General features: G+C 37.1%; 8 protein-coding genes across 10 annotated transcripts; 4 read left to right on the forward strand and 4 right to left on the reverse strand.

Annotated features, from left to right (window-relative positions):
• Nucleotides 1-10,001: 10,001 nt before the first annotated feature.
• On the reverse strand, nucleotides 10,002-55,226 carry LOC124180519 (MICOS complex subunit Mic60). Of its 2 annotated transcripts, XM_046566149.1 has the most exons (15): nucleotides 55,092-55,226; nucleotides 54,608-54,696; nucleotides 53,997-54,065; nucleotides 53,502-53,714; nucleotides 53,242-53,300; nucleotides 52,744-52,851; nucleotides 52,377-52,584; nucleotides 51,823-52,234; nucleotides 51,464-51,598; nucleotides 42,219-42,447; nucleotides 27,407-27,565; nucleotides 26,775-26,878; nucleotides 25,086-25,273; nucleotides 13,090-13,285; nucleotides 10,002-10,949 (listed from the first exon to the last, which is right to left on the reverse strand). In XM_046566149.1, the coding sequence occupies exons 1-15, from the start codon at nucleotides 55,134-55,136 to the stop codon at nucleotides 10,923-10,925; spliced, it is 2,241 nt and encodes a 746-aa protein (XP_046422105.1). In that variant the 5' UTR covers nucleotides 55,137-55,226; the 3' UTR covers nucleotides 10,002-10,922. The 2 variants fall into 2 exon arrangements, with proteins under 2 accessions (XP_046422105.1, XP_046422106.1); XM_046566150.1 differs by lacking the exon at nucleotides 52,744-52,851.
• On the forward strand, nucleotides 55,150-56,754 carry LOC124180534 (39S ribosomal protein L35, mitochondrial). The gene is made up of 4 exons (XM_046566177.1): nucleotides 55,150-55,291; nucleotides 55,480-55,651; nucleotides 55,728-55,868; nucleotides 56,229-56,754. Exons 1-4 carry the CDS (start codon nucleotides 55,261-55,263, stop codon nucleotides 56,461-56,463), a joined length of 579 nt encoding a protein of 192 aa, XP_046422133.1. The 5' UTR covers nucleotides 55,150-55,260; the 3' UTR covers nucleotides 56,464-56,754.
• Nucleotides 56,755-57,695: 941 nt separating this feature from the next.
• On the forward strand, nucleotides 57,696-67,556 carry LOC124180526 (fumarylacetoacetate hydrolase domain-containing protein 2A). Of its 2 annotated transcripts, XM_046566164.1 has the most exons (7): nucleotides 57,696-58,155; nucleotides 59,220-59,381; nucleotides 61,494-61,523; nucleotides 64,214-64,430; nucleotides 65,445-65,779; nucleotides 66,030-66,117; nucleotides 66,233-67,556. In XM_046566164.1, exons 1-7 carry the CDS (start codon nucleotides 58,001-58,003, stop codon nucleotides 66,293-66,295), a joined length of 1,050 nt encoding a protein of 349 aa, XP_046422120.1. In that variant the 5' UTR covers nucleotides 57,696-58,000; the 3' UTR covers nucleotides 66,296-67,556. The 2 variants fall into 2 exon arrangements, with proteins under 2 accessions (XP_046422120.1, XP_046422121.1); XM_046566165.1 differs by lacking the exon at nucleotides 61,494-61,523 and having other exon boundaries at nucleotides 57,700-58,155.
• On the reverse strand, nucleotides 65,958-72,654 carry LOC124180520 (probable cytosolic oligopeptidase A). The gene is made up of 11 exons (XM_046566151.1): nucleotides 72,451-72,654; nucleotides 71,192-71,355; nucleotides 70,709-71,094; nucleotides 70,373-70,529; nucleotides 69,436-69,672; nucleotides 69,224-69,350; nucleotides 68,755-69,133; nucleotides 68,553-68,665; nucleotides 68,217-68,387; nucleotides 67,998-68,129; nucleotides 65,958-67,873 (listed from the first exon to the last, which is right to left on the reverse strand). The coding sequence occupies exons 1-11, from the start codon at nucleotides 72,534-72,536 to the stop codon at nucleotides 67,642-67,644; spliced, it is 2,184 nt and encodes a 727-aa protein (XP_046422107.1). The 5' UTR covers nucleotides 72,537-72,654; the 3' UTR covers nucleotides 65,958-67,641.
• Nucleotides 72,655-77,669: 5,015 nt separating this feature from the next.
• Nucleotides 77,670-82,106, forward strand: LOC124180533 (myosin regulatory light chain 2). Its single transcript, XM_046566174.1, has 5 exons — nucleotides 77,670-77,825; nucleotides 79,609-79,821; nucleotides 80,283-80,466; nucleotides 80,807-80,879; nucleotides 81,171-82,106. Exons 1-5 carry the CDS (start codon nucleotides 77,823-77,825, stop codon nucleotides 81,322-81,324), a joined length of 627 nt encoding a protein of 208 aa, XP_046422130.1. The 5' UTR covers nucleotides 77,670-77,822; the 3' UTR covers nucleotides 81,325-82,106.
• Nucleotides 82,107-86,123: 4,017 nt separating this feature from the next.
• LOC124180687 (myosin light chain 5-like) lies at nucleotides 86,124-87,752 on the forward strand. Its single transcript, XM_046566433.1, has 5 exons — nucleotides 86,124-86,250; nucleotides 86,524-86,796; nucleotides 86,870-87,039; nucleotides 87,378-87,470; nucleotides 87,533-87,752. The coding sequence occupies exons 1-5, from the start codon at nucleotides 86,191-86,193 to the stop codon at nucleotides 87,750-87,752; spliced, it is 816 nt and encodes a 271-aa protein (XP_046422389.1). The 5' UTR covers nucleotides 86,124-86,190.
• A 25-nt stretch (nucleotides 87,753-87,777) lies between these two features.
• LOC124180532 (pyridoxal phosphate homeostasis protein) lies at nucleotides 87,778-91,284 on the reverse strand. The gene is made up of 4 exons (XM_046566173.1): nucleotides 91,129-91,284; nucleotides 88,601-88,961; nucleotides 88,232-88,473; nucleotides 87,778-88,161 (listed from the first exon to the last, which is right to left on the reverse strand). Exons 1-4 carry the CDS (start codon nucleotides 91,246-91,248, stop codon nucleotides 88,090-88,092), a joined length of 795 nt encoding a protein of 264 aa, XP_046422129.1. The 5' UTR covers nucleotides 91,249-91,284; the 3' UTR covers nucleotides 87,778-88,089.
• A 36,560-nt stretch (nucleotides 91,285-127,844) lies between these two features.
• Nucleotides 127,845-130,508, reverse strand: LOC124180688 (solute carrier family 22 member 13-like). Its single transcript, XM_046566434.1, has 6 exons — nucleotides 130,394-130,508; nucleotides 129,935-130,323; nucleotides 129,320-129,762; nucleotides 128,544-129,264; nucleotides 128,272-128,409; nucleotides 127,845-128,138 (listed from the first exon to the last, which is right to left on the reverse strand). Exons 1-6 carry the CDS (start codon nucleotides 130,506-130,508, stop codon nucleotides 127,845-127,847), a joined length of 2,100 nt encoding a protein of 699 aa, XP_046422390.1.
• Nucleotides 130,509-144,179: the final 13,671 nt, after the last annotated feature.

The raw sequence follows: 144,179 nt of genomic DNA on the forward strand, positions 1-144,179 counted from the left end.
GAATGAAAGGACGATGAAGACGCCGGCAGGAGCTTTCAGAGCTTAGCGAAATAAGGAAGACTTCGGGTACCTAATAAATATGCTAATGCAGCTAGCGGTTGAATGATTTAAGCGAAATTGCGATCACACGAGGCTTGGGCCATTTATTTTTTCGCATTTTCTTTCATTTTTTCTCTACTTTTTGGTGTGAATTTTTTTTTTTCTTTGCAACGGTTCGAATCAGCTTACAACGAAGAAGAAATTTATTTACACATGAGATTTTTTCCGTTATCGCCGGTTAATTTCTTCCTCAAAAGACGAATCACAGAAAACAAAAATAAATAAATAAATAAATAAATTATTGTAATAAATAAACGAATAGTAAAGAATTTCTTGGACCGCAGGAAGCAATAATTTTATTACATCCATCTTCGCCGAAGCGAGTTTATCCAGGAAAAAGGGGGAAATTGAAGTTCTATACATGTACCCACTTTTCACACCGCAACGCAATCTTGTAAGTCGCTTCAACATCACGTTGCTTTATTATACAGGGTTGTACGGCTATATCGCATCAGATTTTATTAACCTCGGGCGGATAAAAAACGCTCAAGGTAATTCAGAGACTCAGGCCACGGTACGTAAATAACTTTATGCAAAATAATATTTTCCTCGTAATTTGCTTACCCCAGCTTACGTGTACGTATAATAAGCTTTCTTCACTGAGGTTATAAATACGATTATTAAATGGGACGTACGTATACTAACTTCCCAAGAATTACATGGAAACCGCCTCCCGACTTTATACTCATTATTCAGCCCTCACAAAACCGGAGCCCTGCAATTTTTCTACCTTTTATTACAACCGAAACCGATGAAATACAATTCAACACGGAGATAAATTTTATTGTCATCATCTTTATACCAAGTGACTATTTCGTGTAATCAATTGTAGTTGCCGGTACTACACTTTTTGGCTGTTACAAAATTAAATCTGTTTTTTTTTCTTTTTTTTTTAACTACATTTTTTTCAGTTAAATAAGACATTCAGATCGATTTATAGTTGCAGCAATATCAAATTATCTCAACTGTTCCTCCCTCCCCCTCCCCCCAAAAAAAATAATATCATTCCGGTGAGCATAACAAAAAAGTTTATTACTAACACATACTAGATTTTTTGATCAGAACTAAAAAGTTCATTTCAACTTGATATTCGGAACTTTACTTCCCGGTTACAACGTGCAATGAAAAATAGTCGAATACTGTACAGTAGACTGGGCCAAAAAAAATAGACTATTTTTTTTTTTTTTTGAAAAATATATTGAGAGTATCATTCAGTATGGCAAAAAAAAAATTTCATGAAATTTTAAGCCCTTAATATTAACTTTAAGAGGTCTATCATCGCTATTTTTGATTTTTAGTAATGATTTGATGTTTTACGTCAGAACTGTCGAAATATTGAAGTGAAAAAATTTATGTTCACTTATCCCTTTATAAAATTAAATTCCCTACAAAAAAGGTCTGATTATAGATTTTTGGCAGAAAAGCCGTTTCCGAGTAATTAAGCTTAATAAATTGATATAATTTCTCGATTTGACTTTTTTAATTTGGAATTTTGTGACTAACGAATCAATGAATGTATAAAAAAGATCATGACAGATTCTTAAAGGAAATTTAATGTTCTACAAAAAAGATCTCTTAATATTTTTACCTCAATTTAATTTTTCAAAAGTTATTCTCAATTAAATCACGTCTTTGACTCGGAACCCGGTGTTGATTTCCGAGGGGTAGTGATTTTAATTAAGATAAACGCTAAACACCGTTGTATTGAAATGCAAATTTCCCAATAATTTTCACCAGCGAGTTAAACCGGCGTAAATATTTGTCTTTAGCAATTCCCGTCAAACGAGTGGGATATACTGCAGGTACATCCTGGTGTAAAACAAAGCTTTTGTCGTGCTTATCTGGATAACAATCTGCGGGATCACCTCGATCGATAAGGGACAAATTCTCGCGTGTTTATAACGTCAGTCGTTTACACACGCACACGTGCATTTTACACATGCATGTACAGAAATATTCGTATGTCACGTATAATCGAGCTACGCATGGATTGTAATTGTCTTCTTCGACCTGAATCCAACATTAACGATCATATCTGTTAAAAGGGGGGTGTGGATAATTATTTTTTCCTTTAACAAATTCATTGATGCTTTTGGTATAAAATGCAAAATCGATATATTTTTTTTCATCTTCCTCATAAGCATTCATCGGATTCCACGCGGTCACTTTTTTTTATTCTTCTGAAAATCACCTTCCGAGTGGGACGCTACTTTGTTACCTGGCGATATGAAAATTTTAAGTGCGATATTCCGATACCTATTTTCTAGTACAACGCAGTTCGATTGCACGGTAAACAGTCCTGAATATTACGACGATGACGATCGATGAATTCACGACTATCGTCTGTAACTTGTGTCATTACGTCGTGTTGGAAAATTTGAAAAATATTTGCAGCATGTTGATATCCGAGTGGGAGAATTATACAGAAATGGAGGGTCGTTCTCTGAAGCAATTATAAGTCGGTTGTAAATTTAACAGAGTTACAAATCAAATTTTAAATCAAAGAAACTCAGAACGTGAAAATTTTTTATGAAATCATGGAAATCGTGGAAGTGGTTCATCGAGTCTTGCATTAATGAAAGTAAGCTAGTGGAATTCAATTAATTGTACGTCCGTACGTCGAGTGTTTCTCATTGATGTCTGCGTCTTGTTATGTCATCACTTTCATTGATTTCTGGCTCACCAATTGATTCAGATTGATCTTCGATGACTTGTTGCGACTTCATGTAATCCTATGTAATTCGGAAATGACTAAATTTTATTTGAATCACTGGATTCGAGTGATTTCTATCGATTTTTAACTCACTTTTCAGTGAATTTCGTTCACTTCCGACTGACCAAATAATTTTGAATCACCAGCAATGAATTTGCAGCGGTTTAAATGATTCGCAGTGTTTCTTTTGCGATTTCCTGTAATTCGATCAATTTCAATAATCACTCGAAATCGTCTGGAGCGGTAGGAAATCAGTGAGGATCGCTTGTTGAACTGAATATGATTACAGGAAATCATATAGAACGCTAAAAAATTAAATAACTGTAAATAAATTGATCAACTGAAAATTCGTGGGAAAAAAATGAAGTGATTTAAGTGGCTACAAATTTAGTTTCTTTCTAATCTGATTAAAGCTAATATATAATTTATAAATCTAGTTTAATTAGATGAAAATATTTTGAGATGTAATCAGATTAATTCATATCTGCAAATTGTATGTATTTAGATCAGATCAAACAGACAAAAGATGCGTCTAATTGGATCTATATATTTATTTATTTTTTTCGAGATCGAGTTAACGGAACCAACTAAATAATAAATTAAAAATCATTATAAGTCACTTGATATCCGTAAGTAAAATAAAAATATCCCCTCGTCAATAATTATATCGTGAAATGATCGCACGCTCGAAAAAAATATTCTTCTAAACTCATTTGAAATGGAAAAAAAAATTCAAATTTAATACGAGCCTATTATATAATTTACTTTCATTTCATTCAGTCTAAAATTGATTTCTACCTGAATGTTTTTTTTTTTTTTTTCTATTTCGAGGAAAGGAATTTATTTCTAATAGTTTTGTATCCAGATAGATTTTTCTCCCGGGTGTTCATGCTGACCGGATTTAGGAAAGCGTGCATAAAACTTGTCGAAAGAAATGAACAAACTGCGGGTAGAGACATGGAGGTGAATCCAAGATTGAATTTTATTTCAGGGTAGGTATTCGCTCTGCGCAAGAGAGTAAGATCGAAGCTTTATTGCTTTTCTGACCCAGATGGAAGTTTGATGGAAATCGTCGAGCGTGCCGCTCTTCATTGTCGTTTTATCGAATAGACTATATATTACTTATATATTATTCTATAGGAAGGGAATATAAAAGGGAGAGGGGGAAAGAGAGAAAGGGCAGATTGTTCGTGTCGGCGACACGCATCAGGCTCGTTATCGCAGTCCCAACATGTTCGATCAGTGCTTTTCCTGCAAGCTCTGGGAATCACCCCAATAACCGCTGGTCGGCGGTTCCGCGTGTACATGAATATAGGTATATAGGGGTGCGTATGTGTGTGTGTGTGCGTGTGTATATATATTAGAAAAAACATATTACACGCGATAATATCTCGGTTATATACGTGCGGCGCTAACGACTCTCATACCTCCAAACGCGAAAGCTGGAAAGGTCAAAAGCTCGCACTCCTGCAATTGCGTATACGTACTACACGGGTCAATAAAACAAAATTGTTATGTTTGAGTTTATATTTAGATAAGTAAAATTTGATTCTATACATCGAATAACAACCAAGATCTTCATTTGTTACTTATAAAGTTTGCTTTTGTAGAAACCGGAACGATATTTAGGATTTTCAGAAAAATTACCTATTTTCTCAAACATTTATTGTAAATAACAATTAAACGAACTTTAGTTTCGCGTTTAAATCGATTTGGTTCAAAAATTTAAAGCACTTTTGATCAAAAATTGAAATGCGAACCGAATTTTGTTTAAACGTCGAATTTGTGACATCTTTTTCTCGCATCTATACAGTTCTTATTGAAATTTGTTTTCTTAATTTTATCAGGATATATTGGCAAGTTGTGTATTTACCAAAATTTAAAAGTACGTTGAGTCTATCATACGATGATTTTTCTGGAAAATCAAAGAGAGAAATGGAAGTACAAGAATTACAAACGCAAACTTGAATATCGATTCTTCATTACAAATTGTTCCGAAACGGCTAAGAAAAATTTATTAAATTTTTTGAATTTTTATCTACGCGATAAATTATTTTACCCAAAACATTAGTCTCTGCAATACAATAAAACATTTGTTTTATCATGCCGGTATCGTTGAATATTGATTTTTTCGAGATCCTACTCATACTGATTTTGATTATAAAACAAAAATACAGAATTTGTTACTGGCCAAAAAAGAAAACAATCTGTCCCGATTATAACTTGTGAATAATAATTTTTTCAGCAAAAATAATCAATCTTGAACCGAAATAGAAAGAACGTACTAGATATTTTGCTTCGAAATAAAATATCGATATAATCTCAGCCCTTTTTTGTATAAATTTTGTCGCTCCGATTACCCACACTTTTGATAAAATCATCATAGAACAACGAGTACAATAATTCCAACGAAATGAAATTAACGAAAGCATTTATTTCGAACTCGAGAACTTCTCGATAAAAGTTCTCGGACGATTCCCGGTCCCTGAAAGTCGGAAAGCGCCGTTTCCGAGGCTTTTCCACGTAGAGCCGAGGCGAGCCGAGGCGAAGGAAGGGGTTGATTGTAAGATACGCGTATTAACAGGCATAGCAGCCCCCCTCAAGCCGCGGAACTCGGTGCCTCGAATGCTCGAGGCTTTGCGGACATCCCAAGCCGAATGCTTCGAGCTCGTTCCAAACCTAGTTAGGGTATAATCCTCGACAACGAACGGCAAATTGCAACTTAATTCCTCCACTTAAACGTCCAAAGTGGTATTAACTGCCGTACCTTTTCCAACTTCCTGTGTATACGTACCTTTACACGGGCGTCGTATTGCATTTACTCGCATCTGATGCTGAAGAATTGTCGCTAACTAAAGTATGGGTATAATCACTATCGATGATCCAAGAAAAACATTCACGATGAATAAAAAAACGTCGAATATTTTCGATTAAAAACTTGTTTGTTTTTTTTTTTTGTTCTTCAGGAAATCGGACAAGATTTTAAGACAGAATTTTTTGGTCTGCTAATTATTTTATTTATTTTTTTTTTATTCTTTATTTCGTTCGAAATTTTTACCTCGTTTGATTCTTCGGTTATAGATTTTTCAAAAATTCGCAGTTGCAACTATTCGAATGAATATGTAGCTCGAAAACGAAAAAGAAAATATCGATAAAAATGTAACGCGTGTTTTTTTTTTTTTTTTGTTCGTCGTGAATTACAGATTCGTGAAAAATTATCCACTTGTTATGCACTCAAGATGTCAAAAACCAAACAGAATTACTTAATTAACATGTGACGCGGTAAATTGGATTTTTTATTTTTTATAGTCCTAAAATACATAACATTTTCAAAAACTCGCTCTGCAAAGTATATAATAAATATGCCCATACCTACATATATATATAAACGTACGTGTAATGTTTCTGATGTAAGAAATAAAAATGATATTTCCGTACCTGATGTGTCGATTTCCTCGATTGATTTTAGCGCTCTTCGTTCTTCACGTTTCAGGTAAACGCCTGTTCTTTTTACGGGGGTTGGATGTGAGAAAGACGGAAGTCTACACAGCACTCTCGTTTCTCCATCAAAATCCAATAGTGGAATAGTGATGTATTCCAAGATTTGGTTCAACCAGCTTTCGCGTTTCGATGCACGAAACTGACTGATCGGGAGTCCCGACTTTCCATCTCGCGTTATAATCGACGATTTGTACGGTAATTCGGCGTAAAGGATTTCAAGTAAAGGAATTCGAGTGAAGGTTTAAAGATTTTACAAAAAAAAAAGAAAAAAAAAAATGAGTCGTGTTTAATTTAGTCTGGCGCACAATATTGGAGAAAATGGTTAAATGGATTTTTCGTAATTCTGAATGCTTTTCACTTTACGTGTAAGAAATTTCCATCAAATGATTGGTTTACATAATGTTTCGCAAGTTTTTAAAAAATTTTAAGATTCTTAATAAGATTCCAAAATACTTCAAAGACTTCAGATTTAGAATAATTTCACAGCATTTCACACGATTTCGAACAATTTAGAAGGCTTTTTAGGATTACACGGGATTTTAGGGATTTCAAAGATTTCCGATGATTCAACGACATTTCAGACGAATTCATGAGATTTCAAATGATTTCAGAGGATTGTAAAGAGTTACATGTAATTGAAAAAATTTCACATATTGTGCGATGATGATTTCACAATATTTCTTAAGATTTCATAAGATTCAAGAGGACTTCAGGCGATCTCAAGGATTTCATGTAATTTCAAAAATGTCAGAGATTTTTCAGGCAATTTAAAAGTGTTCCAAATAAATGTATCGACCTCTCCAGCGGTACAACATTTAAAACCAATTACTATATCTTTGCATTTGAAAGAATAAACTGATTCACACCGCATCAGCTTTGTTTTTAAATCTTTTTCCTTCCTCCCCTCCTTTTCTTTCGTGTATGAGAAATAATTACATTTTCATGAACAACTAATTGTACGAAAATACTAATTCGACCAGTTAACTAACAATTGACATTCCTGAAAAGAAAAAACATTTCGAATAATACTTGCATTATATTGCGAAATTCACGCAAAAATGCAACGCAAAATCAAGATATTATTTAACGCTGAGTATGAAAAAATAAATCTCAAATCTAACAGCTGTAAATTTAAATATGGAATCAGATATCGCACACTTGAATCAAACGAACTTTGATCCGTGTCAAATCAGGCGTTTCACTGTATATCTCGCAAACCGATCAGTGAATGAATAAAAAATTGTTATATTAGACCAGTTTTCTCACGCATATGCGATTAAGGAAATTTTTTTTTTTTTTCGGTGAATCGTAATAAATAACAAAACCCATCAGACTTGCACTACAAACATAAACACACGTACCTACATGGATGCATAGGAGCCGAGTTACGCGGACGAGTCGACGGGGTTTGAAATTCAAAGCAGCCAGGACTGCATGAATAATAATTCGAGTCACCCGGTAAACACGTATACAAACCTAACCACCTTCGAACCTCGTACCTACAGGCTTCCTATTACACACCAGCGGGTGTTTTAGGCGCGATAAACTCATTGTCGCTCGGCACTGCAGCCCGCCGATGCCAATCACAGTTCTACATTGCACATTGCACTTCCCCCCGCTTGCAGTTATGAATGCAAATTGAGAACTGCGGTTAAGACCATCATCGCGAAGGATATTTGACGCGGAGTTGAACCAGTCGCGTTCAAAACTTTGGTAGCAATAATACTCGACCAACGATAATAAGAACCGTCAGCTCGGGGTGGTGTGCAAAAATGCGAAAATCCAAAAAGTCGACGGGACGAAATCCCGAACGTCGAATTAACGACAGTTAAAAACGCGGAAAGGTCATCAAAATTTTGACTCACACCCGTCAGCCTGCTTGTTCTTTTAAAATTGTAGGGAAAAAGCTCAGTTAGGCACCGATTGGAAAATTGTTGTTCAATGCATGAAGTAAAAAAAAAAAATTAAAATTCCTATTTTTTCAACCCTGTGCCGAAATACTGATCGTCATCCGATTAGCAGTTTTTCAAGCATCCAAATTTAACCGATTAATTGTCATTTCTTCCTGTTTTACAAACATTCATTGCGTATAATACTGAATATATCAAAACATATTGTTAAATGTACTAGAAAACATGAAAATAATATAGAGAGCGTAAATAAGCTTACTTCATAGGTCTAAAAAAAAAAAAACTTTATGCGTCTGAAAAAAAAAGTCAACTTTATAGGTTCATTTCGATCCTTTTATAGATAGTGATATACATATATTTTATATTACTTACCGATTCAGAAGAATTTCCAACACTATTTTTACACAAAATATTAAGCGCACACGGGTGCAATAAAGAAAAAAAAAAAATACAATTCTCCGTGCAATATTTTTTACTCTCCAATTCCTCGGTTGGATTTGGTATTACAGTATTAACATATTAACAATTGGGATGAATTTGTTGGGATATTTTTCGTGCAGGGTCTGTACAATATATATATGTATATATATATATGTATGTATATATCAGGGTGTATGCGGGAACCAGAAAAGAAAAGCCCGGGTTTTTCCCGAATTTTCCGGGTACCTTGACATAGATTACCGGTATTATTTGGTATAGTCGCGTTAATTTTCATATCGAAGAAATAACAAAGCATTCATGTATTTTTATAACACCGTATTCTAGTCTTCATGAATGTTGTTTATAGTTTGCGAAATATGAAATTCTATCATTGAAATCTGAAATCACAGCGATAACAATAATAATTTGAATACCTGAAATATGTTGGAGCTTTTATTCGGCATCGGGTACATCGCGTGTCTTATGGCAGATGATGGACGTATGCGCCGTTATACGACCTTTTACCACGCGTAAACGTAAAAACGTGTACTTTTCCTCCGCTTGTATTTACGCGAAAAATATGAAGATACATTCAGAAACGTTGAGATAGAAAAATTGCTCGATTAACGGTAAAATGTCGTACTGTCCGTTATGTCTTTTCATCACGAACTTTACGAAAAATAATCACGTTCTCCAATGGTGTAAGGTCGCATGTATCCGCATACGTACGACCGTAAGCCTCCTTATACGTACGTCCGATATGATTTTTTTTTTTTCATAAAAATTAGTAGACCTCTCCCGACATCAATAACCCTTTACATTTCAACGGGTTTTGTAGCATTTGCGATAAAGAAAAAGAAAAACAGTTGGCGGATACGTCCATGTATCATCGGCAAATGTGATAAATAAAACTGTATTTTGATGCTGCTGAAAGCGCGTATCCACCTGCAAACAGGTCTTTTACCATTTCCATCCGTTATTCCAACTAATTTTAGTGTGTAAACATGCGTTTTGAGTGCTTTTATTGCGAATGCCGCGAAAAGAAGAAATTATACGACTTTTTGCTGCATTCGTTCTTAGACCATTAGACACGCGATATTATTATACAATGTCAACCAGGCAGAATGGGAAAAAATGTCTTCTACAAAATATGAATTACGCGCTGAATGTGCAAAATTTATCTTATTATCTCGGAGTACCAGAAAATTTCCGGTTTTTCCCGGTTTTTTCCCAGTAGGAAAAATACCGGATTCTTTTTCGGTATTCCTGTTTTTCGCGGCACGTATACACTCTATATGTATACACACACATATATATGTATATACATATTTCATTATTGTATATGAATATCGATGTAATTAAATAAGACGACCTTGAGGGTATTTATTATTCATCCGACGAGATTGAATAAAGCGGTTTTATCCATAATTCGTTCTGTATATACAAACGTCTGTGTACGTGTATGCCTATGACATAGGGACAAATAACTCGAGATCGAAAAGCACAATCGCTCTAAAGACTTGTTGATTTTTAGTTCGTTTGTTTGTTTGTTTGTTTTCTTCGTAACATATATAAAATTATTAGTATACGACGAGCGAACTTTTTTTCAAAATATCTAATTAATACTATCATAATTGTCTGCGTATAATTTATATCGTATATATATATCAACTACAATGAAATAGAAATATTCAATAATGTCATTCGTCGCTACAACCGGATGATTCTTCGTTTTCTCATTTATTATTGCATATAATTCTTCATTTCGCGTTTAACGAATGATAATCTTTTTTTTCTCCTCACTCGCGTAATGTCATTAAATTTTTTTGCTCAACTTTTTCTTCTAAAAATTTTTCATATTAAAGCCCATGATTCTTTATCGTTTCTATAATGATTTATTATGGATTTTTCGCACCACCGCGTTTCGATCAACGGTTCGTTTTTTGAATCGCTTTTCAATTATTACTACGACAACAAATTTGCAAATAAAATTATACACGAATCACTTGATTTTTTCTATTTATTCAACTTTTTTTTCTTCTCTTGTTGCTCGTTTCTTTTTTAATTCATATTAATTTACTAAAATATAGAATGTGGAGGAAGAAAAGGAAGGAAAAAAAAACAAACACACACTGTACAACGCCGTGTGAATATTAAGGCAGGCTGACGACTGGCTGGCTAGCTTGAGCTTTTTTCATTCCCTCTCTTATGTATCCGTTATAATAGTCTCGGCAGCTCTTTATTTTCAATGTATAATATACGTTACCATTTCATGCTAGTTACTTCTTACCGGCTGCTGACTGATTCTGTAACAGATTCGAAGAAACAGAGTGTAGAAAAAAATATGCACACATGAATATGAAAATCCTCGAATTATCGGGCCTTTAGGTCTAGACCGTTTACGAAGAACACGTTCATGAATTTTATCACGTTTTTAAAACGAAACGTTGTCTTCGATCTGATGTGTTTTCCGTGTAAAAATGCCTGATATTTTCAAACATTAAATCCATTTCGAGGCAGATTCTCAGGAACTGTCAAAAACACATTTTTGTACACACTTTGGCACCTTTATACGTCAAGGGGATGAAAATATATGGATACAATTCTTCAGTGTGACAAAGTAGCCATTTTTCAGTGGATCGAGAAATTCTCAGCGAATAAAAATTGGATCTGAATTGATTTATCAGTTTTTTGTCAGTATCTGAGGATCTCACTTCGACAAGTTCGAGAAAATGTATTTTTTGGTGGGTCCTGAGGATCTAACTTAAAATGGATTTCGTAATCGTAAGTTTCAGGCATTTAAGCACAAAATGTGGTCTAAGCTTCGTATCGGATCGAGCGAAATACAAATTTCACGATCGTAAATTATAGACGAAGGAGGAGGGAGGAGAGAAGAAGAAGGAGAAGACGAAGAAGGACGAGGGCCGTGTGTGCGGGACATTATTTTCGCAATGCTGACACGGAACGCAGGTGGCAGTCAGGCACTCAGCCCTTTCGTCCATATCCCCATGGCGATGCGTTGTATAGGGTGCAGCTGATACCGCGGGGATGCGACGTGTCGGGAAATGTAAGACGCCGAGACGTGCAGGGAATGTCGGGTCAACGAGAAACAAGAAGAAACGCAAAAACAACAAAGAGAGAGAGAGAGAAAGAAACAGAGAAGAGAAGAAAAATGCACGGAATGGGCTTAAAATGTCGCCAAATATTTTCAACTTTCAGATCAGACGTTGTGAAGAGTTGAAAAAAAATGAACGTAACGGGGTCAAAATATCGCCAAATATTTTACAGGTTCAGATAAGACGTTGCAAAAGTTAATAAATGTGGTTACAATAATCGCGTCGAATATTTCTAAGTTCATTTTACCGCCATTTGTTTATCTAGCCAAGTTAGAATTTTACGCTATTTTGGAACGATTCTATTTTAATTACTGATAAGAAACAACAAGAAAAACAAAAAATAATAAAAATCACTGAGAATATTGAGAAAAATTGTATAAGTACATTTGTATGAATTGAGACTCGATTTTATGACTCAAGTGAAGGAAAAATTTTGAAACTTGAAAAAAAAGATGAGACTCAAAGCCATCAATATTCAAACTTTCAACAATTTTCTAGTCTAACAAAAACGAAAAAATTACGGATAAAATAATTTTCATTGATTTTTGCGAGCATTTCATTTTGTTTTGTTATTGTACCGACGCGACAGCGGAACAAAATTTCTATCTAATGAAAAATAGGGAGTCACAAAAAGGGGCTGAAAAAAAATTTGGATACGATTTTCGCGGATTCCGGCGCCTCAATTAAACCGAGAATTGAATATGCAAAAATGAGTAATTTGAAAAATCGTTAATCGTTTTTGTGTAGTAATATCGTGATAAAAAAATAAATAAAATTTGTATAATTCATAAGCATAAGTTCATTAGGCAGATGGCATTTAGATTAGGTGGACTTCTGACTGGAGAACCACGACTATGCCGATATTGCGAGAACTGTAAATATCTGTTCCCTCGCTTCGTACAGAAGTTACCTCGATTGCTGTTATCTTATTTAAAATTTTTAACAATTTGATCAATTGCCCCGAGGTAGTTGGCACTTTTAGAATGCACGTTCCGGGGAGAATGCTCAGCGATAATTACCAACAATGTTTTATTTCAATTCCCCCTGGAGAGATTTGCTACAGATCAGTTGGCCAACTGTTATGCGAGATGGTTGGACCTATTTAAAAGACGTTATGTAAAGCCAATCTATTTTGTTTTGAGTAGCGAGTTGGTCATTTTCATTATTATTGTTTTCCTTGATTGACAATTAAATGCTATTTTATCGTTATTATTTATGTTACTTTTTCTCGTACCTATGGGCGGTGAGTTGTGTGCCAGACTGCTCGCACTTACTTTAATGTCGCAGGGGGCAACCCGTATATGAATAATAAACAAATAATTTTCCGTACCTTCGCCGAATCTCCACCACCGAAGAAAACGAGACCAGCGGCACCTGCGTGAGCTATCAAAGTGTCGACCGCTTGCTGTGTTTCGAGAAGAATCGTTGCCTCGTTTATCCAGTCATTTGCCACAGACCTTGGCGCGCCTTTCAGAAGATTCATGTACCGCAGTGTCATCTTGAAGTCACCGCGGTCGAGCCAGTATCTGAAAAATAAAAGACCATGGATGTTTTGTACATTTGATATACGAATGTATCACAGATAAACTTGTCTGCAGCGATTCTGAGACGGTTCCGTTTTTCGACGAGTCGGTTAAGTTGGTAATACAAAATCAGCTCGCAGCGCCATCACCGGCCGGCCGCGAAACTCGGTCGATCTTTGTAAACGTAACATAATCCATGACCGTTGAATTTTGTATTTTTAGGTTAGATTCCTTTCGTAACATAACAAAACTACTCATGGTTATTGAATTTTGTAGTTTTAGGTTAGATTCCTTTTCTAACATAACTGCTCATGACCGTTGAATTTTGTATTTTTAGGTTAGATTCCTTTTATAACGTAACAAAACTACTCATGGCCGTTGAATTTTGTAGTTTTAGGTTAGATTCCTTTTATAACGTAACAAAACTACTCATGGCCGTTGAATTTTATGTTTTCGGGTTAGATTCCATAGCCATGGGTTAGGTTATGTTTTTAAAGATTGAGTTAATTTTGCGGCTGGCCGAAGGTGGCGCTGCGGGCTAATCTGCATTACCAACCTAACCGGTAAGTCTAAAAGATTAGTCGTTTAAGAATCACTGCGGCCAAGTGTGCGTACCTATTCTGAACGGAAAGTTGGGAGAAGAGAAGAAACTGTTCGAAAAATCAAAATTCGATGATGTCATATACATCAATGATGGTAAAACGACTGAAACAACATTCCTAATGTGCAGCATAAGATATAAATCAGAGCAAAATTCAAATAACACAAACTAATTAGATATTAATAATTTGGGAGAAAAGGTTTTATAGTGATAACGCTCAAACTGATGTTAACATCTCGGTTCTAAAGTCCGTTCACAAATAGTTATTTTCAGAATGGATAAAGATGTATTTGTATAAGTACCGTACAATAGCTGTTCGTCAACAATTACATTTGATTTTTACAACTATACTATAATGTAAGCTTTCCCAAAACTTTTTCAGACGATTTGTGGGAATCTGGTCTATAATCAAAATAAACCCAAAATCGTTAGAATCGAATCAAAAACACAAGATTTCAATTCCTTCGAACGTTCCAATGATAAAAAATTCTCTCAAATTTTTGATATCTTAACGTGTAGTATTCGATTTTGCTCATATTCGCTTCTATCACATAGTAAAGCTAGGAAATATTCAACTAATTATCTCCAATTTCAGTTACTCTTCAAGTTATGCGATATAGTATTAGGTGCATTTTGCGGTTCAGTGAACGACGTAATGTCGTCAGAATTTAAAAATCCAGGAATGCCAAAGCTCATATCTTCCGTTCGAAAAGTTTCGTAACTTCCAAACAAGCTTGCTAGAATTTTTTTAAACTTGTTCTCTTCATTGTCGTCGGGTGTACGACATTCGACACTTGAAAATCGCAATTTCGAGGTCTGATTCGTTACAGTCAATTACTCTCTCCTCTCCTAAAAATTAATCTACCGAAATTTCTCTTATAAACTAAATAAAAGATCGTAAGCTATTATCACGAAGGAAAAGAAAAAGTAAACTTGTAAATTGCGTTGGAGAAAATTTTGTTTTTAGGTACTCGATGACTGAAACTCAGCGATGATTGCATCACATTATGATTGCTGTTAGAATTACATAATCATACAATCATATACGAAACTGAATTTATAACTAGATCGGATAACAAAATTATTCCAAGTAAATTTCGCGTGTGTTTTTTTTTCCCGCAAATACAAAAGTACTATAACATTATAGTGTGAAATTTATGGATAATCTCAGGATAAAATTCGTCCCGGCATATCGCTCAGAGTTTTTTTTTATTCTCATTGCGTGTGTAATAAGCATGAACAAAAAAAAAAAAAGAAAAAAAGGAACGTCGGAAAAGTTTGCAAAAGAAAATGAGAGAATATCTGAGATTCCCGGAGGGTTTTTAAATTTTTCACGCGGATCGGTATATAAGGTAGGTATATAAAAACGAATCCCTTGCAAAGGGTTCCTGATGCGATTCTATTATACACTGGCGCATGTAACGCGCAACGTTTACTTAACGTTTTGCGGGGTAAAAACCCTTTTATCCGAGATCGCGAAAATCATGTTCAATGGGATAACGAGAGCGGAGCTTTTTTAATCGCGGCTTTTCTTTCCCCTCGCCTCTCTACCCTCTGCCTCTTTTTACACCATGTATATACATATATATATACATATATATAATATATATAATACACGCATAACCCTTTTACATTATATACAATATGTACGACGAGGACGGTAATTTTCACCGGGCAATTAATCCCCCTACCCCATTTCATCCTCTTCAACTTATACCGCAAGGTGTTTTTTGTACTTTACGCAAAAGTTTATACACCGCACGCAAACACGCGCGCGTACAGAAAAACACACACACACACGTCTGAACAGCCTCCATTTTTAGCTGTTTCCCTTTGAATAAAATCCTGCTTCAAAACCGCATGACGTGACTGTGTTTCTCAAGTTTTTTTTTCTTTTTTTTTTTTAACTGGCCCCCCCCACCCCCCTGATTGCAGAATTACCGTATAATGTGACTTTAAACTCTCATTCCTTATACAATTTGTATCACCCTATATATGTTGAAATACTTTCACCTCCTGCGGTTTGCCTAGCGCTCTGCTGGAAGAAATTCATCGTACGCGAAAAAACAAAGGAGGCGAGGGTAAAAACAAGAAGAAGGGAAATAAGTTGAATCGACAAAATCGCCTCCTCGCATATAAATTGAAACTATAGGGATAAGAAAAAGGAGAGGAAAAAGGAGCATGAATATGTACCCACGGAAAATGAAATAAAAATATAACTACCATTTTTATGTTTCGCTCGACACGACGGTTCGTGGTTATAAAATATTTGACTTCGGATTCCGCTTAAGTTCCCTGGAAAATCTAGAATTGAATTTTTACCGCTTCGATGTGTGCAGAACTAAATTCAATATACTCGGTTCTGTACATGGCATTTTCAATTTATATTAAATCATTGATAATGAATGAATATAATTTGTGTGAATTGCGTGTTTGTTTTCGCCGTTTTACTCACTTGAAGTTCGTATCGAAAGCATCAAATCTAAATTTTTTGAGATTTTCCTGACCAAGAATTTTCTTACCACAGCTAGTTGATAAATCAGCTTTCGACGATTTCTTAGTTTTTCTAGTTAACGTAGCTTGAAATTCAGATGACATATGGAAAAAGTTCCTATGCAAAAGTTTCGCATCTTTGTATGAAATTTCGAAAAATAACCTTATGCGATTTTTCGTGCCCCGTTAAAGTATAGTTTTGATGAAAAATCTTGGAAAATCTTCTGTAACAAAATAGTGCCCCGATCGAATTGGCTGAAATTTTTACATTGCATGTCTTTTTCATGAAAAGTAGTTCAAAAGTTACAAGTAACAGTTTACGTGGAACTGTAAAATTTCTCATCTACGTACATGTGGCGGTATGAACGGTGAAAGTTAATACAGTCGGTATTACGATATGCGACACATCGTTGAATTCTTACCATGGATGAATACGCTTCGAAAATATTGTCCGGCAGTAGGGAATTCACATATCATGTCAGGAATCGTGATGAATGATAGACCGAAGTATACTCCTCGAGAAAAACTCGTCAACTCAGGTTTTAAACAACAAGCGTAACAATTGAAGATCGCGCTCGATGCGCAGCAGCGCCACGCGCAGGGTAAGCAAATTTCTTGCCACGCCGCGAACTTTGAACCGAATTCCCGCCACCGTGTGAATATTTGTTGACATATCTTCTGAACCACTGCACCGCCCACTGCGAAGTTTTGAGGCAACCTTACGCGTCGAAAATGGCACGCTGTGCATAAATTGTAGCACGTTTGATCAGGGCACTTGTCAGTTACGAATAATTTGTGCGCATTTTGTATCAAAACTATACTCAAACGGTATATGAAAAATCCGAAAATAATACTCTTGAGAAGTTCACAAGAGAACCTAAGATTTTTGTGAAGGAACTTTTCTCATGTGTCGTCCAGGTTTCAAGCTACGTAAGCGCGAAAATTCATAAAATTGTTGAAATCAATTTATTGGACGAGTTGTCGAGAAGAAATCTTGTGTCGAAAAAATCTGAAAAAATTCAAAGTTCATCCTTCAATATGTACTTTGATTGTGTGAAAGGGCAATCGGATTAAAATGGGTCAGGGAAACCGACAGTTGGATTTGACGTGAAATACCCCACATATATGTATGTATAACGAGTAAATTAAAAAATCTGAACAAAATCACAGAGAGCACCGTCAAGTAGTACTACTATATAACCAATTATGGAACAGATCCGAAAGGATAAAAAAAAAAGTGGCCGAGTCGGCGGAGACCGCCCCATATATGTGGGTAATAATTATTTCATGTTACTGTACCAAATGTGCTTATCAACATTTGAAATGAACTTTTAGGATAAAGACTAACATTTCCAATAGAAGATGAGGAATGAAATAATGCTATACTACTAATACTATACTAAGATTGCTACTTTTTATTCAAAAATAAATTCCACGAAGGAATAACTGTACAGCAAAAAAAAAAAACTTTCTTCTTCGTTGTTCAAAATTTTTTGTTGCAGACACTTTCAGCCTTTCTCAATTCTCCTCTACAATTGACAATGCCGTGTGCATGAAATTCGTTCTGATTAGACGTGAACGCTACGGGGTTTGATGTGATACCGTGTACGGAGCAAGTTGAGCATTGAATTTGGCTTATAACGTTCTCTCACCGCAGTGCAATGCCATGCCATGGGAGTCCCGATAAACTAGCTCCTCGAGTTAATGTAGTTTTCGAAACAAGAACAAGAACTGTAACAAGAACAACCCAGCAACGAGAACTGCGGTTAGAACTGCAGAACGGGTCGTCAGGTCGCGAAGCTTTCGATGCTCAGATTATTTGCGCTTCATTGAGCTTGCAGCTGCTACATGTCACATGTTATACATATAGTCACGCTGGGAAAGATTTCCTCTCTGCCTAGTTTTTATTTTGGCGCACATAAAACGGCAGAAATTTTTATACTTGTGGTTATTTAAAAAAAAAAAATAGATAATCTTAAGGAAAAATAATGTTCATTATTCGAAAGTTCAATAATTTCAATTATTCTGTTGAAAACAAAGTCCGAGAGAAGAGAAAAAACCCTTTTGAATATTTTGATATGGTTGTTATTGGTTGTTTTTGTTTTATTTTTTCAATACTTCTATCATCTTTCATCTGCAACCTAATCACTCTTGTTCAAATAATTGAAGCAAAATCAGCACTTTGCAAAACGTCGACTTTTTGTAATGATAAAGAAAAGAAAGATCCGATAAATAAGATCGAATTACTATAAAATACGTCGATAGTTGAACTTTACGATATTTACACATAAACAGATGATAATAATTTGTCACTTAATAATATTTTATCGATAAATCTGCGAGCGAAAATGAAATAAGGAGAAAAATGTTTGTTGCAATTTCTCGCAATACATCTGAAACTCCACACATTCCGGATCGTACCGTAAAAATTTATACCTTAATACATGCAGGTTATAAAACTTGCATTATTGTAAAACGTATATAAATATATATATATAAATAATTTTTTTTTTTTTTCAATTTGTCGTTTGAATTTATGAAATCTCCATCTTCTAATAAGCGTCAAAAATTTTGTTATATTTTGTAAGATTTTTCAGAATTTTTTCAGATTTTAGAAAGTGGGTTTTTTTTCGAGTTTTTAAATCATAACTTAGATACGCTGGGTCGAAAAATTCTGAAAAAATTACCGAATGAGTTTTTTGTCATGTCCTTTCATACAAAAAATTATTAAAAAAATCTGAGACCTCGCCGTAGAATCTTGACCGTTTTGGTACGGAATGCCCCATATATGTATGTAAAGATAAATGTGTATATATATATATATATTATATATATTAGGGTGGTCCTTATTTGGGGGTCGGAAAAATTTTTATTGGAACTCCCACCAGATCTGTTCGAAAACATTAAAAAAAAATTTGTGTAAAGTTTTAAGCCTCTACGTCAACTTGAACACGTGCCCCTAAGCTGTCAAAGTTTCAAATGTAAAATACATGTAGTTTTTATAACCATTTATTCCGTTTTGTATGAGTTTGGTATAAATTGAGGAACCGATTGGAAATTTGGCAAAGTTATTGCTTATAATGATAGGAACATGCCCTGAAAATTTCAAAATTTTATCAGAATTCTAGAATATATTTTTTTTCAATTTTATTAGGCTTATATATAAGGAAACAATAATTATAAAATTTCGAAATATTCGGGCTTTGTTCTTATCGTTATAACCAACGACTCTGCCAAGTTTCACGGACCTTCAATATTCGTCAAATTTGTGTATGATCCTTGAATCTGATTCTTCAAGCCTTCCAAACCTCTTTAACAAAGCATAGTCAAGAGTTTTGAAAAGCTTGAAGAATCAGCTTCAAGTATCTATACATGAATATAAAAAATATCGAATATTTTACGAGTATTTCAACTTTTAGCGAAAAGTGAAACTTTCCCATGTTAAATAAATAGAAAATAAAACTTCGACTAAAGCGCTCATCTTGTGGGAGAATCTTTTTTTCGTCAAACACTAACATTTTTATTAAAATAATTTAACCACCCTAATGTATATATACATATATTTTTAGATAAATTTGTGAGACTATAAATAATTTCTACACTCTTTCGAATTTCGACTCTTTACGTTCTTACATATTTATTATGTATTTCAATATTGGATAATATCTGTGTAAGTAAATTATCAACAATATCGTGTGATTTCTGCCAAGTAAAATACGTCAGCGTGTTTGGTCATTTCACGTGTACTTAGGACGAAAGTTCGCCCGATTCTCGCAGACGAGCCAGTATATGATATACATGTACGTATACGTGTGTAAAAGGTATGTGCGTAGAGGTGAAAACACAGGTACACAGAGGTATAGGTATATACAGGGTTTGCAGAGCGTTATCCAAGTCGGAATTTTCCCCACTTCGTCGTAAAGAGGGCTCAATAATTAATTTTAATAATAAATGATTACGTCCGACGCGCCTGCAGGATCGTTTCGCCAATTCTAAGCATCCTGTATAACGTACCCCGTGGTACGTATACCTTTAATACAACGGGCACTCCATGTCGAATCAAGAAATTTCGAACCTTACTGTTTGTTATTTTGCCAAAACTTTTTAGGGGGCATCTCTAAAATCTAATTTTTTTGCTATTTGCAATTCCGTAGAATCACTTTTAATTTTCAATTTACTAATATTTAGACCTTCGCAAAGTTCCACATTCTTTTCTGTTTTTTTTAGAATTCTTGAGAGATTCTCAACAATTTTCCATTTCAGTTCAGATGAATGTTTTCTCATTTTACTTTGAGGACTTTGAAGACTTTTGGATCGATGAAAATTAATGGACAGCGTTTTGTGTGATATCAACGATGAACAAAATTTCAAGACGCTCTGCAATCAGTGAAAATTACGTCAATATTATGTAGAAGATGAAGTCAATTTTTTGTAATTTTTTAAATATTTTATCAGATTACCAAAGTGCTTGCAAAAATAGGAAAATGAATATAAATTGATCTATCACGAGATTTGTATAATTTTTTTTTTACAATGTAAACATTGATTTTTGTTGATTTCAAACTTCAAGGTACTAAAAAAAAGGGGGGGGGGGGCTAAAAGGAAATTGTTGTGTCATAGGGCCAATCTTTGAAATGATCGGAACAAGAGATGAAATTTTTGAGAATTTTTTGAGAAATTATAATAAAAACGGAACTTGTGTTAAAACAAGTTAGAAAGTTTGCGTCTCAAAAGCTGTGGTATGAAATTTTTTTCTAATTAATTTTGGGTTTCACGAATGCTATTATCGCCTAAAAAAAGTTACACCGAAATTAAAAATAATGAGGGTCAAAATTGGTTAATTTGGCATGGAATGTACCACGTATATGTAGATATAAACCGAGCCTACGCGTACGCGTGAAAATTACAGAAAAGCGTATAAAGGAGAATAGCAAATTGCCTCGTCAGAGGCGGAACGCAAAGGCTGCTGGAAAAGTCGATCTGCGCAGAAAGTAATACGTGAAATATTCGTTGAATGTCGCTGTACCCACACCGATCATGCGATGGAATGTCGTTTCTAATTTCAAAGTCAAACTATGCTGTATTGAAATTGTCGAAAGATCGGTAAGAATAAAAAAACAAGAGTAATTAACAATTCAAATCTACAGTTTTTATTTTTTTTCTTCAAAATTATTATCAAAATATCCCGTAACGAAACATCTCCTTATTTTCGGCATGGTTTGATTTGTTTCCCAGCTATTCACAAAACCAGTATTTTGTTCTAAGAATTCTTATTTTTCTGTATAATATATAGTATATTTTTTTCGATACCGAATCACGTTACATTCGGTTAGGTTAGAATTTCCGAATCCACATAAGAAACAGGTAAATAGATGTAAAAAACGAGGAAAATAAGCTGTATTTCAAAACCGTTAAATTCTCGAAAATCGTTATACATAAAATATTCTCATTTTTCACACATTACGAAATGAAACGAGAGAAATCGAGGATAAAACAAAACAGTATTCAATCAAAAATTCGACGTTATAGAAAAGTAGAATTTTTTTTCTTTGCTGCAGATATCTTCAACGTATTTGACAAAAAACTGAAATCTTTGCAAATTCACTCGAATCGAATGAATGTAGTCTCAAGTTACAGGAGTATGCATTCAGATGCGTACTCAGTGTTGCCACTAATTTTGAATCGTAAAAACTTCCTGACTTTTCCATATTTTCCAAAACCAAAATGGTGATTTTCAATAGATCTCGGTTCTTTTAAGAATTGAAATAATCAACAAAAAGAAAATTAAACCAATGATTATAACAGATTATTTTTGAGTTATTTTACACACTTTATGCTTCACTGACATTATCATTCGAAACTGAATCCCGCAGTCATTATGTAAAGTATTTAGTTGAAACTGTAATATTTGCAATTACGATGTGAAATTTCGAGTTTAAAGTTTCAGTGTATCCATAAATTTGACAAGCTTTCCAAACTATTTCAGATTTTCCAATTGAAACAAAAATCCGTGACTATTCTGGGTTATCAATATTTCCAGTTCGATTGGCAAACCTGCTCGTCGACAGTGAACAACTAAGAGTAATTCGAATACGATTGATATATTTTAGCTAAAGATTTATCGATCAATTTTCTTCCGCTAAAGGGACAAGAACTAAACTTAACTCGACCGAAGAAACGAGACGTTCGCCGTGAAATCGGCTCAAAACTTTTCGGACCTCGGACTTTCGAGAACGGATGGCTTAGAGGGTGAAGACAGTGGTTGTAATAAGCTTTCACGAAGCTCCGTACTTCCCCATATACAAGGTATCCAATTTTACAGAAGACTGTTCCTTTTCTGTGGACCTTTTTCAAAAAAAAAAAAAAAAATTAAAAATGGGCTGTATTCGTATCGTTAAAAACTGCTTAAAAAATTGACCTGGGGATGAACGAAATTGGCTTTCATTTTTTATATTTGTCTTTAGAAAAATTTCGAAATTGCAGCGGTGTTACGACCCAGCCGGTAATAATTACTGATCTGCAATTACCATGACAGCGTCTGACACGATATTACGATAAGATCTTAGATCTATATCGATCCACACGGTTACTATCATAACTGTACAGCATTGTTGCATTCATAATTTTTATGCATCGTACCATCGGTTATTAAGTCCAACCTTCCAACATCAGCCTGAACGTAGGATGCGTAATCTCAGATTCGGAATAATGAACTCTTGCGATAGATTTTAAACACAATAAGACAAGTAAGGTATACCTGCAAACCGAAACGCGAAGAGCGTGAGACAAGAAATTCAGAAGCATTTCGCAACAAGCTCTATTTCTAGAAACGCGAATAGACAAGAAGTCCCTCATAGACCAACCGTCTTTTGCTGACTTACCAAAGAACCTAGCTCACCAATGAAAAGCTCATTATCAAACTCCTCCTACTTCCATTCCTACTTTCCGAAACGTAATTTAACATCGAATAATACAGAACATAATTAGACATCGGACGGTAAAGAATCATTTTTAGATCACAGTCAGTACAGAACTAACAAGCTTAGAACACAATTGGAACCAGTTCCAAATTCACGTGCAGAGTAAATTAATTGCAATCAAACAACTTTTAGATTCGGAAACTCCAAACTCAAATATTGCTACTGCGACCATAATTAAACAATCTTACGAGTGAACAAGACTTTGTAAAAACCTAACGCTAAGAATTGATCGAGAAGAATTTGTTATTAGATAATAAATTTGTACTTTAAATAAAACTGTCGAGTAAAGAGAATTATTTTAATCACGCATAATGCTAGTTGGCACGACCCAAAATAACTTAATTCACAGATAAAACGACGAGCTGAACAATAAACCTGAACAAACCGAACATCAGAGTCGGCAGGCAAGGACATCGCAAGGTGTGTGAATCGATATTAAATCCGAATCAAAGATGGACCTGAAATCACAACGATTTCCGAAACTGATCGACTACTTTTCGTCTAAAAAACCTAGCGTGACGAATCGTTTGAAACGGGACACCCTTTGTATACGTGTATTACAAGTACAGATACAAACACGAGCGCGCAAAGGAGAATTGGTTAGCACTGAATATAACGTGGAAAAGTTTCTGCACGCCTTGCGGGGAAAACGTTGTTTGATCACAGTTACCGCAAAGTATTTTGGATATTTCATTCCAGGAAAAGAGAAAGAGAAGGAGAAGGACCGAGGGCAGAGATTGCATCGCCACCCCGGTATGTGTTCATATTTCCCAAGAGGATGCTTCCGGTTTTCTTTTTCCCGGCTGCCAGTCGGAGGGAAACCTGAGATCGTGAAAAAATAGGCAACGGTAACCGAAAAGGATTCTTTGAAGATTTTTTAATGGCCCTTTTTTTTATCCCTCTTATTTTTTCTCGATTTCTTTCTCATTTGGTCGTTGTTTCTTCCATTTCTTTGCTTATTTCGTACGATTATTCAATCGCCGCAAGAAGCATCGAATTCAAGTCGTTGGTAAAACGGAGATCAATAATTTTTGTTAATTTCATTCGGTATTTGTTGAAATAATTTATTCGCCAGCATTACGATGACTTTTTGAGAAATCACGTGAAAGAAAAATTATTCTAAACTTGTAAGCAGGAGCTTTAACGTCGATTTTTGATTTTTCAAACTTCACTCGACAGCGATTAATTTTTTTTTTTTAATAAACTATTATACTGAGAAACTCAATATTGGACAACACCAACGTAAAAAAGTAAAATAAAAACAAGTTTCTAATTCTTAGTCAGATTCGGAAAAATATTTTACCGGGTAAAATGAGTCATTGCAACGTCAAATTGACTGTTAATAAATACTAAATTTTTCTCACAATTTTCAAAGAGTTTTAAGTTAATTAAGTTAATAATTATCTGAGTTCTTCATCACAATTTCATGATTTTAAAAAAATTTATCATACTTTACGAATATATAAATCTGATACTCAATTTTCGATCGTCTCGTAGCAAAATTGGCAAAAAGTGATCGACGCTTGACTCTCCAACTTTTATTAGCAAAATGTATGTGCTTAAATGATCTAAATTAGGTATAACGCGACTCTTATTTCGAAGGGGGGAGTAACGTGACATACCGTGTCACATCGTTCTATATAAAAATAAAAAAAATATCAGAATCCAAAAGTTTATCGTATCTACACAACAAAAATAACTTGATTTCCAGTTATCTCATCAGACTTACCGAGCCCGCTGCAAAACGTCGTAAGTACTCAATGCTGAAGGATCAATCGGCTGGTCGTCAAGCTCTGCCTTCGGTATTGGACTGACCGCCTTGACGAGAAGAAAGCTTTGCAGATAGCTGAGGAGATAAATTGGTAAGGAGGCACCGTTTTCTGGCACAAGCGCTAACCGCCTCGCCATGTTTTCAACCTGGGAATCAAACGTCAAGATATTATTATCTGTGCTGTACCTTTTTTCTTCTCACACTGTTGCGATTGTTATTTCAAGTATCCAAATTGCTTTCGTTTCCACACTGGAGATTTTACTCTCTTTTACGAGACGGTATCTATTCTATGAAAATGAGCAAGAAGATATGTATAAGAAAACAGAAACTGAACGAAAGCGGATTTAGCTGTAGAATCAGAGACGACGAAACGTGAAAAAGATCAAGGAAGGAGAGTCTCTCTCTTGCTCTCTGTTTTCCGCGGAACCACGAGGAGGCACTTTAAAAACGTACATGGTGTACAGTCCGAACAAAGAAGCCTCGGGAGACGTTAAGTAAAAAAAAAATATAATGGAAAACAGGTCTGGAAAACTGTCTAAGGGGTTGCTCAGCATTGAATATATATAAATATATTTATTTTTTGCGCAACAAGATTTTCGTACTTTTTTTCTATTGAGGAATAAATTATCCGAGTCTATTCACTCGTTAAAATCGCAAACAACTTTTGATTCCAATTCACTTACACTCGTGTGAAATAACTTAGAAATCATTTGTAATAATTTTGAAACCGTTAGAAATCGTTCGAGACTCGTTCGAATCAATTTTAAATGGTATGCAATTCAAAAATGCTTGAAAACACGCAAAAATACTTTAAAATCGTTTTAAATTCTTCGAAATTAGTTTAAAACCATTTCAAATCACATGAGACCACATTGGATTGTTTAAAACTCATTGAGTTTGATGAGAAACCAATTGGACATTATTTTGAGATCGTTTGAAATTGACTTGAAACCACCTTCATATCGTTTGAAACTCCACGAAATCGGTTTGAAACTGTTTAAAATCACTTGAAACTGTTTCGATGTCGTTTAAAACTCATTGAAATTGGCTAGAAACCGATTGGAATCATTTTGAGGCTATTTAAAATCACTTGAAACCACTTTGTAATCGTTTGAAGCTCCTCGAAATTGGGTTGAAATTGGGTTTAAACCATTCTTAAATTGTTTGAGATTGTTTGGGAAACTTTGAAATCGGTGTGAAACCGTCTGAAATAACTTTGAACTGGTTCAACGTCGTTTGTCAATTGTTCTCTAGGTGAATAGCCACTCGAAATTATCTTAGGTATACAGATCGGTTGTGAATTCTAATTTAATGCTTCCTCGTATCGATAAAATGGTAATGTTGTAACAATGAACTCAATTAGTTCGTTTCGCCGTATCTTTAAACCTTGATTGACCATTTTTAAAATTTTTTTTTTATTTCTTCTACTTGTTTGTTGACTCGTTAATTTTCTAACTAGACTGTACACCTGAACGATCCTTAAACGGTACAAAGCGGTATATAAGGTATTTGCCTTCGCTTGAGAAATCCGGGGCAGTAGCGGTATAACATGTGAGCAGTTAAACCCGGTAAGTACACCTTATGTACAAGGTAGTAAGTAAGTATAATAACACGAGGCTGAAGAAGGAGAATAAGAAGGACAATCACCTTGAGGAACCTTTCTCTGAGTGCATCCTCCGGGAAAACTCCTCTCTTAGACGCTATCTCGGGTATGCCGTTTATCACCGCATTCACCAACGGATCTGAACCATCTAAAAAATTAACACCATCCCCCCCGAAGAATGGGGGAGAAGAGAATGAAAATTAGCAAAGGGAAGTTCAATCAAGAAAATTATCCGCGTCAACGAATAAATAATGACAATATGACGAAGAAATTAATTCTGCAAGAACGAATATATAGGGAGTGATGCGAATTGTTCGAAAAACTTTTTTTTTTTTTTTATATATCTTCGACGACATGGTCGCAATTTCAGAACACGATAAATTTTTTTTTCTTAACCAGAGTTATTTCGTTAGATCTGCAATGATATATTTACAGACCAATATCTCGAACTTGAAAATGTATAAGATTAAAAATTTATGTTGCTCACGATGGCAAAAAAATTTCAACGAATTTCATTAAAGAAGAACGACAAAGTGAAGTATAATTTTGAAAGTATGTTTTGATTTTGACCTTCGTTCGTTTTTGTCTGAAAAAGTGGAAGAAAAAAAATCTGTTTCACGTTCCCCTTGAAACGAAGATAGCCGAGGTAAACTCTTTACACAGAATATCAACTCACTGGCTGCTTTTGAAACCGCTTTGATTTCTGCCTCCAACGGCCTGACGGCATCTTCGGCTTTGACACCCGGAGGTGCGACTTTTACAGCTCTCGCAAGGGCTTGACAGGCGCCCCAGAGCATCTGGGCGTTAGATGAGGATTTTTCTTCCTCGAGCCGGGCTGAAACAGAGACAAGTAATTGATTGTTACATTTCTTTACTTCCCTTTTCGGTTCCTCGTTGCGTGTGTAGAAAAAAAAAAAAAATAACCATTGCATAAGATTATTGGCATTCCAGTTTGTTAGAAATAAAATAACACAGATCTTTCTTTTCAATGTTTTCTTTTCGTTTTTTTTTTTTACTTTTTGCTCAGTCAAAATTTAAGGTTCCACGTCCTTCGTTTAATGAAACTACATTGTTTTTGTAAGTCAAAAAATTCATTTGCTCTCTACATTTTACGGTCATATTATACTTTATATCAAACCCAGAACTCGTTGCAAATAATTATAAATATACTTTAACGAATTTTCGAAACGAATGAATAAGTAAATTTAATAGAAACACTTTTTTTCATCCAGAAACACAATCCGGTTGGTTAACGGTTGCTAAAACAACTGCGCGAACTTTCAACATAGCGCGTGTCTACTTTCGATTAATAAATCTGTCGTTTCAATTAGTAACGTAAAATTTATTTTTCTACTCACGGTGTGAAAAAATTATTGTATATATATATGTATTTAACTTTTTTATCGACTTTTTTTCTCACTACCTTTGTATTGCATTTACTTTTTCATCCGTTTCCCGTCCGCAGGAAGAGAAATATACAGGCGTACATTACACACACACACACACACACACACACACACACACACACACACACACACACACACACACCAACACTCGCGTTGCTTGCAAGGTATGTAGTGTAGAATTTATCGCTGAGTATGAAATTGCGAACTTTGTCAACGTTACGCGGGCTATACGCTTTTCTCCGTGTATATTCATTCTTGTTCAATCCAATCCGCGGCGGCAGAGAGTGCATATTTTATCCCAAATTCCGTTGGTTCATTCTTAACCCGGCATATACAGGTTATGTTATATTGCAGTTCCCCCTCACAAGAAGCCCCATAAATACGATGCAACATAAATAGCAGAAAAGTCTTTATTTCGGGGGAGAAGAAAGAAATCGACGAGCATAGAGAAAGAAAAAAAAATGCATAAATTAGTATCGTCACGTTATACGATTAAAAAAAATAAAAATATTGTACAAATCTTGACTAGTTAAGGTTATATAATATTACACTGTGACCTGTATAATGTACGGAACATTCCATGACAAATCAAGAAGCTTTGACCCGATGAATTTGAATTTGGCCATCTTTTACTTTATCCAAGCTGTGAACTGTTCGTTGAAGAAAAAAATCCCTCATTTCTTTCAAATTTTCGTTCTAATCCGTTCGAAAGTTACAGATATTTGAGAAATTAGTGCGTGTAAAACTCAGAAAAATGAAATGACTCAATCGAAAGAACAAAAAAAAAAAAAACAAACAATTAATATGTTAGATTTTTGATATTTTTATCATAAAAATACTCGCAAAAAATTATGTCATGTATTTGGTTGAGGATTGGAATGAAATTTGAAAAAATCAAGAATGCTTTCAAAATTACATACTCTATACAATTTTATACCAGAAAGCTTATCTTTTTCTTTTTTAATACACAAATTTAAAATGTTCGGTTCACAAACTCGATGATTTGTCACGAAATGCCCTATATATATATATCGATTAACTGCAACAATATACGAAGCGGAATAAATTTTGCAGTAAATATTGCACGAGAAATTAATTTTTCTCTTCTCTCTCTCTCTCTCTCTCGTCTTTTCGCTCCGGTTCTGGTTTTCACTTTGATAAATTAAAATAATTGCCGGTAATAAAATTCCGGTATAAACATTACGTACATGCGTATATGGTTATATGTACATATACGTGTATGAAAAGTATGCGGAACGATCAATATACGTGGTTAAATTTACGCATGTATGAAACAGTTTGATATTTGATATAACGGTGTTAATTTCATCTTTCACCCACCCTGCTTTGCTCGGGGATGAAAATTAATCCTACACGCTAATCTTCTACATATACACCGAAACAGCGAGGCCAGCGGAGAAATACCGCAGACGGAAAGTGGATTGAAACAGAGGGAGGACCGTGGTCTCTGTTGTTCTTCTTGTATTTATTTATATTTAATTTTACTTTGTTCCCTACTTCCTTTTCATCTTGTACATTCATAACAATTCTTTGTTCCTTTCGTACATTTCCTTCCTTTTCTCTTCATCAACTGATTGCGATTAATTGATACTTTTTTTTTTTTAAGGGAAGGAATTTATACGTTAATCAGGGCGAAAAAGACGCAATTTTGCAAATTTATATACATTTTTTAGAGTGCAAACGACTAAATTTACCCCCTGAAATTTCAGCTTCAACTTTTTCGGGCTTTTCGAAATCAAAGTTCAATTATATTTTTTATTTCCGTTTTTCATTCACTGACTATTTGATCCAACAGTAGTCAAGTATAGGTGCTTGGATTTAAAATTGTCAAACGTGTCGAAGAGATTATAGATAATTCAAAATACAAATGCTCGTGTGAATTTGTTTTGAACATCACCTTTCACGTTCTTTCAGACGATTAATAAAAATAAAGAACATGCAACTAATTTACTCGACAAATCGAGCTTCGGAAAAAAAACAGAATAACGAAAACGAAAAAAAAAAAAAATGGACGCAAGCAAATAAAATCGTATATATATACGTTTGTTTCAGAGATACAAACACTTTCACATATTCATTATTAACTTCATCTTTAACGTTGTTTAAAACAATTTACAAAAATCACACACAAATTAATCTTCGGTGAGAATAACGAAGAACGAACAAAAAAATAGACGCCATCAATAAATTGAAGATAAGACGAAGAAAAGAAATAGAAAATTAACAAGCAAGATTTCAGATGAGAATTATTTGGTGAAGAGAAAAAAAAATGTACCGAGTTTGTTTTGCAAATTGGCAAAATACAATGATCATAATATTGTTGTGACACATTATATTGCTCAGATAAATTTGCAATTTATAAAACGATTATCCTAAACTTGTAAGGGGGCAGAATTGAAGTTCCAAATTGGAAAAGTTCCGAAAGCACAGAATTATTTGATGGCGAAACTTAAAATCTAACGTTTAGGAAATAACAAAGTTTGGAATGGTCGGAAACCCGGCGGTTTAATGTTTCGAAGTGCAAGATTCTGAAAATTAAAGTCAAGATAGAGCAAAATTCCAATAGAGCGAACTTTCGAAAAACAATGTTTCGACAGAGTGAAATTCTGAAAATAAAAATACACCTAGGCAGCGTAGTTTACTCAACGAGTAGGTGTAAAAAATCAGAAACACCGAAAAACAGAATGACCAGGATTCCGAACGTAAAAATATCGAAAATCCAAAACAGAGATGAATCAAATTGGAGAAATTTCACCAAGCCAGAAATTCACAGAATTGAAAACCTTCCACCATTCGGAATTTCGATGTTTCCAATTTGTAAATTTTCTCATATCCGCGCTTTTGGAACTTTGACGTTTCGTCAAAGATTAATTTGTTTACTTTGAATTTCGCCACCAAAGAATTCAGCGCTTTAGGAACTTTTCAAATTCGAAATTTCAACCTCACCCTTTTGTAAGTCGGCGAACAGATAAATAAACAAAATAAAATTAAATAATAATAAGCTTGAGGTGAAGTTTATTCGATTTATCGAACGAATCTCGATTCAATTTACCTCCTCACTGCTCGTTCGCGTAAAGATAAAATAAAGTGAACTGCTAAGGTACGTAGGTATGTAGGTATAAGGTACGTGTACAACCTATACTCGAGCCAACATACACATCGAAAGGATGTGGATCAGCTCAAGGAAGTTGAAGGATCCTTGCCTCTCGGTTTGAAGGAGCAAAGTTCAAGTCGAGGATCAGAGGATCGAGTCTGTCCGACGGGGCGCAAAGTATAGGACACTGCACGATAAACAGGGCATTCCGTGCCAAATCAAACGGGCGTATTTAGTTTGCCAAATTATTTTCCGTTCTTTACATCGAACAGTTCGCGTCAACGTAAAGAAAACAGATTTGTTCACATTGCCTGGAATGGCGATCAAGTTTGCTAAACGAAATATGTTTTTTCCTCCTAGATATTAATTATTTTATTCTTCGACAAAACTGCACTGATTTGAACAAAAATTTATTATAATTACCAAATAAATTGAACGATATATTTATTTGATGAACAAAATATTTCTATCGACATATTTTCACGATCGTCTAGTTGAAACTAATTCAAGTTTTTCATTTATTCGGATGCAGTTAACCCTGATTCATTCTTGAGGTACAAGATTTGAATAAGTCTCCAAGATTCGGAAGGGATTTTATACTTTTTGATTGGTTTTATAATAAAGAAAAGAAACCAAGAAAAAAAAATAGAAAAAACACAAACAAATATTGTAGATATTTTTAAAGATTTTAGACCAGAAATATCTAACTATGATCGATATCATAAAGTATCGATTATTCAGAAATTACAGTATCTAACCTGTAACAAAAAAGAATAAAGCATAAAAAAAATAATGGTTCTATAGAACGAAATAAGAAATTTCAGATTTTAGCTTTGAAATTTAGCAATCAACTGTTTTTTTTTTACATTACCAAACCTTTGCTCGTATCTATTTTGGTGTGTTTGAAAATGTGTTACGCTGGGAGAAAGAATCTAGCATAAAAATCTAAAACATCGATTAATGAATACTCGTGCTTTTTGATCGAACGACTTAAATACGTATCCCTGTGAAAAAATAAATAAAGCGATGAATAAACTTGGCTTGGAATGGCTGATACACGGTGACAAGTAGCCGAAGCTTCGCGCTGCAGGACGGACTGAGACATTCGTATCTGTATACTCGTAAAGCTTTCAGGATGCTAGCTACTGGTCTATACGTGCAACCGCGGAGCTTACCGCGGGTCAAGATTAGCCGCGGAATTCCCGAGTCTCTCAATTGGCTTACTTTGAATACCTTATTATCCTCCGATCCGCCGCTGCAAGGACCCGCAGGATATCTAGCCTCGCCCCGAAACGGCTCTTGGACAATTATCGAGTGCCCACGTACCCGGTGAAGCTCCGATTTTGTCCACGCCGAGTGATCGTTTCAAGGTGCTCGCAAAGATTGCGATATCGAATTTTGCGAAATTCAAATTTTCATCCAGGGTGACATACAATTACTTTAAATACGTCAAGTTATTTGTTTCGGACAATTTATTGCTGTGATCACGACCGTTTTTATTGATAATTACTTTTATAAATATCGTACGGATGAATATAGATCGAAAAATTAATTCTACAGCTGTACAGAGTTTGCGGAAATTTGTCAAAGTGATGGGAGAAAAAAGTGAAACGTTGAAAGCGCAAGAGAAAAAGACAAAGTGAGAAGTAGAGTGAGAGAGAGGTGAAATAAAATAGAATAAACGACCTTTCGGAAGTTTTATATCCGGCAGTTAATCTAGGCGCTGAATCTGACTGTATATTATACACATATACATTTTATGTATACACACACACACACACAGAGAGAGAAGCTCTCGCGTGACGCGTACAAATTTTCGGATTTTCGTTTAAGTTCTCCCTTCACACAGGTATTCACATTACACCTATGTTACACCTGTATTTATTATATAGTTTTCATGGCTCAAATTTCGTCACGAATCTCTGTTTGTTTTGTACGAGAATTCATTGTTCGTTTAATATTTATTTTTTTTTCTCCAAGCTTCTTCAAACCTAAAAGTAATTGGCTGTATACTTCAACTTCGATCATAACGATATAAATGTTTTATTATCAAGGCATAAACATTTCTTGAAGATTGAGAAGAAGATAAAAAAAAAAATGTAGAATTGCGTGTGTTTTTTAATAGTTGCATTTAATTTCATTCCTTAATTCATCACCGATCCCAAAACTATAAATTTTGAAAATTCGATCGACGATCAAATATAAAGTGCAAGCTATGGATATGCCTTGCGTAGACGCGGTTAATATTATTATCGACATGGTTTTCAATTTATTGAAAGACACCCCGCTATGACACAGAAGTTGCCTCGTTATAAGAGAGACTTTTCACCGAAGATGAAAACAAGCCGTTTGGACTTCAGGTTAGATCCGTAATCTCCGCAGATTTAAGTCTTGCGAAAAACATCTTCTGCGATATGTTATTCGTCGAGAGTCGAAAATCAATTATTTCAGAATTCAGTTGGTTGAAGAAAGAAATTAGTAAACACGTGTTGATCAATTTTATATCATATTCGAATGTTTAGCATTATCTGCGAAAAAAATAAAACTAGACGTGTTTTTTATATAAGAATGCCCGAATTTTTCGAAAATTAAATCCATTTTGAGATGAGACTTCAGGAATAGCAAAAAAAAATACACGTTTCTTCGACATTCTCAATCCTGAAGGTGAGACGGAGAGGAAAATAAACTGTTTCAATTTTTGTTCTGTGACAAAGCAGAAATTTCGGAGTGGAATGAAAATAAGATGGGGATGAAATAGTATAAATATATATATGTTAAATAAAGTGGGATAAATATTCCTGGGATATTGGAACGGATTTAATTACAATCCCATATTCATCTAACTTCAAAAATTTTAGTTTACACTTTGCGATGTCCACTTTTTTGTACAAAAACAAATATCTATCCAATTTATTTTGATCCGTTTTGCTTATCATACAGAAATGAAAATGTGTTTTTTGGTAGTTCTTGGGGGTCTACCTTAAGGTGGATTTTATATTTGAAAAGATGAAATTTTCTTACACAGAAAAACATTGGGTCAGATTTTTTTTTAGTGCAGGAATTGTTGAAAATTCGGGAACAGAGGTTCGGTACGGAATCGTAATAAAATGGATTGACGTATATTTTTCCTAACCAAAGTAAGACGATCCTAAAAATTTTACGAATATTGTATCAATACAATATTCCAAATCACCTCAACTAAGTTCCAATCCCTATATTCTTCAATTTTTCCGCAATTTTTTTTTTTAGTGTAGGCGGACTTTAAAAACTCTCAAACTAATCTGTTTTACATTTTCCGAAAAATTCCCCACAAGCAGTAATAGCCAAAAAATCGTGAAAAACCGTCCTAATTGTACAATCTGAACAAAAATATTAACCAAAAATGGTAAATTTTAAACCGATCAGAAGATCACGATGGTAAACGATCTCTTTCTGTGTTTTTAGACACCCAAAAACTTTCGTAAAACTTTTATTTTTTTCTACGTTCAAGTATACAGTTACACTATATTTTAATAAGACTTTTAAAAGCCAATTAATTGTCTTTTTTTCATATAAAAACAAAAAAAAAAAGAGCAAATTTGCTTTTCGAAAGATTTTGAAGCTGGTCAAAAATCACTGAATCGCATCGGCCGACATGTTATACACGGAGATATAAACTTATAGACATAGTAAAATCCTTCGCAAGCGTATATGAATCAAAGCCCGATTCACTCGGGGGTAAAATATAAAGTCTGGCTTGCGCCCGCCTTTGTGTCCTTATGTATCAATCAAAGTACTCCGCAGATTGTCGCCGCACCTGCAGCATCGCTCTATTTCTTCTTCTTTCGGATAAATCGCATACGGTTGGATGCAGGTATATACCATATACATACATATATATATATGTATATTATACATATATAGATATACAAATTCTACGTATATTTTACAGAGAAATATGAGCTGGAACGAGGAGCGATCCGCCGGCGGTTTTATTCGGGCGGAAAATCGGCTTGCGGATTAGTTTCGCACCTATCGCGACTATCTCCGATATATGAATAAGTCCCTGAACTCGTATTCGAGGTAAACAAAACTGGGATGTTCCTTGAATTATAGATTTTTTTTTTTGCAGGCGAAAAAACGTCGGTGATTGGAGAAAAATCGAGGGCTTGATTAGCGAAAATTGTAGCACGGATTCTTGACAAAAAGATTTTCATTCTCGCTATAGGGAACAAAAAAAAAAAAAAAGAACTTAAGATGCGGAGTCGGGATGTTCGACCAATTTTAATTTAAATCAGTTTATTCGTTTTCGAGTTTTTAAAGGACGGGAAAACGTATATTTTTGTATATAACTCGGGAACGAATAAGCGGATTTTTTAATTGGTTCCAAGTTGGAAAGAACCGCCTTAAACGATGTCAAAATTGTCAAAATCCTTTGATTCGTTCTCGAGATATCGCTGCGTAAAAAATTGGTCAGAAGAATTGAGAAGTGTTAAAAATTCAAATTCCCAAGTCGCTTTTTCCCTTCTTAATCTTATTTCTTCATCAATCGCCTCTGAAATTTTGTAGGTATAAAATTTCTCACTTCAAGTTTCACGTATTCGAAGATGATGAGATATTTCTTCGACAGTTATAGACTTTAGCCAGCGTGGAACCACCCCTATTCGATTTACACGTCAATTCTTCGTTCTTTCAATTTCCTCTTAAAGACGCAGCGAAGAAGATAGAAAGAGAATAGCGGTAAGTAAGAAATACGCTGCAGCAGGGGTGTGAAACTGGGCTCGACGAGATTAACCCCTATTCCGAGGAGCGGGAGTTCCGTGCTAATGATACCACTTGAGAGGGAAAAAGAGAGGGCAATATGAGAGGGGTGGAGGAGGGGAGCTAGGGTAAGAGCTCCTTCGCACCGTGAAGATAAATGTCCGAAGTTATAATTGCAACACATGCTGCATACGTTTTAACCTTTTGTTTCCAACCCTCGCGAGAATTGGCCTGAACGCGGCCTCTAATTGTAAGTTCAACGGGAAGTTGTACCGATTATATTAGAGACGATGTAATTATATTTATAATTACATATATATATATATTTTTTTTGTTACAAACTTATTAAAAAAAAAAATAAATAAAAAATAAAAAAATCGACACTTGCAGTCTTTTTAATTCTCTCGTTCAACAGGGTTCGTACGCTTTTTGAAACCCGAAATTCCCTGAATTTTTCAGGTTTACCAGCCTGAAAATAGGATTTTTTTCAGTAACCTTCCAAGAAATGTGCCGCTGATTAATGACAATTTTTTTGCTTATTAATACTAATACCTTCGATATTACCGAGTAATTAATTTACTGTCCGACTACTAATTTACAAACAACAGCCAGCGATTTTCAGTAAGAAAAAAAACGAAAGGAGGTTTGATATCAAGTAATGTACGTATAAGAACGAGTTTATTTCTTCAAGAAACTTAAAATTCCAGTCTGATATTCGAAATTCCCTGACTTTTCCCTGACTTTTCCCCGCTGTAAGAAATTCCCTGAGTTTTCCCGGTTTTCCAGGTTTTCCCTGTGCGTAAGAAGCCTGTTTAATTACTTGTTAGTAAATATTATTATACGATGGTAAAATTTGTGAATAGCAAAAAAAAAGGATTTCAAGTTTCGAAAGCACCTAATTCCGTATTATTTGATGGCGGAACTTGATGTAAAGAAAGCGAACTTTTACTAAACCACAAAGTTTTTAGTGATCGGAAATTTCACCGTTCAAAGTTCCGAGATGCAAGGTTCCAAAACTTTAGGTTTCGATAGAGCAAAGTTCCGAAAGTTAAAATATACTCACACAGCGTAGTTTACTCAACGAGTGGGTGTAAAATATGAGAAAAACTGAAAATCGGAATGATCAGGATTCCGAACGTTAAAATATTGAAAATCCAAAACAAACGAAAATCAAGTTGGTGAAATTTCACCAAGCCAGAAATTCGCAGAACCGAAAATCCTCGATCTTTCAGAACTTCGATGTTTCAGATTTTTTAATTTTCTCATTTTCGCACTTTCGAAACTTCGAGCGTCGGATTTCGGACAATTCGAAACTGTGATGTTTCATCGAAATTTGATTCTTTCACTTCGACTTTCAAAACCAAAAAAAAAAAAAAAATGAAATTTGACGCTTTCGAAACTTTTCAAATTCGGAATTTTGACTTAAATGATAAACGATAATATTGAAACACTATACGATGCAGCGTAAAAATTTTACCAAAAATGTAACAGTGAATATAAACTCACTGGCGGCTAAGTACGAAAAAAATCAGATATTAAAAATAATTAAATTTAATTTTCACCGTTTCCTACATCTTTTTTCATTTTTTATTCCGTTCTTCACTTGAGACTAGATATAATACTGAGATACGAAAAAGGAGCGGAGGTGAAATCTTCACGGATGTAGATCCGACCTATCGGTACTTTTTTCACAGTTCGACGATCTCATCGTGCATTTGATATATTACATAAGCATCCACGTATAATGTTACATATCTATTACCTATAGGTATACCTTGTACCTTGAAAACCTACTCAAGAGATTCATAAGAATCGATTACAGCGATGTTCGCATGCATGTATATCGTATACGTTGTCGTGCCTGACGTTTACAAAAATGGTGAAAAAATTCTACGCCTTTACGAGGACATCAAAGCACCTATTTTAAAACTATTATACGATTTAAAAAATGTCAGCTTGAAACACTTTTATCCGTCAATCGAAAATTCGCGTGACAGTTTTTTCCATACTTACCTCAGATTTTGGAGAGAGAAAAAGGAGAGGAGTGATTTTTGCGAGAATTTTTACATACATATCTGTGCAGGAAACGGGAATGAAGATGAAACGAGAAGCAAAAAACACGAAAGGAACGTCAAACAAGTTTCTGTTGAAGCTAAGCTCTGTGAATTACAATTATACAAACGACGTGATTGGGGGAAAAATTTGACTGAAAAAAAATGTCACGACCTGTAGCTTTTTTACGTACGTCGTTTACGCTGATCGCATGATCGAAACATTCTCCGCTGATAAAATATCAATAATTTTTAATCTGGGGACCAAATTTCAAAGATGCACTTTCAGAACATGTTTGAGATCAAATTTTCACGTTTGCTTCCTCGCAGCATAAACGATCAGTTCTCCAGCACATCATCAACATTTTTGCAGGTAATACAATTTAGAAATGACGACTTTGACGGAAAAAAACCTCACCTCACGGCGTTCGTCATTTTTAAGATTTGATATCTCTCTGAACTTATCGAGGAACGAAATGTCCAAAATTAAGAGATAGAAGGGAGAAGATAAAAGGGAACGTTTTTCTGGTCGCCAAATTGACTGTAAAATTAGATGCGAAGAGGCGCGTGAAAAGTGCGATACTTGACTTTTTCTCGTGTAAGAAAAAAAAAAAAAAAAGAAAGAAGCTATTAGGACACAAAATTACCGGATGTGCGATAAAAGCTAATCATTTCCGTAGGCGTTAGGGTAAAAATTCATCAGAATACGGGCAATTTTTGCCCAAGTGGACGGAGTTCTGAAATCTAACGCTCGGATCTTACAGAAATTTTTTTTCTGGCGTTGCTTTTTTCTACACGAGAAGTATGTTCGAAAATGATTTTTTTTTTTTGTTGCCACTTGTAGAAATTATTGATTGTGAATAATCAATTATCAAATAGTTCAAAAAATTATCAGTCGACTGTTTATTCTTCAAATACCATTATCGATAATTTATTAGTCAAATATTATAATGACTAACGATTTCCATGTACGACTGAAGGTCGAATTTTTGATTTACATCATTTTTCTGAACTGCAATCTTTCTATTGAAAGAATCATTCGTGATTTCTTAATCTCAATTTTTTCTTCCATGATAATTTTCCAAAAGTTCCTAGTTTAAATTTTAAAGTGCATATAATTCAAAAACGAAAATATATACTGAAAAACGTCAAAAAATGTTGTTGCCGTCTTAAATCGGAGATTTGAGAAAAAAAAATGTGAAGTAATTACAAATCCGCAAAATTAGCTGATTCCCGTGAATTGTGAGCGAGGAAATTGTTATTCGTTATGAGTGTTTTATTTTTTCGCAAAAACTATCCTTAAAAGTATTAATTTTTTCATAAATTTTGAGCCACGTATTATTACGGGCCAATCAATCGCTCGTTAAATTTTTACTATTTATTTAGATTTAAATTTTGTCAAGTATCTTCAGCAAGAAAGTTTATTCAAAAAATGATTCAAGAATAAAAAAAAACATGTCCTGACGTGATAAGAACTTCGAAAAAATTACGAATACTTTTTTCGTCAGGTTCATTATACAATCAAATTATTTTAGGTTAGGGGGGTCAAAATGAAAAACGATCAGAAAATAAAAATATAACACTGCAGAAATATCATAGACGCAAATATACGTCTCACAGAATTTTTGTACGTAGAAAGTCAAAATGTAGAAAAGTAGAAAACTAACTTATATAAAACTAGAATATAAAATCGTCGAAATTCTGATATATTCTTATTCGTTCTCGCTTTTTTAATTCAATATTGTGATTTTCTACATTTCTACTCTGATCCAGTTCTTATTTTTCATACAAACAAAGCGAATAAAATATTCGATTTCAGAAATGAATTTCCGCGCTAAAATATACGCATATATCTTGACACAAGATATTTTTGACAACATTGTCTAACCACTTTTTCTTCATATATATATATATATATGCGATGCTGTAGATACATTGATATATGTGAATGTTTTTTTTTTCATTTAAATAAAAAATAAAAAAAATTATGAAAATACATATACAGCTACTTGCCCACGTGTCCTCGATTTCGAAATCGAACGAACTTGAACTCTTGTTTACGGAAAGCTCTGAGCAGTAAATATCGGAGGTTGAAAAAAAAAAAAAATCAAATAAAAAATGTATGCATACACCGGAGTACGCGTAAGTATATTGGCATGCAGGATGGGCTGCAAAATTGAAAATACTGCTGCATAGGTAAAAGGTACGGTTATATGGACAGGATATATGATATATCCAGCTACAATTTACCCCCGTTCAGCTGGAAAAATCACAACGAAAAAATCTACGAGGTACTTAACGTGGAGTTAGATATATATATATAGTAAGTATAATTTCACCCATAAAACGCCGAATTTTGTACAATTTTAAGAGAGAGTGGGGAAAAAAAAAAGGAAAAAGAAAAAACTAGCTCAACGTTAATTTAGCACAAATAGTTGAAAAATAATGAAAGAAAAGTAAATCTTGAGAAAGCGATTAAAAACCAGAATCACATATATGAGCTGATTTTGAGAAGTGTAACGTTGAAAGAAATTAAATGGTGGAATTTTTTTAATTTGAAAATCCGGCAAGTTTTCGGCAATAAAGTAAACATTTTATATTGTGAATTTTTGGCTACGGCAATTTTTATACAGTTGAGAGTAAGTCGTGTAAGTTATTTACGGTGTGTTGTTATAATATTGGTAAAAAAGGGTTGAAATATTGTGTGAAAAATGTATAAAATAATGGGTTTAGAAAACAGTGTCGGAGTGAAGAATAAATTGAATAACCGAACACAAATACGAGTTTCCATTTTCCGTTGGGAAATCTTTTGAGGATCGGTGTTGTATTCAGTATTGGGAAAGAAGAATTTATGTCTAGGTATAAGAAGTAAGGGATGTTGTTTTAAAAACAAAATGAGACTTGGATGGAAAAAAAGGGAAAAAAGATGAAAAAAAAAAAAAATGTCGGACGAAAGAGAAGAGCGAAGATTTTTCCACGCATTGACGTTGAGGGGAAATGAGGGGAAATTCATACAGAGAGACGGTAACGTCCAGGCGTGAAAGAAGTAAGTTTGTGGTATACAAGGGAAATACGGACGTCGGAAAAACCTTAAAGAAGAGAGACAGTGAAAATGGTAAATGGAGCGGCGTAGAACCGAGGCGTGTGAATACAGCGGGACATTTGAGAGATAATAGGAAGAGAGGAAAAGAGGAGGAAAAGAAAAGGGTCGTGAATTAGTCGCGGGGCGAGAGAATGAGAGAAAAGAAAAAGTGAGAGGGAAGCAACCGAGTTGCGAAAAATAGAAACCCGACCTACGTTGTGTGACTCAAGTTTGGCGACTGACACTCTTACCTTTGTTCCCTCTTTGAACCCTACAAGTTTTGTCTGAAATATTTTTCACTGACACTTTTGCTTTTTCAGATTTTCGAATGAATTGATTAAAATTTTACACCCTGTATATTGACTCAGAAAAGTGTACAAGAGTTGAAAACAAAAAAAAAAAAAAAAATTTCGACGAGAAAAATGCTTGGTTTAATTAAAGGGTTAAAGAAGATTGATTTTCAGCCATTTTCATTTTACGGATGTTGGTTTTCAAGTTTTATTTCACCTCTGATAAAACAGCGAGATGAATTTTCTTATTTTTCTTCGCAAACTGTTTTGTCAAAAAGTTAAATAAAACTCGAAAATCAACACCCGTCAAGTGAAAATCGATAAAACCCAATTTTCTTTAAACTTGGACCGTTTTCTTTAGAAATTTTGAATTTTTGAAGGAAATACTTTTTTTTTAATTTTAGGACCCAGATAAATAAAAGATGCAACGAAACTCGGTGCGAGGGCAAAATGAAACTTTTTTCAATTGATCAAATTGAAGTGAGTTGGGCACATTTATTCTAAACGGTTTTCTGTCTATTTTCAAATTTCGATTCGTCGTTGAAATTACTAAAGTTAACGAAACTACAAGTTAAAATAGAAACCTGTACACGACTGTACAGAACCATATTTAATCGGTTCAGAATCCATGATTCGAAGGTTAAATTTCCGTTTACGATATTTTCTTAGATAGGAAACAAAACAGAATCACTCGAGTAATAAGAGAGTCAAAGCGATCTAATTACGAGCACTTCAGAAGTAAAATACTTGAAAATTTGGGTAAAGGACTTTCCCGTTTTTTTTTTTCTTTTTTTTTTTACGTACCCTTCAGCGCCGCGTCGAGTCCTTGCAGCCTTCCAACAACGGCGGCGAGTTGGATTTTATACTTGCTCGCTTCGGCCTCGACTTGTTCGCTCAAGGTCCGATTTATCACCCTCTGAGTTTCCCGATCTTTTTGGGACAGAGCGTCGCGAAGATGATCGGCGTGGATTTGAGCCTGGAGTTTCAGCTGCGTCCTCAGTTCGTCGTTGTATTTTTTCGTCTCCGCCAGAAGCTGCGGCAAAAAGATTTAGAACAAAATTTATAAGTTTCTGTTTTTGTTTTTAACGTACATTTATTTCATTTATTTTTTTTTTTCACCCTTTCATCCGGAAAACTTGAGGAAAATTTTGTGTCGTTGCTGTTTTTATTGTTCATCACTTTTTTACATGATTGATTTCGGTCAGTAACGAATGTTACGAATTTCACAGAATCTTTATGTTTTCGAGTCACAAGAATTAACAACGGAAGATTTAACCTCGATTCTTATCATACTCGATTGTACTTTTATAGTATAATGGAATTGGTTTTTTAGACGATGAAAATTGACACGAAACATACTGTTTTACAGCCTTGTCTTATCTTCTTTTCATTTTCTTTGCAATCAACTTTTATACGAGGTTAAAGTTGGTAACATCGACGTCTGACAAAACGATGAAGAAAAATATTGCTGTACAGCAATTTCGGAGTTTTATAGAATTTGAATTTACAGAACGCGATTTCGATAAGACTGCAGCGTCGTTCGATTTCCACCGAATTTCAAAACAGAATTTTAAATTTACGGAATAACGAGTTTCCCCAAAAATGTGTCGAGTAAAATTTTTACTTATATTTACCGTGCGGTCTTTGACTATTTTTACGTTTTACCGTAACAGAAAAATACGATTCTAGGTACAAAATGGAAATTAGTTTTGTAATTGTAACTAGAAAATCTAGTTACATGTGTTACTATTATTTTCGATTACGATCAGTCGTACTATATGTTAAAACTGTTGCTGTAATTTGAAAAAGAGACACGAAACTAAACAAACAAACTCAACATTGCAATAACCAGAAAAGTGACAATTGACAAAATTGATAATCACACTAATAATTATACTAATAATTTCAAATTTCCTTGTAAATCCAGCAGTATTAAAACCGTTATTGAAAACGAAAATCAATAATAGCGTCAAAAACTGGGTTATCAGTGGACTGTTTCAAGTCAATTATGGAAACACAAAAAATGGAAACACAAGATCGATTTATCGCAAAAGAAACGACGAAGAATATCGTTCGTAATTAAATATGTCCAATTTGGGATTACCGCATTTTATCCCCACCAGATGTCACATCAGTGCCACAAATCAATTCCCAATTATAACCATACAGTATCCGATTATATGAAAATAATTTCTTAGCAACTGTGAGAAATGAGATGATTCGTCACTTTTTTTGACATTAAAAAAAAAATCCCACCAAGATTAAGAATAAAGCGAGTTTCTAACGGGGTAAAAGTAACGCCTTCGAACTTCCGCTCTGTGTTAAAATGCGTACACACATTATATCTATACATACATATTGATTCGTGTACTCGTAGACGGGTACACAGAGGGGTCATCCGGTGAAGTATCACTCCTCTAGGAGTATCCGCGAACAACACGGATACAGGGAGAGAAAAGGGCTACGGCTGCAGAAGGGGGGGGGGGGGGGGGGCGTACATACGTCGTGCACACAAAATACATCAATCCGATCACACGTGAAAGGGAAAGGGTGAAAAGGGCGGAAGGGCAAACGCAGGGATCGAGAGAGAGCAGATTTCACCCGGGTCACTGCCTAACCGGGGCAACTTTAAGCTCTCTCTCTCTCTCAATGGCTGGGTGAAATAATAATATGCCTGTGTGTGTTATTATAATAACGCCATGGATAATTATATACCCGGGACGTTATTAATCAGAGTCAAATTATTTGCACCGGATTTTGTCTCGATTTTCACTTTAATTATTGGGGGAGTTTTCTTTTTTTTTTTTAATTTTCGGTTTTTATTTTTGTTTTTGTTCTCTTGTCGTTTTGTAATTCGGTATAGTTCAGGGACAAACTATTTGGGCAATTCCTTTTTCTCTATTAGATTGAAATAAAGACGGAGCGGATTATACGACAGGTTCAAAAAACGTATATAATATATGTGTGACGTCATTTTGTGTGCCAAGGTACGTCTGTGTTGTTTGTACATCGAAAATAGGGATGTTGAATTGACTGTAAATTTTGCAATTATCATTGTTAACTTCACGTACGTATGAAAAGCAGAAAAAATTTTTCCAAAGAAACTTTCTTGTTGCCTTGTTCGGGTAAAATTTGAACTACAGCTTCAAATATTTTTAACTCCGGTAAATAAAAGTAATTAATGAAAATTAAAACCCAACGCGGGCGCGGTTTCTCTCTCTTTTTTGTTTTACGCTCGTTCTATTTAAACCTTGGTGTGGAAATGAATTTGGAACAAGACGAAATCTGCAAGGTACAAGAAAATCACATGGAATCATTACTATTAATCATTAGAAGTGGCAAAACGGATAGTTTGAAATCACCATAAATCACAGCTATTTCTAAATTGCTGCGACAATTAAAAATCGTGACATAACGGTTTTAAAGTACAAGTATATATAAAAAAAAACGACGCGGAAAGAAAGTCTGAGTGAAAAGTCGCTGATCCGTTAGCAGAAAAAAAAAAATTAACCAAATAAATCGATACTTTGTGCGCACAAGAGAATAAATTACTCAAAAATTATGCCGTACGTATATCAATAATACGCATAATACATTCGCGTATATGTACACGATACGGAATAAAAGCTGCTTCAGTGGATCGTATAACGTAACTTATTTTACCTACACGCCACGCATGCGGTAAACCAGGATTAAATTTGACTGTACAGCTACGTGAAATATTTTGGCTATATCAGCGGACGTTCGGTGGACATAAAACAAGATATATAGGCATGCGAATGTATATATGCGTGTGTAGACTGCGGTACACCAGGGGATGATGATTTTTGTGGTCGCGGCAACGATTCGAAAACCGCACGCGTTTTCCCCCTGCTGGAAGTTTAGTACGACCACCAAATGACCAGCGATAATATATGTATACAGTGACGTATTTTTATTTTACACATTTAATTATCGATTTTATTCACTGTTATCGGCTGTATTATTAAAATTCTTCGATTATTACCGCAGAGAGAAAAATTCTCATGGGTATTAAAAAGTTCGATTCTATTTCGTGTAATTGTAGTTGACGATACTATATTTTCTGGTTAATGCGATATTGAATCTGTTTGTTTGATTCGCTACATTTTTTTCTTTTTTTTTTTGTTCGGTTAAATGAAACTTTGAAATCAATTCATTGTTGCGCATATCTCAAATTATCGCATTAGTCTGAGAAAAATATAGTACGAATTACCGTAACCGAATAGAATAGCAACATATACTAGAATCTTAAATTATAGCTACAAAACTTATTCTCAGTTTGAACCCAGATCCAGGTTTTTATATTATAGAAATAAATGAGAGTAGTTAAAAATTGACAAACTTTTCAAACGATCGGTAAAACTTTTCTTTTTCCTCGTTTCTTTCTCGTACTCGAAACGATAAAATGATGACAATTCGTACACATAATGTATGCTTATACAAAAAGAAAAACAACATATGTACAGATATCAGAGCAGTCCTTAAAAAGGTCATTTTTGAATTCAGACCGGCGCGCTCTCCAAATCAGCTCCAAATAATTCAAAAATAATTTCCCAATTTTTTCCGATTCTTATTTGAAATCTAACGCGTGGCCTCAAGATCATGGATTTCCCCATTTAAACTACAGATGTTTCGGACACATTCTCAGATTATATTTTATTGTAAGAGTAATGACGTTGAAAAAAATCTCTAACTGCGAGATTTTATTGTGCGTAAATGCCACTGTCTGAGAAAAAAATCACATCACGTTACCAGGTAATCTAAATAAACTGCACTTCTTCAAAATGGAAAAAAGCCAGATTTCAAGGATATGCGATTCGTCTGGATTGTCTGGTATGACGATATAAATTTTTCCCAGACATTATCAGCAATGCACATTAAAACCTTGCAGTTACAGATTTTTTTCAACATTACTACTCTTATAATAAAATACATGCTGAGAATGTGTCCGAAACACATGTATTTTAAATGGGAAAAAATCCACCTTCTTTGCGGCGCGGGTTAGAGTTGAGGTAAACGCTGGAAAAATTGGGGAATTATTTTCGAATTATTTGAAGCCGATTTGATTGGCGCGCTAGTCGAAATTCAAAAATTACTTTTTCAACGACCACCCTAATATATTATATATATATATATATTTAAATTCGATGTAACTTGTATTTCGGTATCATACCAGCCATGAGAATCTGGATCCAACATTTTTTATTTGAACACGTGATAATCCGAAACTTCGAAACTCTCGGCGCTGCGTCGAGAAACGATAATCAATCAACTTCAATTTTTCGATATCTACGTCTATACCTATACGTGGTATAACGATCAATAGCGGTATAAGACTGAGAAGCCGGGCAGACAATTTTAAGACGTACGTATATATGTATGTGTATGTATTTCTGTCACAGAGTTTCTTTTTGAACGGTTTTTCTTCTTCTTTGCAGTTCGGAAAACTTTATATTCAACCGAATTATCACGTAAAGTGGAGAAAAGTATGCAGAGGAGAATCCAGCAAAAAAAAATAAATAAAGGAATTAAGAAAAAACGCAATAAAGTTCTAGTTTGGGAAAAAAAAAAAAATTCACCACTTGCACTCACGAAAACCAATTTATTTGCCGGAAAATTAAAACTATTTCTCTTCCTAACGTTGCGGACGCTCGAAATTGCTGATCGAACTTGAGCGAATAACTTGTTTTTCATATTCAAATATACCTCATCACATGTATTTATACTGCCGCTGTGTATATAATTCGATATTGAATATACAATTCATCCATTCGAGGTACTTTGAAAAGAAATATTTAATCAATCGTGCCTGCACAAGTTGAACTATAAAACTTGCACGGTGGAATTCGATATGTAAATTGAATCAGTAATATAGTCAGCTGCTACATGCACTGAGGAAATAAAAAGCATGGAACAGATTTTCAAACTATTCATCTGCCAAGTTTTTACCTAATCTTGACTTCTCGTTGTATAAAAAATACTGTCTTACAAATTCGTCAAAATCGGTATTAAACGTAAAGCTCGTTACGAGATTGTATCTACAGGGTAAAACTCACATCTGCTTGTATTATATGTATCTGTACATTTTTATTTTTCGTTCCTTTCTTATATAGTGAAAAAAAAAAAAAAAAAATGATTAATCGCATTATATGCGAATTTGCATGTCTTGAACACACGTTTCGTACGCATCTATGCGTACAAAATATATATGGGGCATTCCACGGCAAACCAACGGGTCATTGGCCTGACCCCCTGACATTCTGACGTCCAATTTAATTTTTGATTTGTTTCGATCAAAACGATACGTATAACTTTTCGAATTTTTTCCGACATTTTATAAAACTGCGATGACCCGAAATATCCTTGATACGAAGATGGACGTTCTTAAATTTGACAACTTTAATAAAAACACATCTTTTCGTCACGATTCGAAAATGGTATGAAAATGCAGAGTACATTTTTTTTTTTTTTAAGTTTGTTTTTCAAGGTCAAATTTTTTCTCAAGCTTTATGTTTAATAACGATTTCTTGTGGTAAAAAATACAATAAAAAGAAACTTCATCATGATGAAATTCGATTTTCCTTTAAATTCAAGAACGAAACGAAGAAAACGAATTTAAGTTTAAATTTTATAAAAAGAAAATGATGCTCAAATCGGGAAAAAAAAAATTCCCTTTACTATATATATAATGTAAGGGACTTGCGATAAAGTTTCACGGATGTAAATTCCGATCATAAGTAAGGTTATTTGCATAAGGATCATTAAACTCCGTGCCAAGTTATGCTAAAGGGCTTCGTTAGCAGTGGCAACATCAACTTCGTAACCGTCCGAACATCGCGAACTACTTACGTAATATCATAGACAGATGTGTACACGTTTTATTAGGTTGCGCTGAATCAAGCTCTTGCAACAATTTTTATCCACGAAATTTCTTGCCTCTCCTCAAAGAAGCGATTAAATATTTTCTCTGCCTCTATACTTTTTTTTTCTAACGGCACTTGAGCTTGTAAAGCGATAAGTGCGAGTGCCTCGAAATAAAGAGAAAACTAGAAAAGTCGTTGAAAGTACAGATGATGTGTCTCATTGACTTGGAATAATTCTAACGAATAATTTACTTTGTTGTATATAATATTGAAGAAAAATGTTTGATGTGTTCAAAATTTTTTTTTAGTAATCACTGAAAATTATGCACTAAGAAAAATTTTTAGTGACGGTTACGTAATTCCAAAAATATTCAAACAATTTTTTTCTAACGATACCTGTTTTAATGAATTTTTCTAGTTACTATGACAAATGAAATTTTCCTCATTGTGATAATTGAAAATTACTTGAAATAAATAAATAAAAATAACTAGAAAGCAAACTAGAACGATGAGTAAAACTGAGGTACCATAGACACAAAGTTGGGGTATAGGAAAATTCGGTAAGAACAGAGAATAGGAGGAAAGAGTAGGCTAATTTTAAATATTGTTGTGGGTACATCAGAGGACCTGGTTGGAATTTGGACAACAATCGACGGTGCGACAATGGCCGAATGCGGTCCGAGTACGCCTATTAGCTACTCCATCAATAATGGAAGGTCCACTGCAGCGGATCCACGGCATAACGGTGAACTTTTTATCTATTTCCATTTGGCCATGGGCCAATATTCCGCGAGGCAGGAGGCAATATTATCTCTTTCGGGGAAAAGGGTGGCTGGTGGCTGGTGAGGAGGAGGAGGGAAAGAGGAACCGCACTCCTCGTCCTCTCCTCGCGCAATATCGTCAACTTGCAAAAGGCTGCGGGACTAACCCGGTGACCCGCGCCTCTCGCCGCATCGCCCCCTTATCCACATCTCTATCCATTTCTGGACTTCTCTATTTTTCTCTCGCTCACACTACGTACGGAGTCGAATTTCGAACTCTGGATGGATGCATGAATGCATGCAGGCATGCATGCACCCTCCGAAATCCTTTATCTGGGTATCAAAGAGGCGGCGACGTGCCGACGATATTTGCATCCGTACGTTACTTTCGTAAAGATTTGGGACCCGTGACGTTGACGTAACTAGGTACGTATTTTTAAGGGACGAATCGTTGTTTAGAACTTTGGGATTGCGTGAGATTCATTGAGGGAATGCCATATTTAATTTAGACGTGAACTTTTATATGTCACTAAATTTTATCCAAGTCTGCGGATCACGAATGAAAAAAAGGATTGGTAGCCGAATTTTACATGCAATTCTCGACAGAAACACACCGATGCATTTTTGCCGTAAAATCAAAATGTATCGGCGTTTTTTGGTTCAGAATTGCATGTATTGTGCCCGCTTTTCCGTTGCCATCCACAGCTTCTGATAATGGCCTAAATAGAGGAGATTTAACGCCGTCGGTAAGGATTGACTATAGCATCCCATTAAGGTGCATTGAGCGTGATGTTTATAACTCGTAAACCAATTATTCAATTCAATTGGTGTTTATTTTATTCAAAATTATGTAGATCCAGTATCACTTACGTATTTTTTCATTAAAATAAATTGATAGGAAGAATATTCATTGGCAACAATGTAAACCATTTCGATCGGTGACATGTTTCGCCATGCCCACAAGATCTCAAAAACGGCTCAGCTGATGTACTTCAAATTTACATACAATATCCTTGGATAGTTGATCCTTTTTGCCAAGATCTTACTTTTCTTATAATTATCACGTTTTTTCGTAATTAAATAAAAGACGTCATAAATACCGGACGATAAGTCGAATTTCAACTACAAATGATAACCATTTTTTAGAAAATACAAATCCGGATTGTGGTAAAAAAGATAAAGTCTTCGAGAATATTGTCCTCAAATTTGAATTAAATCGGTTATGCCGTTTTTGAGATACCGTGCACACCGCAAAACATCGACCGAAATGATTGACGTTATTGGTAATAACAATGCTTCCTTTCAATTGATTCTAATTAAAAAAGGATGGAAATGAAACTGGATCTACACGCTTTTGAATAAAATGAATTCGAATTCAATCAAATAATTTTTTGTTGAGAAATAAATTCTAGGAGTAATCCCTTCAACCATAATGAAACAGAACATTCTCATATTTTGGAACTTAAACCCTTCAAAGTCATTCAAAAAATTACAAAAAGTGATTTTCGTTTCAATTTTTTGTGGCGTTAACGTTAATAACTTTATTCTCGTTCATTTTTTCGCGCAAGACTCCGCGACGCTTTTTAAGCTCTTTTAATTCAGCCGAACTTTCCTTCGAACAATTGATCAAATCGAAAATTACGACTGTGTCAATACCTGTCAAATTATATAGAAACTAAAACAAACAAAAAAATATTCAGAAGATCAACGCTGGCCGCTAACGTAAAGGCTAGCCGTTTATCGAGCCTTACCATTTTTTCTTACTTACCAATATCGCGGAGAAGTGTTTCTAATTAATCATATTAACAGGTTTATTTTCAAAGTTTCAGTGCGAAAAACGAAAAGTGAAAAAAAACAGAATCAGCAAAAAATTCAAGGGCAGTCAAGTTCGGAGTTCAGTGACTTGTTTGAAAACATTTTCTTTGCACAACTTTCTACCATTCGTTTTCATTGTGAGCGCTTCCCACCGTTTTAATTATCCAACCAAGCATGGACCGATTACTTCATATTTACTTACACATTCGATACAGTTTTTGGCATCAATTTCCTAAATAAATAATCGATTTTTCTGAATTTTCTTAACATTGGTCACTTTTTCCTCAATTTATAACAATTTTCAAACGATTAAACGGTTTAAAGCCTATCGAACAATTCACAACTCCACACTATTTCCGCTTATTGACGATTCATTGTATTGAAATTTGTTGGAAGTTAGTACTATTGATAAAAACGCAAAGTGAATTATACTTTTCAGTTTTTTTGTGTCTATTAAAAATAGATCTGTTCAGAGGTAAGAACATTTATTTATCAATGTTTCTGTCATGCACAAGCTCTACTACAGCTAACAAAATCTGGCTCACATTTGCTGGTGCCAAATTGATTTTGGAAAATCGTTGCCTCTTACCTTCTTTGCGAAATCATCCTGCAGAATCTGCCTTTCCTTGTTTACTTCGTTGCAGATCTGAGCTTCAATTTTGGCTCGCTCAGCTTCGTCACCAACCAATTTTAACGCGTGCTCCAGTTTCGCGGCATTTACCGTCTAAAGGAAACAATGACAGTGAGTAACAAAATGCTTAATATCAATAAAATCTGAAGTCTAAAGTATCAGTTAACTTTTGAATGGTTTTCAGAGTCGGAATTTGCATTTGCCGCGATTGAAATACAGAAAAAAAGGTGTTGGCCCATTTTTTAACTTTATAGACCTTCGACTATTTTTTCTTCTTTTTATTCGTGTTTCGCATCTTTTAAATAGCTGATTCTCACCTGAAGTCGTTGAAGTTCCTTGGTCAGAGCGTTAACTTTGTGATACATGTGGAGTACGAAAAGGTCGAAGGAATCCTCGTCGACGGAGAATTTCTTCTCGGCGATGTTGACTTTTGGGAAAAGAATTTCCAGCTCGTCTTCGAAGTTTTTTCTCGCTCTGAGAACCTGTTTCCAATACCTTTCGGTGACATTGGCGCTCTGCGCCTCTTTGTCAAACTTCTGCTTTGCCTCGTCAACGTCGTCGATTATCTTCTTGATGTTTCGTCTCGCGACTGTTTTCGAAACAGGGGATGCAGCGAGCTTCGGGTCGTCGATCAGGCTCGACAATGTTCTCAAAGAACGCAAAGCCTCGCCTGCGCTGTTCTCCGCCTCGGCCAGCGCCTTTTTCCTTGCCTCTGTCGCATCCTTCAATCTTTTATATAAAGAACAAAAACACACAAGAACATAAGTAAAAACATGAAAAAAATTTAGAGTCAAACTGAAACTAGAGTTTTACAGACTTTGTTGGATTTTATAACTTCTCAACGATATCGAACTGATGCTCGCATTCTCACCTGTCCCAAAATTGAACATCTGTGTTTTCGGTGTTTTCTACTACTTTGACTACGTCTTTATTGTACTTCTCGATCGCGCACGTTGCTGTATGATAAGCTTCGATGGCTCTTGCAGCAGCCTGTCCACAGGACGCCTCAAGTTCAACAAGATTTTCAGGCAGCAAAGTGTCCTGATGATCCTTGGCTGGTGAAGAAACCTCTTTCGAAGCTGTAAAATGTGCGCAGTGGTGAATAATTTGTTGCTAGTAACGAGCTTGGGAATATTGTTAGGTTTCTGGACTATTGGGACAGTTATACGTTATTCGAAAGCTGTTTTTAGTGGAAAATAATTAGCAAAAATAGGCGTTGACCGTCGTTATCAACGTACCGAGTTCAACTTCGTCTTTTGGGTCCCCGACGAAGCGGATTTGGTAAAACTGTTCATTCTTCGGCGGTTCCTTAACATCAGACAATGTCTCAAATGCTGATTTCGGAGCTAAAGCAACACATGAATTGTTAGTCGAGTAAGTTGTGCAGTTGTCCACTCGACACATACACAATGTTTTTCACTCGCTTTCAGTTCAAATAATTAGTCAAGTTACCAAATTACAGTTTGTAAGTCAGTAATTAATGTTTAAAAATAATCATGCAGGGCAGTGTAACCTGGGAGAAACTACATGGCACAGTTCGGTCCGAATTTTCATTCACAGTATTGACTGCTTCAGCTTGTTTTGTATCATACTGGTAGTAAGCGAATCGGATTTTCTTTAAGCCATGCACGATTATGCAGCATTTGAACTGTACCATAATCTTTTAATCAGCAAGTAAGGATAATAAGGATGGGAGGGACAGGGCTCACGTATATAATTCTCTATGGTCCTCTTACAGGCTGATATCACTGGATTCTTCCCTACTTCCGATGGATTCCAATCTGGCTGACTGGAGCTGCAAAAAGATAGTCGAATGAGCCATTTTTAACGAAAACTTTTAGATGGAGTTCTATTGTCAGGTTCCGCTTTATTGCATTGTTTGTTTCAGTTTTTATCTCATCAATAAAGTTCGTGAAAAATGAACCAGTCAAAATTTGAATCAGGTGTTTAGTGCTCAAGTTATCTTAGAAAAGTATTTTGATCGTACTATGATTACCTTTGCGTAATTCTCTCGTAAAGATCTCTCAGAGAATCGAAGAGTGATCGTTCCTCTTGAAAGATGATTTGGATCACTTTGTTGCTGCCGGGAATCCATTTTTCCAACGTTTCTCTGAACTCTGGATCTTGCTTGGCATAAGCGAGAATACCAAACGTTCCGATTGTCAAAGCTCCGAGTGTTATCAGGCCACCTGAACCTCGGGTTTTCTCTCTGCAGAAGATTTGACGTTAGGAAATTAATGATTGTAATGCAATTATTTTTTCAATACTTCACATCATGCAAATTTGGCATAAATAATTATAAGCAGAATGATTAAAACCTCATTCAAGAGTAAAGAAATTACAGGCCGAAAATGTGGTTTTATTTTCAAATTTCACCCACTATCAAAACCCCCACATGCAAACAAAACCGGTAGTCTCGTTAAACAGCAGAAAAATATACTTTTACAACATGCAAGCTGACCGAATATCTCGGTTCACACATTTCAAATACCTTTTTGGTGCTTCGGTCGAATACTTAGGTCCAGAAAATCTGGACGTAAGTTTAACGTCCTTTAGAAGTCTGAAAGCAGAAACTGGCCACTGTAATTTACACGTTGCCAAAAAAAATACCAGCTTAAACAAACTGCAATGAATCGAGGAAATGTTTTTGAGATAAAATCTAGTTCAAATCTGTTTCTGGATAATTAAAAGGGGAAAATATAAGGTCTGTGAAACTTTGACGCTAGAGGATTCAAGAAAAACCAATCGCAGTACTATTTGATACAACCCTTGACTCAAACCATCGGTGCTTTTGTCATTAAGTAATTTCTGAGGATCTCAACTGCGCCAGCGTTTTGCTTCGAAGAAATTTAACTACGAGTCAAATACAAAGTAATAAATAAATGAATAAAATCAATGAAATAGGGGCAAAATATCAGATTTGATAATAGGGTTGCAGTTATATCGTGCTGAGCCACATCATATGAAAACTTGGTTTGCTGTGAAGTTTTCAACGTCAAGGTTTCGACACGATAAATTTTTAAGTATTGACACATCAAAGTGGGGATCGAACCAGAAACTGACAAGAGTGGCGCCGAATGAAAACAGAGAATCGATTCTCACCTGCCATCGGGTTCGCATTTGATGGGAGTTCGTGTCTCGTGATACCTGGCGTTGAGCAGATAGAGTCTGGAATACCCGTGTTTCTTAACCTGAAGACATAGGGTCAGGGTGTTAGTACATATGACGCGAAGTTGATCAGAGTAACATAGAATTATGTAAGCTGCTGTGTCTGAGTCAAGCCATCTTGTCATCGGATCAGAAGAGAAGCCAATGAAGATATCAACACGACTGAAACTTTCCCAACGGAAACCGATGGGAGACAGCCAAGGTGTTGGTTAATAAGTGAAAGTAAAAAAAACACTGACGATCCTCGAACCGAGGTGCCGAGGAAGGCGATTTGGCCGACCTTCGTGTCAGCCCTCGAGCTTCGCCATGGCCGGAAACATTAATAAACGTGTAAAAAATCTACGAGATGATACCGCGAGCGACGGACAGACGCATGATTTCGCTGGCGATTTGGACCAGCGGAAGACGCTCTACGTACCCGATTCAGACCGTTGCACGGGAATTTTAATCCAATTCGGAACATTTTTCGCGGGCGGCCGGTCGCTCAGCCAAGGGGGAAAAAAGGAACGACGGTCTAACGTGGGGCCCAGCAGTCAAACAGCTGATCGTGGACCGCGGAATCGCGGAACTAACCGAGCGGCTGCAGAATGCTGCGCATCGTCGGTCTGGCTTGGCGAGGTGAGTGCCCCGGTTTTCGCCGGGATTTTTCGACCGCAGCTCGTTCCTCAACCTGGCAATCGGCCTCTCCGTGTTTCCACCTACATTTCACGCTCTTACGGCGTCCGCGGGGGAAATTGCAGCTGGATTACAACAAGTTTTGAGGTTAAGTTAGCAGTGCTGAGCTCACTGCCATTTTGATTTTCCAGCCGCTGGAACTGCGCGCGCAGCCGGAGTAAGCGCGGGATATTCAAATCTCTCTAAACTCATCCCTGCTGGATTTACGACCGCGACGACAAATTGCCGATGTTTCAGCGCCCTTTCTACTTATTTTCGACCCCTCGTAGACTCGGCTAAGGATTCGCGAGTTTCGATAATCAGGTAACAGCCATTAAATGAAATTTATAACACTTTACATATTTCATTCTGTCTTTTATTCCTTCTTATTATCACTCAGCGAACCTCTAGCAGGGATACTTTTGCCAGTTCCTATTCAGTCAACGCAAGTCCCTGTGAGAACGTTGACTAAGTTTTCACTCCAGAAAGGGAAACGAAAATGTGTGAAGGCGGTCATCAAGCGATTCTACAGACTGAACTGGTAATCTTTGTACTGATGAAGTTTTCTTTCATTGATTAGAAATACGCAGATATGACTTTGTATTCTTAAATTTCTAAGTGGTAAAACAACCCGATGCACATTTACAAATTCTCAACTAAGAGCCGGTTTTTGAATTTATTTAAAACATACAAAGGAAATAACAAATAACCGTTCCCAAACCTTTTGATACAAAGACCAAGATTGATTTCAAGTATCTCTGTGCAACCTATTTAGAAAACTGTAACAAGGGTAATTTTTGCTTACCAAAAAGTAATGCAGCTCACCCTAATTGAATCCTTGGTGATGTTTCTGATATATGTTGTAGTAATGTTTCTTTAATTTTATGTGTTACTACTTTAGGGGTTGTTGGATTCGCACAAAGACAGGCCGACATAAGAAACTCTGGAAGAAGTCGCCAGCGAATAGAAGACGGCTAAGACAGCACGTCTTCGTAAATGCTACACAATCTTGGCTGCTGGACACGATGGTAACCAATTTCTGGCGAAGGCCTAGATTCTACGTCAATGATCCTTACACTCCGTATCACTCTAGAGAGGAATTCATTTTCACCAGAACTAAACCGTCTTTGAAGTAATTCTGTATAATATACATTTCTCGAACCTTACATGTATCAATTCGTGAGGTTAGATGTATATGTTGAACTCGTACCAATTTTACATATAATGTAACAAAATGTGAAAAACTAGAATAAAAGTTAGCCAAGGATAAGGCAGAAAAATCAGCAAGAATCAAAAGATAAAAACTATTGAACAATAGGTAAGATTTCTTGCATATTTTTGAGGCAATTGATGGGAACCTGATCAGTGAGGAAAATGAGCCTAAAAATGTAAGGGCTAGAATAAAAGAACCTAAGTTTGGTCATCTAGTACATTCTAATTAAATATGTAAACCTGTTCTCAGACTGTTGATATTTCAGCTCACATTATTCGAATTTCTTCTATATCACTTCTTTTGCTTAGTACAAATGTTGTTTCACTTGCTTTTATAGTTATTAGCAGAAGTCACATCGCTAGGGATTTTTTGTAGTGTGTTCTTTTTTTCAATTTTTCCAGTCATGATAGATTGATTTTCATTATTCATTTTTATATTTATTCAAGAACTTACACAATTTTTTTCAAAATCTAATTACCGCTTCCAAATTTCGGTAGAAACTCGTAAAATAGGTTTCGCCTTCGACGTATTTTCAACGTGCTTCTAGCAAAAAGGAAAGTGTTTTAGAATCTTTCGGATATTTTCAAACCCTGAGACATTGAATATTTTCAATTCATAACTTTAAAAGTGCCCAAAAAAGCGAAAAAAAACAAAAAACTCTTCGTAACAACACTCATGAAACAAATAGAACTAAAAATGAATTGGTTCGAAACTTTTCCAAAATATCTCCAGCTCAAAGTTACATTTGTAAAAAAACCTTTAAAAAAATAAATTGAGGGTCTTCCAGATACTACTTTCGTCTATGAAAGATCTGATATACATATTCAGGTAAATATGAATGATACACGTTCACGTATTTGCTGACATTTATTTTTCCCTTGTATAATTTCGACATACATAAGTCTTGTACGGGATTTTCTCAGCTTTTCAATTTCGCTATGACGACGGTATATTGCCAACGTCTTGCACCCGATAGTTGTTGGTCATGAAGAACTTCTCTTACCGACGTAGTCAGTTGTTTGGTCGATAATACTTGAAACTGCTATTACCTCCATACCCGGCAAATCTTACGAAAAATAACCCAAGACTGTGAGTCTTTATCTGAGTGAAGGTAGGCAGAAATCGCAATGAGTTGCCGGCGGAACCGGCCGGCACGCTGCGCGTAGACACGACGACAACGGCACGCTAAATTCACTCTTCAGTCCGATTTGGTCAGGCGCGGTGAGCGCTTCTGAGTGCGAGCTGAATCTGAAATCGGAAAAGGGTCTGCGTAAAGTGCGGAAAACATCGCGAACGGTGAAATTTGGAGCGTTATCACGGCGTGAATCGATCCTATCGCGAGGCCCGATTACATATCGGATATTTTTCCACAACACGATTGTACAATTTTAATAATAATAATACACCATCGTACATCTATATAAAAATAAAAAACAGGCAATCAACGCAGTGCAAAAATCATGCCACTCAAGGGAACGATCAGAGTGATAACCAGGGCGTGTCTATCGACCAAGCGCCCCTCCGGAGCCGATAAAACGGCTTTCAAAAGCGCAACGACACATTTAATGCGAGTCGCAAGCAGAAGCTTCTCAACTACCGGATCGCTCGAAATGAGGTGAGTGAATACGCGAACGTTACACGCTGCTTTACCTACCTACCTGATACGCAACGTATTTCGATTCGTCGTTCGCCGAGCGCAAGCGCTCCGCATCTTCGGCTCCTCTGTTTATCGCCCTTCCCGTTTAATACTGTTTTGCGTATTTCTCTTATTTCCATCCCTCAGATACCTGCACAATGGACCTTGTGCGATTAATCTCATCCCATTGTACGCGAATGTGTACGCGTCAGAAAACCATACGAATTTTCGTTAAGACGAGCGGTTAATTAAACTCATAAACTGCATTTATAGCTTCCTAACGGAGCATTGAAAGGCTAATTGTTATACCTACGTAACATAATGCGTTATTTGAGAACTTCCTCAATTCGATCTTATACCTGTTATACTCTTGCTTTCGTGAATAAACTCACGTTTATTTATGTAAGTTGTATCGCCTTTTTACTATTAATAATAACCAGCTAATTCGATGTTTCTGAATTTCATTATTCTCAATTAGTCATCATGTTGTTGCATCGTTCGTCTGCGGTTCTTTCCCTCTTCTGTGTTTTCCTTGTCAAAAATACACGACTCGTATTGCGAAACATGCTTAAAAATCAACTACCAGACTAATTTTCAACACATGTTTACACGTATACATATAATTAAATACTAAAACCCCGAACGTTATTCAGCTGTGATAGTTTATAAACGCAGATACAAGCGTTGTATAATAAATTATCAAGAACCAGCGGCACAAGTATAAATAATTATAATTATGTAACGAAAGATGCCTTAAATGATTGCGACACATTCAGCTATCTACCAATTCGTAAAGTACGTTCACATAAATGAAAAAAAATGCACAGCCGTGATATATTATGCAGGTAGACACGACTCGATTTACACACGCAATCCCGTTCGTTGTTGCGTAACATGCGGGCAGCTGAAAATGTTAAAAAGATACTTGTGTGCCTACCAGCCAAGCATCTCTGAGTAGCTGCGCAGCTGTTATTATTATTCGTTATTATCTTCCACACATGTACGGTTGTTTTGTAATTTATGTATTTGTCATAATGCGACAGGTTCGTACAATTTGTGAATAAAAATGGGGGCCCCCAGCACCTGGGGGTACAACTTCAACCGGGCGGCGACATCACCGACATATCGGCTGTCGATTCCAGGATCCCGAACAACCTGAAAAAATTCTTGGAAGGCGGTGAGGACCTACTGAAAAATGTGAAGAGGTAAAAGATTTATTAAATTATACATCGTTAATTTAATCGCGGTGCAAAAGATTCATTTCTTTCTCGGTAGAGATAGTCCAGGTTCTTCCCGCCTGTGTTTATTCGCCGACGAGTAGATACGGATTTATGGGGACGGCCTCGTGGCACGAGAGCTGGCAGTAAGTAGATACGGACGGATCTCGGTCAGACTCACGCGAGACTAGGGAGGCTATTCATTCGTTAGAATCGAGAACCACTTTTGGTTACAGTACCTCCGAAATCGCTAGCATTTACTTGAAATGATTGCGAAACCGCTTGTAATTATTTTGAGATTATTTGGAATCGATTAGAACCACAGCGAAATCGTTTGAAACTCGTTAGAATTAGTTTGAAACGATTCTTAATGATATAGATATCGTTTAAAATAATCTAAAACCACTTATAAATCATTTGAAACTCCATGAAATTAGTTTGAAACCGTTTACAATAATTTGAAATAGTTTTGAAATTAGTTAAAACTCCTTGGAATTAGTTTGAAACCGTTTAACCCTTAACGGCCACATGGGGTAACTCATTACCCCACGCTGAAAAACCTAGTTGTACAAGACATATATGTATATGGGTGTTTTAAGACTTCCAACCGATTGCTTCATGCTTGTTGAAGAGTTACACAACATTTCTAATGATATTTATCGGTCAATTTATAGATAGCGCTCTAAAAACTGGTCATATATGTGAAAATTCAGCAAAAAAATGGCTTTTTTTAGAAAAAAATTCATTACTCCGCCATTTTTTGATATGAAGGGCTGAAATTTTAGAATTGTACGCACAACATATACCACTATCATAAAAAAATAACAGTATCCGCCGATCATTCAAAAAGTATATCTATTTATTTTGCAAAATTACTGGAGGGGCTAATAATTTTTGAGCCTGGGGTAACTAGTTACCCCGTGTGGCCGCTAAAGGTTAAGTAGTTTGAAATTGCTTTGAAATTGGTTGAAACTCCTTGGAATTAGTTTCAAACCGTTCGTAATCATTTGTAAACCGTTTAAAATTGCTATAAATCAGTTCGGAACCGTTTGAAACGCCTTGGAATATGTTTAAAACCATTGAAAATAGTTTGAAATCAGTACGGAATCGTCGGAAACTCTTAGAATTTAAGAAAGTTTTTGCCAAGTTATATGGAATTAGACACCTGTTATACTTGAGCTAAAAATCATGCACTTGTCGAGAATTTTTAGTTCAGCAATAATGAAAATTTATACCTTGTTCTAAGAAAAAAATTGATGCTATAATTTGAACTGTATAGCATATATAATTACATGTGATTTATTGGCTAAGGAAAGCTTTTTTGATTCTATCAAGATTTCGGCGTATGATCGATATTAAATATGAATTTAAGCAATTAATGCGTAGATTTCCCAATGTTTTTAGTTTTTTTTTTCTAAATTCCCATTAATCCGAAGTATTTCTGAAACTAGAGCAACTGTTCTAACTCGAGTATACCAAAGAATTGCTAATAAAAACTTGATAGTAAAATGCTTATCGGTTAAGTTGATTCAACAATCCGGTAATTCTTTAAATCAACCTCCAGGAAATCACTGATATTACCTCGGATATTACTCATATGGAAACATACCTCGTTAAGAGTAATAAAGATGCAAAATTAGTTTCTGACAAAAATTAAAATCAGGGTATTTTAGTTTTACAGTAATGCCGGAATTTGCAGTCAAGGGCGCGTATAATTAGTATTACGTAATTATGAGAACGTTCAGCAGTAAGTCGCGAGTCAACATTAAAGGAAAAAGATTCGTTATTCTTCCTCACTGCTACTTCTTCTTCACATTGAACAAAATAAAGAGAAAAAAAACACATCTAAAAATACTCAAGTATTACCGCATCTGCATATTTTAATTTCAAATGACGTGAAAAAAAGTCTATGGTGGTGCCTCAGGCAGGGTGTAATTTGACCGTTAATCAATGGGCGCAAAGTAGGGGAGAATATACAGGGCATTCCATAAATCGACTGTGCTGCGACCGAAATTTTATCGAATTCGATCTACTATATTGTTTTACGCTGATATTTTGCCACCAAAATACTTATTGCAATCTTTCGGTATTCTATTATAGGAACGAGAGTTTAATGGAGACTGTGAAAAGGTTGGTCAGTATCTGTTTGATTGCACAGCAAGTGATGATATATACCCGTGTGTTTTAAATAAATATTTTTGACCTCACATAAAAAAAAAAAAAAAAAAACATTTCACTGTTTAAATGTATGGCACGTATAAAATCGTCTGATGAGTGTGTAGTGTGGAATACAATATACGTCTATAAAAAGCACCTGCTCACGTGACGACAGAGCGAGGTTGAATACCAAACGTTAACTAACAAACGAGCTTGTTGTGACGAATTGATTCCTTATTCACGTGTGGTGCTGAAAATTTGTCTGTTAATTCCTGCAATGCCCCACGTATATTTACCTTGAAAATGATTATCTTACCGAACAAAAAATATTTTCCACCCGACTGATTATTATACCCCCAATCAGCATTCAATTTTAATCGTGCTACAGTAATTCTGTTATTCCTTCTGTGTGATAATTAAAAAGTTGTGCTATGGCGCGGAATCAAAGATAATATTTACTTATCAGCCGATTTTCGATTAGAGAAGATTTTTCATCGGAATTTGTTGGAAATATTGTTATCAAAGATAATTATTATCAACGTTAGTTTTTTGAATAAAATGAACCTAAAGAGGGTAAAAATTTTGAAGAACATCACCACAACACTGAATCACTGTCATTTCGCCATTATAATTCAGTTTGGATTTTTAACTGTTCGAATTCAATTGACGATGGTTTAAATTATTGAAGATATACACATAATTTTATTTTAGATGAAAAAAAAAAAAAAAAGAAAACGATTCGTTTCTTTTCAGTGAAGCAAGAAAAGAAACTCGGGGCTTGAAAAAAGAAAGTTTTGTGTGTGTGTGATGCGAGAGGCAAAAACTTGTACCTATATGTACGAGCGGGGCATTCCATGTCAACTCGACCAATGATTTTTCCTCGTCATTTTTGATTTCTTTCAGGATTTTTTATACGATTCTCTGATCTCAAGAAATTACTCTTGAATTTTTACATTGTTTCCTACAACCGTAATTTTTTTGTGATTATTCAAACCTATCTAAAAATTGGTATTTTTGAAAAAACTCATAAAATTTTCAAACTCCTAATTTCCACTCCGATCACTCTAACTCCGGCCCATGATGGGGAGATGTTTTTTAACACTTCAAACATCGTGAACAAAGAACACACCATGTTTGAATGTTCTGAAAATTCACCAAATATTACCTAAATTCTCTGTTTTTGTGCAAAAAGATTCGGAACCAAACACAGAATTTTCGGTCATTTTTTGAGAATTTTCGGAACCTTAAATATGGTGTTTTGTTTGTTTAGGATTATTAAGGTGCTTAAAAACTCTATAAAAATTGCCTTATCATGGGCCGATTTCAGAATGATTGCAATGAAAAATAAGATTTTTGAGATTTTAAGACAATGCCAATTTTAGATGGGTTTCAATAATCATAGCAAATTAACGGTTGTAGGAAAAAAATGTTTAATTGACGAGGAAAAATCATTGGTCGAGTCGACATGGAATATCCCATATAGCCTTGAATTTCTTGACACCTCCTCTGGTTTTGATCAGGGGTTCTAGCGATATCACGACGAATTCAGATAAAGCACCAGTTTGAAGGCAATTTATTATTATATATATACATATATAGATGTGTCAGTATAACTGCAATGTTGCGTAATATCGTATCATGTACTTGATTTCGTATACGTAATAATAACTTGTAAGATACGCTATATCTGAAATTATTTTTTTTCCTTTCAATTAAATTACGTAAAGATAATCAGCTGGACATAAAAAAAATGAAACTACCTGACATGTATAAAAAATAAGACTCTTTTTCGGACACTCTTTCACTAGATCGAAATTTCTTTTTTGATTTAAAGAAATACGTGAAATTTATCAAAAAAAAGAAATCATATCCATTATAATGTTTTTGATTAGTCAGATTCTCAAAGTTCTATAAGCTTGGAATTAATTATAATCAAACATTATGTCACGCAGTCGGTGAACGAACGTTTCTGACGCAACTATCGGTGTGCACTGCCTGAGACTGTAGTTTAAAGATGCAAGAAAAATTATTCAGCACAAAATATTATTACTTACCGGTAGCCTATGCAGAGGGAAAATTTAATAATATACCACTCGTAACGTGTAAATTTAAAAGAGAAATTACAACTTGGGTAAATATTTCGGAACAAGCATGAAAATTACAACATACTTTTCAAACAGACATACGATGTCTATTCCTAATTATAGCGTTATGGCTAATTTAATGGTTTCGACCGTTATGGATGAAAAATTTGTTTTCATTGCTATTTTGTTCTCCTTGATGAAGTGGATTGGCCAAAAATCGGTACCTTCTATTCATTTTCGCACCTCGATTGTTTGCTAAATTATTATATTCCAAAGCGAAGAAGTACTATTTAGAAATACAAAATCCAAAAATACTATTGATATAAACAAAAGCTTAGATTTCGGTGCTTTATTTCAAATCACTTGGGGATTGTTGAAGAACGGGTTGATTCATTTGATTTCACTCTACGAAAGCTCCGACCAACCAATCTTAATGCCAAAATCATATGGTTTGTCCAATTTTTTCGCATAATGGTATAATTTCGTTTTGTGATGAATGCTCTAAAGTTCAAATCGTTTTAAATGGATTTTCCATAATGTCAATATCTTTTTCAATGATCCTTGCTATCGCCTTTTCAGGATAGTAGTCGAAGGCAGAAGCATAGTGCAAGAAGCCGACGTTAACTTCCTTCCCCCAGTTACCCGGATGGACAAACTAGCCTGCGTTGGCTTAAACTACAGTGGACACTGCAAGGAACAAGGGCTGGAACCCCCAAAAAGTCCTGTCATGTTCAGCAAATTTCCCAGCAATATCGTAGGACCGAATGATGACGTCGTTTTACCCAGCATATCCGATGTAGGTAACCACAGCGATGTGTGTTGTGACATTTATTATACCGATTGGTAACATATTCTGTAATTGTTGGTCATATACTATCAACGATTTAAGGCTTTGAACCTTTGAAGAAAGAAGTCGATTTGTCCCTCAATCTTTTCAATCAAATTACAAATTTCTGAAACTATAAGAAACCTTGTTTAAAAGTTTAGAGAGACTGAAACGTTTGAGATATTTCAAGTAAGTTTTTCAAGAAATTCTAAATTGCTTTGAGGATGAACGGTTTCAACATCGAAATCAAAAGTTTCAGGAAAACAAAAAAAATCGTTTAAAAACTGTCCAGCGATGTTATTAGAGTAATTGTTAGATAACACGAATGAAAGAACATCCCTTTCGTGTAATAGAAATGGATATCCACAAATTCTAATAAGACAAGCTAAGACATCAATCAACAATTTGAAAAGAGATTTTATAGGTGAAACGTTTGAAATGATTGAACTCTGCGTTTTGTGACTCGATTATGATGTTTTTGTATGCATTTTGTTCATGAAGATCTACACATACAGTCTAAAAAAGTTCTACGAATACTTATTTCCAAGTGTATAAAAATAGATTTATGAAAATACAGTACAACATATTTGCGCCTTGCAACTATACAATACTGTAAGATTTCTTGAACGTTTTTTTAAACAATTTGCCAAGACCAGATCAATGATTAAAACGAGACCAAATCATTAGATTCCCGCCAAAACAACCAAAATTCAATAATTTGTAACGTTCTAAGTGTGAAACGATTTCTCAAATCATCAATATTTTATCGAAAGCTTGTGGTATTCGAAATTGCTTAGATTCATTTTTATTACACAGTACAAATTTTGTTTTATTCGTTACTGTTCCCTATCATTAATGCGAAAATAACATTGCTTGAGCATAATTCAAACGATTTCTTCCCCTTTTTTCTAAACCTTAATTCAGAGGGTGGTCGGATTAAAGGTCCACTCGGTCATCCTTAACACTCATGTTAACGTCTCGTAGAAAGTTGATTGGGAAGTGGAACTGGCGATAGTGATTGGAAAGAAGGGTAAGGCGCTGAACAACCATGAAGCTGAGGACTACATATTCGGCTACACGATCGCCCAGGACTTATCCGCCCGTGACTGGCAAAAAGGAAGTCGAAATGGGGGCCAATTTCTCCTCGGCAAGGCCATGGACAATTTCTGTCCTCTGGGGCCTGCCGTCGTTACAAAAGAGGCGATATGTGACATAAACAATCTGTCTGTAAAAACGTGGGTCAACGGTCAGCTCAAGCAGGATGGAAATACCAGCGAGCTCATTTTCAAGCCCCATGATATCGTTGCCTACCTTTCTCAGTGAGTTTCCTTAAACGTTCTTTGGAAAAATAAAATGAAACCCACATGTCAGAATCATTTCGATCGACTGGATTTAATCAGAATATCGCCAAGTCTAGGCAGTTTTCGATTTACCTGAAAAAAAAGAATAGAGAAACTCGGAAGTCGAGGGAATATAAAAATAAGCTCTCAACATTGCATTCGTATTTTTATTTTCTCACAGTAAACTTGTATCTTTTTCAAGCAATAGGTTATTCGTTTTTTTTTTCAGATTTGTTACTCTGCTACCCGGTGATGTAATTTTAACCGGAACTCCTGGTGGCGTTGGATTTGCACGCAATCCTCCGGAGTATCTGAAGGTTGGTACCACCGTTATTTACATGTAATAAAAAAAATCTAGAACGTGTTACATAAGCTCTACTCTTTTTTTTTATAATTTCCGATCAAGTAAAAGATATTGTTTTTTCATTACAGAAAGGAGACATCCTAGAATCGGAAATAGAAAGTCTCGGTCGTATGCGTAACACGATGGTTTGATCGTCGGCAGCAGTTTTAATGAACTGACACCGTTTTAGCGTATATTCGTTAAAATTATACGTTAATCGCACTTTAAACGAATATTTTCATCGATGAAATTTATCAAAAAATGCCCTGAACACGGGATTAACATCTATCACCAACGGATCGCTCGAGAAGCTTTGACTCGAAACAGGTGTGTGCATTTTTTATGTCCAGAAATAACTGTATTTTCAGCAATATGACGAATATTGGATTCGAGGTGTAATTGTAATATAGACGTATTGCCAGGTCGATGAAAAGAGCAATGACGGAAAAGATTTTTTATATTAAAAGGAAGACGGAACCAAACGGTTGAGAAGTCGTAAATCTATACCGAATTCAGTGTACTTAGTTGCGTAATTTGTATGAGAAATAACAAAAAAAATTCCAAGGTTCTGAATCGTAAAGTTTTCACTTTATTAGATTTGAACCTATTCCTTAATTCGATTTTTGTGAATTGGTGATTTTTCTTAACTTGCGTAGTACGATCTGAGTACTATCCTATATATTGTAAAGAATTTTTTTGTATAATTGTAATTAATTTTCACTTATATATTACACTATATATACTTGAATGAATCATATGTTAAATACACTATAAAGACATTATACATAATATTTCTATAAATGATAGAAGTTCGCCTTTGTTTCTTACCTGGGGGTCATTCAACGATAAACTTAAAGATAACATGGCCGGGTAAACAATTAAGGCCAAATGATAGGAGACCGTGCAAACGGATTGTAAAAATTATCTTTGAAAGCTCTGAAGATAACTAATTTGCGATGAAAACATTTCATTTTAATTTAATATTCACCAACTTTTGAGGAGAAATAATGCAACGTCCGAAAATTTCTAGGATACTCCGTGTAAAACGGCGTTAAAATTTCATTGAATATCAACCCTTTTCCCTCTGCAACATTGAAAACGATTGGAGAATACTTGACGAAAATTCAGAGTTGGCGAGATAACAAGCGAGACTGGTTTAAATTAATCTAGAAGAGATTAAACGGCCCGTAGATTACCGGATCACCAGTCCGAGGACAACGATTTATTCACACAGATTATCTTTGTCTCGCTCTCTTACCAGTTTTGCCAACTGTTAATGTGATACCGAATTCATTGCCTTCATAATCAATTGATGTTCCTTGAAGCGAGCAGAGATCGTGCGTTGTAAAATTAAAATGTATCTAGAAAATAGATATCTATTCTCACTTTCTCTCGATCTCATCCCAAGCTATACGCCGGACGAAAATCCGTTTACGTAATTCGCACGGCAATACAATAATCATTACGTTCAATAACCAACGTGTTCGTTTCTGAAACCTCAGTGAATTTTAGCCTGCGACTTTAAGCCAAGATTTTTCATCAGCGCGTTGGGGCTCGGATCCCTGCCTCTAAACCGTCTGAAGACTTCGCTCGGATGGCACGCTCCACCGCTCGACAGAAACGTGTCCTTAAACCGCTTTCCAATTTCAGCCTGTTGCTGTTCGTCGCCTGGCGCAACCTCTTGGAAAGCGCTGTACGCATCGGCGGCCACCATTTGCGCCCACAAATGACTGACGATGAAAGATAACATTTTATTACAGCGTTTCAGGCAATTTCAGAGAAAACAATGGCCTGGTTCGGTAAATAAGGTTGCGCCTTGTTCACAGAACTAATTCCATTGATGATCATTCTCACCTATAATACGCAGCTCCCCAGTCGCCACTGAATATATCCTCGAACGAACAGACATGACCGTCCCTTTTATCCAAGGCAAACGCGAAGTGGTTTTTCCAAAGTTTTTTCACAAGGTCCAGCCAGAAAATATCTCTGGAAACAAATTATTTGTCGAGTTGGATAAACAATAACAATTGGGTATCCTCAAAGATTAGTAGTCGGGTGCTAAAAACTGCTTACGCATTTAAATGCAGCTCCAAGTCGAGCCGAGACAGGTAAAGCTCCTTGCAAAGCGTGTAGCCTGCCATATGAGATCTGATATTTGCCAATCCCTCGATTATCTCTTTCGGCAATGATTCTCCAGTCTTGTAATGTGTTCCGATATCTTTTAATGTCGAATATTCATACAGCCTGGTAAAAAAGACAAGAAAAATTTTGTAACACGGTCAAGTTGTGTCAACTATGATCGGCATTTGTCCAATTTGATCTTTTTATTTCACGGTTTCGGAACTGAAGACTTTTGAAAAAATACCACCTGCGACTTAATAATGCAGAACAGAATGAAACACTCTTTACCAATTCAAAATGAAGTTGCTGCTTATTCCCACAGCGTCCCATTCGACGTTTGAGAATCCGGCAACCTCGCAGTGATTCGTTTTGGTTAATAAATGCTGCAAGGCGTGACCGAACTAGAAACGCAATACACCTTGTTAAATTTTCTCAAATGAATTAATTGCGTTGAATGTATGATTGAATGATTTTGTAAACTATTTTTCACCTTGGCAAAGAGGACCTGAAGGTCCTTGAACGTTAGTAAGGAGGGTTTGTCCTGGTGAGGCGGTTGGAAATTGAATATGAGAGCGGCGAGAGGATTTGTCTGCGTAATGGTGCTCCTGTTCCGAATAGCCACCATCCATCCCGAGCTTTCCTCTATCCGAACTTTCTCGTTCTGTCTGGCGTACGGATCCAAATAGAAACTAGCAATGGGCTCAATTTCATTTCCTTCTACAATGTCGATCAGTCGAACGTCCTGATGCCAGACATCTGCGGTTTTTCGCTCAATGAACTTTATATCAAATAATCTTTCCAACAGTTTAAAAAGACTGGACAGCACTTGCGGCAGAGGAAAGTATTCCTGTAAATGGGCTTCGTTGATGCTGTTTTGGAACATAAACGTGACCTAATTTTTTTTTTCCGTCAATCGTTACTTTGTCAAGCATACACAATATTCAATCATCTCTATTCACCCGTGCAAAGTCGTTCGTTGTTTTCTGCTCCAGTACGGGACATCCCAGAGCTGAAGATTGCTCTCAAAACCTCTGTCATACGCAAACGATTTCAAGGTGTCCAATTCCTGCAGCTGCGCAGGCCACGCTGAAAATTACAAGTTTTTAACCATCGAGTATAGACCATCGGCTTTCAATGCGTATCATTCTCCAAATTCCAAGTTGGCATTCACCTGTCTCCAACAGCGAGTCTAAAACGTTATAAATATTTTCTACATTTCCAGCCATTTTCGTTTCCATGCTCATGTGAGTGTAGGACTTATATCCAAGGTATTTTGCTTTCCTAGCCCGCGCGTCTCTGAGATGTTCCAGAGCCACGCTCGTTGCTACATGCCGTTCAGTCCACGGCACCGAACGCTGGCGGTCGGCGACCCAAACTTTACATCTGAGATTGCGATCGGGACAGTATTCTGTAATAATTATTTATTCACATTGCTGACATTTCCTCGTATGCTTCAGATTGTATATACGAGTGGATGTCTGAAAAAGTGAGTGAATTTTCGAAATTTATATTTCAACAACCAATCATTCCACTTGATTGGGTTCTCTTTTACCTAAACATATACAGATCACGGTTCATTAACATAATTTTTCAATCAGTGTCAATCAATACGAAGTATATCTATTGACTATAACGTTAACTATTTCGCTCCGTGAAGTTTTACAATATTCACAATAATTGAAAATCGAATTTTATAGCCAATGGGTCGCTATTGTTCACGAAAAAAAAAATTCACATTATGACAAAGACGATAAATTATCCAAGAATACTGCTGGCAAGTTTGAAGTAAATCGGGGGTGCTGATTTTGAGATATTGTAGATGTGGCAAATGATATTACCAAGCGAAATGGTTGATGTTATCAATATTATAATGCTTTCTACTGATTGATTTTAACAAAAAAAATATATACATGAAGCTCAATCTATATTCTTTTAAATAAACAAACCTCAATCGAGTTGAATTATCGAATATCAAGATATGAAATTCAATATTTCACGCAATTTTTTAGACACAACTACTTGCGTACAACCACTTAAATTGTTGTAACAGATACTGCTTGTATTTCACGTCAAGGATGCAAAATTATTATACAATTGACCTATGGTACCTAAAAACGTGTTCTTGATGAAAGGCTGCAGTGTTATTTTCCAAGGGCCTTTCTCTGGTTGCAAAGAATCTACAGCGATGCTTTTCAGAAACTCCAGAGGAAAGTCTTTGACTACATTAGGGTCGCTTACTATGTGGTTAAATTGCTCCGTTGCAACCTGTAGAACAAATGATAAGATCAGTTTTGCCAGAAATCAACCGTATCATTCTGTCATCCAGATCTCAAAAGTGATAATTTTTTCGCTAATGTATTTAATGTATCTAGCATAAATTTCCCTTTTTTCTAGTTCTAAATTAGCCTAACGATTTGTTGAGTACTCAAGTTTTATCAAAATACCTTTAATTTATCTGAAAATTCAGTCTGTCTTTCACGTATTTTAAAAAGTGCGAGATTGAAGCTGTCCATATTAGAAGGAGCAACCTCGAACCCGTTCAATTTTCCCTCCAACGCAAATTTGGAAACAAGTCTTCGCTGCTCCTCGGTCATTTTCAAACTCCCATCTTCCTTGGCATTTTTACACGCCTGATATATCGGCTTGATGATATACTTGGACGATCTGGCATTCCTAGCTCTCTCGTGGATATTCATGTAACATTTAGTTGGCATGAGGCTTTGATTTCCGAGGTAGAGTGTCTGGGCCAAACCCCACGTCGTATCTAACGGAATGGCGAGATCATCGATGGGATTCAAGACGTCGTTAAATATGTCAGGAGACTCCATTTCTATAAGAACAATTTTCAAAAACATTAGTAGTAAAGATATGAAGTAAAAATATCTCACTAGGTATAAAGAATTATGGCAAAAAACAATTTCATTCACTTTCGATAGTCTCTCCTATATGCCTGACGCCCTGTTCGAATTCCACAGATTGTTTTCCAATCGCAGCAACGCACTTCTCAATTGAGAGCCGATTGAATTCTGGAAATCCGTCATCTTTGAGCAGCGGATTTTTTCCTGGTAGATCTTCGCCGATTTCAGGTACTCTGGTTGAAATTTAGAACTCAGAATGATTAAGTGGAAAAAAGATCAGGTAATTAATCTCAGTAATAACATGACTATTCGTTTCAAAAACTGACTCATAAATGTAAGATTTATCACATATCTGTTAGAAATTGAAAAGGTATCTACTCTCTTTTTGTACTTTTCATTTGCAAATGTAAGTGAAAATTAGCCAATAATATACTATTCTAAATTGGAAGGACTAATCTCTCACGATTTAGATGTGATTCATTTCATTAATTTTTTGAAATAAGTATATCATTACAACGTTAGAAGAGTTATTTCGGACCATCTACACTGGTTCCCAACTTGTTTACAATACCATGAAGTAACTCGGAAGCAGCTATTTAACAGTACATTCATGTATCTGAAAATTCAATGAATGAAGCTTGATCGAAAAATTTAGTTTTTATGCTTATCCTGAGTTATGGTAATGAAAAAGTATGAAGCAATCGAATATTTGGATTTAGAATTGCCATTTTTTACTCTTGGATAGCTTTGCAAGTTCTATCAAGCTTAATCCACACATATTTTAGATACATTATTATTATAGCTTGGATATACATCAGGTGTAAAAATTTGTCTCGGTTAGTTATATAAAAGAAACCAAAGTCTTATCTTTTGTAGAACAAAAAAATATGTATCATTTGAAATGATACAACTTTAAATGCTTGCCTTTACTAATCATCCGGGCAAATGGAAATGTAAATCGGATGATACAGCGCTTGAATGAAGTTTAGGAACACAGTGCATAATTTCTACGATGAAGAGTGATACTGAGTGTCGGGGAAAGAATAAAAATGATTGGAAGTGAAAAAACTGATGTGCATGCAGCTCTGCCGACTGGAAACACTCGGCAGACAGGTTGTGCGGCTGGAAACGTTTTTATTAATATTGAAATACGCCGAGTTATCCGAAGCAGGTGTAAAAATAGGAAATCGAAGCATCTTCTGGTGAGACAAAAAAAAATTCATCAATTAAATATCGAGCAGCCAGTGAAAATCGGGGCGATTGCATTCAATGACGAAACGGTAACCTAGAAATTGAGATGCACCTGTGCCCTTTTAATAATTACTTACAGTACGATGTATCCGTTCCTCCTTGGGGTTTTAAGCAGGCTGGACCGTGTAAGGATTATTCTTTTACCACAAAATGACACTGCCATGTTAATTTTGTATTTTTATTCCTCGTTTGAATCGGCAAAATCAGTCGGTTTCTAACCACATCTTTACGAGCAGAAAGTTCATTCGCTTCCCCAGAGATCCATGAAACCATGCTCGAAAAGTAAGTTAATATTTAAAGAGCTGGTACTCAGTACGTTAAATTACCGATAGATGGGTTTATTCAATACTGGCGACACCTGTTGGTGATTTTTTCTGAATTATCATCTACGCTACACGAATTGCAGATCATCAGGGGCAATGTCGCGACATGAATATTTTAAACGTTTATTTGCACGTTCCATTAGAATAGTCACGAGAAAATAATAAAGATCCAGTAAAAAATCTAAAAATGAATACATTTATCGGGCCCAGTCAAATTTTTTGCGCAACAATACACACATTTTATAGCCTTGTTTGACGATGCAACTGTGATTCCGGTAATGTGAAAGAATTGATCTGAAATTGATCCCTGTGAACGAGTTCTGGCTTTTCGCCGTTTGTTTTTTCGAGTAGCTGACAATTGGACAAATGTTCATGATCTGAACATCGAGTAATGTCAATGGAATCGTAAATTAACCGTAGTCAGAGTAAACTAGAATGATTTGGTACCAAATGACAGAGTCTAATGATATAGCTGTGATGTTCAGAAGGTTTTTTTCGCCAGAATTTTTTCCTAAATTCGCCAAGGGAACGGTGCGATTTCTCAGCACGTGTATGGGGAAAATACTGTAACTGCATGAATTTGTTCTATCAAAAATATTCGTTGTCCATCCAATTTATACTCACCAAGGAATTATAGGGTGAACATTTTTTTACACATCCTACAGCCGCTGCCACCGCGATGCTTATTCAATGATATTAAGACGAAAGGCTCGACGAATCGAAGGGCATCGGGATAGATTAAAAAACGGCAGGATAAAGTGCGATTGTCTGAAATGCAGGTAAGTTTTAGTATTTTGTTTGTAGCATTTTTATACATTAATGCGTTATGGTAATGAACGTGGACTTCCGTTATGCAGTAACCACAGGCTGGATCAACGGAAGCGAGTAATGAGCGCCGATTTCCTAGCCTCCGTAGCTTACAATCATCGCATCAACACGAACAAGCGTCAGTGAGTATAATTTATTCCTAATTTTTTCATTAAATTTCGATGAATCGGATACGATAAACTGATTTTTTTTTTATTGAAAGAAATAATTCTTCCACCCGCAAATTTATTTTGGAATAGTGATTAAGTACTGCAGCTAATCCGATTAAATTCTACAACTGTGATAAGTTGCAGCTCCAAAATCGTCACACAACGATGAATTTCATGCATTCCAGGTTGAAAACGAGCGAAGAAGATGTCTTGGCTGTGACACACTATGACGATATTTCTTCACCTGTAATCCAGAATCCAGGTCACCATCGATCGAGCGCCAATGACGTGTACTTTTTAACTTACTCTCTCTACTTTTTATCAACGATTATTTTTCACCTCACAACAAAGTTTTTACTCAGAGTAAAACCGTATTAGCCCATAACAGAATGTAGTTTCCTAAATTGCTGCATGAACCCTCATGGAAATAAACGCCCAACTTGGGTGTAAATTCGTACCATCAACTTTTTTCTTATGAGAATTCAGCATTATCTATGAGTTTGGGGGTGCCAATTCACACCCAAATTGGGTGTTTTTTCTGTGAGGAAATACACGGAATTCAAGTGCTTTAATTTCGTTTTACATGTCTCTCTCTCTCTCACTGCCTTGAAAAAAAAAATCGACGGATATTTCGAAAAAAACGAATAGTAATGCCAGCGGGGCCTGGTGGGCCAGCCTGCAAGAAAGGCACCGGTTCATGCCGCCCTTGAAAAGTGTGAACCTTTCCAAACCAACCAGGTCCGAATGCTCCTCTCGATCGTCGGGATTTCGCTGTAAACTTCTGTCAAACATAACGAAAAATGCGTCGCAGACTTCGATAAACGAACCACGGATGGAACGGGACACTTCGATACCAAGGTATGCTACAAGTACAGAACATTAATGATCATGCTCCGAACTGAAATCGAATTACATACTTGTTTAAAGGCTTGGGACATTTATCTTTACATCATAATCCTTTTTTTATATTTGAAGTGTTATAGGAGAAGTTTAACCGCTTTAAATATAGCTCAAAATAATCAATGATCTCATGTAAACATAACTTTCTTGAAGACGTCTAATTAATACTTCGAGAAAAACCAAAAGCTTGACTATGAATGGGCTCAAATTACTTTTCGAAATACTTATAGATGATGATAAGCTTTCAGTGTTTTATTAATTAGTTCTCCGATTTCAGGTCTGATCCCATTGTGAATTCATTTTCTGTCCCACTTCTTAACGGTTCTAAATCGGAACCCAGAAATCCGTCTTACGGTATTCACAGGTGCTTACGTACAGTTTAGATACTACATTAATCAGTGGAATGCCAGCACGAATTCTCAACCAAGTTTTTTCCTCTGGTTTTTGTCGTCAATGTCCCATTCCGATACAGTTATCGTGTACCGAAATTACTTTTTTTGATATTCTTGTTTCTGTAGAAATTGTGAGGTAACATCAACTATGAGAGGCCTTTCAAGAAGACCGTCAAAGCGTCCCGAGAAGGAAAGACGTCAAAGAGTGTCCGTTGGATTCGGTAAATGGAACTTGAACAAAAGGTGCAGAGAAAGAAAAATATCCAGCCTCCCAGCAGATTGTGCGAATATTCGCCCCCATAGCACGCGAATAGCGTTATCGAAGTCCATCTGAATTTCAATGAAAAGATAAATGATGGATATATCAACGATTTTTAATCTTGTTGAGTCGACGTTAATGTTCAACATACCTATAGTTTAATGTCTGCTGTGGAATACATGATACAGCCTAGATTTGAAAAATCATTATCCAGTCCAGTGGTGTCTTCAGTTCAAAACAATTGTCTTTTTTAATGTGAACTCTTAAAAGTTTGGAATAGACTGATCATTTTCATTCAATGGGTGCAACTGTTCCTGATAATTATGAGAAATACAAACATGTGTATGATGATAATCGTGTATTATCATTTAGTGAAACACTACATAATATGCGTATATATAGATATGCGCAGTAGTATGAAACTTCTGGCGGAAGGGTACAAAAATAAATTACGTAAAAAACGATGGCATTGTATCTGTGCCGACTGTCCAGAAATAAAACTGCTTCCCTTTGTTATCGTCTGCAGCGTTCCATCACTTTTCCGCGATTTTTACAGATGAAACTCAAGCTGAAAAAATCCGTATCTGCATAATGGTGGGAAACTTTAGATATTGAAAAAAATTCTTCTCTAATTTTCCCAACTTGAAATAAACTCAAACTGCATAATCGCATTATGTCTGAGTAAAAATTAAAGTGATCCATGTCTCGGCGCTGTTTTTATGATAAAACCAAGTATTTGGGTCATCTTCTGTAATGGAGGAAAATCAAAGAACGTAAGAGAAATAAAGAGAGAAACAAAAATAAGAGACAGAAACTAGCGACAAAAAGGTATAATAGGAACACGAAAAGGCTGAGGAATATTGTATACGCGAGTGAAACATAAGTGACGCTCGAGTTAATTTTAGAAGGCTGGCGTCTCAGATATAGCGACTCCTTTTGCAGTGATGCCGGTGTTGAAGGTGTAGGAATTCGGCTAATACCAATTACAATATCACATATCACCGCACATCGTTTCCATAAAGGTGTGACTGAGCTAACTGTATATACGAACATTGATGTAAGCCTCCCGCAGATTTTTGGCACGGTATAAATTCCACCCCATGAAACCCTCGAAAACCTACAAAATGATTTTTTCTTGCTGCACAGGACTGTTTATAAACGGTGGAATAAATGCGACGATCAGTGTCACTTCATAGGGATATCAAGAAGAGATTAAATCCCTGGACGACGAGACTGGGGCGCGATTACCTGTTAAAAGTACATACATCGACTCCCGGCGGCAGCATTGACGCATCCTGGAGCTCAAATGTCGGGCAGAGAGAGTTATTCCTGGACCCACGTGCTTGGAATATCTCTTGAGAGATCGGAAGCCGAGAACGAAAACTCCGTGAATCAACGGCGAAGCCATATAGCTAGTCGCAGGTGGTAGCGATTATATCACGACCAACCAAAGGTGATCATAATTCAGCCAGGAATCGTGCAGACTAAGTATAATCACGAAGGTCAAATGCACTCACTTGAATCCAAGCTCGACTTTCGTTTATCAAGTCCGAGAAATCAGGTCAATTCTGAACCTTCCTACCAAAAGGAAATGGGGCTGCGACCTATAAGCAGTCAAGAAGCAGCGTCGTTGGTTGTTATAAGACCTGAACGCTTAAGAGGAATAGTGTATCGAGGAAACTGATTATATACTATAGAACACAGATGACAATTTTTTTCGGGTGCTATAAATTTTGTAGGATTCTAAACATCCATAGTTTATGTTCACTCTTTGAAGTTGGTTGTCTTGAGGTTGACGGTACGCCGTTATTCCAATATGACTTCGTAAGGCACTGATTTCTTCTGGATACATGCCATTTCCCTTTGAGTGGGGGAATTTCTTTGCTTCCAGCCTCAAACTCTAGTAAATAAACAAGATTTTCAATTCCAAATTGTTCTTTCCGGATTTTCAGGTACAAGCGGAAATGTCGTGTTTTCGGAAGAGAACATGCCTTGTGAAGTCGAATATACGCATACCGTCAACCGCGTCCCGATCAACTGATTTTACTCAAAAATGGACCCATGTGTCCAAATGTCATTCAAATGTGGTTTTTGACGTTTGAACGGTATAAATCAACCACAATTTTATCGAAATCGCCAGAAGTTACGGTACTCGAGAGAAGAAACAATGTTTGGAACCTATAATATTCAGTTTCCGTGAGACACTGGTTCCCTCAATGGCCGTCGCGCTCATCGGTATTTGGGAAAGAACGGGTGGGATCGGCGCACCCTTGACTTATATATTTTGGTTTAGTGAAAGGCGAACTCCCCCTCGATCGGGTAAGACTGGTAATGGCAGCGTGGATCTCCAGGCTTAGTCCCCGCAGCCTGGGTAACTGTTTTAGTTTCGAACGTTGTAAGGGCGCTATTTTCGTTCCCCTCGCACTAAATATGGTCAGATAGACGTTGGCGTTGTAGCCGGGCAGACCACCCCGACCACTCAAGTTCCGGATGGTGGGGGAATGGACGAAAGTTACTTAGAGAAGTCCACCTCTACGAGTCCGACAGTTGGTTCGTAGTGACCATCTCGTACCATCCTCCCAGAAACCAACACTAGTCATGGTAAGTAGAAAACCAACACGATACCCGTACGAAATCCAGGATGATCTCCCCTCCCAAAACAAAAATTAATTACGATCAAGTTTAAACGAAATGTAAAAAGATAAAAAAAACGAATCAACATATAAGCCCACCTCAAGTGCTTTCAACGGAAGTGAAGATGTCGTACAAATTGATAGTCACGGGAAAAATGACAAGTGAATGTTGTTTAACGAACAAAATACCGTATACGCCGGATGTGATGTAAGGAAAAGTGTGACACCGATTACAGATGCCATTATCGCACGAAGATGCAAGGGCTGCATTTCATTTGGACAATTGGATTACGTGTGTTCAATTATAAATGTACAGTGTTTCCTTTTTACAAGAATTACCAAGTGCTTCACCGTTAGACTCGTTAGGGTGTCTGGCTTCTTTCCCGGAGTATCGTGACTATTGCCATTACTTAGAAATGAAATATTTTCAAATTTCGCGTATCAGCAAGCTTTTGTGCAAGCTCTATTCGAATGAATCGTACGTGGAAGCCCGTAATTGCAGCCGGTTGATATATCATTCAGAAACATAGCGGTGAGGAATTTGGCACCAAGATCTACGCGAACGACTTGCAATCCACGCGTGATGAACTAATACACTCTTCATATCTCGCTGCACGTAATTTGAAATCATCTTCCACGTGACTGTGAATCAAATTTAGACAGCTGTAAAGTTGTTCACTAATTTTGTTGAATGAAAACGAATAAGCAATTATCAAAACACCTTGAAAGGAGATTTCCTTGGTACGCGGCAAGCGTCTAACGGAAAACAACGGTAAATTAGGAATTTTGAAACGATCACCGTTTAAAAAATGCGTTCACCATCGCACGCATTCGCCTTGCGAAAAAGTCGGGATGTTTTTGAATTACGTAAACACACCTAAAACAGGAAAAGAATGAATTTCATACACGTATGAAACCGGTTCAATAGCGGAAAAGGAGTACGTCGATTTTCACAATCTTCCGAGCGGTACGAAATAAGAAAATTACGTAATGAAACGGTAACTCGAGATCCGGTCTCGTTGGTCGAGGCGTAATCCGCCCCCGGTGTCTAAATACGTCTTGGCCGGTGCCAAGTTTATAATTAGACTCAGCTCTACGCGAGGGACGCCTTAGAAATTTTCATGGCACGATCAAGACTTCCCTGGTGATTTAACCCGCCACGCTTGGATCATCCCAGGGTCTAAGAAGCTCGTTACATTGCCTAATTATCGCGTAATCGTCAGGGCTGAATTGACTACCGACTGTCATGTCCGTTCACAGTTGTCGAGTCGTCATGATCCATTCATCCTTCATCAACAGTTCAGATTACTTGCCAAGATTTGCGGCATGATGAGGTTTCTGGATCATCTTGCCCTGAAAGTTTTATGGTCAGTTCAAATGACTATGTTCCATGTACAGATCTATGTTGAAATACGTGAGAACCATTCCTGAGCCGGTTGAAATGAATTGTACATCAAAATGTAGTAATCGTAATAGAATGGACTGAAAATGTTTAGTGAACTGTTTCATTGAACATTTATTATATTTCAAGCTTACGGTTCAACTATTACGGGATTGGGTAACTTACCTCAGAGTTGTAAAGTAATACTAGTATGATCATGCTCTTATAGTCCAAGAGACTATGTTTCACGGATGAACTAACCATACCAGCAACCCAATTACCTAAAAAGTCCCAAATAAACGAAATCAATCATTTTTCGGGTAATGGAGAACGGAACCGCCAATTATTGACGCGGTAATTACGATTACAGGCGGATAAGGAGAAGAAGAAGAAGCCCAAGAAGAAGGAGGAGGCGGCGGCGCCAGCGCCCGCACCCGAACCCGAACCTGAACCAGAACCAGCAAAACCACCATCCCAAACCGCCAGCCAGAGAGCAAGCAGCCGTGGAAGCCGAAAGGCCAAGCGTTCCGGCTCCAGCGTCTTCTCCATGTTCTCACAGAAGCAGGTCGCTGAGTTCAAGGAGGTTCGGAGTTTTTGGAAATTATCTAGTCCCATTCAAACGAGTAGTTTGCAACTCGAGACTGTGTGCGAGATCATTCATAATTTTCCAAGCAAAGTCATGGTGGCGTTATTTACAGTCATTCGCGTAGCTCGACCTTCACGGAAAAAACCCTCAACTTGGGTGTGAATTTATATCCTCGACTTTTTTGTTAAGGGAATTTAGCATCGTCTATGAGTTGTGGGTTTTTTTCCGTGAGGGGAGTGGTCGAAATCATCCTTTAAGCGTATCGAACTATTTCCTCAATTCTTGCAATCCACAAACAGAATGATCTCACGTGGCCTAGAACACGCTAATCTTAACACGGGGCCGAGGATATCTTCTAGCTGTCTTTGAAAATGAGTTGGAAAGTGTTGGTTGAAAAGAGAATAATCAGTTTGTGCTTGCTCGGAAATGCTTCTAACTCACTTTGGACCGATCTACAGGCTTTCCAGCTAATGGACCACGACAAGGATGGTATTATTGGCAAGAACGACCTTGCTGCCACAATGGACTCACTCGGTAAGCTCGCTACCGAGAAGGAACTTGACGAGATGCTCGGTGAGGCTCCAGGACCCATCAACTTCACCCAACTGCTCAACCTTTTCGCTGCCCGCATGTCTGGATCAGGTACGTTCGCCATGTTCGTACAATTCACAAGCCCAAATACTCTGCTCCTAGGCCTCTATCCAGAGTAAAATGGCATCTGAACTGCTCTTGCCATCTTTTTGTTTCGCCTGAAATTTTGCTCGATAACTGGAAAGTTGTGAAAACGTCTGTTTAGCCAAAGTAGAATGTGAAGCGCATCAACAGCGGCCATGTTGATTTTTATCCAAATTCCAATTTTTCAGTTAAATGTTTTACGGACATTGACTTTGAAAATTTGATGTAACAAAAGGTGGTGGCGTTTCCAAAGTGTACGTAAAATCGTAAGCCCTAGTTTGATGCCACTTTTTTTTCTTCATCACAGGTCAGGACGACGATGATGTTGTCATCAAGGCCTTCAACACCTACGACGAGAACGGCAAAATCGACGGTGAAAGGTGAATACAAAATTTGTCAGGATTGATCCGACAATCTGCATTTTAGACATAAATTTATCACATCAATGTGCATTTCGAAACACGGCGAGTGCTATGATGCTAAAATCGTACGATCTAAGTCTGAGATTAAAAAATTCATTGCTGATACTAAAAGTAAGATCTGAGGCACTTTGATGTACGGCGTATATCAATCGATTTACGAAGTTCGTTACAAGAAAGAAAAGTGACGTGATTAATCAGTTGGGTAACAAGTGGAGCTATGAGTGCAAAATTATTTTGGAACTTTTTCAGGCTGAGGCACGCCCTCTTGACCTGGGGAGACAAATTCACCCCACGAGAGGTCAACGACGCGTTCGACCAGATGTACATCGACGACAAAGGATTCATCGACACACAGTCCCTGATCGCCATGTTGACCGGAACCGGCGACGAAGAAGACGAGTAAGAAGGACGACCAGACCTCGCAAACAGTAAACAACAAAACAAACAATCACTATCACCACCATCGTCGCAGGATTGACTCGTGGACCGGTTTAAATTGAACTGGCGAGGCAGAGGGAGTCGTGAATATAACAATTGTCAAGATGCACAGGAAAAGAGACTCCGTCGATGCGTGAGACAAGTTGAAAAGTATTGGAAAAATAATAAACCACATACAAAATGAAGAACAGTAAACGTACAATGGAGAAATGACGCGCATGGTCGAAAAGCTGCGTGAATAACGGCTGCAGTTCGGAAAAACATCTCCACGCAACATGCAGAGTTTTTTTTTTTTAGAAAAAAAAAATCCAAAATACTTATGTACTTAATATTACTACATTGTTAATATATGATACTTTAATTATTTAAATACAATTCACACGTCAAGCTCCGCATATAATATATATATATATATATGTACATGTATATATATATCGTGTATATTATAGATATCTCATAACATATATAGGATGCTAGAACTCGAGTTATTCCACGTTTAGAAAATCTTGCGATCGATATCTCGGCGGAGGGGAAAAATCTTGCGATGTTGTCCTACATAGGTACGTACCACTCATTATCATATTGTAAAATGACATAAATTAACTATCGCCGGATTATTGTTTCAACCTGTGAGATTGTCAATTCTCTCATTTCACCGTATCATCATTCATCATATCCATACGCATATTCAAAGACATATCCATCACACGTTATCTTTCATCTAATAAAAAATTATTTCAAAGCCCAGGCGGATTTCTATTATTATTATATAATTATGTCTCAACTTACCACCAACTGTTTTTTTTCTCTATAGTTTCAGTTTGTTTTCAAAAAGTTAGATAATTTTGCAATCGCGCCAACGACATAAATACATGAGACGTTTTCTCAAGTCTCTTTTTCAAACACGAAAGATGATTTTTTCAAAGTTCTCGTTTGGTATGAACACAACGTAATGTTCCCTATTTTTGCAACAACCTTTATCGCTATTTTTAATTCTAAAAGATCTTATAAGCTGTTCAGAGAATTTATGCAACAGCACACCGATGAAATGTCGCGAATAATAACCATAGCATTATAACTTCCTAAACTCAGCGCCTTTATAGAATTTATTTAGAAATAACAATTTTTCTTCTAGCTATATTTTAACTCTTTTCAAGCTATGATATTTTTATTTTTAAGGCGAACTCGAAAGATCTTATCAAAAGAGTTAAATTAAGCCGCGATAAGATCAGTATTCACCCGTGTCAGTCGCCTCAAAAACGTAAAAAATATTAATATCGCATTTTGACATTTCAGTCATGGCATAAGAATTAATAACGTATGCGGTAGAAAAAACTCTGCTTTAGTGTGTATTCAACTCTTATATCATATTGAATTTATAAAAAATTCTTAGAGTTAGCTAATTTTTCGCCAATCATAGTTGAACGATGTGCACAAAATCGTGCATGATAAAAAAAAAAGAAGGAAGCGCAAAATTCCGATTTCATAAAGGCATATGCATTTTACATGCGAAACGCGTCAATAACAGAATAAAAAATTCTCGATGTCTACGCTCTCTTGGCGGGTGAAACGATGACTAGATTATATATTCTTGCCGTGATTTTATTTGGCGTGAAATGTCGCCCGATAGCTGACGACTACTAGAAATTACCGTAGATTTGAAATAGAATTGCAAGCGAGTGAACGGCGTCCATGTTGACTAAGTGCCAGTATTCGAATTCGTCAGTCAAATATTTCATAAATTATGTTTTCATAACTTTAGCCAACAGCTGATCTACGATACTTTACGTGAAATATATTCATATGATGAATTATTTCCGAGCTGCATGATAGAAAATTACGAGAATTTGTCTTGAGTCATAATTCAATTGCAAGGTTTAGTTACGAGCAAAGTTGATCGCGGTTCGTTTCTGGAATCTTGGTGACTCGGTCGTCTAAATAGTGGGATTTTGAGTTAAACGTTTACCGGGTGACCGCTTGAACCAAAATAACGCAGTTAACCTCGATATTATTAAGCTCATCATCTGTCCGCCCCAATCTTCATCTTTAACCATCTATAATTTTGCTGGCACCGTATACCCAAGAGAAGACGCCTCTTCATCATAAACTTGGAACGGCATCAAAATTCAAAATAGTTACATTTTGATAAGCTGTATATAAACAAATATTTGAACAGGCAACAGCTGTACGAATTTCATGGGTGGTAAGAGTTCAAAACTTTCGAGAGTGAATTCGTTTTTAATGCGATATTTATGTAAAAAAATGTGTCGCTTTAAACTTCTAGAAGAAAAAATTACGTGAAAACCAAGACGAAAGAAGGTTCTTTTGCAGTGAAATTTATTATCTTTTTATGATTATTCTACGAATAATTTTCTCGGATCTATAATTACTTTGCTTTAATTTCTCGGATCTATCGTTCCATTTGAGTGCATTCGGGAATAAAGATCATATGGAATAAGTAATTCAGAAAATATTTTTTCCCTGTAATGAATTTACCAGGGATACGAAATATTGATGCGGGTTGCGGTAAAGTCAGATAAAAGGTGCCGTAGATTCCGGATAATCAGAAAAGTAATATAAAAAAAATATAGAACTAATTGTAAGTGATCTAGAAGTTATTTTTTAACATCTATTCAAATTAAAAAAGAAAACTGAACATAAATTCATCAGAACTGATAAAACATCTTTGGCGTGTTACCAGAAACGTAATGATTTTATACTATATTCATAATTTAAAAATATTATCAACGCTGCCAATGAGCAACATATTTTTAAAAAAATTGTATCTTCTGTATAGTCAATAAATATTCACGCAATCGGTTTGAAGAGTTTGAATAATCAAAATCTGATCTGTATTCTGGGTTGAAATACGAAAGATTATAATTCGGTGGACTAGAAAATTTTAATATGAAGTATACAGAGGCAGCAAGGAAATTTGTAGCAACACCTAGAATTTTGCAACTTTCATTAACGGGTTTGCTACATTAGGAATACCACTTGGGTATATTTGCGAAATATTTACCGTTGCAGTAAAAATTCCAATTCGACAGTTGAAATTTCTGTTTTTTAGATATTAACACTGAAATTTGCAGGTCCAACGAATTATTTTTTTCATGAAGTAATAATATACAAAAACTACACTCTAGTTCATTAGTCGACAAGTGAAATTGTTACATGGTGTTCAAAATGTATGTAGGGTAGACCGGGGCCCGACGGACCCCTAAGCCGCTGATTATGTTTTGTTGCTTTTGAACATCGCAGGTACAAATTATTTTGATCTGTCTCGAACAAATTCATTATTAATTTCCGTAATTTAGAAGAGAAAAAAAAAATTCTGCGGCACGACGGACTCCAAAAATTTGAGCAAAAACAATGATTTTTCATTTTTGTCTCGGTCTCCCCTACTTTGTCCCTTTTTGTGATAAAAAAATAGGTGGAAAATATTTGCGGAGAAACAGCGGTTTTGGCTCATTTTGAAATTTACAAACGCATTTGGTCAACATTCATAATAATATCTTAACAATAATTCACTATCATTTTTACGGACCTACGGAAATATTTGGGAACTTTGGCGTTGTCGAAATTAAAGCGGCTATAAACCATCAAAACTAATATCTGAATATGAACATAAATGTTTCTTTTTCCAACACACCACGCAGCAGCGGAACCTTCAATCTATATTCACATTGATGAATTGCATGCAATCAATTAACACCAAAGAGTACACTGAGAAAAATTTCATTTGTTATAGTAACTAGAAAAATTGGGTAAAACAGGTACCGTTAAAAAAACTGTTTGAATATTGTTTGTATTACGAAAAACGAGGTACAAGTAAGCATTTTACGCTATTGTCGATCCTTTCTTGGTAATCGCAACGCAAAATCAGTTTGTGCAGTTTACTCTACAGTTTTAGTTAAACAAGGCTTTAACATCAATTTACTGTTGCACAAGCGTTAAATTTTCGCAACAGTCACAAGAAAATATAGTAACAGTGATCGTAATGAGAAAGAATAGTAACGGATACTAGACTTTCCGGTAACAGGTGAAAAACTAATTTTCATTTTGTACCTAGAACTATATTTTTCCATTGTGATTAAAAATGACAATGGTTAAGGAATGAGCGGTAACCGGAACTAAAAATTTTTCTCAGTGTAAAGAAGGGTGAAAAACATCATCAGACTCACCGATTCCGGAGGATGTGCAGGCTGGGGAACGCGGTCTTCTTCGAGACTGAAGCGATCCACTTATCCGCGGAGTTACAACCTCCAGCGTTAACGGGCCAGAGGAAGAAAATTGTAACATCCGAGGAACAGGTGGAAACAGGAAGCGCAAATACGATGAGTACTTGCCAAGTGACGCGAATTATGACGGTGGGCGTAATCGGAACGAACCATATATTCCAGAATGGATCTGCAGGGTCGCAGCTGATGAAATTCGTCACTCATCGTCGATCCCGATTAGGCAGTGAGAACGGTGCCGAGCGCCATGTTGGCGATTTGGGGGGAGTCGATTTCTCTCTCTCAAAGAATTTGGATTTGAATTTTAAATTTGACGAATGGCACACCGTCCGTGTTTACCCCTCCACTAAAATTCGGTCCAGGAAAAAAAACGCGCCCCTGCTCAGGAATACTTTCATCTTCTATCTAGAAAAACATCTCGCTGCTGGAGATGAATTTAATTTCATTCCACAAGTGGGGGTCGGGCACTTACCGCGCTTCTATAAAACTACCCGTGTCAACGTTTGAGAAGGCAGTTGTTGGTCCACATTACGTCTCGACTCAATTCGACGGCGTTTCGCGTCATTTTTCAGTCCATAAACTGAATTTACATCATGTCCGACTCAACGGTAGCCTCTGAACAACTCAAGGAGTCTAATCCCAGCAAAGATAAGGTCTCTTTCATCATGTGCAATTTGGGAATGCAGTATACATTGTAAAAAAAAAGGTGGTACTGAAGTTAACTGTAATTGGCTAGTGTGGACCATTTTTTATGGTCATTTCGGAAGTTCAGCATCGGATAGTGTTATATAATTGACATCAGACGGTCTTGAATTTGTACCAAATTCTAGTCTACAAGAGTCGACACTGCGTTTTCTTACAGTGTATCAGTACAGTTTCGATATCTTTTTCACACAATTTGTGTTCTTTCTCGATCACCATTACAGAAGAAGAAGAAGTCGCTTAAAACGCCCGAGGGAAAGTCCAAAAGCTCGAGTAGAAAATCGTCGACCGTTTCACCAGCGGAGAATGGAGATGCGGCAATCGAAATCCAGGAAGAAGAACATGTCATTCAAGGAGAACTCACAGCCGATGATTCGTCGCAGAACAATGAGACGGCCGAGGAAAAACCGGATGTCGAAACATCGTCCAAAGTACAGAAAAAGAATGTCACCATGCTGCGGGAGACGGACTTCCGGAAGTTGGCTGAACTGAAGGAGGTGAGTCTTGACAGTTGCATTGTTTAGTCATCATTCCATTACAATGTTAAGAACCATTTTCAACACTTTTCAGGCTTTTCACCTCTTCGACATCAACAGAGACGGATATATCGACAAAGAGGACTTGAAGTTCACCTTTACCTCGATGGGAAAACCGGATGTTGCCGATGAAGCACTCGACCAAATGCTCGCCGAAATGTCGTCTAGTGATGTCGACTTTGACGCGTTTGTTAAGCTGTTTGGGTTGGTATTTTTTATTTGGGTAGACCTTTTTTTATCAGTCTTCATGACAAGCTCAACTAGATTTCAAGTATATCGCTTACGCGAACATAAAACTGTGGAGCTCTTTGATCAGTGTTCAGAATTATGGCTCGGAAGTTATTTACCGGAAATTGAGAGGTCGCCACATTTTCTGAACACTGATCATTAGGCTGTAGAAATTTTTAAAAACCCTTAAGAGTATAGTGTGGATGCCAGAACATCAAAAAAATTAGGCTCTTCCAATAAATTGGATGTAAACTTCGCAGCGTTCAGCGAAGCGTCGATTTCCGGGTTAACGATAATGCTTTAAACATGAGCAGGTACAAAGTTGTCGAACTGGACCCTGAAGAAGAGCTGCTAGCGGCATTATCGAACTGGGATTATCTCGGGAACGGAATGATATCGGAAGAAAGGTGAATAAACTTGTATAAAATATCAGGATAGACAATTCAAATCATCATTTCAAATCTTGCAGATTGAAGCGCGATCTTCAGGCCTGGGGTGATAAATTCTCGGCAAAAGAAGCAGAACGTGCCCTGGAGGAGGCGCCGCTCTACAAAAAGGACGGAGACACGTTCATAGACTACGTGAAATTCTGCCAAGATATTTGCGGTCTTCGCAACGTGGAAAAGACCAGGGACATCGAAAAGGAAGCGGAAGCTTATGAAAGAGATTTAGAATCACTCGTGAAATAGCAATGATACCTCAAAACAACAGTGATAAAAAGTTTTGGATTTTATTCACGATACGACCACCGTTCGGTTTAAGGTATACATACGTTAACGTACTCGCCACCAATAAGTACTAGGTGCAGTGATTTAAGTACTCCAATTGCGGTCAATTGTAATAAAGCGTTTGTCGAACGGTTCCGACTATTCTTCATAGTACTCCCAAAACGATTCGGATAATATTATACGTATAACATATTGTGTCTGTAAGCGTAAATCAAGTACATTTCAGGTTCAAGTATTCTTCGGTTCTCTTCGGTGCTGTTACTTATGCGTTTTGAACATCATTTGCAGAGATTCCCCTTCATTCTCCTTTCTTGGGTCTGTATCCAAAGATCGATGATCCAATCCTGATGTTTGTACTACCGAGTTCGATCTGCAATACAAAAGTACGAATGTGCCGATATGAATCTGGGATTTTTTTTCAATTCCATGACTGGGCTTACGGCATGTTCGTAGTCGCTCGACATTCCCATGGAAAGCTCGACGGCTCTGCTATCGAGATTCAATTCCTGGCAAATCTTACTGTGCAATTCTTTCAATTTGAGGAAATCCGGATTTGGACCAGCGCTGGGATCGTAACCGTACTTTCCGATCGTCATTATACCGGTGAATTTCAAATTTTTACAATTCTCTATCACGTGTTTCACCAAGTTAGAAGCCTCGTTCGGTTGGCAGCCATTTTTTTCTATGCACGACAGAAGAGGATCATTAATCATGAAGCACTAAAAGTAGAAGCATATCTTTCGTTGAAAGACAGCTCAACAGTTTTTGTCAACTTTAAATTTAACAAAAAATATAGAATTTTTTATCACCTTCTTCGCCGCTTGTGTTTATCTGTACCATCACCTTCAGCAGAGACTCTTCAGTTTTTCGAAATTTTGGCCAGGCATTGTTCAGCCCAGTCGCAAGCTGTTTGGAATGTACAGTTTCGATAATGTACAAATTTGGAACGGCTAGGACTTTGTTTATCTTGTTGCTTTGTAAGTGGCCGATGAAATGCCACCGTATGTCCTTGCATTTTGATAATATATCCGGGTTGTGTCCCTTCTCTAACAATTCGTTAACGTAATTTTCACCAAAATGCCTTTGACCCGCCTCATAAGCCTCGATCACAAGTGCGGCAGGTTTAGTTTTGCTCACGGCAACTAGTCGAGGCTCGAAATACGCTAATTCCTGCATTAAAATAAGAAAAAAATAAGCAGCTGACAACGGAAATGATTATCAAAATTCTTAGCCGACAAAATATACGCCCTTTGATTTGTGCTTGGTTTGAAAGACTAGTTTTTGTTTAGATCTCTTGTAATGATTGGTATAAAAGTTTTATTTTGTACCCTCTAAATGCAACAGTTATTCACGATGTTGAAAAAGCTTATTTTGTTCTGAAATTTGATTCCAAATTTTATACTTTGAAAGTTCGTACACTGGTCAATAATTATGTACAGACTGTTTCCAAATTGTAAATATATGGGAAATTACACGAATTACGACGGTGTATTGCTTGAATTCCAAATCTAAACTGTAGGTACTCCTGTGACTTCAATTTTCGTAATTTCAAATTAATGGTCGAGATAAAGAGAAGACAACGAATGTCCCATAAATTAAAAATGTATAATATGTATCGGACACGCGTAAGTACGTATAAGAAACTTGTAATTACACACAGACAATGTATGTCAAAATTTTCCGTTGAAAAGTATAAATCCATTAGCATTAAAAATAAGTAAGTACGTTAGGGTGGTCCTCATTTAGAATGTTGACGAATTTATTCCGGATCACCCCACCAAATCAACTATAAATAATTCAAAAACAATTCACATTTTTTTTCAGATTTTTATATCAACTGTAACCCGTGACTGTAAGAGGAAGGATTTCCCAATTTAAAATACACGTGTTTCGGACACGTTCTTAGTATATATTTTACTGTAAGAGTAATAATGTTCGTAAAAATCCATGAATGTGAGGTTCTAATGAGCATTAGTGCTACTATCTGAGAAAAAATTCACATCATTATACCAGGTAATATAGACAATTGCATTTCTTATAAATAAAAAGAAAAAGTCAAATTTCTAGGGTGTGCAATTCGTCGAGATTGGTTGGTATGATGATGTGAATTTTTTCTCAGATAGTAGTACTAATACTCACTAAATCTTCGCAATTACAAATTGATTCGAACATCGTTACTCTTACAATAAATTATATGCTGAGATTGTACCTGAAACAGGTGTATTTTAAATGGCGATATCCATCCATTTACAGGCACGGATTAGAATTGATATAAAAATCTGAAAGAATTAGGAAATTGTTTTTGAATTATTTATAGTCGATTTGGGGGGTGGTCTGAAAATAAATCATCAACACCCTAACTAAAGATCACCCCAAAGTACATATCAATAGAAGATTTAAAAAAAAAATCGTTGCGAGTTCAGAAAATATCAGCAGATGGGATATAAATACAATGCACATTGGATGTGTAATATTATAACAATGGTGAATAAACAATAATTTGTCGGTGAAAAAATGTTCTCAATTTCGTTGTAACGGTGTATATTATGTACTTCTCATAGACTCAGAGGTTTCCCAGAGTTCGAGACTTTCCGTTTGTTTACTACCTATACGTTTGTTTACGCGATTCTCCAGGCTTGACATTGTGTACAGGTTCTGTTTTGATCCGGATGGAATTATGGTCAGTGCTATTCGGGCCGCCGTCAAACTCGGGTCGGATTCTGAACATCAAGTGAGTTCGCGTTCGGTTTGTGGAAACGGAAATGTGGAGTGTGATGTCAATCTTTTCTTTCCTGAATAGTGTACGGCCCCCGGTCGCGTCACACTCGAATATCGTGTTAATTTTTTATCTAGCTAACGTAAGTTCGGGCTGTATTGTTGCCGTATCGATTGCCGGTAAGGAAGAGGGCGCATGAGAACAGTTGACGATCAGACTTCGGCCAGCGTCGTGGACGACAAGCGGTAAATGAGAGTGTAGAGCATCGATCGCCAAGTGAACAGCTGCGTAAACACACTGAGGAAAACAAGGTGCGTACAAAAATAATGTAATAAATATGCGATTGAATGTAGGAGAAATAAGGTGACACGGTACGAAAACAAAACTGACAGATCGTAGCGAAGACTCGATTCTCTGGGTTTATGAATTTGGCAAAAAATTGAACGTCTGCGATCAAGAAAGACTAAAGAACGCATCACGCCGTCATAACCGTCAATATTTACGGGCGAGTGCCGTAGGTACAGAGAGGCTTATGTAACAACCGAAAAAAATTGGTGAATTATGATTCGCTAACTTTGAGCTCTACGTGAGATAGGTTATTTGAATTTTACGAAGACGTACCGGATGTCTTCTCGACGATGCGGCTGCTACCTTGTCTCTGACTGCTCTCAGACCCGATGCGACGTCAGCCATTTTTCTGGTCAACATGTTTTTTTCCATCACGCCAGACGAACGAAGCATCCGAGCAGTTCATCGCTCTGCGGATCCTCCTAGTTCCGCCACTTTCCGATTATCGCTGTCAAGTTATCGACGCAACACAATCGCGACGAATAATTCACGCCAGTTTATTTATTACTAACCAACGACTACGAAGCGATTATGTTGTCTTGCAATCTCTTTAGCACGAAATTGCCAATCTTTGTCCGATGTTCGATTAATTTTTCACGCATTTTCTTTAGAAATCAATTACCTGAATAATAACTTATCCCCTGACGGGTCGGGTTCGAGCTCTTTTCTATGTTACCAACAGTCGGTAAAAAAAAACACAATGGCTTGTACCGTGCTATATGTTTTTTTATAACTGCAAATAGGTTCTCACAGATCGCGTGAGGGTGAAGAGTCGAGGTGGCGGGTAGGAAATTAAGGGTAGAGAATAATTAAGATCTAAGATTAGTTAGGAATGTTAATTAAAGTTGTCAGGATGATGTACGAGCGAAATGTCTTTTCCACAGTTATAATTACGCGTTAAATAATATTATAATTGGTCAGCATGTTTGCACACACATCTTTGTATATGCCTATACATATTGCATGTATACGTATATAACAGGAATCGTTAAAATTGAACATTAAGCCGCTCGTGTAATGTATCGCTGATTATTATACTTATTGATTGTGCTGCTGTGACGTTCCCGTCACGTTGTTGGTGTTACATGAGCGTAACAGGCATCGTCATGAGATTCCCATACCCGTAATGAGATAATTATAAATCACATCCTATTCATCAACGCTGCATAACGATTTAGCAATTTCACCAATAAAATTCTGCGGTAATTAATCACATCCAACTATTATGGCAGAAAAAATTAAAAAACCAATAAACCGATTGACACGTGTAAATAGAATTAACAAAATTTATGCTTTCTTAATACGGGTTTCTTAGTTCTATATACATTTGACTTCTATCTTATTTACAATCTCAATGTTGTTATATCGATCATCGAGAGAACGATCATAATTCATAATGTTCTTCTTGGCTACCGTATTATTACGTTACGATTCAACGAAAACGGAATATTTGTATGTATCAATTTTCGTTAATATTATGGCTGGCCGAAATTACTTAGACATACCTATATTATAATTCCAGACCGCGAATACATTTTTCAAGGCTTATACGGGGATTAGGCAATCGTTCTTCTGCTGCACGGTTAAAGTGATCATTAGTGGTATTTTTACAATCACTTGTATAGCCTTGGCCGCACGAAATTGGTCTGTAATTCTAGGAACAAGGAGAAAAAAAAAATAACGTTAATCAAAAATTTACATTTAATTACAAGACGTTTAGGTCCCGAAAAAAATCCTAGGTGTTTGTGTGTATAAATGTCGAAAAATATATTCAAACGGTCGGCACTGTTTCAACGTGTAGTTACCGCGTAGCTGATCATACGGCACGATATATTATGCAGTTCATAAACACGCCTTATAAGCACATCATTATTTCGGTTAAACTTGTCCGCATATAAAACCGCGAAAAAAGAAACGGAGAGAAGAAACTGACCCGCGTGAATAATAATTAATTTACATGGTAATTAAGCCGAGAACGACCTCTTGACTCGCTCGCCACCGCTGCAGGATATCAGTTCGTAGAAGTTTTTTAACCCCCAGGCTACTGGCATGATAGGAAATAATAACCAAGAATTATTAAGTTCATCAATTTTCATCATTTTTATCGTATTTATACCGCGGCTTGTAATGAAATGCGAATTTGAGATCGTGCAACAGGTTCGAATAAAAAGTATCGAAAGAGAATAGGTAATAACGAAGAAGATTCGTTCGAAAGTTGTGTCACAAGTCAATGATCAAGTTGCATTTAATTAAAACAACATATCCTTTGCGTGAAAATTTGTTTGAAACGATTGAATTTTAGGTCTATTATACAAAATTTCCGTTACAATGATTTTATACAGAGCTTTGATCGTATTTTAATATCTATTATTGTGAGTCTTATCGTTACAAATTAAACAGTGGAATTTACCCATTAATTAACGACCTTTTTATTCTTAGAAAACTTTCTAATTAAAATTCAATTCCATCAGCTTGAGCCAGATATTTTTACCCGCGTACAAAACAGGCTCAAATTTCTACAGATGAAAGTAATTTACTCAGTGTCAAAATAACTTTACCATCTAGCGCTTGATGATAATTTGTATAATTATCACCTACGAACTTTAGATTTCGATCGATTGCCTAGCATGCGAAAAAAAAAAGTCGAAACCATTTTTCTTCATCTTGCATTACGTGCACGGAGTAACGGGGGATGGATAAAAGTTTCCCCTTCGATCCAGCCACCATATTATAAACCATTAAACCGAGTCCAACCCCCGTCGCGTTCAACAAAGCTGCCTGAATGCCGGCTAATTCGCAACAATGGCTACGTAGGCCATATATTAATGGTTGGGAACATATTCATCTCAGGCCTCGAGGCCGAGAACTCGACGTTGCAGATGCTGCTGCGATGCGGAATTTCCGCGCGTCAAGTCGTGCAGTTGTATATACACATATGCGCATACGGTACACGCCATGCATATTCGTTGATCGAATAGGCATATAATGCACGTGACAAATGGCGATGCAGGTATTCATGGAGAATATTACGAGGATCAAGCTCGGTCTGATGGCGTTGATGATTTTTTTTTTATCAAGACTGCAGACTCGTGGGACAAGTGATCCATACAATGCCAAAAATGAAATGATTTATCTTTGTGCGATAATTTTAAAAGAAAATTTCTTCTTCGCGGATGAATTTTTTCAATTTACCTGTCGGTAAAACGTCAACTTTAAGCCGTGAAATGCTGTTTTATTTTTATTTCGTAATTATTTACTCAACAATAAATTCTTCAATGATTGTTGTATAGTGATAGATAAGAATTGTGAACAAAAATCTAATTCATGTTTTAATACGTATTTCATCATACATCGTAGAATTATTAATTTCTTCAATCATATTTTGAGTCAATTATGATATAAAGTTACGTGACTTAGATTGAGTAATAAATTTCGAATTTTTTTTTTGTTTGTTTTTTTTGGAATTAAAACTCAACGTTTTCTAAATGACACTAAATTACTATCAAAATTATAATTCAAAGACGTAAAAAAAGTTTGATCGTTTAATGGACATATAATTGACAAATTTTTACCCTCATCTAGATGACATTGTTACACCATGTGTCAAATTTATATATCACAATAGTATATCTTCCATACCCGTTGAAAAGTTATTTTCAAGTGCCCATAATCAGCTGAAAAATGATACCCAAAAAACCAAAACATAAATAAAATACTGAGTAAAAATACGCAAAGAAAAGAAACGCTGTCCCATATAACGTATAACAACCCGGAAGTTGAAGAAAGAAAACCAAATAAAAATTTATTACACTCACCCTCGGAACTCGAGCTGTGAGCTGCAGGCGTCTTATTGGAAAAGTTCATGTAGGTACATACATATATAGGTATGTATTATATACACGGTTATATTGTTGCGTCGTTCGTCTAACCCTGAATGCGCATCAATACGATATAGGGGTGATCTTATCTTCGATCCTTGTCCTATTTGTCTATTATACTTATCGCTTTAGAGTTCTCGTTATGTACACCGTACAGCCCATTAGGAAATATAATCGCCAAGTCTGTTTAATCCCGCTTGGTTGCAGTTAATTATGATTTATAACAATATAAATGTTATATATGGCGCCACGTGAGAACCGTTTCTTTTCTTTTTCCTGATCTCGTTTGATTTATTATTTTCTTTTTTCTCGTCGCGGAGACCAGCTCTCTACGTCCTTCAAAGTCGGCCTCATTTAGGGGGAAGAAAGTCGGGTGAATTTTAACGGAAGAAAAGGAACCGCTGCACGGAAAATTTATTCCAGAGACTCGATGTTCTTGTGTGACTATCGCAAGGTTGGATCGGTGTCGAAGCTTGGTGAGTGAGAGAAAAAATAAATAAAAAAATTAAATAACGAAGGGAAACAGTAAGACAAAAAATTAGCATTCAGATCATGCTTGATTTTGGGCAGGTATATAATAGGCAAAAAACGGACCCTCGAAAAGAACCTGCGTTTATTTATTATAGCTATGTATGTACAGATCCGCGATATTATCTTTACCGAAATTATGTCTTTATTAGGGGAAAATCTACGGACTCAATAATAACGATACCTATATAAAACGGTTTTACAGCTGTTGTGAGAAATTCCATCTCGTTTCGGCGTATAAATTATTATCTTTTTTTTTTGTTCTCCAACTCGAATTATAGATCATTAAGAACAAAATGATTACCAGTTGGAAAAAAACTTCATTTTCAATAAGGTGGGAATATTAATTATCGATATATATATGCGAAGAAAACCGTTGTACAAAACTTTAACGGTACGTTTCAATAAACGCCGAAACGGCCTGCAGATTATTCTTTTTTCATTCTTCTTTGTTCCGTAAGTGCGTAAATAACATTTATTTTGTACGAGGACAAGGAGAGAAAGAAACGTTAAACAGAAATAAATAATGCGATCTTGATGAGGGACTCGACCTGACGTTATTTATACTATTGGACATTTTTCTTTTCCCTGTTTCTTCTCATTTCTAATTCTTCCGCGTCTCCCGCGCAGCGGTGGTGCAGCAAGATTCCGAGATAACCGGCTCTTTGTTTAGTTATATGGTCTCTGATTGGTGTCGAGGCTTCGGTAGCCGTCGGTAAATCACGCGTTTCAGCCCTCCTTTGCGTTTTATGTTATGTACCGTTATTTTTTCGAGCTTCTATATGTGGGACAAATTTGAGCCGAAAGAGAAAAGCTGCCGGTGCCGTATAATTCTCTTCTCGGAAGATCGTCAGAGATCATCCTGCAACCCTGCAGGAGCACCGAGCGTTCTGTGAAACTCGAGATGTTGCACGTTTCTGTTGTTTGAGAAAGAAGAAGAAGAAGAAAAAGAACGCGTGGAGGAAGGTAGGAAGGGATGGTGAACGCGAGGACGATCATCAGCGTAACAAATTATCCTCAGGACCGGCTAGCCGAGCCTCCAGGTTCTTCGTTATCGGTGTCACCTAGGCCTCGACACACACACGACACACAAAAAACACGGCCCGTCTTGAATTACAAAAACAAAACGCAGCCAACCCTTGTAAGAGCTCTCTGATCCGGATTCCTCGATTTGGTCTCAGTTACGGTGATTTCGATTTCCGTGCCTGCGGAGATTAAAAAAAAAAAACGAGGATGATGTTAATTGTAATAATTTGATGAAAAAAAAAAACGAGTAAAAAATGTAATGCTATTTGCAAAATTTGCATTTTATATACTAGTCTCAAAGCAGTTGAGTTTGCGAAATATGAGTAGGTATGTTATTTTTCACTGTACGACTGATCGAATTTCAGAAAATTATTCAATTATCGAAATAAGAGTTTTTTCGTAAAAATCATGCTTCCGCAATCAATGCAATTTGACTGAAATTTGAAATGTTCGATGACATCCTGGAATTCTCCGATTGGAATGGAAAAACAATAATGCTCTTAGATTGACGATGCAGTTTAAATTATAATGACAAAATCCCGATAAAGCTGATTTTTTAATTATTTCAACACATTCAAAATACGTATATTCTTTCACGATAAAATTTTTCGCTCAAACTCTCCTCATAGAAATATACATTTTTTCTTTACTTTCCGGTTATCCGTGCCTATTTACGTATTTGTGACTCAACACAAACTCAAGCTGTACAAAAGTTCATACCAGAATATCGTAAAAGACGTATATAATCGAGGCCCGGAAACTCGGTACAAGATTTTTATCGTCTTTCTTATTTACACAAAATGCTTTCGCACCGTACTTCCGAACAATCACACTTCACATTGTGAACAACTAAGCGAAAATTGCGAACCCGATTGAAATACCCCAAAAATTTATTTTCTCGATTGAATCGTCATGCGTCGGGACGAATTTTCAAACTCAATGTGAACAGTTGCAAGACGTTTGGCAAACGACGAATTTAACGTTGAGCACAATCGAGCCATTTTCATCTCAAAATGCTTTCCCGTCCGTCTCTCGAGTTTTTGGCAAGCTAGTTTCCAAATTCTCCACGGTCCAGCAGCGAATGCCCAGCGGGGTGTCTTTGTCACGGCATGTTTCGAGGGTAATAGAATCCGAGCTGTAGGCGAAAGGACGAGGACCGTCGTTTTCGCACGTTTACTTGACTATGCGGCGAGATCAACCAAGACCCATAAATTACCCTCTTCGTGTTCTTGGGGCTATTTTTGTCACAAGTGATTAGCCGCCTGCACCTTTTTAGCAGTGATACAGGCAGAGTTGTAATTAGCCTGTTAAAAATTGAAAATTATGATTTGTAACTGAGAGAACAATGAAATGTAAAAAATTACATTCATGAATCGGAGGACGTGAAATAAAAATTATATCAGTGTTTTGTAATCGGAAAGAAATAGAAATCGGAACGGAGTAGAGTAAAAATTACAATTTTACAATTAGAACGAAGTAGAGTACGAATTGCATAATTTTTAATTAGAGTAAATTGCGATACAAAATACATGGTTTACGTAGTAGAAGAAAAAAAACTATACAAATCGTACTTGCATCTTGTGATCAGGGCTAAATACAATACAAATCAAATTTTGTGTTTTTTTAATCAGACCGAAATAACGTGAAAATGTAATATTTACTTTGTTCCGCTCTGTGTGCAAAAACCAAATCTAACTCGTATTGTATTTGGCCCCGATAACAAAATAAAAGCAAATTAAAACTTGTATAACATTTCTTCGAATCGACTCGCAAGATAAAAATATAATCTGCACGGTATTTTACCCCGGTCAAAAAATACACGCATAATTTTCATTAATAACATTTTCTCCTAATTACAAATCACAAATGTACTTGTAATTACCAATCGTAATCAGGCAGTGCTCAATAATAATTGTGAGTGATCAAGCGAGTGAAATTGCTACCTAATCTGAGAAGAAGCCGTCGTAAGCTCTTCGACTCGATAATTATACCGAAGGAAATGCGACTCCGTGTCGACACAGCGTGTCGTATCAATATTCTTTAATAATAAGCGCCGTTGACGATCGTTGTCATATACTTTTCTTTCCGGCTACCTGCAGACTCGCTGCTGAAGTTGCTGCGGGCCCTCTGACAAGCTACACAATAATTAAGCTACCGATCCAACGACAACTTGAATATATCCCTCGACGTTCCATGTTCATTCTGTACACCGCGGGGCTCGCGTGTTTCTCCGTGGTCCCTATATGTACTAACGAAATAAATTATACCTGCGTTTAAAAATGAAATGGTTACCACGCCGTGGAAATCAACAAGGCTAACGAGGCTGAGTCTTGGTTCGAGATTGAAATTTTTAGCAATTGCGAGTCAAGAGAGCGTCTGTAACCTGAAAAAATTAGGAAAACCTGGAATTTTCTAGCTGCTCATGGAATTGTTTTTTTTTTTTCAGTAGATATCTAATGACAGAATTTTTTTTAATACTCCTCGAGTGACCAATTTCGGGCGGTGAAAGATTATGTTCATTGAAAATTTGAGAGCGAGAATAAAAGATTGAAGGAGCGTTTTAAAAATTGTTGACAAAAATTAGGAACATAAACTTGCACACGGAGAAAAGGAAAAGAGCAAATTTTACTCAAAACTAGGGAAGGAGAGATACGTAAGGGTTTTTGGTAAAAAATACCCACGTCAACTAGACTTTTTAATATAAATGTATCCGATTTTAGGGGCTTTCACTGTTTCTAAAGTAAATTCTGCATTTAACGAAGTAAAATTTACCGAAAAATCTGATCTGTCTCTCTTTTCTTGCAGTTTTTAATAAAATTTACTCATTTATTTTCTCCGTGGCGTATACTTTGAAATTGAAATAATGAAATACATGGAATTACGATATTCTGCAGAGATCGTTATTTCACTTTCTTCTCTTGAAGTCTTGTTGTCACCAGACTTTGATGACTATTGATTTGCTTGTTTTTTAAAACTTGCTACGATAACGTCCATATTTGCGAGAAATTAGTCAATCCTACACTCAGAAAATTTTTCAGTAAATCAGGTATCGTTAAAAAAAAAACTGTTTGAATAATGTTGGAATTACGAAAAACGAGGTACGCGTAACTATTTTGCGCTATTGTCAATCCTTTTTTGGTGATTGCAACGCATAATCAGTTTTTTCGGTTTACTCTACTTTTTCACTCAAACAAGGCTTGAACATCAATTTATTGTTGCACAAGCGTTAAATTTTCGCAACAGTTACAAGAAAATATTATAGTAACAGTGATCGTAATGAAAAAGAACAGTAACAGATACTAGAATTTCCGGTAACAGCTTCAAAACAAATTTTCATTTAGTACCTAGAAATATGTTTTTCGACTGTGGTAAAAAATGAAAATAGTTAATTACCGAGCGGTGACCGGAACTAAAAATTTCTCTCGCAATCAGTGTATAAATTGTGACTGAAACAAGCACTGAAAATAGTGCGCCTGTTTCTTCCTCAGTGAATATTTGAACCATTAGTTTCCTCTATGCCAAAATTCCAACCCCTTAACCAGCGAAAAAATAGCAACCGTAACGTCGAGCTGTAATTCAACTAGATTGTTCGCATTGAGTATATTATTCTTTCCGGATAGACTTGAGTGATAAATCGAATTACCAGGGGGTTAATTATCTTCCACTCAATAAGGATCGGACAGATCGGATCGGATCGTATCGTCCGCTGCAGTTATGGCAGAAGCTGGTCGCACGTACGTGAATCGGTTCAGGCCTCATTGGCTTCGGTTAGTTCCATTGTAAAGCCGAGTGATAAATGGGGTCACCCATATGCGGGGAATTACGATTTGCTATTCGAATACGACATTATCGAGGCTTGCCAACGAATTGCACCCGCAGCCATTATTCGATGGGCGTGCTGCTGCTGCTGCCTACACATCATTGCTTTCAAGTAACCGTGATCGAGTTTCAATATACAGTTATAACACACACCGAGAGATATTACATTTGTTAGCAATAATTCTGTTCGAATATCGTTTGAATTACAAGAAAATTTGCCGAATGAAAACTACTCAGTGTGATTACGGTCGTTAGTTCTACATTTTGTCGTTACTGCGACAACTGTTGAATCCGTTTGTTTAGTTAATTTCATTTCTTCAGACAAACAAGACCACGAACATGAATTTATTGTTACATGAAATGAGAAAAAAAAGTGCTAGATTTGTTCGTTTTTATGCACTTTGAAAACTAATTTTAATTTATTACCTAAAAATTGTGGGTATACATGTTTTTCGGTCACGATAGGAAATGATAGATACAGTTAACTTCGGAACTGGAAATTCATCTCGGTAGAAAGTATTTCATCATGGTATGTGAAAAAGTAAAACAAAATCTCCAACTTTTGCACCGCTGACGTGTGAAAATTGTTTTTCTCTATCGATGAATAAGAAAAGAGCAAAAAGGAAATTGTAAAAAAAAACAAAATGCAGGAATACGAAATACGTTTCGAGGAGAAACCGTGATTGCGTTAATATGCGGAGCTAACGATGCGAGTTGATGGTACAAATTATATTCTGAACTGCCTTGCATAAAATGTACACGAAGTACGTGTTAGTGTGTGTGGGAAGGGAGGAGAGAGAAGGGAGGATATTTGCCTCGTTGAAACGTACATCCTGCGACACGATCCTCCATCCACTATATAAGCAACCCCCATCAAGAGCAGCGCCCACCTTATACCTGACACCCATATCCACCCATGGAGGGTATGAAAGAACGTGCGAGGAGGTCGGCTGTTATAACCACGTGCTTATATAAATTTTACCAATTCGTTGTGCTGTTATATACCGCAACGTATGTTTTCCCCCGGGAGCGCTTAGTCACGGTGCAGACAAGTCCCACTGGATCTTATGGTAAATCTGTCCACACCCTGCAGTTAACTTCGTTCTCTGCGCGGGGGTTAGTTAACCTCTCGCTCTACGATAAAAGCTTCGAGCTTCCCTTCCTCCCTCCTATCGAGCTTTTATTCCCGGCTGTTTCCAAAATAACGGTCCCGGTGCAAAGTGAAATCGATATTAAAATTCAAACTGCATTTGCAAATGGTTGTTTGAATGTTCCTTTTTTTATTTTATTTTTATTTTTTTTTTTGTTTTTTGTTTTTTACAAGTCCGCGTAGCTCCGCTCTTTCACTAGACGAACATCAGTTATTGTTATATATATTTTTTTAAACACATATTACCGTCTTTTTGTCTATCCCATTTGACCGTCTGTTGTTAACTTATTTACGTTTTGTTTTCGTATCACCGATACCTACTTACATTTCATTCGCGTCAAAGTTGATATCGAAGTACGATTTCCGCGAGTCGGTCGATCGGAAAACGGTCAATGTATTATTCTTGATAAACGTGTTTTTGGAAAAAGTTATTTCTCATATAAGCCTGTATTGCTAACATATGGATTGCTTAAGCGGTATTATTAGGTTCAAGGATGAGTGCAGATCGAATTTCATTCCTTGGTTCTGAAATTCTTAGAGGATTTGAAAGGTAAATCTGTAAGAAATTTCTACTTGCGGTTTTTTATTTTGTTTTATTTTATTTTTTTCAAACAACATTTCGTCCCATGAGAAATATGGAGCTGAGCTAACACGCTGTATCAAATTAATAATGATTATTAAAAATACTCAAAATTTGGGGAACCGTGACATTTCAGTCATCCTTTGTTAACAACAATATTATATTCGAAGAATTTGGAAACGTTTCTAAATCCCTTGAAACAACTTCGATTCCAAATCTTAGCAGACATTCTGTTTTTTTTTTTATATTTTCTTTTCGTTTTCAAGCTCGAAACCCTAAACTAAACTGTCGAAAAAAAACGACGTCGAGATAACCGCACTGAATTGAAGCAAAGAAAAAGAACTTAAAAAAAAAAAAAAAAAAAAAAACCTGTTCACAATAAATAAAAATGGTAATATATTCTTCGCCCGCGTGATCCGTTTTATAATTCATAATTTCAGCTATCGTGTACATATATAAGGCAATACGATATACAAAATGATGTATGAGTCCTGAGATTTTGAGTCGAGCGGTTAAATCGACAGGTGGTAAATAATATACGGACGGATAACACGTATTTCTGTACACGTGTACAGCGTAATATATAGGTATATATATACTCGCAACGCGGTCTCGAGGCGTCGATAATGAATACCAACCATATTAGGTTCATCGATAAATCATTCCCCGAATAGTTTTGATATTCAAAGTTGAGCACACACCCCAACGAACGGGTTGATATGTTACGTTGCGCTATACGCTCATCGTCAGACCGCATACTGTAAATATTAATTTCTCGCAAGAGTAGAGAGTGTGTTAAAAAATAGAGAAATGATGTGAAAAAAAAAGAAAAAAAAAAAAAAAGAATCCCCTTGCAACCGGTGTGTACCCACATCGTATTATTCATGCCCGTCGTATATTTCGTATTGTTGTTACGATTCGTGTTAACTTATCCGTTTACGTGTTATAACCGTTGTCTCATTGTTCGAGCTTTCTCGGTTCTGAGTTAATTCTAAGTGGCTTCTGAATTACGAGATGACTACGAATCGCCTCGACGAGGAATACCAATCAGTAGGAAGTATCCTTTTCTCTCTCTCTCTCTCTCTGTTCTCCGGGTTTTCATTCACAAAAGACAGTTTTTTCAGTCCGTCCGTCAAAGTCGTTTCTTTGATTTCCTTTTTCTCGGGGGCTCGTTTTTTTTTTTTAGGTGGAATCGGTTTCCTGCGACTTATTGTAACCGTCGTTAACTGCGTTTCTCAACGATCTTGTCTAGACTTTTCGTTGATGCTGCAGGACTGCTTACCATTTATAATACTTCGGCTATTATACTCGATGCAATAATTGTCCGAACGGTCTAGACGGAAAACAATGATCGGCTCGTTCGTAGTTGACTCTCGTTCTTCCTTCTCCTCTAGGCAATCAATGCCGTACGCCATGGCTGCCGGTTCATCAAAATCTTCCTAAATTATGGGACAGCTGCAGGGTCTTACAATCAGTTGTATTGCATACTTGAGGCCCGAGACTATCGAGGGTCTTACACTGAGAAAAATGTCATTTGTTACAGTGACTAGAAAAATTCAGTAAGACAGGTATCGTTGAAAAAACTGTTTGAATATTGTTTGTATCGCGAAAAACGAGGTACGCGTAACCGTTTTGCACTATCGTCGATCCTTTTTTGGTAATTGCAACGCAAAATCAGTTTCTGAAGTTTACTATACTTCTTTAGTTAAACAAGGCTTTAACGTCAATTTATTGTTGCACCAGCGTTAAATTTTCGCAACAGTCACAAGAAAATATAATAACAGTGATCGTTATGAGAAAGAATCGTAACGGATACCAGACTTTCCGGTAACAGCTAGAAAACTAATTTTCATTTTCTTCCTAGAACTGTATTTTTAAGAAATGAGTGTCGATTTGAAGGTGGGCTCGTTTTAGACTTTTCTGTTACTGCATATTTTCGACCATCGTATCAAAGTTTAATTGTAAAATGATTTTTTTTATTTTGTTTTTCAAAATTCCGGAACTCCGAAAGTTATTGATACTTTTAAACCACCGAACAGTGACGTAACAATTAAACTTAAACGTCTTTCGCTTTTGTATTTTAGAGTTTTTCATGAAAAGACAGAATATTGCAATCGACGTTACATATTATCTATCAATTTCGACCACAAAGTAGACGAAGAAAGCAAGCATTCGGTGAAACCTCTAAATATCAAACAAATAGTTTTTTATCAAGGAAACTGATAGATTAGTGAAACCATAATTTTTTTTCTTTCTTTCTCTGAAATCGATGTATGTTTTATAAACTGTACGATGTTTGAATGATGGGCTAAACTATTAATATGGCAATTAAATACTATTCGGAGCTATTCGGAAAAAACTATGAGCAAGTATTCGAATTTGAGAAGAATTTCTCGGAGCTCCCAGAATAGTTTATTCTTCTTTGAACAATGCGATCCAAAATTTTAGAAAACTTTTTTTTACCGTTTAACCAAAGTTGAAGCGCAAAGAAACAGATAACGATACGAATAGCCAATCCTAGTGCAAAATATCAAATTTCTTTCTTTCGTTTTATATGATTGGGTAAATATTAATGATGAGTAGAAGTTATGTGAATTGGAAAATACTTTAGACTGTCTGTATTTTTACATTCAGAGTTTTATAGCCAATTATTATCTAGTGAAATTCTTTTTTCTATAAACTAGTTGAAGATGAAGAGTGAGTCTTCAACTTATTGTTAATCGAAGATTTCAGGATTATATTTTGTGTATGGGCCGTACTGCAATGTGAATTGTGCAATTCGAAGAAATTGTTGACAAAACTGAAACAAATCGTGATTCGACGATTTTGTCGAATCTGCAAAAATATAAAAACTGTGTATATTCCGACAAAGATGACTTACGATTTTCCACTGTGGCAATCCCCAAAAAGTTTGCTTAGGTTAAAAGAGAGATTTTGTCAAAAGATGAACTAAATTAAATCTCCTTTATGAGATTGAATTAATACTGAAAAAATTGTCAAATCCGCTTCTCAAACATCAACTAGAGGCCCAATATTATGAATATTGGGTCTTCTTTGTGACGTAAATTGATATTATGGTTGATATAAGCGGTAGATAAAAAATAAAAAAAAATTTTCATTCACGATACTTCATAAGTTCAGAAAATGTAAAAAAGTGATAAATCAACCGAGCGCGATCTTCCACATAACGTAAGACGCTAATCTTTTCACCGGATCTTTCTTTTAACCTGAACAACCTTTTCAGGGAGTGCCATGGTGGAAAACCGTAAATAATGTTTTTCTGAAACACCGTAATGTACGTGTACCTCACACCTACAATTTCCTCGACCACCAGAGCCGATTCAAGCTTAAAAACGAGAAAATCATAAAATTTGCACGCATGTGACACACAAACGAACACGTACGGATAAACATTGTCTATATCCGTAACGAGATAAGGGGCTGCAGTTTCACCGAATCGCGGGAGTGGCTTCGGAGATAAATATGCCTCGGTGCCTAACCCCATTCGAGTAAGTGGTTATGTTTTTAACACGTGCTTGAGCCGAGCCTCGAGAGTCGGCACTCCCTCATCCCTCCGAAAATCGCCATTACTTTCTGTCTCTCCATACGCCCTGAGTAACGCTCCCCATATCTGTTCATCTTACGACACGGATGTAACGTAGGCACGAGAATAAGAACCACGATGAGAATAATTTCCTGTGTTGTTATAGTTACCAGATTTCTGAATTTCCCGTTTCTGTTTTCAGAGAAAAAAAAGAAGTTATTGTAATCGCCCCAAAAATGAAAAGTTTAGGTTTCACTAAATTCTCGACGTTTTGAAATATAGAGAATCACTTCCGGAACATTTTCGGATGGACGTCTGTGTGGGAGTGTGGGCGCGTGCCTGGGTAGGGTGTATCGAAAAACTACTTTTTTGCAAATTTCGACATCGACTAATGTGGAAAATTTTGGTTAATTTTTGACGAAAAAAATTAATTGGCTTGGTTAAAGCAAAGTTAAGACCGAAATTTTCCTCACTGGTCGATGTAGAAATTCGAAAAATACTCAATTTTTCTAGTTACTATAAAAAATGAAACTTTTGTCAGTGTGTATTCAATTTTTTGGTTAGACTAAGCCTCGAGAACGAGTAACCGGATTTTCACGATTTTGGTCTCACTCGACGCGGCTTTTCGAAACTTGGAACTGATTAGATTTTGGCTTTAATCGGTTCAGTACATTTTGAATTATTTCAATGACAAATTAACAAAATATAAACGAGACATGATCGTATCTTGAGAATGGATGAATGGATTTGAATGAAAATTGGTGTCGTGAGGTTTTTGAGTCACTAATTACGAATCTGAAGTCAGTCTTGGAAATTTAAATTTGGCGTATTCAGTATGCTGAAAAAAAAACTAAAAATATTCAGATTTTTATGAAAATTGGTACTCGCAGGTTTGTTGGGTGGCTGATCACGAATCTCATATCAGATTTCTGAAATCCAGAATAGTGAGTCCAATTTGATCGTAAAAAAAAACTAAGATTATTTCGATTTTGATAGAAATTAGTAGGCGGAGGTTTTTTGGGTCACCGATAACGAATTCGAGGTCAGGCCTTCAAAATTTGTAATGGTAGACACATTATAGTGGTTCAAAGTAAAAAAAGTCATACTTTCGTGCAATATGGCACCTGAGGGTTTTCAAATCGTTAATCACGAATCTGAATTTGTGGATCGAAATTCCAATTAGATATTATTATTTATTTTTCTGTGAACTTGGAACCCGCAGTGTGAGAAGGGGAAGTTCGAGGGCTGGCTCATGGGCAGCTTTTAAGCTGCTCGTTTTTAATAAAATGGGTATCGTTTCGATTGCGGTGAAATATTGTTGAGATTACATGAAAATTTGGTACAATTAACTGTCTAACAATAAGTATGATTATAGTTGTAGATACTACATTTTCTGGTTATCGCATAATGTTAAATTTGTTAGCTTCCTTGATTACATTTTTCTTAGTTCAGGCCTTGATATCAGTCCATTGTCACACCAATCGAATCATTTATTGTAACGAGTACAAAAAAATATAGCCCTGGTGATCAGAACAAAAAACGCCAATATGGCATACCAGACTTCTGGTTACCGCTACAAAATTCATTTTTACTTGATACCCAAACCTATATTTTCCGGTTATGGTAAAAAATGAAAATAGTTCAAAACTGTAAATTATAAGCATATTTTTACGACTTGTATATACGCGTGAATATGAATTTAAAGATTGTGAGGGTGGTTTAAACTCATTTTCGAGTGTTGAGATTTATGTTCTCGATCACATAAAATAATCTGAATAATTATTTTTATAGATTTATAGGCTCGAATGGTGAATCATTGGGATAAAATATTTACCTCGTTGAATCTAAAACAGATAAATTTTATAATTGCAGATTGATTTTTTTACCGTAACAGAAAAAAAAAACGATTATGAAATTTTTCGTTTTTCCTGAATAGACATGAGAAGAAACCAAAGTCATCCAATTGACGTATGGAAGAAATGGTTGTTCTCTGACCGGTAGAAGGAAAATTGAACAATCTTAAAAATCAATTAAAAAATTAATAAACGGGAACAACACTCTTTTGCAAATTTCAGTATCTCTTTAGTCTCAGAGGAGTTACATTCGGTAAGATTTTCAACCAGAATGATTTCTTCTTGGGTGAAAATGGAGAAAGAAAAAATGTTTCGAAAATTTTTTTCACTCTGAAAGGTGAAATTGTTGCGGTATCAAATTCCTTCTGAAAAGTCTTTCGATAATAGCTGGGAGCCAAGATATAAGTAACAGTATGTTCGAAAATTATTCTGCTGTCAAAACAATCGTTTGCTCGACATTTGATGAGGCAAAATCAGTTGAAAAATTCACAATCCTGGCCTACAATTCTGCAATAATTGTATTGTGTCAAGCCCGTGAATACCATAATCTCAAAATCAAAAAAAAAATCTCAAGTGATTTGAATGAACTATAAATAAGTTGTTTTTACTTTTCGAAACTTCGAGTTAAATCTAAAACACTGGGGCAGTATTTTTTTCAAATCCAGTATTGATTTGAAAATGGAAAATAAAAATACATTATGTATTTATGAACCGCTATGTTTGTTTGAAACTTCACGAAATGATGCTTTTTTAATTAAGACGAACGCGAATCCATCCTTTGTATAGAAAAATTTCTATAAACATTTGATATGCACAAGTTTTTTTTTTTTTTTTTTTATTTTCCTCTCTCAAATGGTGCAGGTATTGTGCCCCGCGTTATGCGCGTTTGCGCAGCTATTCGATGGCTCTCTCTCTCTTTCTCTCTCTCTCTCTCTTTTAACATCCTCCTCTTTCTCTCCGTTGCGTAGATGGGAGAGATGCGCCGACATAAACTATAAATAACACCGGGAACGAGCCTGTCAGACCCTTGTTAAACCTTGCACCAACACCTCACCGCGTATATACGCCGTGTTATAAGGCCAAGCTGAACGCTCGCGCTCGCTCGCTCACACGCATGCGCATCGTCGACTCTCTCCGCCTTCCCCCCCCCCCCCCCTTCCATCGCTCTCTCTCTCTCCCTTCCTCCCTCCCTCCCGCCCTCGCGCTCTCTCATTCTCTCGCTCATTCGCGCGCCTGCGCACACATCCAACCGACACTTTGCTCTCTCTCTCCCCCCCCCCTCCCCCCCCGACTCTCTGTCTTCTTCTTTCTTTCGTAACGTTTTAACACACTAGCTTTTAGGAGTTACAGATGCGAGAAGATTGCCACGGAGGCGTACCTCCACTTCGGCTAGGAACGGATTCAATACCGCTCTAGAATCCGATCAAGACAATGTCGTAATCGGGATAAATTCTTCTTTTAAATTTAATAATTCTTTTTCTGTTTCTTCTTATTCGTCGTCAAATTCTCGTGTCCGTAACGGGTTTACATAAATTCTTTTTATACAAGCTTGAATTTTCTTCTACGATGAGTTTTATTGATACGGATAATTTTCTGTATACATTGTTAGATGTATGTTATTTTTTGCAACGTTTCTTTTCTTCCGAACGAGAACTGAAAAACCTTTTTTCTTTCACGATCGTCGCAGTTATATCTAATCGGTTTTTCATTCTTCTTATTCTTCGCCAACTTCTTGGCGATCGTTGCTCACAGCAGTTCAAGCATCCAATTGATCGTTCGTTTCTTTCACTCGGTCGTAAAATGGTCTCGGAAACTATTTGTTTAACGCGGTTTTATACATGCGTGAACGTTGGTGTAAGCAGGGACCGTTCAAGTATTACGTGAGCATATTAGGGGCTTTGTCAGGGACCAGGGGCTGTTTTGAGAGGGGGGGGAGGGGAGTGAAACGAAATCTTAGGTACGATTACATCGCGTGGGGTGGATTAAATTAAACTAATTCATGCGTGCCGGTGACTTCTATCGAAAAAGGAACTATTACAATATTGAACTGTATTATACGCAGAGGTTTAAATTCCTACAAAATTGTGCCGTTGTTGTTAATACACATCTTCAAACGCATGTTATTTTCACCATGATATGAAATTTCAACGTCATGGGAATATTAAATTGACAAGTACTTCGCTTGTCTATATTATAATTATTTCTTTTGGGATTGGATTTTGACGATCCGATGAATTTGATTAATTGTTGGATACTTGAAACGTTGTTTGCTGTAATTTTCTCCATCCATCCGCTCGTTTAATTGATAATAAGTTGTACAACTGGCTGATTCAAATACTTATCATCGTTAATTTCTAATAGCTAATTTCGTATCATAATCGTAGATCGTGATAATGACTGCGGTAGAAATGAAGCGTTTTACACATATTTATGCGATATGAAATAGTAAAAAATCAAAAATAATGATAAAAAAAAGAATCATTTTCCACACCTCACCGTATGATGCGTACCGCCTATCGTTATTTATTACACGTAGAATATCTTTCTTTCTTTGAGCTTTGTTCAATACGACTCAATATCACAAACATTGTTTTCGGCTGTTCAACTTTCCCCAATTTTCTAAATTTTCTTATACTTATCAAACGTATACGGCTTCATGTTTGATATACATGCGTAAATAAATAAAATTTTCAATGCATTTGTATCCATTTAGCGAGAAGCTGATTGACGCTCATATTATGCTTACATACGAAGCGTTATCTATACATAGATACATAGACGACCTGCAGGTCGGGAGTAAAACGGTTAGCTTTAAACTAAACGCGTGTACGCTTTTTCCTGTTTGAGTAAACAAACAACTCCTAGAGAAGTTTTAAGCACCTGGCTTTGACGAGTTGTTCGTACGCGTGCAAAGTAATAAGTGTTAAAACCACGGCTCCGTCATCGAACCGACACTTCGTCTATGCAGCCACAGGCATATTCGTCCCTTTTATTTCGTGCAACCATTCGCGTTATTTTATACATGATATTCATTAATTTTATGTAAACATTTATATAAACGAAGACAGACAAAAAAAAAAAAATCAAAAAATCAAAATGAATATTTTTTTTCGGGACTTGCGAAGATGAGATACTCGTTTCAATTTATATAGACTCTCATCTAGATGATGGAAAATTGTCGTTAAATGGCGCAAAAAAGAAAAAAAGATCGTTTTTTCCTCATCTGCACAAGACTCGAGTAAGTTTTTTTTTATCCCTTCTTCACAGAACATCTATACGTCGATTTTTTTAATTTTTCGATTTTTCAATTACCCGAGTCAAGTTTGCGGGTAATTATACGTATGTTGTACACAAATTGAATGTTTATACACGTGCAATATATTTGAGAAGCAGTTCAACCCATTATGCGTATAATTTTTTACTGCATTGTTGCATGCTGAAGGATATTCAGTCTCGAAAATACCGCAGCGACAGAACGGAGGCGTGAAATAGATAATAAGCGAGAGGGGCGTGAAATCTGGATCGTAAAGTTTCGACTCCGTGTTGCACCCCTCTGCATATCACACGTGTATTTTAACCGTGGCCATATGTACTCTGCGCATTAATACGTCATCGTGTAAACGTGCCGTCAAAGAGTGAGTCGTTAGTTAGTTGGCCACAGTTCGCAGATGCGCCAAAGCCTCTATACGTACACATATACGTATGCATATGAGTTTGAATACCTCAAAACCGCCACGCATATATACGTATCTATATATAGCCGTGCCATTGAATAATATTGAGAAAAGTGAATCGTGGTACTTTTCTAATACATTATCCGAAAAGGTTACTTTTTTTTTTAACCAAAGGTTTTTCTCCTTCCGTCAATTTATTCCTCGTCTTCTGACACAAAATATTTCATCAGAGTGACTTGCTTTCAAATATTTTTCTGAACAATCACATTTCGTTACGAAAAATTAGACGAAAATTTCGTCACTCTATGTGAACAAATATTTTTTTCCTCTTGAGTGATAAAAATTTGGCATTTATTATTATAATTTGGAGAAGTATTGATATATATATATATATATATTTTTTTTTTCTCAATTGACGCATTAAAATACAGAAATTTTTTTCCTTCCCTTCAGCGGATCTCGTAAGAATTAAAAATTTGTGCAATTGATGAAGGAAAGGAGAAGAAACATCGTATTCAATGAAATTTTAGGCTTACGTCAAATAATCAGTCCGTTTTGTCTTTCCTTTTGCGACGATAAACGCGGTACACGCATACATATAAGAATGTAAATTTGAAGAAAACGTATAAAAATAAGGGTAGCTGTTAGGATAAAGCTCGTATCGTTGCATATACGTATACATGTACGTATAATACATATATGTATACCGAGATTAGGCGAGAGAAAATCCACTTCAGAAAATCTGCTTCAAATTACTCGCGGTTAGATGGGGCAAAGCGTTGCCGCCGCCGTCGAACGCGTGCCAGTTTTGTGTTTGCCTGCAGTGTGTGTTTTTCAAACAAGGTATAAGCTATACGTATAAACATATATATATATATACGTGTGTACAAAAGGAAAAAAGAAGGAACGGAGTGGAATATAAAAACAAAGTAAAAAAACGAACAACCAGGACGAAGAAAAACGTGGCAGAAAAAATCGAACCGAGTGAAACGAGAGAGAGAGAGAGAGAGAGAGAGAAGGGGATGAGGGAGAAAATGAATAAGAAAAAGTGAGAAGGGTCCGAACGACGACTGCCAGCCAAGATGTGCCGGGGAAGATAGCGGAAACTATGTGTCCCAATTAACATCTGCCTCGATTTACGATATTTCTGGAATCTTGCCACTCTAATTAAGACGATTATCTTCTCGGGATTAGAGATAACTAGCTGGCCGCATGACGCGTGGACACCGCGGTATCGAAAACGTCTGAAAACACCCGGTATAATTCGTCGTAATAACGCGTTCCAGGAATTATCGTTAGGTAGCTACGTTTCCGATTCGTCTTTGAGAACGTTAGGTAATTTCATAACATTTGTTTGATGATTTTTATAATGATTTATGCACCGAAGAAGCTTTCAGATATCAGGGAAAATGTGAACGTCGTCGCATTTCAGTCGATTACGACTTTCTTATCGACGTATTTCTATACCTGTTTTCACTTCAATAAACCCTTGGGTAAAAATCGGAGATAAAATTAAAGACCGAAAGGATAAGATAAGGAAATAGATGTGGTCGTGGTGATTAGTCGATAGATTCGAAATTACCTTTGAGATTCTTGGCATCTATACTCAAAAACGAATTTTAAAGAGATTTATATTTTGCGAAACGATTATTCTCCATTTCTTTCTTACAATTTGATTATCCAGTAGTGTTGTGTTTGATTTGTTCATCTTTCTTATCAAGTACCGTGACTCACACTTATAATCGTATAATGAGAATGAAAAACATCGAATACATAACTCTGCCCTCAAAATGATCGTCTCAAAGAATTTCATGAATTAATTTTTATCTGCAGAAATACAGATATCGATCTCGTAGTTGGTAAATACAATTTTGCTAACAGCATGCGTAGGAAAAATACATTTCGGTCAATGCAACGGATATTTTTCCTGAATTCAATATTTTAGAGATAATTCAATATTGAAAATATGGACAATATCTTACACTCAAAAATTGAGATAAGCATATCGTCGATTGAAACAAAAACAAAAAAAAAATCAAAAAAAAACAAGCGATACTGCACAATTATATTACAACCAGAATGTACAGCTCCGTTATACGTTTACACCTCGAAATAAATTTGTTTCCTCGGTAAAATTTAGGCGTGCATCCATCTTGCCGTTTACATATGTATATTTATACGCATCATCTCGGATTTTCCCTAAAATTCTGGCAATCGCGTAGGGCATTTATCTCCCGTTCTCCCGTCGCGGCCATCGTCGTACGAAACTCTGTCATACCCAAGAATATCCATACATACGCATCACGTATACATAGAATATATACATATATATATGTGTGTGTGTGAAAGAACGGGAAAGAAAAGAGGGAAAAATAAGGCGGTCAATTCCCCGCAATATGTAAAGCGATTCCTCTCGTATTTTTGGAAAGCTGTCGCCGCGAGGGGGTTGGGCGTGTATGAGGAAAAAAGAAAGAAATTCCCTTTTCCCTTTTCTTCCCTTCTTCTTCTACTTTTTATTCTTCTTATTCACTGTTTTTCTCCCTTCGTTGTTTCACCTTATTACTTTCGTTCCCTCTCACTTTACTTTCTTACCTTTTACCTTTTATTTTTTTGCTTATCGCATATTCACGTAATATAATATATCTATATACGTACGTGCGTACGTGTGCGTACACACCTTATTTCTCGTGCAAACGATTTATGATCCATCATTTTTTTTTCGGATTTATACACATACATAGAAGGGAATATAACAACAATAATAATATGGACCGCATGTATAGCACACTTTAAATGTACAAGGGCGGAGTTTTCGCGACGAAGAGAGGGAGAGAAAGAGAGAGAAAAGTAAATAAAGCGAGGGAGAGAAAATATGAGAACGGTGAAGTTTTTTCGGAAAACTCGGCCGAGGCTGACGTCTATGCATATACACGGGGAGAAAAGCGGGGTGGAAGGATATTTTATTGGCCCTTTTTATTGCAGATATAAACGAACCTGTTTTACACGGATTTACATAACGTTTGTTTCGTTATATTATATACATATACATATCGGTGAATTTAAAAACGTACGAAAATTTCAGAATCATACGCTGCAGAATGTGACACGGATTTTTTTATCTCTGTCAATTTTTTTTGTCCGCGTACATATACAGACATTATATGTTAAATGTGTTATACGTACATTGTACGAGAATAAACGTTTGGTAGTTGTAACTAATTACTTTGTATTTCTCAAAGGAGAAGTTATTTAATGCAAAGCGCTTGATGAATACAGCATGAAAAATATACTTGATCAAATGAAACATAAAAGAGACGAGAAATGATTACAAAAAATCATGGCGGAATCGAGGAAAAACTGTAAAAATACTATTTTCAATGAAAAAATAAGGTAAAAAAGATTAAGAAACTTTCTTACCGTGTATAATTTATTAACGATATTAGTTTTTGTTCTTCCGCCAATCGAATCATCCGTCATTACATTACGGAATAAAATTAATTAATTCCGACTTGTAATATTCAGGATTCGCGAATTAGAATAATTTTTTCAGATGGCTGTGCGAGTTCTGAAATTATTATACATGTATTACGAGCCGATATTCACGACTATTATTAGACTAATTAAATGCTTCGCGTTTTAAATACGTATAATAATTATGTGATGTAAGGGTAAATGATCATTGCGTTAGCGTTGATTAGCTTATCAGTTGTTAACGGTTGACTTGACGCTGAAGCTCGGGGTCATGACTGCGAGACTTAACGCTGCTACAGCGCTGCGCGTTGATTAATTATTTCACACTTTCAGATAAACTAGCTGTACGAATCTCTCGGTATCGTTTAATATATTGGACACGTAGTCAACATTGTCGCAAGCCGGAGGAACGCTTGCGTCATTAAGGTCGTATAGCAGTTCTGCCCTTACCGACCGAGCAGACTCACTCATTTTCTTTCTATTTTAAATAAACAAGTCAACGGAAGGAGTTTAAATTTCGACGGTGCATCGCTTTTCCGTAGCAGAATTCGGAAGACTTGATCATATCCTGAAAATCGTCAAAATAATTTGAATTTCTAGTTTTCGTTTAGCGACCTTGATATTGCATGAAAACAATCTCACGATGGCTCATTTTGCTCCGCATTCTTTCCGAAATTGCGGAAAGTATCTCAACTATACACTTTTTGGCCCCTGGAATACGGGAAATGTGGAAATAGCGACATGTGTCAAAAACACACGCACAGTTTTTTCACGATTTTCAGAATATGACTAACTTTCCTGAATTCCGTTACGAACGAACGACGCACCGTAGAAATTCCAACCTTTTCCGCTTATTTGTTCAATTAACACGGGAAGAAAAAGGATGAGTTTGCTCGGTCGGTAAGGGTAGGACTGCTACATGACCTTAAAGAGAACGGGGGCGAAAAAAAAAACATTCGCTTATACATATGTAGAATTCAATATATAATGTGTATGATAACGAAAGCATGTTGACACAAACATGTTTCAAATCTGTCTACTGTGTACGTAAGGCGAGAATTTTTCCATCGATACTTTTGTAAATTATAGTTATATGTTTACATGTAAATACAAATATTGTACAGTATAAAAGCGACTGTATGATAATAACAATTATTGTACCTATGTACAATAATATATCGGTATCCGTGGGTACAATAATGCAAAATAAAAGGTGGTGGATTTGATATTGGTAATGTAATTCTGCCAATTGTATTTTTCATGGTTATGTATCCATACATATGTGTATACCTGTAGCTTCGAGTGCATGCGTATGTAATAATAAATCAAGTAGCAATTATAAAATCGAAATGGACACAAGAGAATCTTTCAGATTGTGTGGCATAATCAAACAGTTTTAGTACAAAGGACTAGAATATTATTGTTATATATGAAAAATAATTTGAGTCAAAGTTTTTCTTTTTTTATCAATGTAACAGTTGACCGGTTTTATATTTACTCTAGAATTTTTCACAGTGTATTAAATAATTATTCATTTTGGTTACACGCTGGTAAGAATTTTATTTCTAACTATTACATTGGATAGTTATAGAAAAATGGGTGCAGACATTACAATACAACGGTTCATACTAAAAGTAATTATTTATTGGAATCATGGTTGTCAATACTAATTTTTCCGGCTCCGGCAACATTAAATCTGCGAACCTGAGTAGATTTCTTTTTAATTAAGTAAGCCCTTAAAATTGGTTTATTTTTGCATCAACATCAAAACTTTGCAATAGATGCAGAAAAAAAAATATATATGTATAAATAAAATCACTAATTTTGATTGTCCAGCCTGAATTATATATAATTCCCGTTTCTTGCTGACGTTGAAAATAAAAATACTTAACGACCGTCTGATAACAGTATTCAGAATTAGAAATTTTTTCTCGATGTACACAAAGACGAACAAGGAAAAATTAATATTCGTAGACAGCAGGATGAATTCGTGAAAAGTTGGAAACTCGTTTTCATCCCCGTAACAGCATCGGATTCACGGATCCTGCCGCATCTCGTTCTCCGGGTCAGCTCTCTTTACAACAGGCTTTCACGGTGAATAGCGTGAAACCGACGCGTTACGGGGGCGAACGAAGGGTGTCACGTGTCATTTAATTTTAATTCGAAACGACATCATCCCCGATACAATAACCCCTATTAAACAAATAGCTAGGCTGCTAGATCACCGGAACACTCTGCGCCCCGTGGTTTTCGCATGGGGGACGACGCGACGAGCTCCCTTACTCCATAGGGTGTGTCCGCGTCCCGCAGTACATAACCGGCCTCCTTAATCCAAATTTGGTTAACTCTATGGGGCTGATCGTTCCTCTCCCGTATACAAACAACGCGCCATAGATATACCTTGTGTATAAACTCCGAGGCACCCCGGATCTGCCATTGATACTCAGAATTCAGCCCCAATGTATTTACAGGGTGGCCGAGTCAAATGACGTATCCAAACCCGGTTCTGCGTACGAATTATTTCGGTCTCAATTTTCCTTTAGAACTTTTGGCATTTGTTTTTTTTTTTTTTTTTTTTTCAACTCATTTTAGACCGTATAACGAAAATTCTAGCGATTGCGTCGCGTGTTTTTCACACGTAACGAGGAATATCCGGTTCATAGTTTGGTTTTCTATTTAAGAATTTCGAAAAATCATTATCCATCGTTTATAACGATGTTTATATCCTACCATCGATGATTGAAAATATTTGACAGAATCTTTATTGCACAGAGTAAAACAAACTGTTGCGAAATAATCGAAACTTCGATCGAACTGTGATTGGTTTTCCGATAGTTTATAACAGGAGTTTTTTTATTCTTGTTAATTAGTTTTTTTTCTTTCCATTATAGTACCCTTCAAAATTATTGATTAGAGTTCACTGAGGAGACGAAACAAATTTCTTGCAGATTCTTTTACACAATGTACACAAATCAGTCTCTCATTTAAAACCTTAGAGGAATTATTTAGTCCATTTGATATATTGAAGAGTAGTAAAATGAAACAAGATTTTGTTTTCAAAATCGTATAATTTACTATTCCGATAAATTTACAAATTTTTACAAAGTATACTCCAATGAATAACCAGTGCAGATTTATATCTATTTATAGTGTGTTAGAATATGAAAAATACAAAATGAAAGACTATTGATTACTGAAAAAGTTTCGTTAAATCAACGTTGACTTGTGATGCGTCAATTGAAAATCTTGGATAAAATTTATCATAAGATCTATTTAGGGAATAACAATATTCTAACCAGACAACTTTTCAACCGTCAGAAATTTTCTTTCAGGGTATTTGTGTATTCCGAAATCTCAGCTGTAAATTTAGTTACGTAAATAATTCAGTTTATTTCACAAATATCTTCACATTATATAATAACGCTTGTTGTGCTACTCTTTTCTTTTTTCTCTCTTTCTCTCCGCGACTATTTGCATCCCTGAAGTATTTTGGCAATCGAAATTGAGACGGAAAGTTGCCGGGAAGGGAAGGTAAGGGACACTTGGTTCGATTCGGTCTATATGTACACAAAACTGAATGTACATAGGCACGCACCATACACGTATGGGGGATGTTTTTGGGCGAAGTGGAGACTGCGCTCGGTCCGTTGAGCAGGGTGTCAACCCCTTGTTATTTTATCCGCACGATGTGCATTACTTTTTGGCGAGCTGTGACGGTTCTCAACGTATTTTCGCTCTTGCTTCAACACCTTGTAGAAAAAATTGCAATTCACCACAACGTGCTCAATTTTTTTTTCCTTCAACGTAACGTACGCATAGTCCGTCGGACGAGTGGATAGAAAAACGGTAAAAGCAATGAGTGTTTCAAAATTTCCCGACACTAGATAACAAATTGTAAATGTTTGTCAACATCGATAATATTTTTTTTGTGTTATATCTGCATTATGTAATGATGTCGAAAATTTTACTCTCACATCGCATTCAATGCGTGACGAATAAATAATACGTAAATAAATAATTCGTGAATCGAAATAATGCTGATGAAAATTGTGTATGAACGTCGAGTGGAAAGATAAACGAAGGTTATCTTTAACTTGTGCGCAACGTAATAATACCTACCCGATGATTAGGTATAAATTTTTTTTTTTTTTTTTTTTATAAATTATTATGCATCGTGACGTGTTATGCGCAATTATCTTTTTCCTCAATTGTCCGATTTTCTGCTATAAACAAAAAATAAATAAACCAAAATAAATGAAAAAGAAATCGAGGTTTCACGTAATTAATATTATATAATTTATTATACCTCTTCTACAATTCCTACAAACAGCACAATTTGATTAAATAGAAACTGGACAACCGTTCGGATCCCAAATTAAGAACGATAAATGGATTTTTTTTTTCTCTCACGGTTTCTCTCCGGCAGCTGATTTGATTAAAATTTGGGATTGAGCAAAGTACGATAATTTTTCGCACCGCGTACCTATCACGGTCATTATGTTACATAAGTTTATATATTACAGATATTTGTTACATGGAATGAAATTACTTACCGTCTGTCACATTATTTACATATATGCGTATAAAATTTATGCGTAAATACGTTTTCCTCGAGTGCATCATTTCTATAAAGCCAAGCGCGGATTACATGTATACGGTTTGCGGTAATTGACAGCCGCCAGAAACATGTACATCCGGCTGTAAGAAGAAGAGACAGCAGCTGCCTGCATCTTTGGACAGGCTCGATTCTCTCGGATAATTCGTATATATATATATAACAAATTCCGAATAAAAAAAAATATATATATATATATATATATGTATATGTTACAAAAACGTATAGGTACGTAAACGGACGGGAATGCAGTTTTCTTTCTTCTTTATTAATTCATTATACGATATTTCTACACTGAGAAAAATTTCATTTGTTACAGTAACTAGAAAAATTGAGTAAAACAGGTATCGTTAAAAAAACTGTTTGAATATTATTGGAATTACGAAAAACGAAGTACACGTAACCATTTTGCGCTACTGTCGATTCTTTTTTGGCAATTGTAACACAAAATCAGTTTGCTCGGTTTACTCTACTTTTTTAGTTAAACAAGGCTTTAACGTCAATTTATCGTTGCACAAGCGTTATATTTTCCCAACAGTTACAAGAAAATATAGTAACAGTGATCAAAATGAGAAAGAATAGTAACGGATATTAGACTTTCTTGTAACAGTTACAAAACTAATTTTCATTTTGTACCTAAAACTATATTTTTCGATTGTGGTAAAAAATGAAAATAGTCAGGGACTGAGCGGTAACCGAAATTAAAAATTTCTCTCAGTGTACATATATATGTATAGGTGAGTATATATTATATATATATATACTCACCTATATACATACGCTTTTCTCTTCTGAATTAAGAAAAATAAAACATAATTCATGAACAATTTATAATCAGTGAGAGATACATTAAAGATTAATGAAGTTTTTTGAAAAATTGTAAAATCTGCAATTATTCTTAATTGAATTTTATGGGTATTTTTTATTTTGTTTTTTTTTCGTTTTTACAGAGTAAAAGAAAAAGGGGAACTGTATTTTAATTTCTCCGAATTATTCGCGTTTGATGGTCGAATTTATTATGATCGTTAATTGAAATCAGTCGGGACAATTTTGCACCACGTAATTTATCTTTAGTAAAAAAATGAATGTTTTCGACGAATTTATTCACGCCAAACTGACCTCACTATTCGTACAATAATTTACTGTACGGCAGATGTTCTTGACCATTCATGTCGTGGTCGTTTTTACTGATATCTTCTTCAGCGCTAAACGAGACGCACAAAGATAACAAATGAAATTTTTAATTCAGTTTATGATTTATACTTTAGAGGTTTAAGATTTAATCAACATAACCTGTCCAATGTTTTTATAAAATTCGACAAAATAGGATAAAATTTGACTCGAAATCGACATGCTTACGTTAATTTAACTTTCTCTATCCGTGTATCTCCCTCTCTCTCTCTCTCTCTCTGTCACTCTGTCAGTTTCCTTTTTCTCTTTTGCTTGAACTTTCCTTATCGCATATCATTGTATCAAATTAACGGAACCGCGATCGTAAATTTATTTTATCTCGTACTATTTACAAAACACTGGCGCTTACTTCGGCAAAATGCCAATGCCAGATATACCGGCTGTTAAATTAATATTTATTATATCCATATTGTATCGTAAATTGTTTTAATCGATACCGCACGTGATTTAGTTCGTTTCGAAAAAGATCAGCGTCATTGTTTGGATATAGAGGAAATACAAAAATTGCATCGATTTTTATTCGAATTTATTCGTTTTACGTTGTTCATTTTGATTTTTATAAATGGCCGAAATATTTAGCGACAGCAATGATTTGGATACATTTTACGAAATTCATCACTGCTTCGCATTACGTAAAATAAGTGTAAATAGAAAGTTGATAGTTTTTAATAATTATAGTCAAATTACATTCGACACTACGACACTTTTCAATAATTGTTTATAATTCCTATTTAATTATCCTCTCGGTATTTGGTACGTGACGTTTAATCGTTAATCTGAATTCTTCAAATGTCCGTGCAAAATAGCGTGTTTATACGATTACAATCAGGAATAAAGTTTACGAATGGATGTAGCACATAAAGGAAGCCGATTCGATTTATTTAGTAGTCGGTAATTGTTAAATTATCCACAGAGAATTATGTTTATCAATTGACTGTATTTTCATACATGCACAATGCACATGCATCACACTTATAATATTCGATACATTGTTATAAATATACATATAATTGCCGTGGCATAAATTAACATTTTGTTACGCTCGATCTGCCGATTCGCGATATTATTTTACAATTCAGTCACATGAATTAACGAACATGAATTAACGAATTAATTATTATTTTTTCACCGATCTTTATACGAGACAATCTAGTGGCTTGCACTTTTTTCTTTAAAATGTAAAATCTCCAAGATCTTTCGAAGATCAATTTCCACCCCATTAATCCATTATATAAGTATGAATATTTGAAAGACGAAATTGAACAAATATAACCTGTTCCATGTTAAAACGTAGTAGAAAATCAGCGAATCAAACTGTATACTTGCTATTCGATCGCAGGAGAGTGAAAAATTGTCGGCAACGAGAAAAGTTTTGCCGCACAGTTTTTATCAGACGACTATCTACAAGTGTCTGCCATAATACAGCTCGCCTATTATGTGTTAAGACCAGCTTTGTTTATTGGCTAAGTTTTTTGCCCTTTTCCCATCATTCATTTTCGCCCGACGCGATGCGGGTGTAAATGTACAACGGGTGTGGTAATATACATGGTTACTTTATTGCGGAGCACTGCGTTCCGTAAATGTCGCTGTATAATCGCCGCCACGTTACAATGCAACACCGCATTTGCCTCACGGTCGAAAAACGGGCTTATTATCACAGCTCCGCATTTTCTAACCAAGTTCCGTGTATGATCTTTGTTACAGCGGCAAATTATCACTCAGCATCAATTTATATACCTGCAGTTACGCTTATAGTAAGTTTTCTTTATACGGAGAAAGAGGGAGAGAGAGAGAGAGAGGAGAGAGAGAGAGAGAGAGAGAGAGAGAGAGGAAGCAACGAAGCGACGTTGTATGTACGCTATAATAACTATCGTGTAATAAATCATCGAATGTTATTATCGAAGATCCACTCTTTCTTGCGATGAGATCGCGATGTCACAATTCTAATTCATCATTCGATCAAGTATTCATCGTCTTTTCAAACGCGTCTAAAAACGTTGTGGCGGAAATTTGACTGTCGTCGGTTCGTTTGGTTATTTAAGGGGTTACATGAGTTTTGAATGACAAAAAAAAAGAAAACACGTAGTTTCTCTAATTTATTTTCAACCTGATAAAAGAATCATTTTATTCAAACTTTGGGCGTATGAAAGAACAATATTTTATACAAATTTCATTCAAAGACATTGAAAATTCAATCGTTGAAAACTGTTTTTCAAGATAACTCATGACACTTTTGTTTAAAATTAAAAAAAAACAAACATCTTCTGTTAGTAGGTGAGTATAGCACGTGATTGAACAAAGGATTAACGGGTAAAAAAAATAAATTTTTAATTTGAATTATTGGTAGAGTTGTATGGAAAACGGTACGATTGTTGGTAAAATATAGACGATGTGTTGATTTGTTAAATACGTAGTGATCAGAGAAAAAAAAAATCCGTCATTAAATTACGATCTATACTCACCTACTATCAGAAAATGTTGGGTTTTTTTGATTTAAGATAAAGCTATCAGTTTATCAATCTTGGCCACCGCGAGGATGTTTGTTTCACCGAAAACCAGATTTCAACGGTTTGATTTTTAAAAGTTTTACGATGAATATTTCATGAAATATTGTTGAAATATTATTCGTTTATACGCTTAAAGTTTGATCAAAATAATTCTTCTATCATTTTGAAAAAAAAATAAAAAAATTATAGAAAATGTGTCTTTTTTACCATTGAAAACCCATGTAACCCCTTAAAGTAAAGAAAACGTATCCTGTATACCAACTTACATTGATTGATATTACGTTGAAAGTGCACGGATGATTGCTGCAAGCAATAAGAGGTTCGAAGTCTATTTGTTATACCGACCGTGCGCTTCACTGTTGTGCATCCTCCTCCATAACAGGGTATAACATATAATGATCGTAAAACCCGGACGCGTTCTATAAATTTCTCGGTATAATAGTTATAGGTACGAATTGTTGAGAAAACGCGGGACCGGAAACGGCAGCGCAAAATCGTCGAACATTACGATCGAAAGCTCGGAGCCTTCGGTATCTCAACAACGAGTAATAGACACCCTCTAGAATAATGGCGGTAGCACCCTGCAGGGTGCGTGCAGCGTATACCAAAGCAATGAAAATATAGAATGGCGGAGGTAAATCGTCGGGAGAAGTAGATAGTAACTACTTTTCCCTTGGCGCAAGGCGTGATGATCATCCTGAAGTATGAGGTTAAACCCACAACCTGAAACTATCTTACGTTTCGCTGCGCAGCAGCAGCAGCAGCGGCGAGTGCACTGTGTAAACACAGTAGTTGTCAGGTGCAGTAAAAGCATTCTCGAGAGAAGATCAGGTGAAAATTGCCTCAGCGGTTACGAACCGGTGTTTCTTTTTTTTTTTTTTTATTTTTATTTTTTTATGATTTTTTTTTTTTTATACACTTTTTTTATTACACTTGGTCTTCGTTTCCATTTTTTTTCTTTTTTTTCTCTTCTTCTCCTTCTCATTCTTCTTCACTTTTTCGAGTCCCCGGACTCCGAAGCATCGTGCAGCTAGCCAACTCTTCAAAAGTGTAACGCGTAGCAGTTGGAAGAGTGGCTGCTATTTTCCTTCGACGTTTTATCGCCATAAATTGGCTCTACGGTAATTCACCTCAAGGCGCAAAAGCGCACATTCGAGAACGGCTCGAGGGTCATCTTCAGGTGTAAAGTGAAAATCGTCTTTGTTTCCGTCCGACTCTACGTCAGGGATGAAAGCGTGGCTCAGGGTCTCTTCTCTCCGTGCTGTTCGGGTCGTGTGTGAACAGGGAATTTTGAACGTTGGAAAGGGAAACGTGTCGGGTATAATTTTTTCTGTTATTATGTGATGGAACGTCAAATCGAGGTAGTCTGATTTCAGTGATACTCTATTATACATCTTAAAAAAAGCTCTGTCTCCTTCTCTTCTCATTTTTTCCATGAACATGAACTATACGGTAATTTTTGCTGGAAAAAATATCTAAAGGAACAACAAAACAATAATTATATCGAGATCTTCAGGATTTATTCGAGGTGGGGACGAATCCCGGCGAATACTGAAAGCACAAGTGCATGGTTATAAGTTTTATAACCACGTAACAGGAATGAAAATATTCGTCTGTAATATAGGTTTGGTCACGCGGGGGATTATTGTTATTAACTTTTTATTTTTATTCGCTTCGATTCGATGACTGGCAACCATATCGCTCCTGCACAGCTGCGGCTGATCGTGAAACACATGGACACAAACGCGTTTGCCAACAACAGACGCGTGTGTTAAGGCACATGGGTATATAAAGTGTGCATAGAGCCTGCCAAAAATTAATCGACTGTACACTACAAATTGATTTCGAGCAAAAAGGGACGACCTGCGAAATGGGTTCTCCGGTTCCGAACGGATGCTGGCAACATGAAACTTCCCTCTTTTTTTCTCTTTGACTCTGAACCGTTGTTTTACAAAAGCCTGATCAGTTTTGTACCATTCTTCTTTTTTTTTTGGTTAAAATCATTATACGTTCTGTGCTGACGGTAGAAAATCGATGTGTGGTCGTATTTATGGCGCAATGAGACTTTATTTGAAATTTTTATTACAAAATTCAGGTAAAATGTGCCACAAGTAACTATTTACAGCAGTAGGTAATTGTGTTATAGTTGTCAATACGACATTTTCAGGCTATTGCCATATTATCTGATTGTTTAGTTTGCTGCATTATTTTAGTCAAGCACAATAATAAAAAAACACTAGATATTTTGGTTACAGTTTTGGTAAAAAATGAAAATATTTGAAAACTGCATAGTAACCGGAACTAGAAACTTTTCTCCATGTAGACATTTTCAAGAATATTCGCTTTTGTCTATTCTCATTTTGCATGTGCGAAATTTTGACTAAGTACGAAAGACTTATACTTCCAAGTTGTAAACTTCGCGCGATTGTTTCAAGTGTAAAATTCTCAGTTTCGGTAAGTAAAAAGGATATCTTTTATGTATAGTATGATTACATTTCTGCTCAGTTTGCTCAGAGTCGTGGACGTTGGACCGAAACGAGTCTTGTCAATCGGCGAGGCTAATGCTCGGTAATGACCGTCGGCCAGCTCCGGTTTCCGCCCATTTCAAACCGAGCGGAAAATGTCCCTGGCATAAGGTTGCAAGCAGGATCGCCCGCGGGGCGATAACTCAAGAGGTTTAACGTCACGCGCGGAGTTTAGGGACTCTGGGTGCTCCTCCTCTTTCTTCATCCAGGAGGAAAAACGGGGGACGTTATCCCTGCGCACAGTATTGCGCATGCACGGTGAGCGCTGCGCGGTTGTTGGAAAAATCGTAAAATCGTGATTGCCTTGTGCTTTTTTACGACTGTTGGTATATGTATCGGAGGTTTCGGGATTATTTGTGAAAATGGAATTCCACATCACGACAAGGCGAGACCAGTCGGAGCTACAAGCTCGCTCCCATGATCGCGCGTTAGCTTCGGGAATGCAAATCGTCTGGAAAATCGTAAAAACGATCAAGTTTTTAAGCCTCGTCAAATCGTCACTCTGTAGTTCTCTCTTAGTTAATATCATGCGACCAGCTGACAAAGAAATTACATATTAGTTGTTATATGTGGTCACACTTTCGGCTGAATAATTAAAATATGTCATAGTTGAAGTGGCGGCACTCTTCCGTGGGCTGATTATCCATTTCTCAACGTCGCCTTCTTTCTTACTTATATTTCTCTCGAAGTTTTACACATTTTCACTTATTACTTCGTCTCCTTTGAAGTCCAATGATTTTTCTCTTCGCCGTTGGGCCAAGTCCTTCATTCTTTTTTCTCTAAACGAGAGTCAGACTCTTTCCACTTCTCAATTCTTGTCATTTTACACTGTGAACAACACAGTATAGGCCATAATGACACTATCGAATGTCAACCTTCTAACTATCTGATACGAAATTTCTGAGCTGACTGCAAAAATTGTTTTACAGTACACATAAGTCGACAGAAGTGATATTTTTTTCACCGTGTGAATGTCAGTATTATTTGATATCGTGCTTTTGTGAAGGTATAATATCGAAAAATGAGTGCGAAAAAATAAAGTGCGAATTAGATTTCTAGGATCAACGAGAAGTCGACAAGATGACGAGATTGATGAAGTGTTTTTCAGGTTTCTTCGTCGGTGGTCTAATTTTCACTGATCCTGTATTGTCCGATAATTGCAGTATTCTGCAAACGCAAAAACACGTGAACGACATTATGTATAGTCTGCTAATTTGTTGAAGGACCGTGAAAATCCTTCTGCAGACTGCAATTCATTAATGTAGCCACCCGCGGTCTGCGGCCTGCCACGCCTACTCTCGCCCCGGCTGAACGTCGTGCAAAAAATACCAGACGATACCGTCGCAGGTTAGCTGTTTATGCATTTTCCGGGAAGAAATGAAACCTGAATCCTCAACCGCCCGCGCGACGACTGCGGGCACAATCCGAAAAATGCACCGCTAAACGAAACCACATGCGCTATCCTCGGCCTGATCTGAAAGAATGGCCCTAATTTCCGTAATTTAGAAAATGTATTTTCAAAATAGCCCTCGACCTTGGGTCAAAGCCATTTGCATGTCGGAGAAAACGGTTGTCTGAAGAACGTGGCTCCAAAGTGTATGGAATTTGTTTCCATGTTAAAAATAACGAGAAATTATTTTATGAAAATTTATGAGGAACAGTCATTACTCCTTCATGTTTTAGTGGATTCGAATACATGAGCTTTCGAGAAAACTTAATTTTCGGAATTTTTTTACGACTTTTTGAGTCGTCTTCGAAATGGCAGATCTAACGTAGCGGACTTGAGGTAAAGCAAAGTTATTAACCATTCGATGCTAATTTCTTTACACACGGTGTAGTATTTACATATATTGAAATAATAATACGCGAAATGGAATTTGAAATGAGCAACTCCGAAACACTCCAAATGTTTATCGAGTTGCAGTTGAATTTAGTGATTATTTGATTTTACTTTGGTGAAAGTCAGTGAAAAAGAGATATCGATATCGGAGATCAGTCGTGGATTTAGAAGCTGAGGCGAAAAGCTAAAAAATTCTCCAGTAACCAATTTTTTCACAACAGTAATTGAATGTATCAAAAAAGCTCTCGCAAAACAAGTTTATTATACGCGATCACTTTTCGTGTAAGAGATGATAATTATCTTTTCGGAGCCGCTAGAACATGAAGGATGAGTAGTGATCGAGGGTTGGTGTTGGACAACTTTTTCCACTATCTGTCATCCATGAATCAAGGTCCCAAATGAATGTTCATTAAGAAGAAACGTCTCGATATTTTTTTTGACAGGTAACAAAACCCAATTGCTCCGGAGCTGTGTCCTTTGCTACAAACGGATTACTTCGTGCCGTTGAAAGTAGTTCGATCATTTTATTCCAGTACGTACATTTAATTCCGAACATTCATTGGGTCTCTCGACGTAACAAGTTACGCAATTAATCAAATGACGATCAGCTCCGTGGTTTGGGGCTGATGAATCTGCGCTACCGTTGAACGTCTAGGGTTTTCTAACCACCTAGATTTAACAACACCGCGAGGTTAACATGCGGCTGGTTCTCTTCCTTTAAAGAGAAAATGCATCCACGCAGAGCCTGGTTTCATACGAAGGCTTGCCACGATGGTCAATTTCACGTCTCAAACGTTGGTTTTGCTGGATCCTGGCGAGGCTGGTCTACTACTGTCGTTGAAGGTGACTCGGTTGCTCCTCGAGGACAGGCTCACTCCCTCGGAGTTGACCTGCCGCGACCAGACCGAAAGACGATACTTGCTCCCAACGGCGCCTGAGATGATGCTGCTCCTCAGGATCTCGCCTCGGATCGCCGGCCGCTGGGCGTGAAGGTGATGCTTGTTCGGCTTGGGTTCAAGCTGCTTGGGCGCGAGGCACGGCATGTCGAAGAACCTCTGGTCCTTGCCGAACTCTTCGCCCTCCTGCAACACGGTTATTAACGGCTGCAGTCACGTTTCGATATCGCATCTCCGTACCCAGGGAGAAAAAATGTATCTACAGCAGTACTAGACCGACTCAGAATGTCAAGGTTAATTTCATGGGCGAACTTGATACCATCGCCCGCGTCTCCTGTCCGATGATCTCCAGGCCATTCAAGGTGTAACCGATAGCGAGTCGTTCTCGGGTTACCCACGTCATGATACTTACTCGCCGATCAGCCGTCAGCCATATGCCGCGATCGTCCGACATGATCTACTCTCGTTGGTCACAAAAAACGGTTGACAAAAAACGCACCCACGATATTTCCATGATACCTATGCGATCACTCGGTGCAGCTCTAATCGAGTAGAAAAAACGTCGAGTAAGTTACCCGACGTTATAATCACCTGCAACGTTTGGGACAGTTCTTGGTCCAACGTTTCTGGAAGAAAGAGGCAGAGAATCCCGCCGATGGTCGATAGAATCCCAAGAACTACGACCGGCACTTGACAAGCGAATATCCTCGTGTAAGCGATGAAGGGGGAGAGGATGGCTGTCGCGTACCCGAATATGTGAATGACGGCGACTCCCTTCGCTCGCACCACCGTCGGTAGAAGTTCAGCGGCGTACTGCAGCCCAATGGTGTACGATATGTTGATCAGGAACCTGCCGACCAGTCCGAAGGCGGCGAAGTACACACCGCTGGTCATAGATGCAAAGAAGCAGGCCAAGCCCGAGAGGAACATCGACGCAAAGGACAACCACCTCCGGCCGTAGTAGTCGAGGGCGAAGGCGACGAATATGTCAGCAGGAAAGGTCGTCGCTGAGGATATGGTGAACGTGAAGAATATGTCGAGCCCCATGGTGCCGAGGTTCCTTATATGGCCGTCGAAGACCATAGCGATTATGCCCCAAATGGCTATCAGCAGTATTGTGATTCGCCGTAGTCTCGGCGTTCGCAGAAGGTCCAAGACCCTCGACTCTTCGTTGCGTATGAATCGCACGACGTTTTCCGAATCCTCCTTGAAATCGGCGTACAGGCTGTCAGGCACCGAGGTTTTGTTCACACTTTGGATCCTGCGCATTATCTTGATCGCCTCGCTGATTCTTCCCTGACAAGCCAGCCACCTAAAATATACGAAAAGTGGACTGCTGCTTTCCAGTGATTTCAGATCGAATTCACCTGACGCTTTCGGGAACCACGATCGGCGTCACTACCGCGAATGCAAGCGGCGCTGACGTTACGATAGCGATGCTCTTCCAGTTCGAGAGACGCAGTGCCAGCCACGGGAGCGTGCAGCAAGCCAAGGGAAAGCATATTGCGATCGACAAGTTCGCCACCCAGGTTCTCCACTTCGGACCGACGTACTCGAGCACCAGGATATACATCATCGTGAAGTTGTTGTCGGATGCGAAACCGACGAGGAACCTGCACACTCCGAAATGCCAGAAACGTCGTGCAAATACCGTCGCCATCCCGGCGAAAAAACCGAACATGTTTGCCACTACCAACACCGGGATCCTTCCGTACTTGTCCGCCATCCATCCGAACAGAATCCCGCCGAATATCGAACCCACGAAGAATATGCTCTGGGCCAGGTTTACCAGGTACTGCTTGTCGCAGACCTGCAATGAGACCTTTTGTGGAAATAAACTACACATTCATCCCCAACGTTGAAGGCTGACTCTGAATCGTTGAGAGTTTATCCGTAAGAACAATTTGCGTCTGACCATTGAACCTGAGGGTCTACCCTGAAGAACGGTTAGTTTATCCATCGAATTCGGAAGGTCGACTCACCCATTCCAGCTCCGAAGCGATTGTTGTGTAGGGAACATCGCTCGACGTGAACTTGAACTCCCAACTGTGACAGCGCTGCATCGGCCACTTGGGGTCCGGGCTTTGAACCGAGAGTAGAGTCGCCAACGGTACGTCGTACATCCAGCACCTAGAGAACGGTAGCTCGTGACCTTCGTAGGGTACGTCTTCGCTGGGAGGTATTCCCCGGCGCCTGACCTCCTCCCGAGACATGCCATCGACCTCCGGCAGCCTGCACCAGTGCTCCTCTGGCACCAGAGTCATGAACATTTGACCGAAGTAGACGAAGACGTTGAAGAAACCGAAGGGCATCAGCATAACCGACACCATGCGCTGGTAGAGTCCAAAGTCGCCTCGGAGCCAACGTTTTTCTGTAAGGTTATGCAAATTTCGAGAAACTCATCGAGTCGCGGGGGCTCGTATTTACGAAACGCCGTTCACCGAGATAGTGGAGGATGTCGTCGAGCGTCACTATGCTCGTCAACGAAGAGCTAAGCTCGTCCGAATCGGAATCCTCGATGCTGTCAATGTCCGCGGACGGTCGCACAGTCGGCATTCTAACCTCAGAGCGTAAAAACAGACGTCAGATTTTGCGGCCACCGAACGTAGCGTCGAAAACAAAATTGTCTGGAGCTTAACGTTCATGCTCGTGGCGAAATTGCCTGGCTCATAATCTCACTTCAGACTTGATGTAAAATAAAGGAAAATACTCCTCTCCCCGCTCGTTTCCCAGCCAATCGCAGCACCCGTTTAGCTAATGTGTATAACGAGCCCCTGGGAGATTATCGAGGGTGATATATAAGGGCGGGGGTAAACTACCCCTCGCTCACGCCTCCACCATCCGCTACTCGCGGCAATGATGGAGGCGTTTCGTGCAGGACGCCTGCTGAATTTCCAATTTGCAATATAAGGTAATCCTACCCGATTTACATATTATTATGGAAATTGTCTTCCACTCTCCGTGCGGTCGTACGTAACGCTGGCAAGTTTTTTTTTTTTTTTTTTACCCTTCTTCCTTTCTCTCTTCACCTCGGAACGCCGCAGATTCTTGTAGGAAATCGCGTCACTACTCGCGTATTCACTCTTTACTCATAATATAATAAACCGTCCGTATCGTCGAAACGAAGTTTTCGTCTCTGTACATACTTGATGCACGATTACGAAGAACATCAACGACTATCAAGAACGAAGCAGCTCGAATAGGTGGTAAATATTTATGTAGCTGATTGTTTGTCGGTATATTGAAACAACAATTATCAAAACTTTGCAATTTGGGAAGGATGAATGTTCCGGCACCGTTCACACCGTAAGCTGTTTGCTCACCTGAACTTCCTCCCCCCCCCCCCCCCCCCCTCCCGATTTTACGCCCCGGAAACGATTCCCGGATCGATGGTACGCCGAATCAGTACTTCGGGATTCGTTCCCGCAGACAAGAACGAATTTTGACGTTGACACGAAAGACCCTCGGCGATGAGATCGGTCAGAACCGCAGTTTTCTGGCCTCCCAATAAGGGCGCGTTTCCCTTGAGAAAAGGAAACGCCGGGGACACTTGCCAACTGTTGTACTAAAAGACGGGAATTAGTGAAGGACTAGCTGCAGAGAGGAAAGGAAAGAAACTGGAAAAGCTTATACATGTATACTCGGAGGATGAGGAGAGGGGAGGCTGAAGGGAAATCGATTTAGATCCGGGCGATATAATTAATTACGAAATTAATTCGGACTCTCGTCATAAGCCGCCGGGGCTTCGGGGGTGAAATCAAGTTTTGGGTATTCGTAATGGTGATGGGCTGTTCGTCCGCACGGATTCCGGGCAAATCACGTCCAACTATTCTTGAGTGTATTACCTAAACGACCGGTAGGTTCCACCGCGCAAGTACCGTCGCCATGGCGACACTGCGGCGAAACCCCACCCTTGCAGGCCAATCAATAACTTATCAAAACATCATCCCCCGCACGGCCGTTTTTCATCCCCCCTTTTCGAGCCACTGCATGGCTCTTCTACCTCCACAATCCTCGCCATGGCGGCTATTTACATTTTACGTTCCAGACAATTACTTTTCGGGATAACTTATATACATACCCGGGACAAAACTCCCCTTGTAGTGTTCAGCCCTTCGTCCTTCGGAGAAATGTATTATTACGAGACGACCGGCTTTTATCTCTTTCGTTCTTGAACGATTCCTCCCAACTTTTCCTCCCTTCTCTTCGCATTCTTATTATCTTAAACGCTCCGATATTTACAGCGCGTTCGAAGAATTTATACGTATATATATACATGTACCACGGGGAAAATTATCGCTTAACGAACGGACAGAAGACGGGTTTTGGTGTCGGGGCAAATCATCGGATCAGATTATACGTACGGTGTAATTCATCACGACCCCCAGCTCGATAAAATCGCACCGCGGCCTCTCCCTACCAATTTGCCACCCTTTCTCGACCCCGCAGTTACAGTTACAGCTTACAACCCCCTCGGGATACCCTCGCAACATTAGCTAACCGTTCGCTGATTGGTCCGACGATTAGGGGTTGATTTGCTCCGTGAAATTACTCTCGCTATGCTTCATCCCGCAAACTCCGTCCCGTCTTGTCTTTGGAGGATGACCTCCAGAAATTGCAGGGAAAAGGTTTTTACACTATGTTTTAGTTTCGGGTCATCTTTCTCTAGAGGTATTGTCCGCAGTTCATCGTACACGGACTGTTTGGGGGAGAGTTTTCTCACGTGTAACGACGGCTTAAGTATGGCCACATCACCGCGGTTTAAAGACTTCATTATTTTTCATTCTCGTATCCTCGGCTTTCTTGTTAGTTGTTACGGAGGATGGATGCCTGGCGTCGCCTCGAGGCATCGGCGAGGGTTCTTCTTGTTAAAATTCTCCGAACTGCGTGGCATCCCTCCCCTTCGCTTCTTTGTCTCATTCTCAGTTGTTCCCCCATCTCGGTTCTCTTCATTTTCATTTCACAACGGCAGACACACGCTGGTATGTATATATTTGCCCGCGAATCTTACGCGTCTATCATACCCTCAAATACCTCTGTCCCTTTTTCTTTCTTCTTATTTTTATCTTTATCTTTGTCTGCGGCCTGTTTGCACAACCGCGACGACTCACGCGATACCAATTTCACCGAGACTCTTTGCCGGACGGTCCTAACCCGACGTGTGTATGTGTTCAACGTATCGTACAAATCTCTTATAATTATTACCTTTCAACAAAACCAGAACATCTTTAGCCGCCTGCTCGCTTATCCGCCCAAGGGCAATCATCGTTACTCATATAGCTCCTTTGAAGAAGCTGTACCTTGTAATATCGTACTGATCCTTAACGCTTGTACCCAACGTGATTCTCCGTTCGTTCGAATTCACTCAACAAATTTCTCTTTCTTTCACCTTATCGAGAACGAATTAAAAACTGAATATCCGCCCGTCTTCGATTCCAATCCTCCCATTATGCTCAAGAACGGATTAATACGGTCAAGATATTGCTCACATACCGCTAAAACGTTGTGTTTCTAGTGATTTATTACCAACATCGCTTAGTGTCTAGTGATAAAGTTAGAGAAGGCAAGATTAGTAAAGTGTCGAATTCAACGCTGATTAAATCACCTTCTGAGTTTTCTCAGCCACAGTCAGATCGTAGATATTGGACAATTTGTTCTTTCATAATTCCTTGATATATACACTTGAATAAACGCTGCGTTGATCCGTGCATGATTTTATGTGCTGAGAGAGTGAGAAAGAGAGAGAGAGAGAGAGAGGAGGAGGTACAGTGAGAAAATTTTTTTTAAAGGATCGATTACCATGAAAGCGTAATAAATACTAATTGATCCAGTGGTTCGAATAAATTTCCGACCAGAGCTGATATCCATATAGATGGCGTGAAAGTATTCAGTGGTTGAGATGCTTCAGCAACTCACACTCTACATCACGTGTAGATTGGTACCCCGCGTTTTCATCACTCTGTTAAATTGATGAGAGTTTGAATTAGAGGGAACGCAAACCCGAGAATCGTATAGGAACGAGGATTCTTTCAGTGATTTATTCGAAAGCAATCAAATGGTCCGCAATGAATATCCTGAATTACTGAATTGATCCTCCTATATGAATTTGATTCATAATTTCGAATAACGACAGTACGATCTTTTTCAGTTTATGTAAAAATATTATCGGACTAAGAATATGACAGTTTTTGCACGAATAATTTGTGCCAACTTACAATCATTCATTGTACTCGATATTGGAAGAACAATGATTCTCACAATGTGAATAAAGGTATTTGCACCTATAGTAATGTGTCGCTGATCAAGGTTGAACATTGAAAGCGTATAATCGATGTTCATTTTTGTTTTCGAATTTCTGACTGTGGTTCGGATTTGAAAAGGAAAAAGCATCCATCCAAGATGTCTGAAGGATTGTTAATTCCACTGTTTTTTTGTTTCGAGATAATTTCGTTGGAATTGCGCGATCTTCAAAGAGACGAAACTGTAATTCGTGAAATGACCTTAAAACCGAGACAGTCGAAAAATATAGTGAGGTAAAGATATAGATTGCCAGAATATATAATTACAGATACAATTTACGTATTTTTCTAAATTAATGCATTTATTCTGACGATTTTGCATTTTTCCCAATCTACATTTTGATTTCTTTACATTTTCATCTGTCTGCATTTTGATTTTTCTGTGTTCTTACTTTCCTGCATTTTGACTTTTCTCTATTTTTACCTCTTCATATTTTGACTTTTCTGTAATTCGTCTCATTTATATATTTCCATATTCTCCAAATAAAATTTCCGCGTTTTTCCAAAATCGATAATTTGAAATCATTTTTATTATTTATAAGTTTCTTTTACTTCAAAATGTAAAACGGCGGTAACTTTTAATTGTACTATATAATAATTATATAATAAATTCATTGGTCATTTGTTTTTTTTTTTCTTTTTATAGTTTTACGTATGAAAAGCATACCTAACAGCAGACGTGCCAATAATCCCAATCGCTTATTTCTTTAAATGAAGCACAGGTTTATCAGTCGTAATCTACGAATATGATTAAGAAAATAATTCGTCTCGGGTAACTTATGTGAAAGATTATTTACTAATTACAATCGAATTGAATTTCAGTCTTGAATTGAACCATCGATACGAGAGCACACAATGATGCGAAAATTCTCTCCAAAATCAGTGATAACCAAGTTTTTCAAATAAAAATTCTGAAATTTCGAATTTATGTCTTCTGTGTTAAAGAGTGCTGTATTATCAGATTTGCCCTGTGCAGTCTAAAAAAATTCCCATCGTTCAAAGAAATTCGAGGAAAAGCTAATGTTTCATTATCTCCAGTATAACCACGATGTTGAGCCGTTGTAATTTTTTCCTACTTTTTTCTCTTCATTGTAAGAACGCCTGCAAGGATTGAATAGCAGGAATAAAAAGAAGGATAAGAAAAAACGAAGAAAAAATAAACAAAATGGGCGTCGACGATGAAGGGGGTTTGGCAGAGAGATTTAAAGAGAGAGAGAGAGAGAGAGAGAGGGAGAGAGAGAGAGAGCTATTCAGAGAGCAAGAGAGTTGCCTCGAAGGGGGAGAAACGGCGAGCGCGAAACGTACATTACAATAAATCAGGCGTCGTCTGACGTGAATGTAAAATTGCCGGAACCGATATACATAGGAACGTACACATCGCATGATACGCAAACATATGTGTAAAAATTTACCCGCCAACAGGGTCGTCAGACCGATAGTCGCGATCAACCCCGTCGTCGCCCTGCTGCCGGGAGGCTAGCTGGCGAGGGTTGCAGCGGCAAAATCCGGCTCGAAACGGAATGGAAGAGGCCGACGGAGATGGCCGACGAACGTCGTTCCGCGTTGGAAGGGGTGGGGGAAAGCCCTAGGAGTGATTTGTCAATTGTCAATTGTCACGATGGCCCCGAACTGTCTGGTATATAACCGGAGGACGAAGAGCCCGCGGAGCCCATTGTCGACGAAGCCCGCTACCTACGAGCTTGCAATTTATCGATGACCCTGATCTGCCTGGAGTCGGCATATGCACACCGCACTCGAAAGGGATCCGAATCCCGGGAGCCCGAGGAACCACGGGGAACGGTCGAAAGGGCGTCATTGAATCGATCCGGAGTATCAGGATCAGGGAGTTCATTACACATCGATGTCCCCAAGACTTTTCAATGTGTAACCTGTTCGTGTTCTCGTTGATGGTAGACGGAAAAAATTTAACGTAAGTTTTACTCTCCCGAGGTGAATATATGGACAGCAAGTTTTTGGAGAGAAATGTACATCAATTTTTTCTAGATCTAACGTATTATCAGTTTCGAAAATCATGCTACAATTGTTTTAGATTTAACTCGAAAAAAATCCTGTCGATGTATTTGATACAGGAGATGTAAGATCTGCAATGTTTTTCTTTCCGTGTGTAATTGATACGCGATAGAAAGATAGGCAGGATCAATTTTTTTATCGCATAGATCGGGTAGAAGAATTTGAACGAGAATTGAAGCTAGAAAAATTTGAAACAAGAATCGCCACCTTATAATTTTAATATATTGACTTTGAACGAGATGAGTTTTTCATACAACGAGTAGGTATCAATAATGTTTCACTCGATCACGATTTACCAAATTTCATAAAATGCAAATTATCGTATCGCGTCGTTACAATAACGTCACGAAGTTGAAACTCGCGGTATTGAAAGGTTAACGCGACTAGTTCGGAATCCACGTTACGCTTTAACCCGGAGTTGGAAAAAGTTGGGTGATCAATTTGCCGGATATTGAGAAGAGTCGGAGCGTCGGGCGGGAATCGCGTTGATCCAGTTTCGAAATGGGTATTCGGTCGAGTGTATCGAGTCGGTCTTTCCGATAATAGGTTATCCGAGTGAAGCATGGTGATCGGGTGGATCCGCGCACCCACGGAGCCGAGATATCGGAGGCCGGATTGTAAACCGTGGAAAGGATAGGCTATAAACAAGACAATTTCGTTGGCAATTCCCTGGAAATCCATAAATATCTTGCGGGGGGTGGCGGCGGCCTCGATTAAGAGGACACCGTGTCGCGGTGGCGGCCGCCATCTTGGTAAAAGACATTGCGGTCAAACAATTGAATGTCTCCCTCGACGGGCATCCGCTCCGTCCCTTTTTCCCCGTTCCTACGATCTGCAGCCATTTGTGTTTCGCTTTTTCTCATTCTTCCATTTTACACCCCCTCCCTCTTTCCTCTCCCCCTTATCTTTTTATCTCTCTCCTCGTTCTCCCTTTGACACGGCTACGTATACCTGCAGACGCCCTCTTCTTCCTTCAGCTCCTCGATCCCGAATTGAAATAGCGATTCCGATTGGGATTCGGAAAATTCTATTTCCTCTTTCCTTCACACACACACACACGCGTGCATGTACTTCCATACACACGTCTATTCCTCGCTGGAGATAAAAATGTTTACGATGAAACTGAATATGTACCTGAATCCAGTTCCGTGGAATGGGATTTTATTTCCTTCGAGGGATTTCTCGTCGCCTCTTCACACACTCTGAAGCCTATCCTTTCGCTTTAACAAGTACGAGCTACTCGTGTGGTTTTATCCTTGGGATCAGGTTTCGCCAAATTCTCGGGATAATTGCATCGCTTGCAGGCTTTTCACGCGGCAATCAAATGTTCCATGTATGCAACTCTTGAGCTACAAGATGCATCTGGATTCTACAAGTGTATTTGTGCCAATGATACAGGATCTTTGTAAGCAGTTCGGCAGTTTTTTGAGGAAAGCAATTCTTCGCAAATTTTATCATGTTTAAGATTGTTGAACGGTGAAAGAAGACTATATTTTCGTTCAATGATAATACGGGGTTAATTCACTGAAATGAAACATCGTCGCATTGAGTCGCATTCGCCTCACAAGCTTACGAAAATTGAGACCATTTTGACTGAGAAGACTGGCCACTTACGGCAGGCATGTCCAGGCTTCAAGAGTACCAAAACCGACGAGGGTCTGTACACATAAATGGAGGATCTATGTTGGTACGGTGATCCGAAGGTCTGCGGAAAGAGTGAATTTACTCAAACACAACAACGCGTCGAGTCAATTCACTCCGTGTAAGCATGCAGAAATTAGGACCATTCGGAGTTTTGGCTACTTGGACCGAGGAGACTGACCACTTACGCGACGGTCCGAGCTCGAGATTGCGAAAACCAATAAGGGTCTGTGACGAAGATGCAGACCGCGATCCATGCTCGGAGAACGTCTGGCATTGTATGAAATAATCGTCGAATGGTGACGAGGCGAAAGAGTTGAGGGTTTGCGAGGGTGTGCATGGAACGCGTTCGCAGAGAAACACACAACGAAGCTGTCCTCGATTGGCGTAGGATCGCAAATAGGCGCCATGTTGGCACGGAGCTGAGGGGTCGCCATGGATACCACTCCACTTACCGCACAATAACAATGGGACACAACCGAGTCGTGGATGGGATTCTGCGACATTTGGTAATGCGGTTCGCTTAGCGTCGCTTCCGTCCCGCCACCCTGCCAGCGCCAGATATATACGCAGAAGTATAATAATACCCGGTTCCGTTTTCCACCCCTCGATCTGCCCCCTGACCTCCACCGTAACCGAGTTAACGTCCCTGTTATACCTACTCTCTCACATCTCCTCGCTCTTGAGATATCGTACCCGTTAACTCTCAAGTCCCAACACCGCCAGACACCTCGGTAACTATTGCATGACACCCCGTTACACACTAGCCGATAAATTTTAACTGGAAATTATATATCGAACATTTTATTACGTGAATAGGTGAAGCGGTGATTTGATCAAATTTTGATCTCGGAATAGAGGGTAAAAATAATGTTTTACATGTTTTCAATACATTCAATTGGGAAAATTGTCGTGTTTCAATTCATCAAAATTGGCTCCTTTGGACTACAAAAAACAAATTTTTAAGGTCATTCGGAAAGTAAAATTCGGATATCAGGATTCGATTGATATTGAATCATAGCCTATGGTAGTCCTCACCCATCAGTGTTCAATATCTGGCTCATGGTCATGTCATGGTGATACGTGTACTAACACGTTTTCACAGTTTTAGCGAAAATACATTCTTCGATTGAGTTATATTCTTGCCCGAGAGAACCTTCTGTGTACGAACATTTTGCATCGAATTTCATACTTATATTCAAAATGTTCCCTAGCGTTGATCCATTTCCGTTTCCTGTTTTGTCCGATCCCATTATCTTGTACCTTGCGTTTTATTTCTTCCCGTAAAATTTCAACTCACCGTTACACTTGGCGTATTACGCCGTAAAGTTATGATCGTGTTATTCAAAATTGGGATCCAAAGGTCAGATATCAATGACCAATGGTCAAACTTGAAAAATTGCTCAGATCGAAACTATAAAGATTTTTTTAGGCTCTGCTTCATTGGTTTGAAAAAATTTCACGAAACATTAAAGTCTGCACTTACTAAACTTCGATAGATTTCGTCAAACTTTGTAGAAAAAGAAAATGTGACAGACTTGACGGAGTTTCGTGATGTTTAAAAAAAATTGTATCAGTCCTCGTTAACAGCTTGATCAGAATTCCATGAGGTTTTATTGTATTTAAATTCGGGCCTCTGATCATCGGTATCAGTCATCGTGATTTGAGGGATTGGTAAACGATCGAAGCGTGATTCTCGATTTGCGGTTGGATTCTAGATTCGAACGAAATCGGTTTAATTGTATCTGCATCGCGGTGAATCCGTGCGTTAAAAAGAAATCCACGCATGTGAATTTTCGGCGCAGAAGAGAGGAAACGCGGAATGCGGCCGCGGCCGAAACGGGCCGAGGAGCCGGAGGAAGGCGCGCATTCAAATCGTCGTGCGGATCTTCTCCCCAGGCCAAGCGGGATTGACATTGAGCGATGTCGCACTTTCGCGGCCGCGCGAATGCAAGCCTGAGGCCGTGATGCCGCCGCGGAAACTGTCGCCCCGTGAGAATCCCGCCGTCGTTTGACGAGCTGAAGGGGGAGTAAAAAGGGAGAGAATGAGACCGCGGACTGCAGAAAACCCGCGCGAGATCAGAGAATTTTTACCGTCCCTTATACCTCGGTCATACTGTATTTCCGAATTCATTACCTTGTACCTTATTTACGTGCCGCGAATGAATAGCCAATGCGTACCAAATAATCGTGGCCTACGGATAAACGACTCGTGAGATGAAAAAATGTTGCGTCATAGACGCGTGGGAATGTCTTGATTGCGATATTTTTATTGGAAAATTATTACCTCGCGATTTTAGGCATTTTTGAAAGTTTGGAGAACTTAGCTAGGCAAAATGTATTAATATTTTGCATAATCGAAATTCTCTAAAACGTAAGATTTGTAGAATACAGTGATTTGGGTGGAGATAGAAACTTGGAAGGGTCGATATTTCGAATGGACGATATATCGAAATTTCAGACATGCAAAAATAAGATGACGAACGATGAGTTGTTCGAAATCTTGATTTTTGAAAGTGTCACAGATTAGAATGAATAGTAATCAGTGATACTTCAAAATATCAAGATTTGTTATTTTATTTTCGCTTGTTTGAAATTTTGATATATCAGCCATTCGAAATATTAACCTTTATAAGTTTTGACCCCCACCCAGTGATTTTTCAAAAATGGTTAGTTACCATAACTCTAGTGAATTTAACGTCGATTCTTTTTCCGGTTACATTAAGTATTGTAGGAATGACAGGAAAATTTTGTGTACAAATAACTATCTACAGTGTGATTATAGTTGCCAACATTAAATTTTCTCGCGATTTTTTACCATCATCAAACCATCCCACCAGTTACATGAAAATGTGGTCCGCGTGGCTATATCCAAAAAGAAATTTTCCAGTTACACGTACAAAACTAATTTTCTATTTTGTCACCAGATGCGCATTTCTTGTTTATTCGAAAAATGAAAATAGCCAAGAATATGTACAAGAAGTAATTTTCCTCGGCGCATAATGCCTGCAAGCTTGATTGACAAAGCGAATATTTTACTCCCGGCTGTAGGCATGTACGTTCAAGTATTTATAAAAAACATTAAGGGAAAATAAGATGCATGGCTCGGAACCGTACCACCTACAGAGTCGGCTTATTGATAGGCCAAGGAGCGCAAGGCGATGCAGATTGAAATTCAGAGTACGGCACTGATCCTTGAATACAGTGTAGCCGCGTAGTTGCAGCAAATAACTTGAGGGGTATTTTCACCGCTTGCAACATTAATATACCTACACACCGGACGAACGTATCGGTGTTAGAGAATCGTCGAACAGAAGAAATAAAGAAATTTAAAAGAATAAGAAAAATGAGAATATACCGCGAGGATCGAGGACAGGAGGAATAACAAAATGGGGCGACAAACAGATTGCCGCGAATCTGGCAGCGGGCGGTGAATGTATGAATGCTGGACGTTGAGGACAGGGTGATGGAAGCGTGCAACTTATGCATACCGTGTAAGTGACGCGCATCCATTATTCATACTAATAAAATAATGCGAGGGGGGAGGGGGGGGGGGGGGGGGAGGAGGAGATATCCGAGGGATTCGCGCGGCGCGAGACGCGTTCGGTTTTCGAAGCAAAAACGGACCCGGACAGCTCCAGACCCAGGACCTTAAATTGTGTCACAGCTCCGACCACGGCGTCCTTCTTCTTCCTAGGAGCTCCTCTTTTTCCGAGCTCTGATCCTGGGCTCTGCACCTGGCGTTGGCTGATCGCCGTCCCGCATGAGCATATGTTTAATATCAATTTACACGGTATTTTGCACGCTGGAGACGACGATGATGATGATGATGACGATGATGACGATGATGATGATCATCATCACCAACGATCGAAGCGATTGACCGTTTCTTGCTTCCGTGATTCGCGACTCGCCGCGTGCATGGGCATCTCGGGATCGGCGAACAAGACCGAAGAAAGAGAGAGGCACAAATGTCAAGTTCCATTCAGCTATGTTAAAAGGCGGTGTAAACGAACGCTATTACCGGAACACGTCGGCCACCGCATTCCTTCGTCTCCTCCCGACTCGCTTGTTCACCGGCATTCCCGCTTTTGCATAACAAGGTGCCGCCTCCATTTAGCCGACTATTATACCATTGACTACTTGGCCAATCTGTTTGTTCCTCGCTTAATTCATCGTCGGAGAAATGCGCGGCACGAATTACTGCTGCTAAATGCCGCTGCTATAAACAACCGTTTTTCCATAAAAAATGTTACACACTTTTATATGTAAAAGTTCACATGGTCCAAGCGCTCGATACTCTTTCATGTCTTCTACAACATTCGTCTCTTGGGGATTTAATGGGTATGCCTTTTTAGTCCGCCAAACTTCAGTCATCTTTGGATGCGTTCGCAAGTCTTTTTCATCACTGTTAATTACTACATATATCCTGAAAGAACTGTGAGCTGAATATTCAATGAGTATGTATCTTCGGTCAGTCAAATCTCAGCGCTCTTCTGATCAGTCTACAGACCTTTTTCATCACTGAATACGTGTATCTAACCTGAAAGAATCGTTAGTTGGATTTCCGGCGCAGTATTCAATGAGTATAATGTCTCTTCATTCCATGAATTTTCAACTATCTTCCAATGAGTCCAAACCGGAAGAGCTATGACATGAATTTGAGACACAATACCTAATCGGAATATTATCACTGGAAACGGTGACATCCCCGGTCGAAATTTAGCGCATTTACATTTGACCCTTGGTAGGTTGATACAAACCAACTTCCAAAGAAACTGAACCTAGAAATGCTACATTGAACCTCCAACTCCTGAGAGATCCAAAGAACAAACCCTTCAGTAGACGATTGAAACAATTTTAAAGCTATTCAATCTGCGGCTGATCCATTGAACCTGTGACTCCTCTTCCATAGATATATTATTACAGCGACATTCGATTGTTCACAACGTATAATTCACGGGCTATTTCGAGCCAACTTTGATGAGTTTCAATAACATTTAAATATTAAGTATTGCATTTCGACCGTACTTATTCAACGTTCTTGGGAATACAAGAACTCTTTCAACCAGAGGAGCTGGGAGTTACTACAAATACAAAATTCTAAAATTTAAACATACCCTACTTTGAGTTTAAGTTTGATAAATCGGGAAATTTTTGACATTTTTAACGTCAAAGCAGGGTCAATTAAATCGCATCGAAACAGAATCTATTTCACTATCTCTAAGCCCTACGTAGGCGCTGAATTTCGACTCGGGCTGATTCTGCTAGCGCGACTGACGAGCCTGCACAATGCGAGAGAAGTTGAGTCGGCGTTATCGAGGGTTGTTAGCGTTCGGTGTAATATGCCGACAAGAAATGCTCCGTGAAGACTGCGCTGCTGCAGTCCGGACGGCTTGAGCGTGGGATTATGATTACCGTACGAATGAAGAAACGCTGCTGCACCGGTCGTCTAATGAGTCACGGTAAGCTGGTGGGAGGAAAAGCGAGAATGAGAGCGATCTGCGTCATTTTAGTAACTGTACCCAGGCACAACTCGAGCCATTAAAAGCACGCAAAACATTCTTCGAATTGATGCATATCCTCTTTTCAATCGTTTGGACTCAATCTGTTGGGAACAATGGTGTCCACATTCCTTCAAGTTCACCAGGGATAAGAAATAATGACTGTGAACTCGAGTTTCACTTAAGAGTAAATAGTTTTTATCAATTTTATCGCATTCTTTACAAAGTGCTAGGAGATACTTTATATTTTTTACTGATTCCCTGTTTCCGTTTGTCTCGAGACACGTAGTTTTTATCAGAATCCGCGATCATGTGCCAGATCTTTCCTTCATTTTTTCCGTCTGATATAATATGTACAGTCGACATTCTTAATATAATTGGAATAAGAATATGTATCTTCTTTATAACGTTACGCCAGAACTTTCACAATAAAGTTTTAGTTTCAACAATTTTCGACGATTCATGAGGTGGTACCGTCCGATAAAAATAGCGCAAAGACGGAAAGATTGAGATACGGAAGTTCAGTCTATGTTTGCTCATTTTTACGTTTGGACATTGTTTCGACCGGTCTGTATACTTGAAACATCGTTCAAAGATTAATTATTCTAAGGCGGAGACATTATTTTTGGATTAATTTCAAGGGTAAGCAATTCTTACCGAATACCGGCAAAGTTTAAACCGTCCGTGGATGTCCGGTTTGTTCTTCGGAGACCAAAGAAGAGGACTAAGAATTTGGGAACTGAAACGTATTA

The sequence above is a fragment of the Neodiprion fabricii genome, chromosome 4 (genome assembly GCF_021155785.1).
Source record: "Neodiprion fabricii isolate iyNeoFabr1 chromosome 4, iyNeoFabr1.1, whole genome shotgun sequence".
Lineage (NCBI taxonomy): Eukaryota > Metazoa > Arthropoda > Insecta > Hymenoptera > Diprionidae > Neodiprion > Neodiprion fabricii.

Bases quoted from the DNA above. Each gene is read 5' to 3' on its own strand.
- LOC124180519 (XM_046566149.1), bottom strand. From the start codon at position 55,136: ATGTTCCGAATTGGATTAAAATTCCCGTGCAACGGTCTGAATCGG. The intron at 54,066-54,607 runs GTGAGAATCGAT...TTCTGCTTTCAG, and splicing joins AAATGCGAACCCGATGGCAG to ACTTCTAAAGGACGTTAAAC. The intron at 10,950-13,089 runs GTACGGAAAATT...AATCTGTTACAG, and splicing joins GTGGTGGAGATTCGGCGAAG to AATCAGTCAGCAGCCGGTAA.
- LOC124180534 (XM_046566177.1), top strand. From the start codon at position 55,261: ATGCTGCGCATCGTCGGTCTGGCTTGGCGAG. The intron at 55,292-55,479 runs GTGAGTGCCCCG...TTGATTTTCCAG, and splicing joins CGTCGGTCTGGCTTGGCGAG to CCGCTGGAACTGCGCGCGCA. The intron at 55,869-56,228 runs GTAATCTTTGTA...TTACTACTTTAG, and splicing joins CGATTCTACAGACTGAACTG to GGGTTGTTGGATTCGCACAA.
- LOC124180526 (XM_046566164.1), top strand. From the start codon at position 58,001: ATGCCACTCAAGGGAACGATCAGAGTGATAACCAGGGCGTGTCTATCG. The intron at 59,382-61,493 runs GTAAAAGATTTA...ATTCTATTATAG, and splicing joins CTACTGAAAAATGTGAAGAG to GAACGAGAGTTTAATGGAGA. The intron at 66,118-66,232 runs GTTGGTACCACC...TTTTCATTACAG, and splicing joins ATCCTCCGGAGTATCTGAAG to AAAGGAGACATCCTAGAATC.
- LOC124180520 (XM_046566151.1), bottom strand. From the start codon at position 72,536: ATGGCAGTGTCATTTTGTGGTAAAAGAATAATCCTTACACGGTCCAGC. The intron at 69,673-70,372 runs GTACCATAGGTC...TAATTATTACAG, and splicing joins CATCAAGAACACGTTTTTAG to AATACTGTCCCGATCGCAAT. The intron at 69,134-69,223 runs GTGAATAGAGAT...GTTCCAAAACAG, and splicing joins CAACGAACGACTTTGCACGG to CATCAACGAAGCCCATTTAC.
- LOC124180533 (XM_046566174.1), top strand. The intron at 79,822-80,282 runs GTTCGGAGTTTT...ACCGATCTACAG, and splicing joins AGGTCGCTGAGTTCAAGGAG to GCTTTCCAGCTAATGGACCA. The intron at 80,880-81,170 runs GTGAATACAAAA...GAACTTTTTCAG, and splicing joins GGCAAAATCGACGGTGAAAG to GCTGAGGCACGCCCTCTTGA.
- LOC124180687 (XM_046566433.1), top strand. From the start codon at position 86,191: ATGTCCGACTCAACGGTAGCCTCTGAACAACTCAAGGAGTCTAATCCC. The intron at 87,040-87,377 runs GTTGGTATTTTT...AAACATGAGCAG, and splicing joins GCGTTTGTTAAGCTGTTTGG to GTACAAAGTTGTCGAACTGG. The intron at 87,471-87,532 runs GTGAATAAACTT...CAAATCTTGCAG, and splicing joins GGAATGATATCGGAAGAAAG to ATTGAAGCGCGATCTTCAGG.
- LOC124180532 (XM_046566173.1), bottom strand. From the start codon at position 91,248: ATGCTTCGTTCGTCTGGCGTGATGGAAAAAAACATGTTGACCAGAAAA. The intron at 88,474-88,600 runs GTGATAAAAAAT...TGTCGTGCATAG, and splicing joins AAACACAAGCGGCGAAGAAG to AAAAAAATGGCTGCCAACCG. The intron at 88,162-88,231 runs GTAAGCCCAGTC...TTTGTATTGCAG, and splicing joins CGAGCGACTACGAACATGCC to ATCGAACTCGGTAGTACAAA.
- LOC124180688 (XM_046566434.1), bottom strand. From the start codon at position 130,508: ATGCCGACTGTGCGACCGTCCGCGGACATTGACAGCATCGAGGATTCC. The intron at 129,265-129,319 runs GTGAATTCGATC...CGTATATTTTAG, and splicing joins GTGGTTCCCGAAAGCGTCAG to GTGGCTGGCTTGTCAGGGAA. The intron at 128,139-128,271 runs GTATCAAGTTCG...ACCGTGTTGCAG, and splicing joins GACAGGAGACGCGGGCGATG to GAGGGCGAAGAGTTCGGCAA.